Source organism: Trichosurus vulpecula, chromosome 2 (genome assembly GCF_011100635.1).
Source record: "Trichosurus vulpecula isolate mTriVul1 chromosome 2, mTriVul1.pri, whole genome shotgun sequence".
Classification (NCBI taxonomy): domain Eukaryota; kingdom Metazoa; phylum Chordata; class Mammalia; order Diprotodontia; family Phalangeridae; genus Trichosurus; species Trichosurus vulpecula.
In genome coordinates, this window is record NC_050574.1 from 271,944,456 (window position 1) to 272,088,138 (window position 143,683).

Consider the following 143,683-nt stretch of genomic DNA (forward strand, 5'->3'; position numbering starts at 1 on the left):
GTGGAGAATTTATTAGCCGGCGGCCATCGGGGTACGGCACCACAAATCAATGGCAAATGTGTTGGGGTGATGGCTTGGCTTATATAGGATATGGGGGTACAGAGTAGGGGGAAGAGGAACAAAGGTCCTGGCTGATCAAAAGATTCAGTCAGGTTATCGTACTAGTGGGATAATCTCATTTACATTCCTTGGTGGAGTCACTGGAGTCCCAGGGATATCTGCTAGACAGGATCTGCCAGGTTATCTCTCAGTGGGATGGTCCTATCTATTGACATTTCAGGAAGGAGCCATGGAGTCTCAGGGGGTTTGCTAAATACCAAAGATATCTGAATCCATTCTTTCTGGGGGGGCTTGTCAGTAGCTAGGGGTTACTCAGGGGTTCCTAATTTTCCTTGTATTACACATGGTAAAGGAGTCCCTAAAAGAAATGTATGATTCAGAATGAAGATATGCTGGTCACATGATGAGAGGGAAGGAATACTGACAGCCCGTGTGCTCTGCTGGACTCCTTGCAATGTCAAGAGAATATGAAATTTCCCGGTATGTGTGGACTTCCTGTGATAAATTAGGGGAGTATATAAACAAGAATTACACATGCAGAAAAAGAAAATGGCTTGCTACCTGCATTGTTCAAAGGAATCTCCACATTGATGCAATCATAACCATTTGTATATTTGAGTATTATATCACTTTTAAATTTTTGACTAGGAACTTGACAAACGTCAACAAACACAAACATTTCCATATATGAAGAATGGAAAAAGAATATTGTATATGAAACTATTAGCATAGCTTATTTTTCTAAAGTATATATTAAATTTAACACCGTAGTTTCATCAGTGCCCCGCTTGTCTGTGTCCCCTTCTGAATGTCCTTATGCTTCTGTCTTTTTTAAAAAAAAGTTTCATAGATGCTCTTTGTCTTTTTTTTTTTGCTGTTACTATCAGTCCCCCCTCATGCCTCCCATAATCCTCCCTAACCCCCCAAAATAAAAACTCTCCCTAAAAAAGGGGGGATGATAGAAGGGAGGGTGGATGGGGGAGGAGGTAATCAAAAACAAACACTTTTGAAAAGTGTAATACAAGGAAAATTAGGAACCCCTGAGTAACCCCTAGCTACTGACAAGCCCCCCCAGAAAGAATGGATTCAGATATCTTTAGTATTTAGCAAACCCCCTGGGACTCCATGGCTCCTTCCTGAAATGTCAATAGATAGGACCATCCCACTGAGAGATAACCTGGCAGATCCTGTCTAGCAGATATCCCTGAGACTCCTTGGTTCCTTCCTGGAATGTCAATAGATAGGACCATCCCACTGAGAGATAACTTGATAGACCCTTCCTGGGAGATATCCCTGGGACTCTGTGACTCCACCAAGGAATGTAAATGAGATTATCCCACTAGTACGATAACCTGACTGAATCTTTTGATCAGCCAGGACCTTTGTTCCTCTTCCCCCCTACTCTGTACCCCCATATCCTATATAAGCCAAGCCATCACCCCAACACATTTGCCATTGATTTGTGGTGCCATACCCCGATGGCCGCCGGCTAATAAATTCTCCACTTAAAACTTATACTCTGTGGTGTGTCTCGCTCGCTTCTGGTACAACATTTTGGAGGCCCCAGCGAGATGAGGCGGTATTTCGTGTTACCGCCCTGGAGACACACACAGAATTCCGGACCTCAACAGGGAGTCTCTGCCCCCGATCCACCTTCTCTCACTTCAGAGGGCCGGCTCCTGGGGATTTCTTTTCCTAGGACTCTGATGTGGAGTGATGGTCTTGGAGAATGGGCTCTTTGCTGACCTGTCCCTTTTCGGCCTACGGAGAATTCTGGTTTTGTAGACCTCTAGAGGTAAGGTTTTTCTGGTTTGGGGCTAGCCATTTGGATCTCTGATACCATGCTAAACCCTGACGAGGCTGTGGTACAGAGCTAGGAAGCTGGGACGCCACCCTTCCTACTGGGGTGTGGGAAGATTGGGGGTCGTATCCTTGAGGAGGAAATCTTTCCCCTGAGAGGACTTGTTTAGCCTTCAATCAGCTCATGCCATTTGGTTTTCTGTTTTGTGTTTTGGGTGTGGGGAGATTGGGGGTCGTATCCTTGAGGAGGAAATCTTTCCTCTGAGAGGACTTGTTTAGCCTTCGATTTCACCCACACTGTGTGGTTCTCTGTTTTGTGTTGGAGTGTGAGAGAGATTGGGGGTCGTATCCTTGAGGAGGAAATCTTTCCTCTGAGAGGACTTGTTTAGCCTTCGATTTCACCCACACTGTGTGGTTCTCTGTTTTGTGTTGGAGTGTGAGAGAGATTGGGGGTCGTATCCTTGAGGAGGAAATCTTTCCTCTGAGAGGACTTGTTTAGCCTTCGATTTCACCCACACTGTGTGGTTCTCTGTTTTGTGTTGAGGTGTGAGAAAGATTGGGGGTCGTATCTTTGAGGAGGAAATCTTTCCTCTGAGGGGACCTGCTTAGCCTTCAATTCGATCCACACCGTGAACTTTGTTGTGTTTTGAGTTCGTCTCTGTTCGCGTGTCTGTGTTAATTGTGAAATGTCTATGTTTTGTTGAAAAAAAAAAGAAAAAAAATCTGAAACATAGGCAGCCAGAGATATCAGGCTGTCAATAGGGAAACAGACTCCCTTCCTTGTGGCTCCCGTTTGGCCAGCGTGGAACTACGGGGAATAGGTTAAAATCTGGCAAATTCTGGTTTTTAAATTGTTAAAAAGTTTGGAAATTGGTTAGTTGAATTTGGGAAGAAAGAACTCCTGAAATTGTAAATCCATTCCAGGAGCTCACTCTTGCTGAAAACATCTCCTCCCAATGAATGCCTTGTGGCTAAAACCTCAGTTAAAGTCTTCAGTGGGACTCTCGCATTTGTCCCAGTCCCTGATTCCCTTAGATTCAAGTACAAAAGAGGTTTTTGGGAGTGAGCAAGGGGTGAAGTTTTACTTGAATTACAATCATTGAGATCTTTTCACTAGGGCTACAGTAAAAGTTAGAGCAGTTAAATCAAACTCTTCTCCTCCCGGATCAGATTAGTAGAGAATGCAGGAGAACTGTAGGGAAAAACTTAAATCGCCCTGCCCACCGGGCAATGAGGAGAGGGATAGAAATTCACAGACTGACAGTCAGTCCTGTGCCCCTGAGTACCTTTGTAGCCCGTCCTTGTGGTAAAGTTTAAAAGGTGAATTTGTGAAAGAGAGAGATAGAAAACCTGTATAAGGAACTTAGGGGGTGGTAGAGCAGCAGCTTGAGATTACCTGTCTAGTCAGGAGTCCATGTGCTCCTCTTGGCTGCCATATGCTGCTCCTGGTCTCACCCTTCCCCCACCCTCCACAGTGAAAGGTTATCAGAGCTGAAGCTAAAAGGAAACTTGTAAAGAAATAGGGTTGGTCAGTTAGTGCTTGGAAAGGTAGGCTCCTTGCCCTCAAGGGGCTGCCAGGCCCCACCTAGGGAGGAGCCCTTTAGAAAACTAAAAGGGATTTTTTCCTGCTCTTATCTTCCTTGGGAGTCCGGAAAAAAAAAATCCTTTTAGGCATTTTTGTATAAGATGAAGCTTGGAAAAGTGGGTGCAAAATTAAGTTTCTCTTTCTTTCATAAGTTCATTCATGGCCAGGCAAAAGTTCCTATACCTGGGCCAGAGGTAGTGGTGCTGAAGAATATACAGCTAAATAAAGTGTATTTGGGATGTTAATGTATTAATATATGTGATACATGTATTTATATATTAATACATTAACATATAATACCAAAAGTAATAAGCTGAATAATTTCTACATGTGTATCTGGAAATGCAATAGATGTCATCTGAAAATTATTGTTTCTGTATTTCTAAACTTGCATTGTGTCCCCAAAATTCTCTTAGATTGTGAAATTTGAGAAGACCATTGTGTGGTAAGAAATGATATTATAGCAATTTTAATCTGATTTTGATATATGTGAATTGGGTTTTTAAAGGGATGTGATAAAATTTGGAACTGTTATATGTGGTTATAACAAGTAAATAATTAATAATACTGATATTTAACCATGAGAACAGACTTTCTGTGTGAAAAAGTTTCTATTATGAGAATATATCTGGTGATTTAAAGTTATAGTTTCAAATAATGATATGAAAGATTCTCTGAGCAAGGAGATTTAGAAATGTGTTCACCTAAATTGATAAAAGGGTTGTTTCAAGTTTTTTTTTTTTTAAATGCAATTTATTTATTTAACATATTTGGTTTTCAGCATTGATTTTCACAACAGTTTGAATTACAAATTTTCTCCCCATTTCTGCCCTCCCCCACCACTCCAAGATGGCTTATATTCTGGTTGCCCTGTTCCCCAGTGAGCGCTCCCCTCTATCATCCCCCTCCCCTCTCATCCCCTTTTCCCTTCCTTTCTTGTAGGGCAAGATAAATTTCTACGCCCCATTGCCTGTGTATCTTATTTTTTAGTTTCATACAAAACTTTTTTTTGTTTTTGAACATCTGATTTTAAAACTTTGAGTTCCAAATTCCCTTCCCTCTTCCCGTCCCACCCACCCTCCCTAGGAAGTTGAGCAATTCAACCTAGGCCACACATGTATTATTATGTATAACCCTTCCACAATACTCATGTTGTGAAAGGCTAACTACATTTTGCTCCTTCCCAACCCATCCCGCTTTATTGAATTTTCTCCCTTGACCCTGTCCCCTTTCCAAAGTGTTTGTTTTGATTACCTCCACCCCCATCTGCCCTCCACTCCATCATCCCCCCCCCCCCCTTTTATTTTTTTTTTATCTTCCTCCCTCTTCTTTCCTGTGGGGTAAGATACCCAACTGAGTATGTATGGTATTCCCCCTCAGGCCAAATCTGATGACAGCAAGGTTCACTCATTCCCCCCTCACCTGCCCTCTCCCCTCCTCCCATAGAACTGCTTCCTCTTGCCATCTTTATGCGAGATAATCCACCCCATTCTATCTCTCCCTATCTCCCTCTCTCAGTATGTTACTTTCTCATCCCTTAATTTCATTTTATTTCTTTTAGCTATCTTCCCTTCAACCTCAACTCACCCTGTGTCTGCTCTCTCTCTTTTACATATATATATATATGCACATACATACACATACATACATATACACATAGATACATACATACATACACATTCACTTATATATATATACATAAACATATATATATATATATATGCATATTCCCTTCAACTACCCTAATACTGAGGTCTCATGAATCATACTCATCATCTTTCCATGTAGGAATGTAAACAAAACAGTTCAACTTTAGTAAGTCCCTTGCAATTTCCGTTTCTTGATTACCTTTTCATGCTTCTCTTGATTCTTGTGTTTGAAAGTCAAATTTTCTATTCAGTTCTGGTCTTTTCACTGAGAAAGCTTGAAAGTCCTCTATTTTATTGAAAGTCCATATTTTGCCTTGGAACATGATACTCAGTTTTGCTGGGTAGGTGATTCTAGGTTTTAATCCTAGCTCCATTGACCTCCGGAATATCGCATTCCAAGCCCTTCGATCTCTTAATGTAGAAGATGCCAGATCATGGGTTATTCTGATTGGGTTTCCACAATACTCAAATTGCTTCTTTCTGGCTGCTTGCAGTGTTTTCTCCTTGATCCGGGAGTTCTGGAATTTGACAACAATATTCCTAGGAGATTTCTTTTTGGGATCTATTTGAGGAGGCGATCGATAGATTCTTTCAATTTCTATTTTGCCCCGTGGCTCTAGAATATCAGGGCAGTTCTCCTTGATAATTTCCTGAAAGATGGTATCTAGGCTCTTTTTTTGATCATGGTTTTCAGGTAGTCCAATTATTTTTAAATTATCTCTCCTGGATCTATTTTCCAGATCAGTGGTTTTTCCAAGGAGATATTTCACATTGTCTTGCATTTTTTCATTCCTCTGGTTCTGTTTTATAATATCCTGATTTCTCATAAATTCACTAGCTTCCACTTGCTCCAATCTAATTTTTAAAGTAGTATTTTCTTCAGTGGTCTTTTGGACCTCCTTTTCCATTTGGCTAATTCTGCCTTTCAAGGCATTCTTCTCCTCATTGGCTTTTTGGAGCTCTTTTGCCATTTGAGTTAGTCTATTTTTTAAGGTGTTGTTTTCTTCAGTGTATTTTTCAGTATTTTTTTGGGTCTCCTTTAGTAAGTCATTGACTTGTTTTTCATGGTTTTCTCGCATCCTTCTTATTTCTCTTCCCAATTTTTCCTCTACTTCTCTAACTTGCTTTTCCAAATCCTTTTTGAGTTCTTCTATGGCCTGGGGCCAGTTCATGTTTTTCTTGGAGGCTTTGGTTGTAGGCTCTATGACTTTGTTGTCTTCTTTAGGCTGTATGTTTTGGTCTTCTTTGTCACCAAAGAAAGAATCCAAAGTCTGAGACTGAATCTGGGCGCGTTTTCGCTGCCTGGCCATATTCCCAACCAACTAACTTGACTCTTGAGTTTTTCAGTGGGGTATGACTGCTTGTAGATTACAGAGTTCTATGTTCTACGTTTGGGGGGGAGGTGCCAGCTCTGTCAGAGCCGCACTCCTCCTTCCCCAAGGACCCCCAGTCCAGACTGGGCTCAGATCTTCGGCAGGCTGTGCACCCCTGCTGTGATCTGCCACTTAATTCCTCCCACCAGGTGGGCCTGGAGCCGGAAGTAACAACAGCTGTAGCTGCCCCACCTCCGCTGCCCCCGGGGCTGGAAGCCGAACCGCGAACTCCTTCCACTCCCGCAGCTTTTCCCACTAACCTTCTCCGCAGTCTTTGGTGTTTGTGGGTCGAGGAGTCTGGTAACTGCCACAGCTCACATATTCAGGGCGCTAGGGCCCCCTCCGCCCGGCTTCTGGTCTGGATCGTCCACGCCGCTCAGGCTGGGCTCTGCTCCACTCCGTTCCCAGCTCCCAGCTCCCAGCTCCGTGTGGAATAGAGCTCACCCAGAGACCATCTGGGCTGTCCTGGGCTGGAGCCCTGCTTCCCTCTGCTGTTCTGTGGGTTCTGCCGTTCTAGAATTGGTTCAGAGCCATTTTTATAGGTTTTTGGAGGGACTCGGGTATGGAGCTCACTCCAGTCCGTGCTTACCAGCCGCCATCTTGGCTCCGCCCCCCGTTGTTTCAAGTTTTAAAATGCATAATTATGTTTAGGGCACTGGTACATTTCTAAATTGTGTAATTTGACAAACAGATGTATCAGCAATATTGAAAAATGTGGTAATCTTTTACAATGCAGAGAATATTGGGCCTTAGAAATTAAAATGTTACCACTAGTGGTTATGAATCAGATTTGATTTGCTTATCCAACTCAGTTATGATCACTAGATTGGTAATTAATTGGAATCTGTTTCAAGTTTTAGATACATGATAATTGCTTGTGGTGTACTTATTTCTAAGTTAGTTATTATATACAAATTGGTTAACATCGCATTACCTGTGCTGTTAGAGAATAATTTCTCTTATAATCTGGATGTTGTTAGATTAAGAATCGTAGTTAATTAAGAAATTGAGGTTATTAACTGAAACAAGAATTTTTGAAACCATCTAGTCATGAATTCTTATCAATCTTGTGTGAGTTTTCTGTGTAGAGGAATTCTTAGGGAAAAAGCTTTTTTAAGTCCTGGTAAACCTTATTGTAATAAGGCTAATTAATTGAGTATGTAATTTATAGAAATTAAGTGTCCTCCCATTATAACACTTTTTGATTAAGGAACTTTGTAATGTCTAAGAATTCTGTGCAATATTGAGAATGAGGACATTTGGCACCAACTTAGTTAATGAATTCCAGCATTTAAAGGTTATTTTGCTTTAAGAAGGGAAAATACTTTTGAAAAAAATGTTCTGTAAAATCTTTTTGTATAATTTTAGAAGGCCTGCTGAATTTCCACCTGTAAGCCAATTGGTTGCAGTTCAAACCTATTGTGAGTTCTCAGAGTTTCTGGGTGAGAACCTTATTAGAATTATTAGAATTAATGCTTATCTATAGAAGCCTTGAGAGGGAGGTTGAAGGCCCATTTGATGTCTTATTCAAGTTTTTTTTTTGAGTAAGGAGGTTCCAAACGACAGTCTGAATTCCTTACTCCTCCCTGCCCTTAGTTTAGATAAGGAGAAAAGAATTTCACCTTAGCCCACCTGTCAGAAGGGAAGGAAAGGGGAGGGGCAGCAATAAGAGGACGGTAGGGGCCTAGAAGCCTCCAACTTGGCTTCTTTTTAAAAAAACTGGTAAGATTAGACTAAGACTTGAGATGGGTTTGGCCTAGTAGGTTAATTAGTGAAGTCTGCCAACTGATGGAGAAGAACCCATCTTCAGGGGGAGATGAGATGGCAGATCTTTTTAATAAGTGTTCCCTTTCTTTAGAATGAGTTATCACGAAAAACAAATCCCCTTTTTTTGTGTCTTTGTGGTTTAAGAAGCTGGAATGGGATTCCAGTATACACAGTTATGACAATGAAAGTACTAACTTATGAGTTGTTTTGTCTTATGGTTGAAATGTAAAGAAGACTTAGTACTAGGTTTGAAAGATTTGGAAAGGTGAATTAAGGTTGAGGGAAAATAGGAAAGGCAGATAAGAAAGTTTGGGGACAAATGGGAGTTAGCTAAGCCTCTCCTGTCCCGAGAATGATAGTTTCAGATGGTCAAAGTAAGTTGGAGATGAGTGTGAGGAAGTATTTAGAAGATGGAAAAGTTATGTAGCTTGATTTGATAATTATTAGCTCAATAAAATTTGGGTAGTCTTATCTGAAGGATATTTATTTGCTATTTAAGATTTTATGGGACTACAATTTAATATTGTCTTAAGCTCTGATTACAGGACTAGGTCACATGAAGCTGGTAATGGCACACCAGGCGTTACAAGCTGAGAATTTTTTAGGTGGGTCTGCCTGGGAGCAGTCGTGAAGACGACCTTGGACACAGCCTAGGTAGGATCTTCCTGACTTTATTTCCCAACTCTGCTATTTCCTTTCTGAAAAGGAAAGTCCCCACCTGGTTACACCTAAGCCTTGCTTTCAGCACCTGGTGACTATAAGATTGGCTATCAGATATGACTCGTGCCTGGAATCAAACAGAGCTAAGGAAGTAAGTTCTTTCCTTCTGTTAAGATATATGACATAGTCCCTCGTTTCTTTCATAGCAAATTTAAATTATCAAGAAGTTTTGTAAGCACTATGCTAAATCTGTTAGGTAATAGATAGATGAATACTGAAAAATCTCTGAGTTATTATAATAGGATACAGGTATGAATAGCTTACAATTTTAACTTAGGTTCATGACCAATAAGACATTGAAATAATATAGGGATAACATCCTCCAAAAGGGGAAAATGATTAGGCAAAGCAAATAAGGCAAAGATGTAATGTGATAAATGTCTAATAAAAGGAAGGGATAGCGAATTTTGAAAAAAGGCAATTGATTGATTCCCCTAAGAATTATGTACAGATGTGTATGATTGGCTCTAAAAATTTATCAATTCTGGAAATTCGAGCTGTTAAGTGTGTTTTGGTAATAAGATCTTAAATTTGGATGCTAATACAAGAAAATTGTATAAGATAGTGGTACAAGTGAAAATATATTCCCTTTGTAAAGTATCTGTAAGTTATAGTAAGTTAAAATTGTCTGAGAATTTCTAGATCTGAACCAGAGAAGCAGAACTCTCTTTTACTATCAAGGGACCAGATAACTACAATCAGGCATCTGGGATTTTAAAATACTGCTTTAAATGAACATTGTGAGGAGTGGACATCTGGGCCTATAGAAGACCTCGCCCTGCGGTTCCAAGAGCCTGAGAGGGACAGCACTGGACGCGGATGGCTTTCTCACGGGATCCGGAACCAGAACCTGAGCAAAGACCTGCTTTTTTTCCCTTCTGCGTCCTTGTGTTCCCAAGACTGTTTTTCCTGAACTTTTATTATGTTCCCTCTGCTTACTTACAATTAGTTTACAATTCCTGCCCGTCCCTGGGGATGTCCAAATACAGAAAAGGGAAAACCTGACTCCACCTAGATAGGGATTTTAAAACTTCATTCACCCTGTGGAAAAGAGTTTTTTTTTTTTTCCATACCTCTAATTGGTCTTTAGGCGAAACTTTCAGTTTGCCTTTGACCAAAAAAAAAAAGGGGGAAATGTGGGATGTTTTGGGAAATGTGGGATGTTTTATACCATTTTTTTAAATTTCTGGAGTGCAGTACCTGGGGAGGCTCCTTGGACTCTCCTTGAGTCTTCCAACTAGGTCTGGCCTTCCCCTGGGGCCAACGACCTAGCGTTCCTTTTATTGTCACCCCTGCTTAGCGTTTTTGGTTGGCCTCCTAATTTTATTGCTATGCCCCATCAGGTCGTTCCTTTTTTCAAGGATTTGAAATTCCCATGAAGAAAAAAAGTGGGGAATGTAATACAAGGAAAATTAGGAACCCCTGAGTAACCCCTAGCTACTGACAAGCCCCCCCAGAAAGAATGGATTCAGATATCTTTAGTATTTAGCAAACCCCCTGGGACTCCATGGCTCCTTCCTGAAATGTCAATAGATAGGACCATCCCACTGAGAGATAACCTGGCAGATCCTGTCTAGCAGATATCCCTGAGACTCCTTGGTTCCTTCCTGGAATGTCAATAGATAGGACCATCCCACTGAGAGATAACTTGATAGACCCTTCCTGGGAGATATCCCTGGGACTCTGTGACTCCACCAAGGAATGTAAATGAGATTATCCCACTAGTACGATAACCTGACTGAATCTTTTGATCAGCCAGGACCTTTGTTCCTCTTCCCCCCTACTCTGTACCCCCATATCCTATATAAGCCAAGCCATCACCCCAACACATTTGCCATTGATTTGTGGTGCCATACCCCGATGGCCGCCGGCTAATAAATTCTCCACTTAAAACTTATACTCTGTGGTGTGTCTCGCTCGCTTCTGGTACAACAAAAGGGACAGGGTCAAGGGAGAAAATTGGATAAAGGGGGATAGGTTAGGAAGGAGCAAAATATAGTTAGTCTTTCACAACATGAGTATTGTGGAAGGGTTATACATAATGATACGCATGTGGCCTATGTTGAATTTCTTGACTTCTTAGGGAGGGTGGGTGGGAAGGGAAGAGGGGAGAGAATTTGGAACTCAAAGTTTTAAAAACAGATATTCAAAAACAACAAAGAAAAAATTTTTGCATGCAACTAGAAAATAAGATACACAGGCAGTGGGGCGTAGAAATTTATCTTGCCCTACAAGAAAGGAAGGGAAAAGGGGATGGGAAGGCTGACTGGGGAAAAGGGCAACCAGAATATGTGCCATCTTGGAGTTGGGGGGAGGGTAAAAATGGGGAGAAAATTTTGTAATTCAAACTCTTGTGAAAATCAATGCTGAAAACTAAATATATTAAATAAATTAGAAAAGAAAAAAAACTCTCCCTTATAATAATATAATCAGTATAATCAACAAAACAAATACACACATTGGCCATGGCTGAAAATGTGCCTCATCTCTATACCTCTAGTCTGTCACCTCTGTCAAGAGGAGGGATCTGTGATTCGTCATCAGTGTTCTGGAGTAATGATTGATCGTTGCATTGTGAATAGTTTTTAAGTCTTTCATCTATAGTTCTTAAGTCTTTACAGTATTAGTAATACATTAGTAGTTCTTAAGTCTTTACAGTATGGTCAGTATGTAAACTATTTTGGTTTTGGTCACTCTGTTTTACATTAGTTCATACAGGTCTTCCCAGGCTTGTCTGAATTGGTCTCTTTCATAATTTCTTAAAGCGTGTATCATCATGCTTTTCCATTTTATTTTTCCATTTTATATTTACGTACCATAATTTGCTCAACCATTCCGTAATTGAATATGCTGTGTTGTTTCTAGTTTTTTGCTGCAACAAAAAGCACTCACTGATGAGTGTCTTTATATATAAGTTCTTTCCAGGGGTGTGCTCTTGAGAACCTATTGTTCAATTTTAGGTGTGATCATTTACATCTCAGAAATTAGCAACACTATAAATCAGGGCTTGATCTATTGTTTTTGTTGATTGTCTACACCTAAGGTGTTGGAGAAAATAATAAGAATGCAGATTAAACTTAAAAGTATGTCGTAAGTAGTTTTTTTGTGCCCCCGCCCCCCAATCTGGTTGATTTACCAGCCTATCAGTAGGTCCCTGTTTCGCTGTTCTTTGTTCCTTACTTCTGGGGCATATACCTAAATAGTGGTATCTCTGGTTGAAAGGTATGCACAGTTTAATGATTTGGGGGGGTATAATTCTAAATCGCAGAATATCTGGACCGCAGCTCCATAAACAGTACATTAATAGGCCTGTCTCTCCACAGCCCCCCAACACTTGCCATTTTCCATTGTTGTAATTTTTGTCAATCTGATGTTGTGGAATCTCAAAGTTGCCTTAATTTGCATTTTTCTTATTAGTAATTTGGTGTATTTTTTCATATGGTAGTTGATTGTTTGCTTCCCTTTTTTTGAGAGCTGCCTACTTATATCCTTTGTTCTATTGGGGAATGGCTCTTATTGTATATTAGTATCAAGTTTTTATGTATTGATATGCAAATATTCATGGATTTGTTGATAGGTACCGCTGCCAATCAAAACTATCAGTACACAGAAATCTAGGAGGTTAAGACCTAGGTTTATTAAATATATGATTCAGCATAGACCCAGAGTTCTTAATCAACTCTGAGCCTTGAACAAAGATTTCCTAAAACTTATATAGTTTCTAATTACATCAGAGAGGAAAAAGGAAAAGATACCATTTTGGATTTATAGATGCCAGGAGAAAGGAATTTATAGTTGCCAAAAGGAGAAAGTAAAGATTTACTTGAACACATACAATTGTAAGATTTACATTTCAAAGATATGCTTGTTAAGTATTCAGTAGACTAATTGAGAAGGAGGTTTACATGTCAAAAGATAACTGAAGAAAAAAAATCACATCAGATCTGGCAGTAGAATCTATCAATAAACACTAAGAAGGGGGAGTCTGGGATTTACAGTCACCAGGTGGGCATCATAAAATTCCTTTATCCCTTTCCCATTTCAAAATAACTGGGAGCCTTAGCTGATTTAGCTTGCCATGAGGAAAGCTGCAGTAGGCTGATTTTCCTTAAAAATAAAAGTGGCCATGCTAGATTCAAATAATGAAAGAAAAAAGAATTTAAAACTCTGTGAGAGAAATTTATTAGGAATGTTTTCCCCAGTTAACTGTTTTCCTTCTAATTGTGTCTTCATTGATGTTTCTATAAAAACTGTAATTTTTATGCCTTCAAAATTGTCCCTTTTATCCCCTGTGAATCTCTTTATCCATCGTATGGCCAAAAAACTCCCCCACTCTCCATAGCTGTAAAAAGTATCTTCTTTCCTTTTCCTCCAACTTCTTTATTATTCTGAATATGACAAACACAAGAAACAAGACCATTTTCCATATACAAAGAATAGAAAAAGAAGATTGGCTATGAAACCACAAATCTCTATTACATATAGCCTGTGTTTTTAAAGAAGTATGCAGTAGAGTCACTATATGAGTTTTAAAGATTTCCTGTCTCTCCCTCTGAACTTCATTCTGCTCTGTGCATTTTTCAGTATTCTTTGGTGAAACTCATATTGTTTCTTTTTTCTTTTTGGCATCTCTGTCCCTATCACTGTTTACCCCTGGTGGTACTGGAAAGACCCCTAGAATTTATCTTTTACACATAATGACAGCTCTCAGTTTTAGATAAAAATTATCATCTTAAGAGAAGGTTTGTTCCTATACTTAAAAGAATTTTTAAAAATCATGAGTGGATGTTTTATTTTGTCAAAAGTTTTTCTATATTGATATGGTGACTTTATCATTATTCCTATTTTCTATTATGTTTATAGTTTTCCTAATATTGAACCAACCTTGTATTCCTAGTATAAATCTAGCCTTGGCATAATGTATGATCTTTCTGTTAGGTGTCAAGGCATCCTGATCCTTATATGACAGTGATGAGAATGCTGCTTCCCCCAGCACCTAGTTTTGGTTTGCCTCAGCAGAGTGCCCTGGACAGAGCTCATTTGTCCATTCCACAATCGCATGTTCATTGTCAGACATTAGGGAAACCTCCTGGTGCCTGGTGGTGTTTTGGTGTTCCAACCATATGTGGCTACTTGCTCATTATCTAAATAACCAGTCACCTTCCTAACCAAGATAAGGAGGAATCAATCCAAAGCATTTATTAAATATTTATCCTGTGCTGGGAATCCAAAGAAAAAATTAAAAAAGATACTTCCTAAAATATTTTTTCCTACTACCCAGGAAAAAAAAAGAATTCAATTTAACATATAGTTTACCTCCAAATTTCATCAAAAAAAAATTCTCCTTTCATCTGGAAATAGATTTCAAGACAGTGTGGTAGAGTAGGCAGTGTTTGATTTTGAGTCCCAAGACCTAGGTTAAATCCTCCCTCCTCCATTTATAACTTGTGTGATATTGGGCACTTAACCTGGATGAGTCTCAGTTGTAAACTAAGGGAGTTAACGAGATGACCTCTTAAGATCCCTGCCACGTTGAAATCTTATGGCTTTGAATGTATTACTGAGAAACAAAAAGGTCTCCCCCCACCACCACCATTCCCCTAGAGAAAAAGATCCCTGTTAAACCAAGCCAACCAAGCCAGTTGTTCCAAGGTTAGTCTCAGAAATGTTTACTCTGTAAACTCTGGTTTTTCTGCTTCCTTATTCTCTTATTAGTAAAATTTAACTTCTAAGAATTCCAACCTTATCTCAGGTAAACTACAGGGAAAAGGGCTTTTCCCCACCCTTCGCCACATAGGGGATCAATTAGGGCTTCTCAAATTTGGTTCTGGCATCCATTTCATTGTTGTTTGTCCTTTGTTCTCAAAGAGGACCATGGCATCAGGAAAGTGATGTCAGGACATGCAAGTGAATTGGAGTTAAGTGAGGGAGAGCTGTGCAAAGTCACCAGCCTCACTTTCTCCTGTGGAGCCATCTGGGTCCAGTGGCCAGATAGAGGTCAGGAGTGGGGATGTCCCCAAACGGTTCTGGCATCCATTTCAGAGAATAGGGAAAGCTGTAGGAGCTGGGAGAGAGGATAAGACCAATGGGGCACAGGGGCCTGGTTGTCCCAATTTTGCCACGAAACAAGCCACTAAATTTTGTTGGCTCTCATGAGAGGCAGCATGGCCTGGTGAATAGAGAATTTGTCTCAAAGCTGGATTCAATTCCCATTTCCAACACATTCTGGCTGGATGACCCTGGGCAATTCATAACCTTGGCCCCCACCCCCCACCCCCTGCTCTGAGTAGCACAGAAGTTGACATCTTGCATAGATGGAGTCTCCTCATAAAGCGGGTCTTTATTCCAGAGAAATCATAGGTCCAGTCTCTTTCCCCCTAAAATGAAAAGCTTCAGGACCACCTGGGCCACTCCACAGATGCTCCCAAAACAGAAGACATAGTCCTTGCCCTTAATAAACTTACAGCATGTTTGGGGAGAAAATATAAATATACATGAAGTCAGTCATTTTATTGAAAGCTTGCTATGTATTCAACATGCTGCTGAGCAATAATATGATAGATTTTTATAAAATGTTAAAAATATACTCTGTGCTATCTTAATTTCCCATCGTTTGTAGATTGTTTTCTCAATATTCTTAAATCATCTTGATGTTGTGTGAATATTCTGTCTAGGACCTTGAGGAATCTGGGGGCATTGCCCTAGGAGTAGACATCCAGGCATCCCTTAATGCCCAACAAGACGCTAAGCAGCAGTACGAAAATCAGCGGTGGTCTCTCTTTTATGCTTAGATTGCTGTTCTGGATCCCCTTCTTATGGGGAATCAGCAGGTGGAAGGGGAAGAAGGAGGGCAGGTTTTGTCTTTGGCAAATTCCTATGTCTTCCATTTATTCCTAGCTGGGCTAAACGTCATCGAGCCAGCCAGGGACAGCATAACGCCCACTGACTCACAGCCACCATTTTTTAAATTACAAAATTTACAGAAAAGTGGGCGACCATTTGTTGGGTATGTAATAATGGTTGGACTGGATAACTATCTCAACCACTGCTGAGGTCTCTTACAATTCTCAAATTCTGGTCCTATGAAAACATTTCAGGTCAATGCCACTTTATGTCAGCTCTATAATTATTTTTGTAGATCCATTAGAATATGATTCCTGCATACAACTCTGAGTCAGACTCCTCAACTAAAGGATTATATACTTTCTTGGGCAAGAACTCTATTGTACTCTATGTCCATGGTGTCTCTTTTCCCCCTCCCCAGACTGCCAATGCACCCCAAAGAACCCTGGGCATACCATTAATGCTACTGACTGACAGAATGATGTCTTTCAGCCATGACCATTCCTCTCTGGAAAGAATTTCCTCTAGAGAAAAATGGCAGCTCCATGGGACAAGATGAACTTGGTTTATTGCTGCCAAAGGATGGATACCAGACAAATCAGTGCCAGAGGGTTGGAGGAGGTGGGAATGGGGTTAAGTAAAACATATGAATGAGAGGAGGCAGACCACAGTTTTGACAGGGGAAACCCTAGGCGTATTGGGCCTAGGGCACTCACAGTGAATTTCTAGGAAGCCCCAAATGTAGAAGAAACATCAGAGACAAAGCAGAAGCTCTGGGGGCTCTTAGTCATGCCCCCTCCCCTATGGGACATTCTTAAAGTGCTGATATTGCAAGAACAGGTGCATAGTTTCATGCCCTTGGGAGGGCATTACTAGGTCTCCCTTCCTCCTTTTCTCCCTAATCTTTGCTGATGCCCAGAGCTAACATTGCTCACAGGAAAGATGCTTTGGGTACATCAAGGAGGTGAGGAAAGCCCATATCCCATACCCATCCCATCACTATATGTAGTACTCATGAGGAAGTAGAGGCAGGCAGGGAGGCTTTCAGCCAAAAGGAAAAGGTTGTGCTTAGCTTAGCCCACGCCAATGTGCCAGGGTTGGCACACAAGGAAGGGACGGTTTGATTTCTGCCTAAAAGGGGTGAGGCATAGAGAGTTAAAAGAGGAACTAAGGGCAGTGCCCAGGGCATGCAGCATTCTCCCTATCCACCCAGCCTGGCATGCTCCCCATTGTATAAAGTGCTAAAGAAGATCAAGGGTATGGTTTTGAGATGTCAGGAAATGTCATGTCCTCTCCTAGAAGTTACATGCTATTTGAACACAGCTACATTCAGCTTGGGTATTCGTTACATCATTACCCAAGTCTCAAGACTAACCTGAGTTAAAATGAAGTGACTGGTTCTCATGGGCAGCCTCAACCCCATGCCTAAGAGAGTCTGATCCGAGTTTGAGGTCCCAATGATAACAATCAAACTCATTATATGGATAACAAAAATTACCTCCCCAGCCAGGAGGGTAAGGGCAGACTCAGGAGAGAAGCAAAAGGCAACCAGAGGAACAAAAGGACTTCCCTCTACCCTGCCCTCTTGCTCACAGCCAAATTTCATCACTGCTCATACTGGATGCCCGATAGATGTAGCCCAGCATCGGAAGGTGTACAAAACCTGTGGGGTGAAAGGGATTCAGAGCTTGAGCTCCTGGCCCCATTGAGGAAGAGATGCTTAGTTTATGCCAACCCTCCTTCCGCAGGGAACCTCACTCCTGGAGAACTGGTAGCATAGATACCTAGGTTTTTTCCAGGTCATCTAGGAGCTATAGAATCTATATAGATGGGCATATTAGGCAGGGGAGATGAGGAGGTGGGGAGGCATGTGCCCTATTGGTACCCATTTTCCTCGCCCTAGATACCTTGGCTGGTGAAAAGGACACCATTCTCAGGGTCCAGGATGTCAGGCCTCCTGGTGTTCTGTGGTATCTGTCCATCAGCTGGTTTGGCTGTTGGATGACAAAGATGGTGGTGCCTGGTGCCCTCCAGTGCCAGAGGAGTTCCTTCTGGTGCCCATGCTCCCCTTTCCCCTGTAGGTCTTAGGGGATTGCAAATTCAGGAGCCAACCCAGTGGACAAGGGGATGGGGGAGGGTGGCTGTAGAGCCTTAGGTGGCAGGGGAGGGCACTGGGGAGAGACCATCTGGCATGGTCTCTAGTCATCTCACAATGTTGTGCATCCTCTTCTGAACCCACTCTAGTTTGTCAATGTTCTTCCTAAAATGTGGCACCCAGAACTCAACAATACACTTTGGACATGGCCTGACCACAGCAAAATATACACCACCTCTGGAGTTTGGAGTGAGATCATTGAGTTGCAGGTTGGAAGGAAGGGACATGTTTTCCCGAGGCAGTCGCACATTGTTGAGTTTCAGATTGTTGGAGTCACTGCAAGGTAGGTAAATGCTGATATCACCCTTGACACCAGCTGGGATGTATTCTCAATTTATGGCATGGCCCAGACCTACCAACCTCCAAGGAATCTCCCCAACACCACTCTGTGTATCAGTCCTGCCCATTGTCTGGCAACCCACCATATTACCCAGACTGAGGGCCTGTTACCTGGAGAGGAGAGATGGTCGCCGAGAGGTGCCTGGGGAAAAAGAGGGTGGGCCCACTGACTACATCCCATCAGAGTGCACTGAGTGCCAATCCAGATGGGGAGGTGCTCTCATATGCCCGTCTCTGATAACAGAATTCATGACTTTTCACTTATCCCACTGTGTGACCCAGATCCTCATAGCTCTGGTGTCTCCTCCACCCCACCCACACCCCAGGCAAGCCCTCTTTGGCTGTCCTGTACCACTTGTTCTGTCTAGCTCCCTCAGTTCCAGATTTGTTCGGTTCTGCCCCATGCTCACCATGTTTGATCTCTGTCCCCACCTGGTAACCTTATTGCAGCTTCTATCCTTATACTTCCTCTTCGCTGTTTTTACTCACAGCCTCCCTCCCAATCCCTCTTCTCTGCACACACACCTCCCTCGGGAAGAAACCCAAATGTTCAGGAAGTCACATAAATGGGGACCTAGGAAGAGAGAGGCAGGGCAGCCTCTGAGCCATCCCTACCTGTGGTCTTTTTGTCCTTCCTGCAGACCAGGCAGGCCACCAGAGTGCTGAAGCCCACCAGAGTGCCCAGAGCAAGGGTCCCAGCCACAACAATGCCTAGCATCGGCACTTCCACCTGGGTGGCCAGGAGCCCTGTGGGGCATCCCTTGGTCAAGCCCAGGTAGAGAGTGTCCCTGCCCATCCCCACATGCAAAGGGAGAGAAGCCCATCTTTGTTGCTATGGGCAAGATGCCCTGGCAGGATTTCCCTCTAGCAAGTTTCCTGGTGCAAATTCCTGGTCTTCCAGTAAAAGATCCTCTTGCCTTCCCCATATGCTATCCTGTGCCCACCCCAAACTTTGGCAATGTCTATGCTAGTTTCTGTCGATGCTTACCCTTTGGATAGGAGGGGCATGCATCTCTGTTCCACACCACCCATGCCCCTCTGAGCTTTACCTGACTCACCTGGTGCTGGGAGAGAAGAACTTGTGACACCCACGCCATTGGTGGCCACCACAGAGAGGTTTTGGGCTAAGCTGTGGAGCTGCAGTTGTACAGTGTGGTTGGTGAGCCAGGGGTAGCTCTGGGCATCCAGTACCAGAAAATTAGAAGTGTTGACTGTCACAGGTCCATCCTGGTCAATCCATGTGACATTGGCAGGTGGGTTGGCTCGCACCAGGGCAAACAGGACAACCAAGAGCCCTGGGCCCTGGGCTTCTTGGTACTTGGCCCCAACCTGGGCAATCTCTGGTTTGACTGGGGCAAAGCAGAAGCCACCCTACTCCTATCACTGATCTTACATCACTCTCCCCACCCAAACCCTCCCAAATATAATTTTTGGGAAGGAAGGAGACTAGGACCTCAGGCACCTGGGGCCTCTCCCCGGACATGGCTGGGGATCTGGATATCCAGGGTCTCTTCTCAGATAGAGAATGAAATATGGCAAGATCTGGGTCTGGGCATAAGATCAGGGGAGAGGAAACAGGGCCCATGAGTTCTTTCGGAGGATGCTAGTGACAGTAACAGACAAGAAGGTAGTCTGCTTTGGTCTGCCCTCCCAGGTCTTGTGTTACTAGGTGCTGGGGGTGGCACCTGGACAGGCCTGATGGCTAGAGTGGAGGGGATTGGCACTCGAGCACAATGCAGAGAGCCCTCTCCCTGCCTCACCTGTCCCCACCCCAGCGGACACTCACATTGCACATTGAGGATGACAGAGGCATTGGCCACCCTCCTGGTGTCTGGATCCTGCAAAGAGCAGTTCAGCTCATGCTGAGCCCTCTGGGCAATGATTGTAAACGTGCTAGTGCCGCCAGCGAAGGCCTCCCCACCCACGCTCAGCAGCCTCGAGGTGTTGGCCTCCTGCAGTTGTCCATCCAGGTACCAGGCTAGCCTCGGAGGGTCATGCCCACCTTCCACCTGGCAGGTGAAGGCATGGCGTTCATTCTCCCTCAATGCCCGCTCTGCCCATGTCTGCCCATCGATCTGAGGCGCCAGCTCCCCCTGGCCTGGAACAGAGTAGGGGCCCCATGATCAAAGGGCCTTGGGAACACTTAGGAGCCAGTAATGGAGACATCAGAGAGAGCATGGAGAGAGAGTGAGGTGGAGATAGAAATCATATAGGGGTGTAGGGGACTGTACTTCCCACACCGTGGGAAGTAACCCAAAGGCTCAAGAAGTCACATGAAAGGGACCTAGGAGGAGAGAGGCAGGGAAGCCTCTGAGATTCCCCTCGCAGGCAATAATAAATAATGGAATATAGGAATAAAGGAAATGATGATCCAGTATGGCCAGGTACTTGGGGTAGCGCCTGGACAGACCTGGGAGCATGCTGTCTAGGGGAGAGGGGATCAGCACTCCAGGAGCGCTGAAGGTGAGCGGACACCAGGAGGGTCAGGGGTAGGTACAGTGGGGTACCTGGGCTCAGCAGGGCCTGTACTAGCAGCAACGTGGGAGGGAGTGCAGTGAGGGTCCAGGAAAGCATCATGGTCAGCCTCAGTTTGAACCCCCTTTGGCTCCTGGGGGGCAGAGGGAGAGTCCTGGGGGTGGGAGGAAGGAAGAGAGGGAGGGCAGGCACAAGGGCCTCCTCCCACACACATATCCATGTAGAAAACACATGCATATGCATGGATAGCCAGAAACAGACACATACATTGATAAACACACTTTTACAGACATATGCACAGACACATAGTAGCTTCTGTATGTACACATATTCACAGATATACATAGACACATGCACATACACACACTGAGATGTGCACGCATGGAGACACACATTTAAATGCATAGGCAAATATAGCATGTCCCTCCGCCTGAAGGTCAGAACCTCTCTCCTCCCAGGCATCTCCTCCCAGCCTTGTCTCTCTCAGGCCATACCCCTTCCTCTGCCCTCTTCCCCTACCCTTGACTTCTTTCCTCCTCTCTGCATGTTGGGGGTGGGGGGAAGGGACAGGTGGGGCGTGGGGAAGGTTTCAGCTTTGGGACCAGTTTCGAGTAGCAGGCAGGACATCTGGGCAGTGGGATGGGGGTATTGTCGTGGACAGCCCCTCCCTGGGGCCCGGGTCTCTGACTCCATCCCCCGGGCATCACTCACCGGGGATCCCTCCCCTGTCAAACCCTGGTCCAGGCGCCTCTCCGGGACTGGGGACAGCAACTGCTCAGGTCTGATGAACACTGCAGTATGATGCAGGGGCTCGGAGCATGGGCAGACGGTGCCAATCAATGCCCGATCTGCCACCCTCTTCCCGGGTGAAGGCTAGACCACCCAACCCCTTCCTTCTGGAGTGGGAAGCGAGGGGGCATTAGCTCTCGCCCACCTCGCGTCGTCCCCAAAGCCCCTTAGGCGTGCACACACACCGCCGGCGGCTGCCTCTGCAGCACGCGGCCCTCATCAGCGGGAGCTGGGCCAGGAGCGTGATGTGTGCTCAGGGAATGGCCAGTCTCGGCGACCTTGGCCCGGGAAGAAGCTGCGTGGGTGGGTGCGCGGGGCAGCGCCCAGGCCTGGCTGGTCCAGGGGACCTCTCCGGGCCCCTCCCGTTGTCTCGTCTGTGTGCCGCAGTGGAGAGTGCCAAGCTGGAGCGGGAGCACCCAGGTGCCAACCCCGCCTCTGCCAGTGCGTGGGCTCGTGCGTCCATCACACTCCGGGTCTGTGCCCCTCACTGCTAACTGACTCAGACCTTGGGAATCGCCTACTTAATAAAGTGAGACACAGACAATGTCACGGAGGCAGTAAAGGACAGACGCGGAATTCTAACCCAGGACCTCTGACACCTTCTGACGCGCTGCGATGCCGGTCCTTGATACCCCCAGAAGCCGAGGCGATCTCGGCAGAACTGGAATTCGAACCTGGATCTCCTGACCCCAGACTCTGCGCTCCTTCCATTGCACCACACTGCCTTCACCGCCACTGAGCTGAACAGAGATGCTCGTGGCGCGGTGGAAGGAGCTTGGGAGTTGTGGAGCCGGAGGACGTGGGCGTCGATTCGGACCCTGCCCCCATCTCCCTCGCCCGACCTCCGGGCTTCGGCGGGACTAAACGACCCCGAGGCTGCTCGCGGCTCTAAAAGGCAGACCCTACGAAGTGCCTGCATTGGCCGAGCTAACGGGGCCGCTCTTAACACAGCGAGGACGCGCTCGAGGACGGGGGCAGAGGCGCTTTATTACTCGCTGCCGCCTCTGGGCCGGTGGTGTTCTCAGGGCTCCCCGGCGCCCTGCAGCCCTCTCATCATGTCCGCCAGCATCCGGTTGCACAGGGCCGCGTAAGGGTTGAGCAGGACCAGCTGGCGGCGGGCGAAGGCGCTGCCCAGCCGGGCCGCTCGCTCGAAATCGCTTCTGGCGTCGTGGTCTCTTCCCTGCAGACGGGCCACGAGCCCCCGCTGCACGTAGCTCTGGCACGCCGCCCGCCCTCTGCCCTGGCTCAGCAGGATGGCACGGTCCAGGTCCTCCAGCGCACCTGGAGCGGGGAGGAGGGAAGCAAAATTCATGGGGGCTGGAGCTGATTGGAAGGAGACGTGGGCGGCAAAAAGACTCTTCCCGCGGCCGTCTCTTCCTCACAGGTAAAGAAGGGAACGTCCACCTTTCCTAGTGAAGTCACTGCGCCCCCCGATGGTCATATTCAGAACTGCGGCTTCCTTCCCACCGCTCCGCCCACTCCCCAGACTAGCGGATGCTCCCGAGTCCGGGGAGATTTCTCGGTCAAATGCAGCCTGGATTAAGCAGAGGGGTGCAGTGGAGAGAGCGCTAGACTTAACATAGAGAACAGTCCGGTTCAAACTCCACCTCCGCCACTTGGTTATTAGCTGCGCGACTCTGCACAGGGCGGCTAGGGTGGCACAGTGGGATAGAGTACCTACCCTGGAGTCAGGAAGACCCGAGCTCAGCTCCAGCCCCAGACACTGGCTAGCTGGGTGACCCTGGGCAAGTCACTGAACCCTGTTTGCCTCGGTTTCCTCACCTGAAAAATGAGCTGGAGAAGGAAATGGCCAACCGCTCCAGTGTCTTTGCCAAGAAAACCCCAAATGGGGTTACCCAGGGTCAGGTGCAACTGAACAATAACCACAAATAAAGATGATTCCCACGTTTATGAGGGACAAAGTGGGAGTTGAAATCAATTTATTCATCCCAATCCAAATATCATACAGGCCTAAGGAATTTTCTTCTGAGAGGAGGAGGAGGAGGAGGAGGAGGAGGAGGAGGAGGGGAAGGAGGCTTGATTTAATAGGTTATTTGCTGTGTTGGCTGAGTGTGACTTTGGGTCTGACTAACAAAAGAGTTAAAGTAACTTGAAGCTTGGATTGTCCCACAGAAGAGCAATCCTTGCTCCCTAAGAGGAAGAAGCTAGTAAACAGAGAAGGGGCAGATGAAGGCTTTGGTTCAGTGGAGAAAGCAGCCCAGTTTCGTGGCATCAGTATTGCTGAGAAAGGCAAGGGCCACAAACGGTGGTTTCAGAGGCTGAGGGCTGTTCCAGGGCGCATGCAATCCCAGGAGGATTACTTGTTGGGTGGGAGGAAGTATCTCCTCTTTGACTTGTGTTGTGGGAATCAGTGGGAAGTGGTGCATTTGGGGGAAATTTATCTTTTTACTTATTTTGCTGTTCTTTTTGACTAAATGACTTTTACTTTGAATTAATGATAGTTTGGTCTAGGAAAAGTGAAACATTAGGTGGAGGCTCATGAAATGCACCTGGTTGTAGCTGAGAGGCACCTAATCCATGTTCACATTATTCTTTCGATCCTGCTCTGTTAACTCTGAATCACTTCATAGCATATATTCTGAAGCATGGCTGTAAGTTAGGGAGTAGTTTTCTAAGCCCACATAGTTCAGAAACTGCTCCCCCCACGCCTACCTGCCCTGGTTCCAGTGTGCTTTCCCTCAGGATTATCAGCTATTATTAATATTATTTATTAATATTAATTAAATATTAGTCAACCAGACAATTAGTTTTTTAAAGGGGTACGATACACATGGGTCTTAATTCCAGTTCCTTCCCTTTGTAAATTATTTTCTATTTATCCTATATATAGTTTGCTTGGGTGTTGTTTCCTCCGTTAGACTGTGAACCTCTTGAGGGCAGGGACTGTCTTTTGCCTCTCTTTATATCTCTGTCATTTAGCACAGTGGCTTAACTTAATGTTAATCGATTGGTGGCCAGGGAGGGGCATTTAAGTCCCCAAGGTCACAGGTATGGCCAATGAAGCTACAAGAGAGTAGAATGACATACGCCTTCCAGGAGTAAAGGCAGAGTTCATTTCAGATGGAGAAGGGCTAGTTAGAGTAAGCACTTTGATAAGAGATAACCAGGAGTGGCTGGAGCTTCCCTGAAATAATGGGCCTTTAAATAAAGCAAGGTCCCAGGGCAGGGGTTCCAGATAATGAGAAGATGACAAAGGAGTAGAGAATGTTTGTATAATGATAGCTAACATTTACATGGTACCTACTATGTGCTAGGCACTGTGCTCAGTGCTTTTATAAATATTATCTCATTTTATTTTTTAATATTTTATTATTATTTATAATATTATCATATCTCAATATAATCTTATGGTAAACCTGATGGTAAACCAGATGGTAGATCCTATTATTTTCTCCATTTTACAGATAAGGAAACTGAGACAAACAGAAGTTAAGTGACTTGCCCAAGGTCACACCACTAGAAAATGTCTAAGGCTGGATTTGAGCTCAGGTCTTCCTGATGCCACCCGTTACATGGAGGAACCTGTCTAATCAATAGTCAGTAGTAGGGTGATGGGAAAGTGAAAAAATGAGTAGTTGAACAGCCCTGCTCACTATCCCACCCTATCAACTGCTACAATGAATAGGAATTATTCGTTTTCATCATTGCTTTTAGTACATTTACGCCAGATATTTATATAATTCAATTTGTTCAGCTATTCCCCAATCATTTGACTCACGCTTTGTTTCTAACTTTTAGCTATTATAAATAGCATTAATATGAATGTTTATACACATAGGTTTTTTTTCTTATTGTCAGTAACCTCCTTGGTAGATAAATTATATTGGTGGGACAATGGGTATGAAAAGTTTTTATAATTTCATTTGCATAAGTCCAAATTATTTTCAAAGGAGTTGGATCATTTCATACCTTTAATAGTAGTAAATTAACATTCCTGTATTCCTGTATCCCCACCAACATCCTTTACCATCTTTGATATTCTGATGAATGTGACATTATATTTCATAGTTGTTTTAACTTTTATTCATCCATTTATTAGTTACCAATAATAGCTAATTATTAATAATCAAAAGCTAATAAATACTTTAAAATATTTCAAAAGGCTATTAGTAGTTTATATTTCTTGCTTTGAGACTGTTTATATCCTTTGACCATTTATCTCTGAGGAATGGCAGATTTTAGATGTCAGACTTATTTTTTTAAAATAAGAAACAATGCAAAGATTCTTTTCCCCATTCTAATCACTGCATCTTATTCTAGCTGTATTTATTTTATTTGTAGACTTGGTCAAAAGGACTATGTCTATCTTAGCAGATCTAAAATGTCCAAAGTAGGTCATGGGTATTAAAGAAAGGGTGAATATAGCTCCCTTAGGAGTGTCCACACCCAAGAGGCATTCTTGCAGTTTCTGTCCCAGTTGGGACAAACTCGAGCCACTTTACTGCTCACTGAATACAGACACAGCAAGCAAGAACAGACTACCACGACACCCTAACCATGCATGCCCACTGTGAAGAAGCTTAAACAGGAGAAGAGAAGGCAACACTGGCAGCCCTTGAAAGCTGTTCTCCAGTAACATGGGTGCAATCTGAGAGGCATGAGTTTAAAGACTCCTTGATACCTAAGGAATGAAAAGATATACGAGTAGGACATAGGGTGTGCCCAGACATATACACATTATACATATATATATATATATATATATATATATATATATATATATATACACACACACACACACACATTATTCACCTCTATGACTCCAGTACATTACAAAAATGACCTATGGAAAGAGACATGTATCAAAACTAAATGCAGGTAAAAGGTTCTAACTTAAAAGAAGTGGGAGATAAAAAAGTACAAAAGAAATCAGTGAAGGAAAACACAAACCTAACAATCATAACCTTAAATGTGAATGGATTAAATAATTCAATGAGATTCCTCCTCATTGAAAGCCATAACTATTTAAAATTACCTTAACCATTTGTACTTGAAAAATAAAATTTGAAGTTAAAATGTATATTGCCTATATCATAAAATGCAGCTGTAAGGAAAATCCACTGAGTTAGTCCAATAGATTGATATTGGTATGGATACATAAATGGAAATGATATAAAAATAGATCTGGTTCTAGATATATCTTGCACATGTGCTCCAGATAGACAATGAGCTAGGTCCATCCAGAATTGAATAGGAGGAAGAAATTGGGTCCAATTTCATTTGAGAAATCATGGGGAGCCCCCAGAATATATGGGGCCCTTATCCATATAATTTGATTAAAAATCCTATTGGCAGAGCCAAGATGGTAACAATACAAAACAGGAAACAATATAAAAATTCCAAATGGATCTAGAAAATACACCAGACCAAATCCTGATAAGAAAATCTATAAAAAGTCACCCTCAGTCATTTGTCTAGTGTAAGTCGGAATAGAAAAACAAATAGCTCTGAGAAAAATGGGCACATGGTCAGGCCAGAAGCACACTGCACTAGGAACATTCCAGTACCCAGGAAGAGATTATGAACAAGAGCAAAAGGAGGTCCCAGACCCATATTGGGGCATCACAATGGAAACAGGTGCCAACTGGCAGCTTTGTCACCCACTACCCAGTTCTAGGTCATAGGTCCAGGATGGACCAAGAAGGGTACCTGAGCTTGGAGTGGAATTCTCAGGTAAGGAGGCCATGGGAAGCCAGTAGCAGCAGCGTGGCTCGGACTCCAGGAGCAGAGCAGGGTCTCAGCTCCAGCATTTAGCCCATTCTACAAAGGAATAACCAGTGCAGAAATCCCAGACCAAAGAAGAGACTACGGTTCTCTCATTCTGAATCAATTGAGCTTCCTATCTGGCCCACAGCGGCAGAGTCCAGTAGTAGTTTGCTGTCATTTAGACCCAAGTCCAGGTCAGGAACTTACAGAAGTCAGAGTCAGGGATCAGAAAACAGACTTTGCCCTGGATCAGACCACTCGGGAGCACTGAAAGCTTAAAGATTCCCAGCTGGGCCTTGAGATCCTAAAATAACACAACACTGCATACCCCGAGAGAGAAGCAACATGACTAGCAGAGACCTTTCCTCTAGAAGTGTGACAGTGCTGCACCAGTGATAACATCAAGTCTGAAGTCAGAAAGTGGACTGGAAGAATGGGCAAACTGAAAAAGAACTCCACTATAACAAGCTGTTATGGTGGCAAGGATGCTTAAGACATAGATGCAGAAGAAAAGTATGACTTCAAAACATCTACAAACAAAGCCTTAATGAAAAACACAGCTTGGGCACAAATCCAACTAGAATTCCCAGAAAAGATAAAGCAAGAGTTTTTTTTAAAGAGTCTAAAATGTTCTACAAATGCAATGAGAATGCTTGAGGAGGAAACTGGAAAATAAATGAGAACTATTCAAGAAAAAATAAACAAGGGAATTCACACAAGAGACACAAAACTTGCCTGGGGAAAAGCTCCCTGAGAATTAGAATAGATCAAGTAGAAGGCAATGATTTCATGAGACAACAAGAAAATGTAAGGTATCTCATATCAAAAACAACTGGCATGGAAAACAGATCAAGGAGAAAAAAATTTAAGAATCACTGTACTAGCAGAATACCATGACGAAAAAAGAGCTGAAACATCACATTTCAAGAAATCTTAAAAGAAAAGCATCCAAATCCCTTAGAATCAGAGGGTAAAGTGGAATCAGAATGAATCCACCAGTCATCTGAAATAAATCCCCAAATTAGAATCACCAGGAAATTCTAGCCCAAATCTAGAGCTTCTGGATCAAAGAAAAAATACTTTGCAAGCCACCAGAAAGAAAGAATTCAAGTATAATGGAGCCATTATGAGGAGCACACATGATTTAGCAGCCACCATTATGAAGGAGCAGAAAGCTTGGAATATGATATTCTAGGAGGTAAAGTTTATGGGCTTATAGAGAATACCTTACCCAGCAAAACTGAGTATGATAGTCTGAATCTTGCCTCAGATTCTTACTGGCTATGCAACTTGGGCAAGTCACTTAACCTTTCTCATCCCTAACCTTTCCAAATCTGTAAAAAGGGGATAAAAAGTGCCAAAAGGGCAGCTTAAGGATTTCTCCTCACATCCTTACCTCTTAATTTTTTGTGCTTATAAGAGCATGAGCAGGGTCCTCCAAAGCATGCCTTCCCAAGTACAAGGCTCCCATTTTTTCAGTTCTGTGGTACTATGAAATCACAAAGTACATTTAACGATACCAAATTGTGTACTGCCACAAAAGCCCATCTTTTAAACAACACCACACTGAATCATCACGACCATCGTGATATTTTACTAGAATTACAATTTTAAAAAAGCAATGGAGAGATGTATATGCATGGCAGGTCATGTGTAGGCTACAGAATGCTACCAGAAAGTACACTGAAGATATTATTCAAGAATTAAGAATGTCTCAAGAGACTTGGAGGCAGCATATGCATACTCACATAGTGTACTTGGGGATAGCAAATGAACCAAAGGAAGACCCTTACCACATTAATGTCAGTATTCACAGAGTTTATGGGAAAACACTAGATAAGAAAGTGTGAAGGGTTTGGAATATGCACCAGTGGAAAGAATACCCAAATCAATGAAACCATAACTTGACCAAAGTACCGAAATTGTAGGTGACCAAAGAGTCTACAGCTTTAAAGATAAAATATTGTTGGACTACTCTTTTTTAAAAAATGAAAGAGAATGGCATGATCAATAAGGAAGCAAAACTCAACAATATGCTGCATATAACAAACATAAAAATTTAAGACACATAGAGAATGAAAGCAAGAGCCTGAAACAAAATTTATTAAGCATCAGGTGATTCCAAAAAAAAAAACCCAACCTCAGAACAAAAAAATCTTAAGTTTCAATCATGCTATCAGCCAAAATAAGTGAATAGAACACAGCTCCAGATATGAACAAGTAACAACTTATTGCTCTTTCTCATAATGAGTGCCTAATTAGATGCTACCCTTCAGAGATGGATAGCTTCTCAGGCCGACTACAACTGACATAAGTCAGGAAGAAATAATGTGGAAGCAAATGTCGTGTTCTGCAGTCTTCCAGGCGTAGTGATTCTTGCTCATGGGTGAAATGGTAGGGACTCAAATGTAAGAGGGTTTGTGACACAGGAAAACATGCCATAGGAACTCTCTCTAGAAAGTATACCTTCAATGGATGGAAAATACCTGGCCTTAAGCCAATCTTTCATATCCAAGATGAAGAGGCAGGACTGGAAGTGGACTCTGTTGCAAGATGCCATCCTGAGTAGCCCTTTGGACGACTGACCCAAAGAAAGGGGTGTGATTACCAGAGAATTTGACTAAACAGCTGAAAGCCAACTATTGTCATGAGAATGTCAGAAGCTGAAATTCGTTCATGGATCATTTTATTGGACTGCGAAAGATCTCATGTAAGGTATAAGAAAGTAACTTCTACTAACCAATGCTTACCAATACCTAGCTTGGAAAGCCTTTCATGATGATTTTGGAAACCTATGCTAAGAGAAAATTCTGTATCTGGTATGGCTCAGGCAAGTGTGAAGTTGGAGACTTTCAAGTGAGGAGTTCGACAAATAGTGCATTGTAATAATAGAAATTGCTGAAGGGGTTCTTAATGCCTATCCTTATTAAATATCCTTTTCCTGCTATGGCTAAATAAATCTCCTTTTGTTAACTATCGAATGACTTATGAGCGCTTCGTGTTGTTCCAATATTAAACCTTGAATTAAAGGGGATTGGTCTGAGTCAGGTTCAGCCCAGAATGCCCTGCAGGGATCATGTTTTTGCCTTTCTTTGTATCCCCAGAGCTTAGCACAGTGTCTGACACAGCACGCACTTGATAAAAGTTTGTTGACTGACTGACATTCAGGAGATAGTGACCAGCATGGTGAGAGGACTAGAGAATTACCAGAATTGAAAGAAGGAACTGGGGAGTTAGCTTGGAGAAGAGAAGATTTTGGTGCTAGGGATAAAATATAATAATAATAATCTTCAAATATATGAAGGTCTGTCACATGAAAGAAAGGTTAGACTTAATCTGCTTGGCCCTAGAAGACAGACCTTGGAGTCATGGGTAGAAGCTGCAGAAAGTCAGATTTGGGCTCAATATATGAAAAAAAATCTCCTAACTGGAGCTGTCCAAAAATGGAATGGGATGCTTTGGGAGGTAGTGAGCTCTCCCATGCTTCAGGCCGAGGCTTGATGACCAAGTGTTGGGCTCTGTTGAAGTGGAGATTTTCGTTTAGGTATGCGCTGCACCAGATGGCCTCTGAGGTCCCTTACAACTCCACCAATCAATCGAGTATTTTTTTGAGTATCTAGTATGTGTCAGGCACTGTGCCAGTGCTAAGGATTCAGATACAATATAAGAAATGATCCAGGCTCATAAAGAGCGTAAATTCTAACAGGGGAGACAAGGACATATGTATGTAAATACAAAATAAATGTAGAGAGAACAAATAAAAAGTATCAGTTGAGGGATCAGAAGAAGCTTCATGTAGAAAGTGGTGCTTGACAACATGACTATTATGGAAGTGTTTTGCAATAGTACACATGTCTAACCTACATTGAATTGCTTGCCATCTCAATGAGGATGGGTGGGGAGGGAAGAAGAGAGAGAATTTGGAACTCGAAGTTTTAAAAACCAATATTAAAAATTGTTTTTATGTGTAACTGGGAAATAAGATATGGGGCAATGAGGTATAGAAATCTATCTTACCCTATAAGAAAGTAGGGGGAAGGGGATTAGAGGTGATGATAGAAGGGAGGGCAGATTAGGGGAAGGGGTAATCAGAATGCATGCCATCTTGGGGTGGGGGGAGGGGAGAGATGGGGTGAAAATTTGGAACTCAAAATCTTGTGGAAATGAATGTTTAAAACTAAAAATAAATTAATTAAAATTAAAAAATAAAATATACTGAAAGGGAAGAAAAAAAGAAAGAAAGTGGTTCTTGAGTTATACTTTGAAGGAAGACAGGGTATCTATGAAGAGGAGGTGGAGGTGAGGAGGCAGCATACCAGTTGAGTGCCTATAGGCAAGGGGGTCAGCCTTTGCAAAGGAGCAGAGATGGGAGAGGGAGTACTGAGTGTGAGGAATAGAGAAAGCCAGTTTGGTTGGGTCTAAATAATCATTGCTAAGAGTGATGTCAAATGAAACTGGAAGGGTAGATTGGAGCAAAGTTGTGGAGGGCTTTAAAAGCTAAACATGAATTTATATTTGATTCAAAGGCAATAGGAAGCCACTGGAGTTGACGTAGTCAGATTTGGGCTTAAAGAAAATTACTTTGCAGTGTAGAGAATAAATTAAAGTGGGAGGAAATTTCAGGCAAGGACACCAGTTAGGAAGTCATTGCAATGATCTAGACAAGGAGCGATAAAAGCCCTGAACCAAGGAGGTAACTGAGTGGAAAGGGCTGAATCTTTGAGGATCCAGAGGGTTGGGGAGGGATTTTTTTTTTTTTTACAAATCACTTTAAGCTTGAGCCCACTGTCCCCGAGGAAAAGTGTGTCCCTGATTCATGGGGATATTGCACAATTTTTGTTCTTCCTATACCTTCTCAGTCATGCCCTTTTGTAAAAGCCAACTGATGCCTACTGTTTGACATTAGAAGCAGCATACCAGATGGGAGCTCATCGCAATAGTCTCAGTAACCCTATCTCCTCAGGGTTATCTGATGATAGAACACCGAGGAGATGTGTCATCAAGCACAGTACACTAGTTTAAGTTGAGGTTGGGAAACTGAGTTCAGAAGAGATGCTATGTAGGTATAATACTCCCCTTCATGCCCTCCGGGGCCCAGACAAACTAGCCTACTTGCACCCTGAACTCATTCCTTCTCCCTCCTTTTGCATTGGCCATCCCCTCATGCCTGGGCTGCCCTCCTTCCTCACTTGTTGCCTCTTGGAAGCCTTCCTTCAAGAAAGGAATTAGCTTCCTTCAAGGATCAGCTTAGCTGCCTGAGTGCCAAAGAAAGCATTTTATAATCCCACTAGTTGTTAATATTTTCTCCTATCTCTAATTATGATATTTACTTATCTCCGTACACACCGTATCCTCCAGTAGACTATAAATTCCTAGAGAGCAAGGACATATTGTCCCCTCGTGTTCCTATTGCCTAGTATATGGGAAGTCTTGGGAAGACAGATACCCTCTTTTGGCAGCAAAGTACCCTCGTGGGGTACTTTGGACTTAGAACTTAGGCCATTGGTGAGTATGCCTGATGGCTCCTTCTCTCCCACAGATATTGAAGGAATACAGAATTCAAAAGTGGCAACAAGTTACAGCCAAATGTTCAAACCAGCTAGGGCACTGAGCAAAGTCCAGCAGTGCCTACTGCCAAAACCCAGTTAAGGTTATCCTTACCCAACCCAGACAGAGGTGAAACTTGTTTCTTTATCCCATTTGCTTCTCTGTTTCACCCCAATAGTTTCCAGAAGTTCTTTACCCTGATGTAATTTACATAATTACATACTTTACATGAATTTTTGCCAGGTTTACGTACAAAGGAAGCAGCTGGTCCACATACCACCAGGCTTTTCTTTTCCAGGCTTAATAACCCCGTCTCTTTTCCTCTGTGGCGTTTTTTGCTTTCTGTCCCCTGAGACCCATGAGATCTTACCTCATACATAATTGCTTGGGCAGCACCAATCCCTAGACAAATCCTCAGAGAGGGTTCTCTGGAGGTTAGCATCCTTGCCTGACCTCACTCTCTCAAGATCTACTCACCTGCCACATCTCCCTGGAGTCTTCGGGCCTGGGCTCGGTTGTTATAGGCTGAGGCCCTGCCGGGCAGCAGGTTGATGGCCTGACTGAACCTCTCAAGAGCCGTGTTCAGGTTCCCAGCCTCCGCTGCTGTCACCCCCTGTAACTCTAGGTTCTTGGTCTGTTCCAGCAGGTCCCCAGGGAACATGTCATCTATAGCCAGTATATGTGACCCAGGAAGAAGGGAAGAATGGGGAAGAGATGAAGTCTTAGTCTTTGGGAGATTGTGACTCTGTGGGCACCTGAGCTATGTCACTGGAGGATGAGGACTGATCTGCTTGAGTGATTGCTCTGATTGAAGTAGTAGAAGCATCAATTTACTGGGGCTTATTAAAAGGATCTTAGTATTTAGAGCAAGAAGTAACCTCATTTTACAGATAAGGAATTTGAGACAGGAGTAAAGTCATTGACCCAACTTCACCGAGGTAGCAAGTAGCATTAACTGGGATTTTAATCCAGTTAACTCCTCCAAATTTGGTGTTCATTTCACACCCATCAGCCTCTTCTGGATGGTTTTAGATCAGGCCTGAGAGCCATTTTTCAGGGTACATGTGAAAGTCTTCCTGGAGACAGGAGTATATATGTGCATCTATAGATGGCAAAGGACAAAGGGATCTTAGACAGTAAAGTCCATGCTCTGATTTGGCATTCAAGGTTTTCTGTGCTCTAACTGGTTAATTTCCCAACCTCATTTCTCATTCCTCTCCCACATGAAACCACCTCTCCAGCTGGACTTACTCATTAACCCAAGAACATACTACTTCCATTTCTGCCTCCATGTTTTTGCCCAAATAACTCCCTTGCTTGAAATGCTATCACCTATTGTACATCCTCATTATTAATATCCCGACTAACCTTCAAAACCTAGCTCAAATTCCACCTCCATGAAGCCTTCACAGACCACCCAACCTAAAATCCTACAGTACTCATTGTCCGCACTGCCTCATATCATTGCTAATCTTTTCAAAAAGAGGTGAAAGTCTCAGGGCAGTGGCCATGTTTCTGTATTCACTGTACCCAGCACAGTTCCTTGCATGTAGATGTTGGTTATTATTAACAAAAGGAGTACAGTAGACTCACTGAAGTCTTTGGAGATGAAGCGGAGGATCTTAGAGGTTCAGCTGCCATCACTTAACTTCATACTGTTTCTATCAGTTCTGCAGGGTTCTCCTCTTTAACTCTCATCAGTGAGGGGAGGGTGAACTTTGGTGGCACCAGATTCACCCCATTCTCCATCTCCCTCTCAAACACGGCATCCATTGCAAATAGCCCTTGGTGCTCCATAGAACTTAATTAGCCCAGTCTTCCTCTGAACCATTAGACAGAACCCTATCACTGATGACTGGGCAAGTATAGTCTAATAGGGAAGAATTGGCTTGGTAGTTCTAGATACACGTCAGATTGGGACTACATCAAAAAGTTGCTACTTGCAGCTCCTTTGCTCCCTAAGTCTGCTTCTTTCATCCCATTTCCACCTCATACAGGTCTCCACTTCTACCAGGTAACATCCTCTTCCGTTCTTTATTCCAAAGTAACTTTTCCACTAATGACAAATACTGGCAAGTATGTGGAACACGGGTGCCCATTTATGCATTAAAATTTGACCAGGTGGTTTGGGATGGTAAGAAAAGTGGTCCCCAAGAGAGATTTTAATGCTAGCTAGCAGGGACACCATGCCAAATCACACTGGCAGCAGGCCATGAGCAATTTGACACAATTAGCCTCTAACTGGTTTCCTGGGGATTTTACACCAAGCCCTTAGATTAACAATCCCCCTTCTCGAGAAAAGGATGGAGGACATAGGTAGTTAAGGGTGTCAAACCCTCTCCAGATGGGGGAGGCTTCTGGTCTAACTCCCAAAATTCTAGGCCAAATTTGTTGTAGGGATCACAGGACTCTAAGTAGGAACTAGGACCACAGCAATTTAGTCCAATTTTAGAACTGAGGAAACTGAGGCTCAGAGACAAAGTGACAAGCCCAAGGTCACACATGAAATAACTCTCACCTTCATCTTCCACCTGATTTTTTTCTATTTGATCTTCTCCAAGTTCCCACCCAGGTACATCTCCAAATGGCGTGTCTGGGCTGAAGATGGCTCTCAATACTGCTTGATCATTTGGAGTCCCCATGGTACCAGACCTCAGCCGGATGAAGTGACCCAAATATAAGAGTAGTGAGGGGAGGAAGCTGGGAGGGGCTACACTGCCAATCACTGGGTAAACAGGACACTATCTGAAGACAATCATTCCCTCCTCCCCCTCTACCAGAGCCTTCGTTGCAATGTGATCCAACCTGGAGTTAATGAATGACTGGCAGAATGTTTTCAAATATTTATTCACCTATGCCCTGCAGGAGGGTGACAGAGCTTAAAGACATCAAATTTGAGGCTTTAGGCGAGTTGGAGGTAGGCAGAAGTGATTTCCAGCTTTTATTTGGAGAGTTTAATTTCGTTGACCTATGATTCTGTGGCATTAAATAGGATCACAGATACATAGGGCCAGAAGAAATCTGAGAGGTAAATAATCCAATTATTTTACATATGAGGAAACCAAGGCACAAAATGACTGACTTGTTCAGATTAATACAGCCAGTAAATAACCGAAGCAGGATTTGAACTTGGGTTTTCCTGACTCCAAATCCAGTGTCACATCCACTGGGCCACGTTGCCTTTCGTTCTGTTACTTCTGGATAAGTTTTCACCATTTGTGAGAAACACCTGTATAGTTTCTTCATGGCTATCCATCCAGTGTATTTGGAGGTAAGCCAGTAACAATCCTAAACAACATTTCGTTTAGCAATCCTAATGCCATTATAATAGTTATGAACTGTAGTTGTGCTTCAGAGTATGAATTCACCTAACAGATCATAAGCTCCTTCTAGAAAATCTATCTTACCCACTGTTCTCAAAGCAGCAGGAGCTTAGTAAATCTTTGCTGCATTAAACAGTTGGACAAAGGAGGGAAGATGAGCAGAACCAAAAGGAAGTATCTCATCTCTTCTCCAATTCAATCACTACCCCTGCAAAAAGGGAGTAGAGCTGAATGGGAATGAGTATGAGGCATGGTAAACCAAGAAGAGGAACCCCAGAATGGCAGATCTAGAAATGGAAGGGTCTTCAGAGGCCTTGTTTTTAAGATGAGGAAAGTGAGGCCCAGAGGTTGCCCAAGGTCATGTACGAACTAAGCAGCAGAGCATTATAGCCATTTGACTCAAAACACAGCACTCTTTCCCCTGCATCACACTTGGATAGAAACGGGGAATGTTTTTAGTGATTTCCATTTCAGAAAAAAGGGAAAATGACAAGCACTTTGGCCTGAAGTCCCATACCAAACCTCCCAAACTATCCCTCTGCCGAAAGGAAATAAAGTTCCACTGTCTGCAGCAATAAACTTGACATGTTTATTAATTAAACTATCACTTAAATAAAAAAAAGTGCATAGAAAATAAACATGTTTAAAAACTCCTTTTTTTTTACAACTATGTACACTTTTTACTTTTACATTCAGTCTTTCGTAGAGAGCTTTCAGCATTATTATTTTTTTTTTAACTATTAAAGTATTTTCCTTCATCCCTGTCACAGGGAGTTAACACTGATGGACTTTAGACACATTCCTTTTTTTTTCTCCCCCCCCCCTTAACCAGAAGCTTGGAAGAACACAAGGAAAAAAATAAAAACAAAAAGATCTGTTATACATGATAAAGTTAAGAAATGTCTTATTTCTGGAACAGAGTTTTGTCATCTGTTCAGTTTTTGAAACAATTATTCAACTACCTGTATTTACTAAAGAGACTGTTGAAAGTTCAATAAAAGAAACACCACAAGTATATTTTCTTGGTTGATAGACAAAACTAGAGTACCTCAGAACAAGATACCAGGAAAGCACAGAACACAATTTTTCCCCCCTAAATGCAGGTGGTAATCCCAACATTCATAACCAAAAATAGAGAAACAAGAAGTACAGGTACTGACTGGTAACATTCATGGGCAGAAAAATCCTCAGCAGAGAAGCTCCAGGTGACGTGGTTGTGCAATTCTTTCCAAGCCCTGGTGTGGGCTGGCTGATGCATCCCTATTAGATGATACTTTTGCAGTTTGTTTTTTTTTTTTTTTTTTTTTTTTTTTTTGCCTTTGGGGACCCAGAGAAACACCAGACTGACATTTTCCTGCCTCTGCTAGCAACTGTAACACAATCCTTATCTATAGTGTTAAGAGAATTAAAAGCCATGGACTGATACTGAACTAGGCTTTGTTACATGGTGCATTACTATATTAGTTCCTATATATATCATATTTATATTAATTTGAAAATTCAAAAAAACTTGCAAGTTTTCAGAGTGTGTGAAACCAGTTAAGTAGTCTGGACTTGACCGGCATTCGTGATTCGGCACAAAACCATCTGCTCATAACCTTGTATTGCTTTGAAATGAAGGAAATGAAACAAAGTTTACACCCAGCCCTTTACAATGACCCGCTTTTTCCTTTGAGAAAAAAAATTGTTTGTTACAAATATCCCCTTTCCCTCCCCCCTCCCCCAAATAAATTCAACAAACACCCAACAAGGTTTTGACCTTTAGTATTTTCAGATATTTGTGATTGAACAGAAGTCCTTTAAAAAGATACATTCATTTTTAAAATCTTTTTTTTTTTCAATCAAGGGAGCTGCATGGTGTTTACTGAATTGGCCAGGGTAGGACAGAGGTAAAGCAGGGTGTGAACTGGATCCTGCAAATGTCAATGAGTCTGGTTGAAAAATTAATAGTAGCTGCCAAGGCTTCTCTCCTCCAACCTCGTTAATGGTCTGAAAGCAGGAGGGGCTGTGCTGGAGATCGTGGTGGTGGACGGTTATGGAGGAGAGGCAAAGGGACCAAGAAGACCTGGCCAAAGTGTCAGTGCCATGCAGCCGCTCTGATACTGGAATAGTTTTCACTGGCTGCAATGACCACCAGTTAATGCAGCCACAACAGGTTCTAGCAGCAAAGCTATTTAAGTGAACTGGCTCTCTCACGGAGAACTAACCAGAGACACAATTATTACTCCTCAGGGGCTTGGGAATATCTGAAGGAAGCTTCTTGAAAGATTCTTAGGAATGACCCAATGCTGTTTGCTCAGTCTGAATTTCTGTGCTAAAATCCTCTGGATACTTTTCAAGATGAACTCAGAGGCATTTTGTGTTTATTAATTAACCCCCTTCTTTTTCTACTTCCACTGGTGACCCTCTTCTCATTCCCATGCTGCTGAATTTTGGCAATGGGCTCAAGTATGAGCTGTAGTCACTCACAGAGGTGCTTTCTTAGCTTTTGGGCTAGCAGGCTGGTATTAGGATTTAACTTTCTTCCTAATACCCAGGGTATGGTGGGAAAGGAATGAGAAGGGGGTCTCTCACAGTATAACACTGCCTAACAGGACAGCAACTAGGTCTATTCAGCTGAGTTCTCCCCATCCCTGACTGGCCTTTGGGTCTTTTTAGAGTGAATTCCTGACCCATCAGTGCATCAATCATTTCAGTAACAAATGCAGCCTAAGGTTTCTTTGTTTTGTTTTGAAATAAGAAAAAAAAAGTAAGATTTACAAAAAAACCTCACACAGTGCAATAAGAAAGAAAATTAGATACTAGTGGAACACCTTGAGTCACTGTATCTTGTCATGGACTGAAGAAAGAGGGAAGGTGAGATCTGCGTGGACTGTTCTTCTCAGCCCACTGCTAGCCCCTCTCCATGCTGACAAGGTAGCCTTTGCCATCCTGTCCACAGTGCTGGCGAGAGTGATGGTGTTTCAGCAGAGCCACCAGACAAAGTTGTTAAGGTCACAGGAGATAAGGGAGCCCAGGTTGGAGGGTGCAGGCTGAACCATGGGTCCTGGGGCAGAGTACGCTGGGCTGAGTGATATTGCTTTGTTAAGTTTCCACAGGGTGGGCTTCTTGTGACCAGGAAGGATGTCCCACTGACAGCCGTTATTGATCTCCTGCTGGCCTGAACTGCTTTGAAGCCCAGTAACCAAGACAGAGAGAAAACCTGTTTCTCTGTGAATGATCTAACTGTGCTTTAGTTCCATGGGGCCACCCTGGAAGTGTCTAGGGGATCAGTAAGATTTTTTTGCAGATATGAGGATTTGGTGGGGAGACTGGAAGCAGAGATAAATGGAGGCTACAAATGAGGCAGATGGAGATGGAAAAACGTCAAGTTGCCTGCCACCTAAGCTCTTGTTTTCTAACTCAGAAGTAAAAGAGTCTGGGGAAGTACAAAAGTCTGCCTCTTGCCCTGCGGCTGAAACCAGAGAAAAAGAGATGCATTTTGGGAAGGGGGTGAAAGAAGAATTGTACCAACATAGTAATGTAGCCTGCTGGGAGCTTTGTAGAGGAAGGAGAGAAGGGAGAAGCCCAATGTATTTAGGTGACCACCTTCCTTCTCAATAATCTAGGAGCAACCCAGGAAACAGTTACCTAAGTCAACAAGGCATGAACAAGCTTACACGATAAACAACAAAAAAGGTATACCTTCTGAGGGTAGGGGTTGGGGATGGGGGAAACTGGACAGGAAAAAAAAATCAGACTTTGCGTGTACAGCTGAATATTTTCTCTAACTTCATCCTATGAAAATAAAAAAATTATTAAAAACAGATCTTTTAAATTAGGATTAATACCACGGTTTAAAAAATAGCCTCGTCATAAGTGCTTCTCCCTATGAAGTGCTTCTCATAGAAAAATATACAAAAAATATTTACATTTATAAAACCTTAAATATTAAACTGTAAACAGAACAGAGTAAAATCCAATGACTTAATTTAACAGATTCAGGACACTATCTTGGGGAAGGGGAAAAAGAGGGAGGAAAGAAGGAGAGAGAAGTTAGTTTGATGCTGCTTTGACCATGTCCTAGAGGAGGAACCTCGGCAGTAGTGTCCTTTTTATCTGCTCTGACAAGAGATTTTGCACAGATGGTAGAGCTCCCTCAAAACTTGGTAACCTACTCCCTCAGGGTCTGCAACCTTAGTGTTCTGCCTTTAGCTTTTAATGGAGATTGACCATTTAGGAATCTGGCCTTCCTATGTCTTCGCAAAGAATAAATCAAAGTAACTGTATCCTAGCAATGGGGACTTGGGAGGGGGGGAAGATGTCATCAACTTGGATATGAAATTCTTAGTAAGCTACATGATTCAATTCCTTTTTAAATATTTTTCCCTCTTAAAACAACCCATGCTACATTTTTCTTTTTCTTTTTTTTTTAAATTTCCACTGGAGCTTGGGCTGGTAGATTCCTCCCAAACTTATCTATTTTTGGTGGCTTGTGTCCATATCCCCTCTGGAGTGCTTACTGGCTCAAAGGAATTTTTGTAGACACATACTGCCCAGTGGGGTGTGTGTCCTTGAATAGGGAGCCAACTTCACCCACCACCCAGAAAGAAGAATGGAGAAGTGGTGGGATGGAAGTCAAGAGAAAAGTGGAATGGAAAGAAGGGAGAGAGAAGGAAGCTGCTCCTACTGTCAAGAAAAGTAACTGTTTGAGATAAGGCTTATGGGGGTAATACTCCCACTACAAAGCCAATAGGCAGGCTCAAGTGTTTGGTAATTCATTGGCACAACCCCAAAACAGCCCTTTTGGTCAACAAAGGCGTTAGGCATCCTGCCTCCTGACCAGAAATGAATTCTTAGGTGGAAAGGCGCAAAGTTAAAACCATTACACATTTCTTTCAATCAAGAGATGGATGTAGGCTGGGCCTGGCCAGCCAACTCTGAGGTGTCTGACCTATACTGTTCTCTTGACCCTGCTTGGCCACTCTGGCCATCTCACCAACAGTGCTTAGGAAATGGGCCAAGCAGAGGCTGGCAGCAAGATACCAACTTCCCCCAGGGAGATGCTCAGGAAAATCTTGTTTTCTCCTGATAAAACCCTTTATAGGCTCTCTCCAGGCAAATCTGTTAGGGGCCCCTTTCCCCTCCTCATATTGGTGTGCGAATTCCAGAGGTGCCAGAAAAAAAGTCCATCACCAATCTTCTCTTCGTGACCTCACCTCTCACCAGGATTATGATCACATTGCATGATGTGAAGATGGGACACAAGGGAAGGGAGCTCAACCATAATGGAGATCCCTCAACTGAGCCCACCTAATCCTGAAAACCTTGGCTGCTGTAAAAAGCCTTCGGCATTGCTTTGGGTGGCCCTGGGTCTTGCAACTCCCACAACGAGGAATGGGAAAAAGAGCAACTTTAGTTTAAGAATTTTCGGCATTTCTTAGCGCCACAATTGCAGGGCAGCTTATTGCTGGCATCCTCAATGGGGAACTTATAGTCATAAGTGAGTTCCTCTCCACGGTAGATCTTACGCATTGCAAAGATGACAATGTGCTTCTGCCCATCAATGTTGATGACCCGAGAGTAGCAGTTGGGCTCGCATGAATGGTTGATAAATCGTGCAGCATTCCCATGCATGGTGGCATCCACTACCTCTGAGTCATCAATGCGAAACATGTAGCAGCCAATGCCCTATATGCCCAGCAGAGGGAGACAGAGAATGAAGTGTTGGTTGCAACTCAAGTCTGGGACTTTTACTCTTCCCTCTTTTTATACTACATACGGCCCCAGCTAAGCAAAGCTGATTAAATCTGAGTGCTGGTCAAAACCCCAGTTATGCTGATATGACTCTCCTGGTGGGCACGCTTCAAGATTGTTTCCTGTAAGTTTCACTGGATTGCAAGTATCAGAACCAGTGGCTTCTCCATTCAACTAGGAAGGTAGGAGAAGCCCTGAAAAATGTAGTTGTGTACCCCTGATAAACATCTCTAGGTTTTCAAAGCTATCAGGGGCCCCCTCAACTTCAACTTTAGGGAGACTGTGTTTTTACCAGATCCCCTTAATCTCAACTTCTATTTCCTAGGACTTCCAATCTGTGCTTATGCTAGCTGCTAGTGCTGAAATGTAGTTAATCGTAGCCTTTTGAAAGAACATCCAGACCTCTTTTTTCTTTATGCTATTCTACACTCATCTTTTCTCTTGACTACAACAGGTGAAATGAGCAGTGACAGAGTCTATCTCACCTTGCTCTCATAATACTTCTCTCTCTTGTCAGTCTGTATGGAACGGATGACGTTGCCTGCATACTCAATCACCATCTCACCTGCATCAATGTTTCTCTTACAGAACAGGCCCCGGCCATGGATGGGAGACCTAGGACACGAACAGAAACAAAGAGAGTCCCTTTAGCTGACATCCGATTAGTTGAAATTTGCCAATAAGTCCACAAAAATCTGCCGACCTTTCTCCCCTGGAGAAGCAGAATCCAGACCTATATGCCTCACAGAAGTTGTTCTTTGTTCTTGATGAATGGATATGATGAAGTGGGAGTCTGAACAGTTAAGTCAGTAAATTCATCATGCGAAGATACAAAAATTAGCTGTAATTTGTAACCAATGCCATCTGTAAAAGGAGTCTACTCTGCCTCTTTGTTCCACTCCGATTTTAGAAAAGGTTTCAGGGTTTAGCCATACCTGTAGACCCCAACTGCTTCCTTGGAAGTCTTCTTTAAGTGCCGGAAGCGCATGGGCATGGGCAGATCCATGCTAGTCGCCCTTCTGAAAGACAGCAGGATATACTTTTAACCACACCTCTTCGTGGAAGAGACTACTCTGGCAAAGTCTTGGACTAAAGCTCCTAGAAGACAGAGATACTGACTATGTGGTTCCTTCTGCACAGTGTCTCACATAGGAGCATGTACAATTAAACACATAAATGCTTTCTGGTGATGACAATGAAGGTAGCGATAGTGACACTGTAGGGAGTTTGGAGGAATCAAACAGAATTGGTATCTTCACAGTATAGTATATACAAGAGGATAGACAACCAATAATCAAACAAAAACACCAATTTAAAGTGATGTGAATTTCAGATCAGGTTTACAGAATTGAGTTTTCTGCTAATTAGCCACTGTTACCATGTCACTCATGTCTCTCTCACTCTTCTTTTTTTTACAACCTGGAACTCTAACTAAAGCAGGTTATGGATTTTCTTCTATTGCTGTAGCAACAAGAGACAAATTTAGCATCTTTCTCTCATCCTACCTTCTCCTTTTGACTTAACTTCTTTAATTAGTTGTCTACTTAATTGCTTACCTAGCTGACTTCAGCTGTACTTCCTCTTCTTCCTCATCATTGGGGTTATATTCAGGAGGTTGTCGATGTTTAGAAGCCAAGAAGTTAAACATGTCGAATGCTGACTTCCTGGAATCAAAGATCAAAAAACATTTAGACAAAATGCCTAAGGCAGGAAAGCTGGAAATGAGAGACAGTGATAGTCCAGAAAATCCCAAGAAAAGGATGACAGCACTGGCATTTATCTACAAACTAAGACCTGAAACTACTTTCCAAGCCATGGGTGAATAGCACTTGCCTCAGGTGGACTTCAGCTCTGGCTGAACCATGAGGATTCAGGGGGGGTTCATTGGCCTCCTCTGGTTTGTGGAATCGAAATTTATAATTCCGACAATGCTTGGCCCCAGAAAGCTGCTCAATTAGGAACACAACTGCATCATGAAGAATCCCCAGCATCTTCAAGCCATTCACACCTGCAAAGATCATAAGTATTAGGGCTGGTAAAAGGAGACCGTCATACTCAGAAGATAGCCAAACTACAGAAAAACCTTTCGAAGTCACCATAGAACCTGGACTATAAACAACAGCCAGAAGCTGGCAGTAAATCTTTAATTAATAATGCTCCGTCACAAATTCAGAAGAATTGATCTGATTTCAGTACCACAGAGAAGACTGGCCAGGTCTTTAGTTCACTAACATCTCCATGAACAAAACCTGGGAAGTCCAAAATGTAACACAAAGGCTAAGTTTATAGAAAAGCAAACTACTTAAGATATCAAAGCATACTTTAGCACAAAAAGGACATTGCTTTTTTCACAAAGGCTTACCCTTCCCTTTCACTCCGAAGGATTTTCCCTCATATATCCTGAGCTGCTAGAATGAACTAGACCTTCAATAATAACAGGAATTGAAAAGTACACTCACACTTTCACATATAATCAATTATATGTTGGTTCAATATATATATGTATACTGGTTCAAATCAACAGTTCCCTCAAGCTACTGGAATACGGAGAGAGGAACAAGCCAATAGCTTTACCTGCAAATGAAAGCTGTTTCAGACGAGCATTGGATCGCGCTTCCTGAACTTTATCTGTCAATGATTTCCATGCATCTGTAATAATATTAATGAACAGGCAACAAAAATTTTAAGTGCATTTATTGTCACGTTAGTAGGCTGTACTAGTTTTATATGCTTAGGAGCTAAGACAACTTAGGGTTGCTTTCCTTTCAGCTTTAAGCCAGTTTGGTATATAACCAGAAAGTACAATGCCTACCAGAGCTTCTATAAGGGAGGACAGGGCAGTAACAGCAGAATGGATGAAATGCCAATTTTACATATTTCCCAAAGAATCTGTGTATCTAAGTTGCGTGATTTGGGTCTTTAACTTCAGTGCCTGATGATACTAGATTTTTATTCCTGTCTGTGGCCAAAGCATTCCTCAGCAACTTGTCCAAGTATGTAACTTCTTCTCATCCTATACACTGTAAGTGCATTTTCCAAAGATTCATTCCCTGATCCTTTCTTCCCCACACAGACATTCCAGCCTTAGAAAGTTCATCTAATGTTAAAATTTTCACCTCTATAGAGATAACTCCCAAATCTGTACCTGATCTCTCCCTCAAATTTTAGTACTATTTTGTTAAGTAATGTTACTTTGAATGGATCATTTAAACTCTTACTTTGATCCTTAGCTTCTCGATCCTTCAGCTTCCCTTTAATGTCTTCTCCCCTCAAGTTCAACATTTGTAAAATGGGGGGAGAGGGGAAGGCTGCACCAGATGGCCTCTGCAGTCCCTATAAATTCCTAATCTATGCTATGTCCTATATTTAAAACTGAACACATAATTTCCTTACCAATAAAACTAGTTACTTCTTTCATTTTTTCTATTTGTACTAACAGTTCCCTCAGTACTATCCATCTTGCATGCTTCTACTAAATTTTAGTAAAATATTATTCTCTTTCTGGCATTTCCCCTATTCAAAAAGCTTTGATGGCTTCCACAGCATATAAAATAAACCATAAACTTTTTAAACTGGCATTCAAGACTTGCTCTTTTCAACCTTCTCTCTGAGTACTTTTGACATGAGCCTTCTACTCTAGCCAGAGTTATGATTTAGTCCTTGTCTCCTGTATTTACCTTGTATAGTCTTGCCTGGGGGCCTTGGCTCACAAAGTTCCTTCTGATAAGGAAGCTCTTCCCAAACCTTCTCGAAGCTACCAAAATCCAATTTGAATACCTTCCCTGATCACTCAAAACCATGATTTCTTCCTTCTCTGAACTTCTTTAGTACTTACTGTTTAAATCACTTACTTGAAATAAAGTCTTATATGGTTATTGTTTCCCTAACTAGACTGTGAACTCAACAGAGACTGTAGTACGGACTGTGTCTTACGTTGCACTAAAAAAAATGTGAACTTAGTAACCACTCTTATACTGTTTTGAATCATCACAGTGCCCAATACATAGCTGGTACTCTATAAATATTAGCTGATACACTGATCTCCAAAATCCCTATCAAGCTGAAACAGATTATGATGGTAGAATTTTCTGAACCTTATAGAGTAGCCAGATACTTCAGACTACACACCTTCAATGCTTTCTGCACAAATCTGAAAGCCATCATCACTTGATATTTCAAAAACAAGCCCTTTCTTTGGCTTTTTCTCTCCAATGCTTTCCTTCCGCTTCTGTTCTTGCTGTAACCAAAACATCAATGGAGAACTGAAGTTGCTTTCCTCTTCTTCAGTCACTTTGGGTTCTGAGAGAGAGAAAATAAAATCGGAGACAGACTTCTGTAATTGTTTCTGCAGACAGTTTTCCTTTTCTTAAACAGATTCCATAGGGGTAATTGTATCAAATCAGTTTCAAAGAACAAGTGAGTAGTCACGTTATTCCCTATGAGGAATCAGAAAAATCTCACAATTTCCCAAGTCGCAATGTCTGGGGATCTTCTCTAATTGGTTACCTTATAACAAAAAGCCATTCTTTTGTTAACACATTGTCTATAGCAATGGATAAAGTACTTAAGATCCAGCACTTTCCAACCTTTAACTAAGGAGTCATAGAATTTCAGGAAATGTCCTCAGAGGCCTTTTAGTTCAACTCACACTTGGAAAAAACAAACCAAAAAAACAATCTTCTGAAAAAGAATCCCCATTACAATATACCAGACAAATGATCATCCAACTCCTCCTTGAAGATCTCTAGGATGAAATCCATAACTTTCTAGAGAGGCCATTTTAATATGGAATACCTCTAATTGTTAACAAGTTTTTCCTGATATGAAGCCTCAACTTGTCTCCTTTCAACTCTCACCCACTGCATCTAGTTCTACATTCTGGGATCAAACAGAAGTAGTCTATCCCTTCTTCTACATGATACTTTTCAAATACTCAAGGTACCTATCACATCCTTTCTTGAGTCCTCTCTTCTACAGGCTAATCATTCCTACTTTTCTTCAACTCATCTTAATATGACATGGACATGAAGTTCTCTTCACCGTTCTGTTTGCCCTCCTTTGGACAACACCTAGCTCATTCATGCCCTTCCTAAACAACACTCTAGATGTGGTCTGACCTGGGCAGAACACAATAGGACTATTACATCTTTATTCTGGAAAAGTAGCCTCTTCTTGTAGACCAAGATCACCTCGGTTTCCTAGGCTTCATATCATTCTATCTAAAATTGAGCTTGTACTTCATTAAAGCTTCCAGTTCTTTTTTCAGATACCTGTCCAGACATTTTGGATCCCAATTCTGTCCTTCAGTGTAGTAACTAGTCTAATGTATCTTTAAGTTAGCTGTAAATCTGATGAACATTTTATCTAGGTCTGTACTGAAGTTAGGGATAAAAATGTTAAACAGTATAGGGCCAAGCAGTGAATCCTGGGACACTCTGTTGGAGACTTCCTTCCAAGTCAATGATGAATCACCAATGACTACTCTTCTGAGTGGAGCCTTTCAACTTATTAGTTGTATGACCATGGATCATGTCACTTAATTCCTAAGCCTGTTTCCTCATTTGTAAAATGAGAATAACATTACACCTTAGAGTGTTGTGATAATCAAATATGTGTAAAGCACTTGGCAGACTTTAAAGTGCTATATGAATGTCAGTTATTTTAAAATACTAATTTATTGTTTTTTAAAGTCTTTATTAATTAGCTTCCACTACCAATTAACCACTCTTAATAAATTTACCTGTCTCCCCTTCTACCCATATATATTTCATCATTTTACATGATTCCACAAAGTAACCCAAATGGGATTTTAATGGGTATTAAATTAAGTCAATAAATTACGCTAACTTGGAAAGTGTGTTTTTTATGTTGAACTATCCTATAGATGGACATGGAACGTGACTTCCTGATTTACTTCACCAGTACATAGTGAGAATGAGTAAGAAAATGGTAGGTGTACATATCAGGTTTTATAACTAAAAGTAGGTTCTCTTATATTGCCTGCATGATAATAATGAAGGTTAGCTTCCTTTAGTCAAGCCACTTCACTAATTATGCAAATCCTACACTGCTATTAAGGCAACAGAAAAATATGTCCCAAATATTTATTCCTGGACTCCTTTAAATAATAGATAAGTCACCAAAAATATCCTATTTAGCTGACAACCACATACTTACCTGCACTTTCTTGCTCTTTTGTTGAATTCTGTGTCGGCAATTCTTCCTGAATTGCAGTCATTTGCCTAGACAAAGAAAACCAAGTGTTAAGAAAATACCATATTTATTGCAACTCAAAAATAGCAGTATATGATATAGCTATGCCGGTTACACAAATCAATGCCCATGGTGGGGGAGGAGAGGAGAACAGGACTTGATGTAACTTTAAACAGAATGTACTGAATGAGAATACTACATATTTTACGTACTTTACACTTTTCCAAATCATTTCATATGCACATTACCTTGTCTGGTACAAAATATACAACTGTCTTTCTGTGTTTCAGAAACTTGCTCTAACATACTGTCCTTTTAGAAAATCGTATTCCCCAACTTCTTTTATCTAACTATTTTGGGACAACTAGAAATTCCACAAATCCTCATTTTAAAAATTGTAAATTGGATCCTTAAAATTATTTTTTGTGGTTGCAGTATTTGGAGGGAAAAATTGAAGGGAGGTTTATTAACACTTTAACTTAAACTGCAAGGTCTTGTTTGAATCTTGCCCACTTTGACTTTTAAAATTAACAACAACATAATAGGGGCAGAGTGGAGCCAAGATGGTGTAGTGAAGACAGTGACTCGCCTGAACTCTCTCAAATTCCCCTCCAAGGATTAAAATAACACCTCAAAATAAATTCTAAAGTGGCAGAACCAACAAAAGGATGGGGTAAAACAATTTTCCAATCCACGACAATTCAGAAAGTCAGCAGGAAAGGTTGGTCTCAGTCCAGTGCAGGCCATGCAGTGGGACTTAGGGGAGAGGGCTTCTGGAGCTCTCAGTCCACAGACAGTAAGGGGGGGTTGGATAACTCGTCTGAAGTAGATTACTGAAGGGGACTCTGCTAACACTGGAGGCAGGACTCTGTTGCATGGCCCAGGGATGATTCTCAGTCACAGTTCCAAGGAAGAAAAGAGTGCTTGTGGTCTCTCACAAACCAGAGCACAGGCTGGGAGAGTAATGACCATACCTCTCCTTAGAGCATAGCACTTTGGAAGAATTGAAAGGCTTACAGACCCCCAGAACTAGCTCTGAAAAAGCAGCACAAAAAACCTGAAGCTTGGGGCAGTGCCTCAGGAGCAGAGAGCCCAACTTTAAAATAAAGTTAGAAGTCAAGAAACAGGCTGGAAAAATGAGCAAACCACCAAAAAAAAAAAAAAAGGGGAGGGAGAGAGAGAGAGAGAGAGAGAGAGAGAGAGAGAGAACGAACTTGAGTATAGAAAGTTACCATGGTGACAGGGAAGATCAAAACACAAATTCCTAAGAAAACAATGTCCCAAAAAAAAAAAAGCCACATGCGAAGCATCAAAGAAAAATGTGAATTGATCTCAGCCCTCTTTCCCCAATTCCTGGAAGAGCTCAAAAAGGATTTGAAAAATTAAATAAGAGACAGAAGAAAAACTGGGAAAAGAAATGACAGTGATGCAAGAAAATCATGAAAAAAGAAATCAATAGCTTGGTAAAGGAGGTACAAAAAAATAACACCTTAAAAAAACAAAAATGGGCCAAAAATCCACTGATGAGAACTCTTTAGAAAGCAGAACTGGCCACATACAAGAAGAAGTACAAAAATTCACTGAAGAAAAGAATTCCTTAAACAGTAAACTGGCCAAATGGAAAAAGGAGGTATAAAAGCTTGCTGAAGAAAACTGTTCCTTAAAAATCAGAACTGGGCAAATGGAAGCTAATAACTCCACAAGACATTAAAAAATAGTAATACAAAATTAAAAAGAGAAAAAAAGAAAAAGAAAATGTAAAATATCTCATTGGAAAAACAATCAACCTAGAAAATAGATCTAGGAGAGATAATTTAAGAATTACTGGACTACCTGAAAGCCATGATAAAAAAAGAAGAGCCTAGATATTGTGTTTCAAGAAATTATCAAGGAAAACTGCCTTAATATCCTAGAACCAGAGGGTAAAATAGAAATTGAACGAATCCACCCTCCTGAAAGAGATTCCCAGTTGAAAATTCTTAGGAATATGACAGCCAAATTCCAGAGCTCCCAGGTCAAGGAGTTCTAAGCAGCTAGAAAGAAATAATTTAAATATTGTGGAGCCACATACAGGATAAAACAAAATTCAGCATCTTCTACATTACAGAATCAGAGGACTTGGAATGTGATATTCTAGAGGGCAAAGGAGCTAGAATTACAACTAAGAATAACCTACCCAGCAAAAGAGTATAATCTTTCAGAGGCAAAAATGGACATTTTAAAAAATAGAGGACTTTCAAGCATTCCTGACGAAAAGACCAAAACTGAATAGAAAATCTGACATTCAAACAGAAGACTCAGAAGAAGCATAAAAAGGTAAACACGAAAAAGTAATCATAAGGGTCTCAATAAAGTTAAATTGTTTGCATTCCTATATGGGAAGATAATACATGTAATTACTAAGAACATTTTCACTACTGGGGCAGTTTAAAGGAGTTTATGTAGATGAAGTACATGGGTGTGAGGTGATTATATTGGAATGAACTTCAAAAAAAATAAAGAGGGGAGAAAGAAGGATTTACTGGGACAAGGGGGAAGGGAGAGGAAGAAGGGGGAAATTTTTCTTATGTAGAAGAAGTATGCAAGAAGGAGCTTTTACAATGGAGGGGAAAATGGTGGGGGAGGGGAGTGACAAGCAAAGCTTGAACCTCACTAGTATTGGAACTGGTTCAAAGAAGGAACACACACACACACACACACACACACACACACACACAGAGTTGTGTATAGAAATATAACTTACCCAATAAAGAAACAGAAGGGTAAGGGGATGTGAAAAGGGAGGGGGGAGAAGAAAAAGAGGGTGGCTTAAGGGAAGCAATGGTTAGAAGCAGAATAGACTTTTGAGGAGAGACAGAATAAAAATAGAGAAAGTAGGAAACAGATGATGATGGGATGAAGTGGAACTGTTGTTCAGTTGTTTCAGTCATGTCTGACTCTTCATGACTCCATTAGGGGTTTTCTTGGCAAAGCTACTACAGAGGTTTGCTATTTCCTTCTCCAACTCATTTTACTGATGAGGAAACTGAGACAAACAGGGTTAACTGACTTGCCAGGGTCACACAGCTAGTGTCTGAGGTCAGATTTGAACTCAAGAAGATGAGTCTTCCTGAAACCAGGCCTAGTACTCTGTCCACTGAGCCACCTAGTTGTTCCTGTAGGGAAATACATAGTTAGTAATTGTAACTGTGAATGTGAATGGGATGTCCTCATCCATAAAACAGAAGCAGAGAGCAGAATGGATGAGAAACCAAAATCTAGCAGTATGTTGGTTTATAAGAGACACACTTGAAACAGAAAAACACAGAGTTGAAATAAAGGGCCAGAGCAGAATCTGATATGCTTTAGCTGAAATAAAAAGATCAGGGGTAGCAATCATTTCAGACAAAGCAAAAGCAAAAATAGACTCAGTTGAAGGAGATAATAAAGGAAACTGCATTTTGCTGAAAGGTACCATGGACAATGAAGTAATATCAAAAATTTTCACAGTAAGTTTCTCTGATAAAGATCTCATTTCTCAGATATACACTGAGTGCAGAACTGAGTCAAATTTATAAAAATAAGAGTTGTTCCCCAATCCATAAGTGGTCAGAGGATATGAACATGCAGTTTTCAGAAGAAATAAAAGCTATTCATTGTTATATGAAAAAAAAAAGATCGAAATCACTACTGATTAGAGAAATGCAAATTAAAACAATTCTGAGGTACCTATCACCTTTCTATCTATCAGAAATGATAAATGTTGGATTGGATGAGGGAAAAACAGGTGCATTAATGAACTGTTGGTGGAATTGTGAATTGGTCCAACCGTTCTGGAAAATGATTTGGAAGTATGCCCAAAGGGCTATAAAACTGTGCATACACCCTTGGATCTCCCAATACCATTACCAGGTCTGTATCTGAAATAGATCAAAGAAAAAAGAAAAGGATCTATATATACAAAAACATTAATAGCAGCTTTTCTTGTGGTGGTAAAGAACTGGAAATTGAAGAGATGCTCATCAACTGAAGAATGGCTGACCAGGACTGTGATAAAAAGAAATGACAAGGGGGTGGTTTCAGAAAAATATGGCAAGACCTATATGAACTGATGCAAAGTGAAGTGAGAAGAACCTGGAGTTGATTGTGTACAGTAATAGCAATGTTGTAATGACGATCAACTGTTAAAGACTTGGCTACTCTGATCAATACAAGGATCGAAGAACTCATGAAGGAAAAATGCTATTCACCTTCGAAAACAGAACTGTTGAACTCTGAGTGCTAACTGAAGTATAACTTTCTCACTTTATTTTTCTTGCTTTTTTTTTTGAAATATGGCTAATATGGAAATACGTTTTGCATGATTTCACATGTGTAACTGATATTATACGGCTTGCCTTCTCAGTGGGTGGGGGAGGCAGTGGAAAGGAGGGAAATAATCTAGAACTCAAAATTTAAAAAGAAAAGAATGTTAAAAATAAATTTAAAAAAAAAAAAAAACAAAGCAAGATGGTAAATTTTTAAAATGCTACGAGCAGAAGATTATCTACTCCTAAAGTCTTTTTTTCATCTTACCTTGTAGACTGTCCACAATCCTTTTGTGATGATTGATCCATGTTAGCTGTATCCTGAACATCTGACTTTGATCCTGGAGTCCTGGAAAAGAAGTGTTTAGGACTGTTCAAAGAACCTACTGAGAAATAATTAGGTAAACTAAAAGGCCTAGTCATATGGAATAAACCCATCAGGATTAGCCAGTTGGTGACTCTGTCCTCAAGATGACTCCCCAAAACAGAAATAACTGTTCCCTGGTAGCCTCAGACAAAGAAGAAATAAAAGCTATCATGAAGTGCTTCAAGCCCCAACAAATGATTGCTAAACAGAGATAATGCTTCTTCTCAAGAGCCTTAACACCCACTGATGGGACTGAATTTGTTCTTGTAACTGTCTCTATGATACATTCAAACAATGTCAAAAACAAAACAAAACAAAAAAAACAAACCCAGTAACTTATGAGTGGAAAAAACAACAGGAAAAGAGGCAACAGTGGCAAAAGTTTTAAATCCACTCCTGTTCAGAACCTAGCTTCTGATGAAACAACGTAACCAACAAACGGCTTTTCTTACCCTGTCACTGATGTCAGGGATGTAGGGTTGGTTTCCAGATCTGGAACGTGTGCTTCAGAGGAACTGGTCCGCATGTGGGAAACCTTGTGCTTCTTACCATTCCCCTTGTCCAAAGGCAGCTGAATCCGTTTGACTTTTGGCCTGGACTTGGTGGGGCCTAGCACTGAGCTGCTTGCTGACTGTTGGCCAGAAGATGGGGAACCGCCAGGAGAGGCTGAGCTAGCATGCATAACTGAGGATGAAGCCTTGCTCTGCTCTATTCCTGTGTTGCTGGGAACATCAACCAGCTGGGGAAAGTTTGACAATTGGCTCCCTGAAGTTGAAGCAACATCCAACTGGGAGGGGAGAATCCCAGTTTTGCTGGCAAGGAGTTGGGTCATGTGCTGAAGCTGATAGGATCCTTCTGGTTCATTAGATGAAGGGGCAGCTGTCATGCCCACAGTCTGGGTTGAGGGAAGCACACAAATACTGGATGCAGCTGTCATTGCAGCAGCGGAAGGGGTCTGTGATGTTCCCAGTTGTGAAAACATTCCTGATCCTGGTGGCAAAGTCATGGGCTGTTCCTGAAGCCCCAGGCTCTGTTGGCTGGCTTTGATTAAGAGGTTGCTTATCGAGCCGATGTCTGGGGCACCGAGCAGCCTTGGGCTGGTTAATGTGACTGAGCCCTGCCCTAAAACATGTCCTGGAACTGATCCACCAGTGGTAGGGGCTGTTGTAGCCTGCATGGAAACAACATTAAGAACAGACGAACCTGATGCCAAACCCGAAACAGGTCCTGCTGTGAGGTGGCTGGTGTCTGGGCCTATTGTTGATGTCCCAACTGCTGAAGCAGCAGCTCCTCCCACATTCTGTGGTAACAAGGGTGCCTGTTCAAAGTACATAATACCAGACTTAGACCTTTTGATGATGTTGGGGACCGTTCGGTGGGAGGTGGTATTTCCAAGTGATCCCAAATCTAACAGGCTTGGATGGTTTGAAAGTTGGGAGGGTGTAAAATTAATCAGAGTCATGTTAGAAACCATATCAGAAGGAGCAATAGATGATGAAGTGCTTGAAGGAGCAAGTTTTTTATTTTTTCGCGAGTGCAGGCGAGATATGGGCCTTTTCTTTAACCCAGGAGGCGGAGTGGTTGCAGGGGTATTGAGGTCTGTCCTCTGATTAGTTTCTGAAACCAAAAGCTGGGGATCTGGAGGAGGCTGGACACCGATTAACAAGCTTGAAGTAGGATTATTCATGTTGGGTGGGAAACTACTTTGAGTAGCTGCAGGAAAGGAATGTAAGTGCTGGTGATGAGTCATGGGGAGCAATCCTTTGCTAGAAGGAGGGAACAAAGACTGAGATGATGGCAAACTTGGATTCAGTCCTGTGGCTAAAGTGAGACCGCTGCCCATGGGCCCAAGCACTGATGTGTTGGTTTCCATCACACTGGGGGCAGAACTAACTGAAGGGGTCAGCTGTATTTTTTGAGTCACTCCATTCGGAAGGGTTTGGAGAACATACAGTGGTTGCATATTCTGGTTGACAACAAGGAGTTTTTCAGTGGCTGGTTTCATGTGAGGTGGAGTGGTCTGGACAGCTGCATTTGAAATCTGAGATGGACCAGGACTGTCAGTAGAACTGGGAACATATTTCTGATTCTGAAGGGGAACGGTAGGAGAAACAGGAACCTGAAGGCTAGGAGTGCTGCTGTTTCTAGTTAAGTCCTGGCTGTTGCCATGTCCTTGTTCTACTGAACCACAGGGAGGGCTAGCAATATGGTCTGCGTCCATGTGCCCTTGGATGAAATGATCCGGGGTCATGTGGCCTTCTGGGGTTGGATCTACTCCTGGACTCAACAGTGCTGAGTCACTTTCAGTTGAGGCCACAGATTTTTCCGTGATTGTCACTCTCTTCTCCCCGGTGTCTGAGATTACCGCCAGTCTGTTTGGGTTCTGGCTGGGGACGGTGGGGCTTCGGGTAGTTAGGACAGAGAGATCTGATGGGAGCTCTAAGGGCAACTCAAACTGTTCCTCTGCTGACATAGAGGAAGACACACTACTGTCCACAGGCTCTGCTGTTGGTAACTGCTGAGAAAACACTTCAAAGAGGCCCATATCTTTTCCACGGTTGCTGTCAAGACCCAACCCTTCCCCAAGAGTCAGAAGTTCAGATGAAGACGACTCTGGACTCTCTCCTAAAGCCTGCATGGATGGAGTATTCTTTAACACAAAGTCCATGATATCTGAGGGTAGGATGTTCCCACAGTCATCACTATTGTTATTGTCAGAATCAGATTTCAGAAGCTCTGTGTTGTAAGTATCTAGCAGGTTTTTATCTGAAGGGGTACTTGTGTGGACCCTTCGGCCAGACTCCAGTGAGCTGAGCTGTGCCTCCAAGGAATCTTGTCCTTGTGTTTTCACCCTGCTTACAGGATGGCAGTTGTCTATCTTTGGTTCATTAGTTTTATGACCAGTTGAACTCTTGATGACATGTTCCTTTTCCCCAGAATCTTCAGCCCGATCAAGCTTTAAGTTCTCTGTTCCATTTTCTTTTCCATTTCTTTTGGGAAGTTGATTGACTTTCCTTGCTGTGGTTGTGACACTAGTATCACTCTCTGTCCCATCATCTACACCATCTAGCTGTGAAATCTTGGGGAGGTCACATTGCTCTTCCTCCCGAAATAAATTATGGGATCCTAATCGCTCTTCCCCACTTGAAGAAATCACTGTCCTGGTGAAGTTGTAGTAGTATAAATCATCTTCATCTGAGGTGCTTAAGTCATCAGCCCCATCCACCTGCCCTTCAGCTGACCTCTTTCCTCGTTTCTTGCCTGAAGAACTGCTAAAGAATGGAATATCTTCCTCCCCATAGGATCTCACTCCATAGAGAGGGGTGAGCCCAAAAAACATATTAGAGCGGGCTCGGGCACTACGGCGAGGATATCTCCTCTTGTAGGAACTATCTTCTTGTGGTTTGGTGCCATCTTGGAGCATCAAGTTTCTATCCTGGACAGGAAGATTTGGATAGGTGTTACTCTGAGATTCTTGGGATGAAGTATCATTGGGGCTGGCTTGTGCCACAGAGCCATCTCCTGGGCTTTCTGAAGTTGAAGATGATTCTGCCAAAGTTGCTGATTCCATTCCTTGGGATGGAGAAACAGGAACAATTTCTTTCAGTGTATTTTTGGATGGACTCTCACTTTCCATTTTCAATGGTGTCAAGGTTACTTTGACTGTGCGTTTCCGAGGTGTCTGTGATTCCTTGGCTGGTCCTTCCAATTGCACAGATGAAACTTTGGTGCCCCCAGAAATAGGAAGGACCTTATCCCCACTCTTTTCAGAAGAGATATTATTACAAGATCGCTGGCTTATATGCTCAGATGTCAAAACTTGATTGACAAACTCTGGCTTTAGGTTTCCTTCCTCACCAGCCATTACCTGACCAGGATCCAGAAAAGACTTAATGGAATGTTTCTCTTTGAAAGTTTCTTTACCAGATTTTTTCCCTTTCTGTCTTCTATCTCTAGAACTAGATGTCACTTGTTCATTTCCAACAGATGATCTGCTGTTCATCCCAGGTGGCTTCAATGCTTTAGTTTCTATGTCTTCACCTGGAGAAAAGTTTTCTGGCTGGGTAGAGTTTGTATGTTGGTCTCTCTCCTTCTTTTGTCCCCTCAAATGGAGTGGTGGAAAGGAAAGGGCCTCTTTGGAAGAAAATGACACTGAAGAATGTTCAACAAAAGTGCCCAATTTACTGACATTTACCTCTCCAGGTGTTGTATTATGAGCCTGGGGGGCTGGTTTAGGATTTCCAGAATAAGTCAGGGTGTGTGTTGATCCCTCTGAGCCCTTGGAATTCAACATTTTGCTCTTCTCTCCTTTCAAGGAGGAGCTTTTGGTTGACAAGTCTGCAGCACAAATATGTTTCATTTCTGAAGGTGGAGGTCCATCCATATGACTTGCTTTAGTCCCAACTGTAACCAATGTCCTTTGAGAATTTGAAGAAGTTGGAGTGTTTTGACCCAAAGTATTTGGAGTGCTTGAATTTAATGACCCTAGGAAATGGTCAATTGTTTTTACACTTGAATCACGATCAGTGGAGGCACTAATGCCAGAGATAGAGGAAACACTGTGACGGGAGTAAGTATTCCCAGCTCTCATTGGGGACATTATCCGGAATTTGGACCGCTGAGGTGACAGAGAAGAAGTGCTGTGACGTCTGGATCCAATGCTTCGAAGCCCAGAGGAGAGTAAAGGGTCTCCCACTGTGACTATCTCATGGGTAGTTGGGGTAGGACTCCCTAAATGAGAGAGAAAATAAAGGCTATGAGATGAAATGAGTGAAAAAAAAATACGCAATATCTACTAGTCTCAAACACCTACACATAGTTTAGTAAAACTTATAAAACTAGAAAAATTAATCACAATAGCAGTGACTGAAAAAAAAATAGGGATTAGGGATTCTTATTCATGAGTTAAGGACATCATTTAACTAATAAAACCCTTTACCGGCAGAAGGCAATGGACGACAACCAGGGGATCTCTGTGTTGGAGAATAGCTGGGCATTCGGATTCTGGGAACTTTTGAGATGACATGATAGAAACAGGAGCTAGAGGTATGTGAATGAGGAGGTCGGTCTGGGGATGGAGGATTTATAATTTCAGCTGTGTTGCGAATCTCTCTTGGTGGAATTTCTGTTGAAGAAAAAAAAATTTCACTAAAAAGGTACATTGTAGTTAAGATATCAAGCTGTTGACTAACTAAAAGCAAGCAGTGAAAATACTGGATTAGAGACAAACAGTATCACAGATATTCAATCTCTTCTCATTCTCTTCCCAAAATACTTCTTCCAAGTATTCAACTTAAATTCCAGCTTGATAAGAGACTCACCTGTAAGAGAGGTAGGACTATGAGCAATGGTCCTATTCTCATCATGTTCAACAGTACTGTTGATATCTGGCTCTACAATTGGAGGACGGCATTCCACTATTTTGCATGTATAAACACAACGTTTTCGAGCATCTGTGGTGCTCCAGTATACCCTGGAACATCTGTAAAAGAGGTTTTTTAAAAGTACCTTAAGCATGGGAAAGGCACCAGGAAACCGTAAGGTTTGTTGAAACCCCTTATATAAGGAGGCCCTGACTTTTCAATTGGCAAAGTTTAGTTACTATGTAATAGATTTTACTTACTGATATCCAATAGGAAAAAGCTTATCTTCACAGTCAGAGAGATCGTTTAGAATTCCTAAACAGTCAATCGTCATTGAGCCTGATCAAACAAAGGAGAAATGATGAGGAGAGAATGTGAAGAAGGTTCTTTATATCAACTCCAAAGAGAGGAAAAGGTTCCCATAAATGCAGCATCTCTCTATTACCTATATCCAGGTCTTACCAATCATCATGTGGATATTTTCTGGTTCTAGGCCACTGAGAAACTTCCTTCTCAAGCTGATGCCTTCAAAGTCTACAAATACTCTTCTAAGAACTTCAAATCCATTCTCAGGAACCACCTTAAACAAGAAGGCAGGGAAACTGTTAAAGTACTACAGTTTTATCTCATAAGATACATTCATTATTTAGCTTATTCCAGACTCAAAGAGTTGAGGTAATTCAATACCAGTACTCTTTCTCAGTAACTTTAATACTTCTAGTGAGAAGAGAAGTTAGGGTAAGAAAAATGCTCATAGGAACTGACTCTTCAAAAATGAAGTTTCCAATCCTGCTAATTCTTAGCCAGCATTCCCTGCCCCGAGTCCCTAAATTAAAAAAGCAATCCAACATCCTTACCTCTCCTTTGATCAAGTCCCGATGTCGTTGGCAATAAACTTTTTTATCATCCAGAAAGACACAATTCTTGGCTCGGGAACACATGAAGTGATAGTTGCTAGTGCAGGATGTGAGGCAGCAACCTACAGTGGCCCCTGGCTTTTGGCAGTACTCACATCTCTAAAAATTCAAGAGGAACAAAAGCTCTATTTAGATACTTAGATCTTTTGTGCCTTTCTCTTAGCAAAGTTACCCCATCCTGAACCCCCCCACAACTCAGGAAATTTACTGCTTGTCTGTGGTTACACATAGATATCAAATGTATCATAAGCATACTATATCTTTTCCCAATTTTTGCACAAGGCCCCACAACCTATTAGGTTTAAATATCACCATTCAACTTAGAACCTGGGCTTCCTTCTAGAGCAGTGAGTTAAAAAGGGAGACCTCCTAGATCAATGCTTAGGACATCCTCCAGTGGATAGAAGGCCATTAAATCCAAAAAGGGTCTATGAGTCCAGATCTCCTGCAAAGATCATACTGTTTGAATTACTCAGCAATCCTTTGACAAGAAACATATAATGGCTAATTATCTAATTTGCAAAAATTAGATTTTCATTATGATTCTCAAAGCCATACATTAACTGACCCTCCACAGATTATTATCCAAGCAAATTATACTTTGCATTGCTTAATATCACCTTACTACCCCACTTAAATGCACTTGCTCTTTCTATACATGCAATTTCTCTATGATGATCAGTTCCTCCCCTCCTTTCTTCCAAAATATAGCTAAGAATTCAGTTCTTCTATGAAAATCTATCTTTTACACTCAGTTGGTGTTGGTTTCTGCATTACTTTACATTCTCATTGCACTTATTATTAAGTCTGCACTAAGTTAATTTACATTTGTGTTAATGTGCTACTTAGTGCCTGGCACACAAAAGGTGCTTAGTAAATGTTAACTGGTTAGTTTAGTTAATTGATCATTTTGATAGGTTTGTACTTTTATAGTTGTATTTTGTATAGTTGTATTTTAAGTGTCTCAAGGATAGAGACCTTTTCATTTCTTTTGTATCTCTCTGCCCCAGAGACCAATACAGGGCTCCAAAGGGACTCAACATGTTACCAACTGAACATATAACGCTACTGGTGAAGCAGCAGTTTACTAGTGAAAACAGACATTAAAAAGTATGAAGGAATCTCCTTCCACAAAACTTCACTCCCAAAGACTCACCAATTGCTTGCCCCTGATCACAGCCATGTGCACATTCTTTAGGGACCCATCATCATCTTCAAACACCTCTGCTGACCACAAAGCACAGTTCACATGGGTCCATTCATTTTGACCAATGTAGAGCAAGCGGCCAGCATCCTATGGGATGTGTGAAATTATTTTTCCACAACAAAGAACCCAATGCCAGGAAAGCTTTCTTTGGCACTGACTTTTAACTTTGTCAAAACAACTTCAGGAAATCAATAGCTTTTCAGCTTAGAAACTCAAAATCATAATGTAATATTAAGGAGCACTGCTTTCAAATATTTTTACATCAAGGCCAAAATCTAGAACTCAAATAAAATGGCCATACCTATCATATGAGGAAATGATCATACTCAAATGATGATAGTTTCATTTTCAATAATAGGTTTACAGAATCAAAACCAGGCTAATACACCAATACAGACCATATTACATTGGCCAGTCACAGAAACCTGTGTTAGTCCCAAGTATTTTATCATACACAACTTTCACAAAATCTTATGAGTGTGCCTTCCAACAGCAGTTACAGTTCAAGAGGATGAAACTAAGACCAGTCACTTTAGCAATTAATTTGAACAAGCTGCCAGAAAAGTTCCAAGGGAAAACTGCTTTACTCTTAAGTGCCAAATACACATAAAATATAACGAAATCCCCATGATCAAAATTAGTTACAAAGGGCAAACACATTCTGTCTTGGTGCCTACTAAATAGAATATTAGGATGCAAAGTACTTACATTAGCGTTATCATCACCATATGTCAAGCATAATGCACATTGTCGATTATCTTCCACACCTGGGGGTGGGTTCAGCTCAGGACTGTCCTCCCGGCTCCTGTCTGTATCTTGGGCCCCCCAAAAAAGATATGCAAGTTATGTTTGGCAAGGTAGATAGTATGAATTTCAAGAAAGAAGGATTTTGTTTCATTTTAATTTCAGCTTAAGTAATGTCCTGTAGCCCTTAGAAGCAATGGGCAGAAATGAAAACAGTCTGCTAGTTTGGCCATTGCCATGTGTCAAAGAGTACTAAAAGATTTGTGACAACTCCTTGGATAATCTCTAAATGAGAAAATAATGAAGCTGCTATTCTTAATGATGGCTTAAGAATTCCCCTCAGATTTTTAAATATGTTAAATTTAGTCTCATAAGGCTAGCACCTTTTATACACAGGCCTGCATCTCATACAAGTACCTGGTGAAAAAATAAGATAATTTCTGGTTTCTTACTTAAGATTGGTGGTGTAGGAGGATGCAGAGGAATTGGTGAGTCTGGTTCTCCAGGGCCTTTGGGTTTAGGAGCTGGAATGATTTTCTTCATCAAAGGAGGCTGCTCTGTGTGGCTGTTCTCTTCTCTCTCTTGCCACTGAGCGTAGTTATGGTCAAGTGAAGGTGGTAGCACTGCATTTGGTAACATTCCACTGCTGAAAAAACAAATTAAATTACATTTAACAAGGATTTATTAATACTTTCTATGATCTAATATAAAGCTACACAATTAAGACTCAAATATAACTTATCACACACCCTTGCAAAATGCCATAATTTGTCCCCCCAAAAAGGTCTGTAATGGAAAAAGTGCTCAAAAGACAAAAATCAAAGGTATCTGGAATCTCATTATTGAATATCTATTTTTCTTTAAACAATTTTCTTGTCTCATTAATACCAAATGGCAGTCCCATCTGGGATATACACTTTTCCAAGAAAAAGTTTAGATAGTTGGATAGGGGCAATGAAAGAGGACACTGAAGAAAATGCTAGAAATAAGTTCAGTAGAATTCCATTACATTATCCAAGGGATTAAATTATACCAGAAGTCAAATTTTAATTCCCTAAATTACAGGCCTGTTTTATGGGGGCTAGGGTTAGACCTATTACTTCACTGACTTAGGAAATTCTCAATGATGAACTTCCCCTACCAATATAGATCTGCACCTCCTCTGTAACACAAGAATATTAGAAGCAGCAAGTGATGCAGCAGACAGAGCACTGGGAGTGCAGTCAGGAAGACCTGAGTTCAAATCCAGCTTCACATTCTTACTATCTATGTGACCTTGGGCAAGTCTGCCTCACTTTCAAATGTAAAATGGGGTAACAGCACATATTTCACAGGTTTGTTGTGAGGACCAGATCAAATGAGATAACATTTATGAAAAATGTTTAGAGCACAGTGTTTAGCATATAGTAGGTGCTATATAAATATGCTTATTCCCTTCCCATTCCTTTAGAATTGCCTGGGTCACTGAGAGGTTAAATGATTTGCTCAGCGCCCCCAAAAGGCACTTATGTTTCAGAGGTAGGTCTTAAATACAAGAATTCCAACTCCAAGTCCAGCTCTTTATCCATGATGCCACACTGCCTCTCATAATTTCTACATACAGTAACCAAAGACTGACAACCTATAGGCTATATCACATAACTTATTATCCTGATTATTCTGCAACACTAGACCTCTAAAGATGTTCTAATGTATTTATGTGTTTAACAAAACGTAGACTAAAAGAGTTTAATCCAAAAGTCTGAAGAGTCATTTTTTGAGAGGAATAGGACTTCGTGATCACTTCTAGTTCAAGAAACTGACAAATTTAAGAAAGTTATTGCTGATGGATGCTAAAGTTACTTACTTGCTTGTAACTTTATTTGGTTCCCAAAACCTGGACTTTTTGACGCTGAACCAAGGAAAAACACGTTCCATTTGCTGAATAAAAGACAAGAACTTCAACAATTAGACAACTTTACCCTAAATTATTTTACCATGAAGAGATTCCAGGTCCTAAAGAAATATCCATCAATTCTGACAATTTTATCAGCAGTTCAAAACTCACCCCCTCACTTTCACCTCAAAGTAAAACCAAAGGTTGCTTAAATATATGTGGACTGCTGTAAAAATGAATTCTTGCAATAATGGAATAAAAAGTGAAAAAAGAACAAGTTCATTCTTTTTATGGAGGATAATTACACAGAAACAAATTTTTTTAAAAATAAAAAACTAATGTCACTTACCCGAATGAAGAAGGACTTGACCATACTATTAGCTTTTTTAACTTCTGGCTGCCCTCCATCTGAATTGATGGCTGCTTGAATAATCTTCACGATATCATCACTGAATTCCAACTGCATTGGAAATACATAGTATACATACATACACACATAAAAATGTACATGCCAAAAATATTTTCCTTATCTAAACATCCAGCACATGTGCAATTATAAAAAAAATCCCGAAACGCAAAAAACAAAATTAATCCGTATCTCATTTAAACACTGTGTAACAACATCACTCTGGCTGGGAACCAGCTAATAATCAACCTATGTCTGTCCAGAGGTGTTAAATACAGCCAAATCTTGGTATTAAGGTTAGCTAGCTAATAAAGGAGGTGTTTCACAAAGTACTACCCAAACAGTTCATAAACCATAAAAAGTTTTTCCTTTAAATTATGATATATAAATAGATATAAATATGAGCCATTAAATGTTAAGTAACTCAGAGCAAGGCTTTTTAAATTTCCTGCCCTAAAATTAAAAAGCATCTATAAAAGTGGATCTTAAAAGATAGGCACATTATTCAGATCTGGTCCTAAACTAATTAAGTTCACACTAGTGTTTTTTCTCCCCATAAATACTTTCTAGGAGACTTGAGTGTTCTTTTGAATATGAATTTCCAGAAAAGTCGGGTGACAAACAAACCTACCTTATTCTAGCCCCTTTTCTGAAACACAAAACTGAATTCCCCCCCAAAGCTTTAAGCATCTATTCCAAGACAAAATGATAACATTTCAAGATAAAATGAAAATTATCATTCGAATTTTTTGTTACTGTGCTCTAGAGACATACCACAGAGGTGTAACCTCCTTGGTCCATTTTCTTCTTTACTCCTTCCAGGTCCAAAGGCTGCTGTTCTTCCTGCTTGCTAACCTCAGTCAGAACTGGTGGATCAGGTCCTTCTGGGGAGCTTCGGGAAGGTATACTCTCCTCTGTCTCTGGATTTAAGTCAGGGGGCTTGGCAGCCTATATCCAGGAGTGATGTACAGATAATAGTTACTTTCAATCAGTCACTGAGTATGTGGTCTCCAAAGTAAACCCTCCAGTCAGAACTGGAAATAAAGATCCATGGTCTAAAATATAAACAACTGTGTTCATCATTTAAAGCCCTTCATAACCTGGTTCTACCCTTCCAGGCTTACTGAACTTAGTTCTCCATCATGCATTCTATATTAGGTCAAACTGGCCTGCTTATTGTTACTCATACATAATAAAGTATGCACTTCATGTACTCCAATAGATATTTCAACTCTCCAATGCCTAGGAGGTACCACCTTCTCACCTTTGCCTCACAGACTCCCTAGGTTCCTTCAAAGCTCGTCTCAAATGTCACTTCTTACACAAGGCCTAGCCCAATTTCCCCATTTGCTGGTGCTGTCCCTTCCAGTAATTACTATGTATGCCTTTTCTATGCATGTGCTGCTTCCCCAAACAGAATGAAGCTCCTTGAGGAAAGCAGTGCCTTTACTTTTGTCTATTTCTAGTGGTGCCTGTACATACTGATGCTTAATGAACACTTGCTAAAGAATGTATTCAGATCGTGGTGCACAAAAGTAAGGAGAAGTGAGCAATCCAGCAGCCACACAACTGCTAAAGTGGCTTTCCCACAACAGAGGTTTGACTGTGTCAACCCTCTACTTAAAAAACTTTATGGTTACCTGTTATCTGTAGGATCAAACAGAAACTCTATTTGGCATTTAAGGTCTTTAAAACCTGGCCCCTCCCTATCTGTGCAGTATTACACATTTATTTTCCTGCAGGACATCTACATTATGGCTAAGCTGTATTGTTTGCGGCTTCTTATACACAATAGTTCCATGCCTTTATACTGGTTGTCTCCCATGCTAAACTCTCTCTCTCTCTTCATTCCTGGCTTCCCTCTCCCCCGCCCCCCCAAGTCTCAGCTTAAGTACCACCTAATACAAGAATCCTTTCTTAGGCCCCACCAGCGGCTACTGCATTCCCCTGAATAGTTACCATTTTTTAAACTCTATCTTGTATAGCAGTTTATGTCCTCTCTCCCATTAGAATGTAAGCTTCTTGACAGCAAGGACTGTTTTAGCACGTAGTAAGCACTTAATAAATACTTACAGATTGACTGAGGGGCTATGTTTTATTTAATTTTTTTATCTTCTCCAATTCCTACCCCAGTGTTCCGCACACACTGGATGCTCAATTAGTATTTTTTGAACTGCAGAACTCCCTGCCACTTCCCCTACCCTCCAAGTTAGCTTTTGAGCTTTCCTGAAGAGTAATATTCCATGTTTAGAACTGCTTAGCAAAATTTCAGAGGACGGCAAGCTGCAGCTTTCTCCTAAAAGAATGAAGTACCACTAAAAGATCATAGGGCAATCTAGCAATATAGTAAGAGCTATATGAATACCGAGTAATTTCTTCACTAATACAGATTATGCTTCCACATAACTGCCTCTAAAATATACCTGTCACTTAAAAAATTACAAGGATTTAGGAGTCTCTAAATACAACTAAATACAACTTGACTAGTGTATAAATTAATTCAATGCGAAGTTATACTTGGTAGTTATATGAGATTCCATGCCGTCTTGGGGAGGGAGGGGAGAAAATCTGGAACTCAAAATCATGTAGAACCATGTGTTGTAAACTAAAAATAAAAATAAAAACAACAACAACAACAAAAAGGAGTCTCTAAATATATTAATGTTTTACTTCAAAGTCTCCCTGTAAATTCATTACACTTTCTTTCTTGTGCAGAAGTAGCAATATTTCCCCAAACCTCTTACCTAAATACCCTAATGTATTTTTTAATTAAATTATCTCTGAAAAATAAGAGACTTTGTCTCATAATTCTTTCTGTCCTCAAAACAAAATCTAATACTGATAACTGACAAATAACTATGCACAGCTGAATCAGGTAGGAGGAATTTTAGACCCACCTGTCTGTAACGAAGTAAGTGGCTGGTGGTTCGAGAATTCAACAGTGCTGTCAAAACCTGCTTCAGAGAAATCTGGAGCTCTTTTTCTAAAGCCAACCTCCACTCGGCAGGATGTCGCACTGTACAGTTCACACAGGTATAGGCCACACTCTCAGGCAGGTTGGAGAGGATCTCGTACATTTCATCTAAGGAAAAAAGAATCTAATGAAGGCTGCTCATAAAGAAAGAGGAGACTAATCCAGTATCTCTCACATGGCTTGATACCCCATTTCCCTCACTCTATCTTTCCAGTAAAGCAGGTGATGATGACAATACTCTTGGTACTTCTGGGGATCCAAAGGAGCTGCCTTCCCATGTGACTTACAAAATGGCTGTTACTAATGGACACCAACATAAGATCTGGTAGTTTGGAAGATTCACTACACAGTCTATAAAAAGCAGTAACTTGAACTTTAAAAAATTACATGATAACATGAAGTAGGCCTGGCAATGCTGGGAAGATGGAAGTTTAGGTAAACTATTCATAGGTATCTCAGAAGGTCCAATCTCTGTACCTGAAAGGTTTTCACACTTGGAGTGAACCCATCGATCACATTTGCCACACTGCATCATCTTGCTCTCATAGTCATCATCATCGTAACACTTGTCACAAAGTGGGCAGAAGTTTCCTAAAAGCAAAGCAATACTTTACAATAAAGTTCTCAAGGTTTATTTGGGAAGACAAAAATAAAACCTGATTCAAGTCACTATATTCTTCTAGAATTACTCAAATATCAATAATCTTTTATGTCAAGCATTTCTGGAATGCTCCAATAAATAAATGTGTACTTCCGGAGTTGCAATATTCATACCACTAATTATTGCTCTCCATAAAACTATTTACAAATGTACAGAATAGCTTAATTAGGTGGCTTAAAGAAAAGGAAGAGAAAAGCAAATAAAATTAAAATTAGGAAAAAAGAAGGAGGTACATAGCTCAACAATTCTAGATAAGACGTACTGTTTGCAAAAAAAAAAAAAAGGAAGTAAGGAAGGAAGGAGGTTACACTTAGTATGAGAAAGAGATTCTGCCTCTAATTACTTTTACTTTTCACCTGTTTGAACTCTGATTAGCATTTTTGCAAAAATGTATCTCTTCTTCAACACTTTAAGTAAAACAAAATACTTTCTATAACAATATTACCATACTCAAATGCAAGGAAAAGACCAAAGATTTGGGAAATGCTTCAAAGTGATATATATCCTTGACAACATCTACTACCTCCAAGATACTTTTTAAATTCTGTTAAAATGATGCTTATATTATCACTTGTATGCCTTGTTAACAATACTTAAATACAGTTAATAAAATACAAACAGATTGTAGATTCTTCTTGTACCTTTAGCAAAGAGTTTGGCACAATCATGGCACAGTGAGAAATCATGAGACCACTGTGCATCCCACCCTTTGCCTGGAGTTGTAGAACCACAGCTCTTGCATCGAACACACTTGGTACAGATCTGGAAAAGAAGAAATAAACTTCCTTTTTTTTAAATAAATTTTTTTCAATATCTTTTGTTTTAAATCACTTACATTTCCCACCATGTCTCTCTTGTCAGTCCTTTCTTCCCAAATATCTCTAAGAAGTGGTCATTCAGACTTCACCTGAATTAGTAGTAATAGAAGCTCAAAGGACTCAAGAGTTATAGTTCTCTTTGGAATAGTGCAATAAACTCACCCAAACTTTCTTTTTCTTGGTGGGTTTGGTTGGGTAGTTTGGTCCCAGGCACTCAGGGTGATAGCTGTTTCGGCACTTATTACACTCCAGCAGTTGCTGCAGAATTGGAAAATGCAAGAGTCATGAGATAGGTTTTACCCACCCATGAATACACAGCACTACTCCTTTTTTTAGTGTTTCTCTTTAAGATAAAGGTGGTAGGATACTGTAGATAAAATTTCCCCTTATATTATTTACCCTCAGTTACAGCAAAGATTTGCCTCTAGTTATAGCCAATCAGAATGTAAAGATATTTCTTGACTATTTCACTTGTACCATTAATTTTCTCCTACAAGGCTAACTTTTAGCAAAAAGGACCTAAAAGTCCTTTAGAGACAGGCAGTGGCATAGTGGATATAGCACTAGGCCTGGAATCAGGAAAACCTGAGTTCAAATCCAGCCTCAGACACTTGCTGGTTGTGTGATCCTGGACAAATCTCTTAACCTGTCTGCCTCAGTTTCCTCAACTGTAAAATGGGGGTATTAATAGAACCTACCTCACAAGGTTGTAAGGATCAAATGAAATATCTGTGAAAAGTGCTTAACCCAGTGCTTGGCACACAGATACTACATGTCATTCCCTTCCCCCTCTCCCCTTTAAGTGCCTAGGAAGGTAAAGGACTTAAATATCTAAATGTCCAGAATATTACTGAAGTATCATACTTAACATAAATATGTTCCCTTGAAATAGTTTCCCTTCTTCCTCTCTGCTATTAGGGTTGTTTCCGAAGAAAAGATTTCCAGAACAAAATATGTGCTCAAGTATTGGAGAACAAATTAAGGAATCTCAATGTAATGGAAATATTACTGTCATAAAGAATGACAAATAAGAATTCAGAGAAACATGGAAAGACTCAAAAGAAGACAGACTGAAGATAGCATAGCCAAAAGAACAATAAACAATATGAAAGTCAACACTGAGAGACAATTTAACTGTGGTAAAATACGACGATCAATATTAGTACTGCATTATATAATTTAAAGCAGGGCTGTCCAAAATGCTGCCCACCCGCAAGCATAGAAATTTACATAAATACCTTTGTAAACGAAGCCGAGGTACTGCAAAGCTCTCACTAAAATGGCAAATCAAAACATATTGCCTATTGTTTCAATAAAAACCTAAGGCTGGACAGCCCTGATTTAAAGGATATGCCCCTCCATTTATCTCTTAAAAATAAGATTTACTGATGATTTTTGTTTTTACATAATTCACTTCTGGATGTTCTCCTCTTTCTTCTACAATCCTAGAATCAAACCCTCCCTTGTAACAAAGGGAAGCATTTAAGAAAAAAAACAATTTCGGAGACCAGGTCTGACAATGCATGCAACATTCTGCCCTTGGTAGGGTGGGGATATGTTTCAATACTTTTCTCTTGGACTACAATTAGATGAAACATTTTTTTTGTTATCAAAATTCTTCCTCCTCACAAAAAGCAACCCCATAGATCATATATTTTTAAAGGAGAAAAAAAAAATCACCAAACTAATCAATACCTCAAAAAAGTCTGAAAATACTGTAATTAGACTTTCAGCTACCAACAGTTAGTGTGCCTTCTTTAATGAACTTTTCATTCGTATTGTTCTAGTCACTATGTACAATATTGTCCTTTTGGCTTTGCTTATTTCTCTCGACATCAATTCAAACAAACTTCATAGGTTTCTTACAAGCCCTCACTTTCTTCATTACTTATTGTACAAAAGGACTAATAAAAGTGTTTTCATTCATTCATGACTTTAACCACTTATCTATTTTAAAAAACTCTTCTTCCCACTTATTTGTTAGTACCCATTATATCTGATATCACTTTTATCAGTAATATTTGATATACATATTTCCCCCTAAACAGTTTCTCTTCTTGTTCTGTCTGCATTGATTTTGTTCTTTCATTAAGCTTTTAAATTTTATGTAAATAAGTCTGCCTATTTTGTTTTTATGAACACTTTTCTCTCTTGAAGAGTTAAGAAGTCTTTCCCTAGTCAGAACTGTGAAAAGCACCTCCTTTGATTATCGTTTTTTATGATATGACTTCTTATAATCTGGTTGCATATCCAGTTGTAAATATTGTTATATTTAGATATTAGCCTAAATTCTGCAAAACAATTTTTCATTTTTCCCAGTTTTTCTTGTCAAATAAGGGTTCTGACCCCCCAATAACTTAAATTCTTGAGTTTTAAGAATTTGCTGAAGGAACTTGGAATACATAATAATATGCTATTAATACTACTTAAGAAAAAACTATCAATCAGAAAGGGATTATACTTGTTCTTAGACATTAACAGAAGCAAAAGGTAGATGTTGAAAAAAAGGGAAAATTTAGGCTTCGTGTCAGGAACAGTTTTCTAACAGTTAATTATCCAAAAAATAAATGGGTTGCCTCAGAAGTTAGAGGGGTTCCCTGATGAAGCTCGTTTCATCTACAAAATTCCGTTATCAAACACTGTGTCTTGTTTCTGAATTTTGCTTTATCTAATCTGTTCCACTGATCTGCTTTTTCATTTTTTTAACCACTACCAAATAGTTTATTGATGCTTTCTAGTATAATTTGGGATCTGGTCATACCCTTAATTACTACCTTCTCTCATTTCTATTCTTCAGGTTATAGACCTTTTGATCTTCTCAATGAATTTTGTTATTTTGTTTTCATTTTATAAAGTAACTCCTCAATAATGAGAGGCATAGCATTAAAACTGTAAATTAATTTAGGGAACAGTATAATTTTTGTTATGTCAGCCCAGGTCAACCAAGAATACCGACTATATCTTCATTTTTTATGTCTCTCTAGGTTTCTGTGACACTGCTCTTTCTTGGTTATCCTCCTGTGTGTGTGATCCTTCTCTGTCTCCTTTGCATTAGATCTTTAGCCACATCATGCCTGCTAACTATGGGGAGATCCCCCAGGCTCTGTCTTAGGTCCTCTTCTCTTCCTCCTCTCTACTATTTCACTTGGTGATCTCAGTAGTCCCAGTTTTAAATATCATCTCTATTCAGAAGACTCTCAGATCTACCAGTCCAGCACTACCTTTCCAACTCTCTATGAGGGTACAAGGCATGAGAAGATCATTAAGGAAGTTATGAGGGATTTTGAAAGTAAATTAGAGGATCTCATATTTGATTCTGGAGCTGATAGGGAGCATATGGAATTGACTGTGTATGTGCAACACGGTTAAATCTGAGCTTTTGGAACATCACTTTGACAGCTGATTGAAGGATAGATTAAAGTGGAGGCAGGCATACCAACTTTTATACAGACTGCTATAATACTTCAAATGATGCAAGCCTGCACTAAGGTGGTGCCAGAGTCAGAGGAGAGAAGGAGGAATATGCAAGAGATATCATGAAGGTAAAATCAACAGGCCCTCGCAATGAATTGGATATGAAGGAGAGGGTTTTAAAGATAGTAAGGAGTCAAGGATAACCTTTAGATTTTGATTGAGAAGGTAACAGAACCCACCAACAGGAAAAGGGGGAAGTTATTAAGTTTCTTCTGAACTTTTCTATTTCTGTCAAAAACATCATCCATTTTAGAGTCTGCAAAATTTACAACTTCGGTATAAACCCTTAAAAACTTAATCTCCTTCACCCCACATAATAAATCTGTTGCTAGATCTTGCCATTTTGATTTCTAAAATCATACCTCATTTCCTTTAAAACTCACCTCAAGCACTACCTTCTACATGAAGTCACTCTAAAATACCTTATATTTATTTTGCATTTAATTCAATTATATTTCTACATATATAAACTATCTCCTTCAACAGAGTAGAACTGTTTAATGTTTAACTTTGTATTCCCAGGGCCTAGCACATTGCTTGACATATACCAGGCACTTAATAAATACTTGACTAATTACTAGAGTACCTTCTCTACTTTTGAGGATAACTGAGATACAGACCTAGTAATGAATGCTATTGCTTGATCAAAGGGCATACACACTTCTATAGCCCTTTGGGCATAGTTCCAAATTGTTCTCCAGACTGGTTGTATTAGTTCACAACTCCACCAACAGTGCATTAGTGTCCTAATTTTCCCACATCCCCTCCAACATTTATCATTTTCCTTTTCTGTCATATTAAAGAGATTAAAAAAATAAAAGGAAAAGGACCTTATGTACAAAAATATTTATAGCAGCTCTTTTTGTGGTGGCAAAGAATTAGAAATTGATGACCATCAACTGAGGAAAGGCTGAACAAATTATGGTATATGATTGTGATGGAATATTGTGCTGTTAAAAAATGACAAGAAGGATGCTTACAGAAAAACCTGAGAAGACTTATATGAATTCATGCAAAGTGAAAAAGTGAAGTGAGCAAAACCAGAGCAATGTACACAACAGCAGCAATATTGTACAATAAGCAAGTGTGAATGATGTAGCTATTCTCAGCAATACAATAATATAAGACAATTCCAAAGGACTCGGGATGAAAAATGCTATCCACCTCAAGAGAAAGAACTGGTAAGAGTCTAGATGTAGATCAAAGCAAACTTATAAAATTGTTCTTGGGGTTTTTTTTTTTTGGAGGAGGTCCCTGTGGTTTTTTTTTCACATAATTAATATGGAAATACGTTTTGCGTATCTTCACATGTATAAACTGTGTCAAATTTCTTACCTTCTCAAGGAGGGGAAAGGGAAGGGAAGGAGAAAATTTGTAACTCAAAAAAATTTTTTAAAAATTATTTATATGTAATTGGAAAAAAATATTAATCTTTACTTTTTTCAATATCAAATTCAAACTTTTCCTTAGGCTTGCTGCAAATGAAACCATGTTGTTCACTGATTTTCCTTGAAATATGAAAGATATTTTCCCCCAGGCTACCTTCAATATCTGTTGTTTGATGCTGTAATTCTGAAGTTTAACAATTAAGTTTCTTGGTGAGTTAAGCTTGGAATTTCTTTCTGTTGCCATCCTAAGGAATCTCCCAATCTCTATCTTTTCATCTACTTTCAATTATTCTGGGCAATTTTCTTGTGTGGTCTTCTGAAAAATGGCTTGCAGGGCTCTTTTTTTAATCAGCTTTTCCAGAGGACTTATATTCCTTAGACTATATTATCCCATCCTATTTTGTTCAATATTCTAGTTTTGTAGAGTTGTCACATGTTATTCCAATCTCATCTTTTGATTTTAATTTTCCTTCTTATCCTATCATTTTATAGTCTAATTCTAGTCTCTTGTCAAAGAATCAATTAATTTGGAGAGACCTGTTGCTTCATATGACTTATTTTTCTTATCAGACTTACTGATTTCTTTTTTAAGAACTCTAGTTTGAAAAAAAAAAGAACTCTAGTTTGGCCTGTATATTTTGATTTATTGAATTCTTTTATTGCTCTTTCAAACATTGTGAAAGTTCTTAGAGATGTTCCATTATCCATTTTCTTGGGGCCTCTTATAACTTGCTGTGATAATCTATCTTTTTTGGGTGTTTTTTAAATCCAATCTCTTTTGCTGGAAAGTACTTATTCACTGTGTTTATTTGTGATGACTTTTCTTTGTTTCTTCATTTTCCTTCCTCTGATTGCTTTTATATGTCTTTATTGGTCACTCTACTGATTTTTCTACCCTGTGTTTCCTGAATCATGGACTTCACTTATCACCATTCTCTTTCTTTCTGTATTAAATAGATCTAAATGAGGCCCACGGCTCCTTCCCAGACTCCTGCTGCTTTGTCCTCCATTCTCTCCAGGCCACCAGGGACACTGATGAAGGGATATGCTGAAAGATCATGACAGCTTGGCCTACTATTTTTGACTAGCTCCACTGTCCTGGGTTTGTCTTTCCTGTCAGTAACCAACTTTCCTCTGTCCCTACTCTGTGCAGGGTTGAGTGGGTTCATGGGGCCCCAATTCACTGAGGGGCGAAGAAAAGGAACAGGTGGGGCACTGGTCCAGGGAAGTGATACAACTTGACCTCTTCCCCTCTGGGGAATCCAAGTTTTTTTTGTTTTTTTTTTTTTTTTTTATACAGTTGCCAAGTTATTTCTCTCTTGCCCAGAAATTGGTCAAAACCTACACAGGGGATGTTATGTATCTGGGATACCATGGGACTGGGATATGTCATTCCAAAAAGTGATGTCTAATAGCTCCTCTCAGCAATGCAAGGATCTAAGACGACACCAAAAGACTCATGATGGAAAATACTATCCACGTGCATAAAAATAATTATGGAGTCTGGATGCAGATTGAAGCATACAGTTTGCTCTCCTTTTTTTTTGGTTTTTCTTTCTCATGATTCCTCCCATTGGTTCTAATTCTTCTCTACAACATGACTAATATGAAAATGTTTAATATAAATGTGTATGTAGAGTCCATATCAGATTGCACACTGTCTTGGCAAGGGGAGGGAGAAAATTTAGAACTCAAAATCTTATGGAAGTGAATGCTGAAAACTAAAAAATAATTTTTTAAGAAAGGTGATGTCTAAAATTGTAGATACCATAAAAGGCCAAGGTTGGAGTGAGGGATCAACCTGTGCCAGTGTTACAGTGGGCTACATAAGGAAAACATTCAGGAATAGGACTACCAGTTATCAGTTATTTTTTCACAAAGAATTACCCTATAGAAACTTTTTTCATTTTTCTTCATCCTGGCATTGTTGTTTTTATTATATTTTCGACTCCTTTTTATTGATCTGAGGTGGTAGGGGAGAGCTGAATCCTAGGGTTACCTCTTATTCATCATCTTCCCAGAATTCTGCTTATCTTTTCTTTCTGTTTTTTGGCGAGAATGCACTTTGTAGGATGGGGAGGTGGGGCAGTGTGTGGTTAAGTTGTTTGTTGGTAAATAACTGTTGTGTCAAAAGAAACTGTATCAATACTTTTTAGAGAAATATTTTCATCCTAGCATATGGTGCCGTTAAAACTTCTGTTCAAACTGGTTTATCCTAGGGCAGAAAATTCATTGCATACAACATAAACTAGGCCCTAACTATCACTTGATAATCAATCTTTCTACTGTACCATTATTGTCCACTGCAACTGTTCAAAACTTTTTAAAATTCTCTTTTCCTGTCCGCAGCTCTCCCTCCTGAACAGGCACATACTGGCCTCCTTTTTCATGGAGACAATGAAGACCATACAATATTTTGAATTCTCTCATTCTCCCCACCCCACCCTACCCCATTTTTCGTAACTTCTCAAAAGGCTGATAGTTGAAAGAACAACTTGGATTTGGAGTTGGAATACCTGAGTTTAAATACTACTTCTGCCTCTGCCCATGTGACCCTATGGAAGTCACTTAATCTCCTTGGGTCTGTTTCCTCATCTAGAAAATGAAAGATTAGACTAGATGGCCTCTAGGGTTCCCTATGATCTATTATCTATTCAGCATCACCATGAACTCTGGCTTCTTTCCTTCTGGAGGGAGAGATGTATCTTTCCTTTTTCCTAAAAGCTAATACTTCTACCTGTATCCTTGAACATACTCTATATTCTCTCTTGACTGATTTAGAACCTTGCTCCAGCATTCATCCTCACTCCCTCAAACATTTTTAATCTCACCCTGCCCATCTGCCTTTAAATGTGCTCAGTTCTTCCCAATAAAAAAAAGTTTTCCCTTGCCCCTTCTAGCCTACCCAGCTCTCTCCTCATCTGTATCTGCCCCTTTATGGCTAAACTTCTTGAAAAAGTTGTCTATAACCAGTATCTCCATTTTACTATACAACACCATGCAGTTGGGCTTCTGACTTCATCCTCTAATGAAATTGCTCTACCAGCGGGCATCTATCAATGACTCCCTGATTGCCAAATCTAATGGCCTTTTAAAAAAAAGTCCTCATACTTCTTGATCTCTCTGAAGTTTGGACTCTGTTGTTCACCTTCCTACTAAATGGATAGTCTATTTCCTTTTCCCTAAAAGCTAATACTTCTACCTGTATCCTTGGTCACATTCTCTCTTGACTGATTTAGAACCTTGCTCCAGCAGTCATCCTCACTCCCTCAAACATCTTTAACCTCAGCCTGCCCACCTGCCATTAAATATGCTCAGTTCTTCCCAATCAAATTCAACATTAACATTATGCTCTTTGGCTTCTCTTCCTACCTCGGTAACTGCTATTCTATCTTCTTTCCTGGCTCTTCATCCTATTCTTCAGCCTTAATACTTGAGGCATTCTCTAAAATCTGTCTCCAGTTCTCTTTCTTTTCTCTCCCTGGACATTCTTCTTAGGTAATCTCATGCACCCTCAGGGTTTCAACTCTCAGCTCTAGATGGAAGATTTTCAACTCTATGTCTCTAGTTCTAGTCTCTCTTTTGAGTTCCAAACATCTTTAAGAGACTTCAGTTTGGATATGGGTATCCTACTACCAACTTATATTCAACCTGTTCGAAACCAAGCTCATTATCTTTGCCACTGTAACTACTCTTCCCTTCTGACTTCAGTTTCTGTCTGTGACACCATCATTTACCAAGTCTTTCGTGTATGTAACCTTAGGATTAATCTATTCTGTCTCACCTTTCATATCTAACCAGTTATACCAACTAATCAATTGATCTGTCAATCAACAAACATTTATTAAGCACCAACCATGTGCCAGGCACAGCAGACACAAAGGAATTTTTAAGAAAGAATCCCTGCTTTCAAGCAAATGCTATCAAGTTCACCTCTGCAACATCTCTTACATCTTTCCTGTCTTCTCAATTTTCACTCTAATATAGGACACCATTATCATATGCCTCAATCATAGCAATAATCTTCTAATAAGTTTTCTCCACCTTCTCCCCTCCAATTCATCCTTCGCAGTAGGGGTAGAATTGTCTTTCTCATCCAAAGATATGGTTATGTCACTCTTTTGTTTAAAACATCTTAATGGCTCTCTAATTCCCTACTGAAGGAGGGCTTCAAATATAGACTGGGTGACTACCTAGGGATACTGAAGTCTCTTCCAGATATGAGATTTTCACTGTGAAGTTCAGACTTTTTTATCCTGGTTTTCAAGGCCTTCTATGATCTAGTACCATTCTATTTCTCCAACCTTATCTGATACTGTTCCTCTTCATATATGCTACATTCCAGGGAAAATGAACTAAACAAGTTTAGGAACTTGTAATGTCATTTACTTCTTTATAGACTCAAAGAATGCCAAACAGTAGTACCTTGAATACAGTAACCCATATTAAATAGTTAATAATTTGGTTATTACTGGCCAAGTCATAAATATCTGGAAAGGAAAAGCTCTTTAAAATGATATTCATTAGAAATCAATCAATGAGTATTTAAATGCCTACTATGTGTCAAGCACCAAGCAAAGGAAATAAAATGGGATCCTTTGATAAATACCTCCCTTCTTTAAAAAGTTTGACCTTCTAAATGGACACAATTAGATCTGGCTACCAGAACTTCTGGAATAAAATCAGACATTTTATATCAAGAGGATGGCCTGTACCAAGGCTTCTTAAACCTTTTCCACTCTCTCCCCCTTCAGAACTCCTTAAACTTAAAAACTCATGTGAGGTTGTGACCCGCAGTTTAAGAAATGCTTGCCTGTACAACCAAAGCTGGGGACCATCGTACACCTAGTCGCAGATACTTAAATTGTCCCCAAAATTAAAATGTAAAAGGAGAACGCTACTCAATCCACCTGAACATCAAAAAGAGATTAAACTAACAAAGAAATACTCAGGGTGGAGCAAAAAATACTGGGCTAAAAGTCAGGAAGACGTGGATGTCAGTCCTGACTACTAAGTATATGTATGGCCTTAGCTAAATAAAATAAAAGGGTTAAAAAAGATAATCTCTCTGTTAGAGTTCTCTGATAGAGTTAACATTGTAGGAAAGAGAAGGTCACTAGAAAACTCCAAATCCTCCTAATACTGAATATTGAGGAAATTTTATGAACATCTCCAGGAAGAAAATATAGACAGAGGGATGTGTCCCAAGTAGTTATGTTATTTATTCTTAGTACCTTTGTAGCCTGGTGTTGTCTTCCACACACATGGCAGAACTTGCAGCGACGACAACACCAATTTTCCAACTGGTCCTCTAGAGGGCGCTCATTCTCCTCCAAACAGAATTTGTGGAAGGGCTCACAACAGACTTGGCAATACACAAACTAGAAGAGAGATAATAAGTACGCATTAGCCACTACCTAGAAATATCAACCAAACCTCCTTTTTTCTTTCTGTTTTTACAACAAGTAGAATTTAACTCGCGAGGTTAATATATGAATGAAGCCCTAGGGACACTGATACCCTTTTTGCACCTTCCGATGTCAGCGATAAGTTGTTTCATATAAGATAGAGGGTTTTAAAAAGCATGAATTTGAAGACAGTAAGGAAGCCCTAGTTAGACTTTGAAGGGGAGGCAACTAGAAATTTCTTCTGATCAAGAATCCTGTGGGTTAACGTTTAGTTTTAGGGGAGCATGACTTAAGATTATATAAGCATCAAGCTCCAAGAAAAATTCTGTGCTGGACTAAGATCTGAAGACAGGATGATCATTGTTATAAAATTAATTTATTCTTTTGGGTCATGTGCTCACATCAGAAAGTCATTTGAACTTTTAACTAGTAATGGATATACTTATAACTATCAACAGCAAATCCTTCACCCAACAGATGGCCTTATTATCCTATACATTTTACTTGGACACCTAAAATAAAAGTCAGAAAGGTTATTCCTCCAGTTTAACTCTAGTAAAGCTCAAGTTCTGGTTTTTTTTTTTTAAGAAATAAGGTCTGTTCATAAACTTTTTAGCCTTAGTATGGCCTGATTTCTAAGAGTCTATTTCCTCTACCTCCTGGAAAGTCCCCGAAGCCCTCCTCCATGCTGTTTAAAATTGGACGTAGAACCTATTATCTTCTAGCAAAGTAGTAAATAATTTCTATTGAAACAGAACATTTATACTGCTATACTTCTTCAACCTCTTAGAATCCTGTTTCCTTCAAAACTGAGCTCACATACCACCTTCTACACAAAGTCTATGCCAATCCCCACAACTGCTAACTGGTAGTACCACCTCCCTTCCAGAATCACTTTATATATATATACATATATATCCAAATATAGATATGTTGTATTTCCCAACAGAATTTAAATTCCTTGCACTGACGGCAAGGATTATTCCACTTTTCTCTTTGTATCCCTAGCACAATGCCTGCCACACAGTAAGTGCTTAATAAATACTTGTTGACTGATTGAGGATATGTTACCTCCACATGTCCACTGCTGGCACAGAGAAAGCAAACCACTCTGGGAGTTATAGGAACTGAGGTCAGGATGCCTAGACCACCCATCTCCCACACATTTTCTACTTCACAGTCTTCCTGCAAAGCAAAAAAGTTGAACTTATGAATCTTCTAAGAATATGGCTTTGAGATGAAAGCAAATATTATAGCATAAAACCACCAAAAAAACCCATTAGTTAAAAGCTCTACATTTTAGTGAATTAAAAAATATGTTGTGGGGCAGCTAGATGGCACAGTGAGTAGAGCACCAGCCCTGGAGTCAGGAGGACCTGAGTTCAAATCCGGCTTCGGACACTTGACACATTTACTAGTTGTGTGACCTTGGGTAAGTCACTTAACCCCAATTGCCCTGCCAATTGGGCACAAACCATTTAAAACCTCACCTTTTAATTCATCCTAAATACGTTGTATCAATATAGCTGGAATTAAATTTCTCTTACAGCTCTAGTGATTCATGCATTCTTTCGTGGTTTGATAATTGCTCTCCAATAGAATTTTTTCCCCTGGATTTGTCTTTATCTAGTCATTTGTAATTGCTCAAGATGGGTCAAGCAGAGTTCTCCTAAGAGTCTAGCAGCACGACGTTATTATTACAAGAAGAGACAAAAGCTAGAAGGAGTTCCCATTTATCTTAAACACTCTACATTCTAGGCCCTTCAATTAGAGCAGTTTCTTTTTTAAAAAATTAATTTTCAGTTTTCAACATTTATTTCCACAAGATTTTGAGTTCCCACTTTTCTCCCCATCTCTCCCCTCCCCCACACCCCAAGATGGCACGAATTCTGATTACTCCTTCCTCCAGGTTTGCCCTCCCTTCTATCACTCCCCACCCCCATCCCCTTCCCCCTTACTTTCTTGTAGGGCAAGATAAGATTTCTATACCCCACTGCCTGGATATCTTATTTCCCAGTTGCACGTAAAAACAATTTTTAAATTTGTTTTTAAAACTTCTGAGTTTCAGATTCTCTCCCTTCTTCCCTCCCCAGCTACCTTCATTGAGATGACAAGCAATTCAATATAGGTTATACATGTGTAGTTATGCAAAACATTTCCGTAATAGTCATATTGTGAAAGACTAACTATATTTCCCTCCATCCTATCCCACCCCTCATTTATTCTATTTTCTCCTTTGACCCTGTCCCTTTCCAAAAGTATCTGCAGAACAGTTTCTTAACCTCTTTTTGTGTTGCAGATACCCCTGGCGCTCTGGGGAAAGCCTACGGACCCCTTCACAGAATATTTTTTTTAATGCATAAAATAGAATACAAAGGGTTACAAATGAAATAAATTGTTTTGAATGTTAATGAATTTTTAAAAAAAAATTCCTGGATTCCAGGATAAGAACCCTGGAGTTACTTGAAGAAATATAGTTCTAATGTTTATTTACAACCCATTAGGTCCAAACTAAGTCATTTGGCCCCTTTACCTTAAAGTCTACCCTGATCCTGTGGACTCCATCTGCTGGCAACTTTTGCTTGGAACTATTTCCATTGGAGAGGGTGTTGAGTATATTCAGAGTGCCATTCTCTTGCTTACTGACTGGAGGTGGTTTTTCCTAGAGAGTCAAGAGGTGGAAACAAAGCAAACCACAACTTCCTTGCCTACATATTCAGCACTACAGAGCATAAAAATTTTAAAACAAAGGTTATCTGGAACCAACTGAAAAAATTTCAAATGAGAATTTTTGAATGAAAAGGCAAAGGACTTTCATAGATCCCCTTTAAAGATATTCTTTTTCGGAATCAATAAATTATCCAAAGAAAAGGAAAATGAAGGTAAGACAAGGAAGAGTGAGTATTATAGACAGAAACTATAAAAGGGCTAATTGTACAGGTGAGAAAGCACAATTAAGCTAAGCAGGCTACAACATAGATTCTTTGGGTAGTACCAGCAAGGAAAACTCCAAGAGGGGCAACCAAAGGAAGAGTGAAAAATGGAGAAATGCTAAATCCTTGACCCGGAACTTTCCCTGATCTTTTAAGATCCTGAGACCCAAAGAAGCAAAAATGTAGAATCATTTCTGAACCACAGAGCGAGCCATAAAATAGGGTGACTTTTCTAAAAAGTAGTCTGAATTACTGGAATGTAGAGAAACAAATAACACCTCACCTTTTCTTTTGGTTTCTGTTTCACAGGAATACTTGGGCGAGGAGCTACTTTTTTCGGCTTGCTTTGCTCTGGTACTAAGAAATTAAAAATTAAAGAAGTCAGGTGCTGCCAATCTTATAAGCACTTCTAGATAATGATAACTACCCCTAAATATGACTGATTCACTTAAGTAATTTTTTAAATCTAAAAATGTTTTAACTGTGGAATAATTTGAGTAGGAAATTCAAGACATTTCCCCAAATTTGCTTCCTTTCCATTCATACTGTAACCATCTCAGTCCAGGCCATCATCTTTTCCTATCTAGACTATTAATCAGAATAGCCAGGTCCTAACTGGTCTTCCTGCTTCTAGTCTAACCACTTTTCCTCCTGAGTAATCTTCCTAATTCACTGCTCTGTCTAGACTCTTGTCATTCAAAAATCTTCAGTGGTTCCCCACTGACTAAATTTCTAATGCCCATAGTCAAGCACTCCACAGTCTATGCTCAACCTAATTTTCCAGCCTTATGTGATACTACACCCCTTCAGGTAGTCTGCATTAAAACCAAATCTAACTGTTCTTTCTCTTCCGCTCTCTATTTTGCCCTTTTCCTGTTTCTGTGGTTTTTCTCATGCATTCTTTTGTGCCTGGAATGGAATCCCTCTGGAGTCCCTTCCTTCCTTCAAGGCCCACTTCAAATACCACTTTATCCCTGCCCCTACCCCTATCCCAAGCTGAAAGTGATTTCTTCCCTCCTCAAATTTCTCACAGCACTTTGTCTGGATCTTTCCTTTGCACTTACCACATTTTCTCCTGCACCACAGTTATCTGTGTATCTGTGGTACATGTCTTATCCCCATTAGACTGTAAGCTCCTTGAGACCATGGTCTGTGTCGTATATATCTTTGAATCCCCAGCATCTAGCAAAATGCCTTATGAGTAGCAAGCACTTAATTATATTTATTAAGTGTTGGTTGGACAGAGAACACAAGGTAGCTGATTTTTCTGAACCCAGGACTTAAAATTACATAGCAATTTACACAGGGAACACATTTTAGGCTTTTAGTTGGCCTAACAACACCTTAGAAGAATACCGATGTCTTTAAATAAGCAGAGTTTTAGTTGGTATTTTTGGCTTGGGGTAAGCAATTCCTTCTATCTTCATTTATTCACCTGATTCTGGAGGTGGTGGAGGTGGTGGAGGAGGTGGTGGAGGTGGTGGGGGTGGGGGTGGTGGCTGCTGCTTTTTCTTGGGCTCACTAGGAGTGGTCTTGGGAGCTTCCTTTTTTAGTGGTGCTGTGCTAGGTGGCTGTGGAGGAATGACCTGTACTGGCTGTGAGACCTGCTTGCCAGTCTTCCTAGCTGTAGAAGTGCTGGATTGTTTAGAATCAGCCCCTGGAGCAGACACATTTGCATCCTCACTCTTTTCTTCCACAGGCTTTCGGGGAGGAGGTTCACTGCTCTTCTTTGGGACATGATCTTCTCTTGCTGGTGGAGTTGTTTTCTGGCTAGAGTCCACAAGATTTTTTACAACATTGCTTTCTTTCTTTTCACTGGTCTTGGACTTCTTTTCTTTCTTTTTCACAGCTGGTATAAAGAACAAGATCACATACAAATAATACAGAGAATCTTAGAAATGTCATGCAGGCTTACACACTGCTTCTCTCAGCTAAAGCTGGCCCTAGTGGCACAAGGGGAACTGGGCATGATTTATCTTTACAGGGGAAAGGAACAAGCTAATCATGAGATGTGCACACAAATACATAGCATTCTATTAGCAGGAGATGCTTTAAGAGGCTCTTGTTAACAGCTCTACCTTTAGCTTGCTTCTGCAGGTAAGCTTTGGAAGGCATCCATTGCAGGTTCTGGCATTTCCTCATCCTAGAGTAACAAGAAATGGACCAGAAAGCAAGTTACTTTGAGAAGATAAACATAGTTGGAAGGCTAATCAAAACAGATCTATTAATTTGCCCTCAAGAACATCTGAACCAGAAAACCTCCAAGTCTGCTTCAGGTTCACAAAGAGCAAAGCTTATTGTTAAGAGTGAAGAAAGGAGCTACTTGAATTCAAAAGGACAAGGTCATAGCTCAATTTAAATCTCATCCCTCAAGGATACCTGTATCAGCTCTATTAACTTTCCTTGGAATTTAAAAGGTAAGCAAACCCTATGACATTTCTCCAACTCACAACAGGTATTCACTGGGGTAAATGTCTAGTTGTTGTACATGTTGTAGAAAGAATTGATATTTAAGTATAAGGTTTTAACCCTACATCATACAACTTGTATCATACAACTGAATTAGTAAACAATGCTGGCAATAAAATTTATCACTACTCCCTTGTGGAAGAATTAAGTTTTAGCCATATTCTGAACACCAAATAAGCTGAGAATATATAAATAACAAATAAAACAGATTCTTTATTTGCCATTCTAATTCTACAAGTATAACTTCCTGACTTTTTACAACATGGTTTCTTCCTACCTTTCCAGTCTTCTACTTTACTCCCCTCTACAATTTAGCCATATGGACCTACACTGGCATTTCTCTAACATAACCCTATATCTCCCCCATCTCTATGCCTTTATTCTGCTCTTTGCCTTTCTCTGCCTCATCTCCACATCTTAGAATCCCAAGCTTCCTTTAAGGCTCAGCTCAAATATCCCTTTCTTCAGGCCTCTCCCAAGCCCCACCAATGCTAAAGGCTTCCTCTCTAAAGTTACCTTCTAATTACTGTGCATGTACCAAATGGTTTATATGTTGTTTCCCCCAATAGAAAACAAGTTTCTTGAAGGCAGGAACTGTTTTTGCCTTTCTTTATATCCCTAGTGCTTAAAGTGCCTGGCACAGACATTTAATGCTCGTTGATTGATTTACTTTGCATTCCTAATACTGCACTGATTTCATTTCATCTCCTTTTGTGTAATTTTGTCATTTAATCATTTGCTGAGCTGTGGTTTGCTTGCCACTTCTTTCTGTTTTGACTAAAGGGGATATGGATGTAATCCTTGCATAAAAACCAGGTAAAGCTGGGGCTATTTGCAAATTTTCCTCCTGGACACTGGTTTTCTGAAAATGTGGATAACATAGCAGATCTCATAATATAAATAGCTTTTGTATTACCAGAATCTTTATGCCATTTTCCTTGCTTTCAGACATTATTCAGGATACCAGTACCAGTCCCAGAAAATGATTAAAGAAGGTCCAAGTTATAAGAATGGAAATTTCTAATTTTAACTTTTAACATATTAAAAAAAATTCTCCACTGAAATCCTATTCCAATGTATCATTATAGCGTAGAGGTGACACTGGGTTCATACATATGGATGGCAATCTCACAAAAGGGGAAAGGTTTTGATTATAGTCACAGCAAGAGATTGTTATGTCTGTTGTTAAAAAAACAACCTAAGTTCTGTGAAGCTCATTACAAGGTTGACCACAGGATGATATATTTTTCAGCCACATACCACCTACCAAGATGTAGAGAAACTGCAATCTGATTTGTGGAGGGAGTACTCACACTATAAAGATCACTGTTATGTACTGAAACATACATGAAAATAACCCACATAAAGGGAGGATAGATGAGGGTGGGGAGAGGAGAAAGCAATTTTTATAGAATATACCCCAAATTTCCAGGATATAGCCTATATACACAACTAATTTACCATAAGAAAAATTAAAACAGTTTCAACTGACTTAATAAATGACCACTGTGACCTACATGCTGGATCTATTTTTGTGAAACCATTCTCCTGTCCACTTCAAATCCAGGACTCTTCTCTACTCCAAGAATACTGCCAATCAACACCCCTAATTCTGCTTCATAAGATCCAAATCTCCAACCAATCTCCAACCCAAGTCTCAACACAAGCTTCAGGACCTTTTGGCTCTGCCTGATGAAGATAAGACATACTCTTCTCCATTCAAAACTAGAGCCAAAGATGAAAAAATGTCTTTCACAGTACAAAGATTCAATCTTTGAAATAAAATACCCACTCACTTGCAGCATTGTTTCTTTATGTTGCGGCCACCAAATTTGGGCTTATCTAGGCAATTAGTACAGACACCACAGTCCTCAGGCACCTGACAGCCTGGGCACTGCCCACATCTCCTTGATCGCCGTCCCTTCTTCACTGGAGGTTCTTGAGGTGCCTTGTTCCTGGTGACAGGCTTAATTGGCTTGATGGGTGGAGCAAGAGGTTCAGCATCTTCTGAGCCGGCGATTGATGACTTGTCTGCCAAAGAAAAGTGTATTAGATCTTACAGACTTTATATTCTGTCCCTAGGGATTGGGGAGTAACCTTTTAAACCCCTTAAAAGTGCATATCACTAGGAAACAGCCATTTTTTTTACCATGATTCAGAAAAATAACTATTTTATAATGAAAAACATTTAAATGGACAAGTCAGAGCTTGCATGAAAAAACATCATTTCAACTTTAAAAAAATTTAATCAAGTCACTATTTTTTTTTTGAAAGAACGAACCTCAAACATGTGTGAATAAACTTCAGTTCTAGCAAAAGCAGGAAGAGAACCACTAAAAGAAAGGCTATTTTAATCCAGGAGTTGTTAACCTTTTTGTGTCATGGACCTCTTTGGCAGTCTGGTGAAGGCTATGGAGCCCTCTCAAAACGATGTTTTAAATGCATAAAATAAAATATATAAGACTACAAAGAAACCAATTATATTAAAATAGTTATGCCTTAAAAAACCCCTACAAGTTCATGAACTCAAGGTGAAGAATCCCTGCTTTAAGCTATAAAAATAAGATTAGCTTTCTAGAAATTTAATGTAATGACACAAAGGACATATTGTTATTCATTTCCAAGAGTATTAACAATCAAATTTAAGTATCTGTTCACAGGTCCCATGATCAACATTCCTATACTTACCATCATTTCCCATGGAAGACAAAATCTTTTCTCGTTCTTCCCATGGTAAGGCACTCAGGGTGGGCATGTCATCAGGAAATACTGCTCGCTTTCGGCCAAGGGCAACAGCAGCTCTTCTACATACATGTTTTATCCGGGGTCCTCGAACAGATGTCTCTGATGAATCACTTTCTTGACCCTTGATTTGAGAGTAACAAGCAAAGGTAAGTACCTTTAAGTTCCATATTGATAGCATATATTCTGAAAATAAATAAATAAAAGGTAAAATCAAAGCATAGTAGACAAACTTCTTATAACCTAGATTTAAAACAGACTTCCAAAGCTGATGACATGGCTCTTAATGGATTGGCTGTTTTAAAAAGCCAGCAGGCCAGGATGAAACACAGAACCTAAGTAGCCTCTAATCCCACAACAGAAATCCATTAAGTTAACTGAAATCCAAGGTATCATGACTATATCACCTAATATGCAGGTAACTAACATGACTAAAGTTTCTTACATTTCTAGGATCAATATTGAGGAATAAATGGAAAAACAAAAATAAACAAATGGACGTATGAACCAAGACTAAAATTGGAATTTTTATGGGCTTAAGGAGGAGGCAAAATTACTAATTAATGTATTCTATTACTCAGAGGCAAACTATTAAAGAGTAACTAGCATGGTGTCAGAGGTAAGCCTCAATTTCATTACAGGAATACCCAACTGGAAGAAGCCCTAAATGCAAAATGTGGTCTCAAAGTGAAGAACGTTAAATCTAAAGGAGATCAGGAAGGTTTGTTCTTAGATATTCAAAACCAGGCACAACTCATCATTCTTAGCCAGAGACACTAGCAGTCACTCTGCTGAATTAAAAAAAAAAGTCTACTCTATCTTGAACTAACTTCCATAGTTTTTCTCCCCCTCAACTTCTGTTCAAGTGCTTCTTATTTAAAATTTTCAACCATCTGTTATCTGTTGCTATAATCATTACTCAGTGTAAGCAGAGCCTCTACTCTTTTCGGGTGTTGCAATTATACTATTTTTACTGCAAGTTACAACTTCAAAATTAAGTGTGTTGAGAAGTTGTCTCATAGGTAAGATAAAAAGAATACCTGTGCTTTGGGCTGGTCAGCTTGCTTGAGAGTCTTGCTTTTCTCAATCTTATAAAGCTGGGCTTTGGCCTTTCTCAGAAGGCTGGCTACTCTCTTGTCAGCCACTGGAAGTTTGTCTGCCTGAGCCAACATGGAGCCAATGGAGGAGGTGGAATGTTTAACAGTGCTTGATGAAGAAGCAGAAAGGCAGAGTGCTTTCTCCTCCAGGGATGGGGCAGCAGGGGCAAGGTCCAAGTTGGTTTTATCGAGGCTTCCTTTCCCTTTCTTAACAAGTATTTTGGTTTTGACAGCTGTTGTGTCCCCAAGAGCTACAGTGGTAATGTCTGTCCCAGGATCAAGTGATGAGGATTTCTTCCGCCCTGCAGCTTTTTTGGCGGAAGATGAAGTGGCAACATCTTCAACAACCTTCTCTTTGGAAACTCTACCTATGGGAAACAAAGCAGAGCTACTCTGAATTTCTGACCCCTTTTTCCTTTTTTCTTTCCTTGATTCCCGCTTGTTCTCTTTTTCCCTTTCCCGGTCTCTCTCTCTGTTTTTGTCCTTCTCCATACTCTTGTCAACATCTCGCTCTTTAGACAGTTCCTCAGTGGCCCTGTCTTTGTTTCTCCCTCTTTCTGTCTGAGAGCTTTGCGTGAACCAGGGGAAGAGAGGAGTAGGACTACTGGATGAGAATGGCTCTGCTGGAGTGCTAGTCTGCTTTCTTGGTCTCTGATTTTTCTCCGAAGATTCCCCAGACTGTGTCAGGGAATGGGAAGGAAAAGCAAAAGTTGGGTTTAAGGCACTAGTGGCAAGAGGACTAACAGAAATGCTTAATGAGGAAGAGACAGAAGATGGTGGGGTGAGAGGTGATAGCTCAGAAGTACTAAGCCTTCCACTTCTTGTCCTCATGGAATGAGAAGGAGATCTTGGTTCAGATCTGATAGGGCTGAACACCCTTCTTTTCCTTTTTCTATTAGATACCCCTGTAGATGAAGTTCCAGCAGATACTCGATTACTGGGCAAAGTTACTGACTCAAAGATTCTGGAGTGGGCCTCACTTGGAGTAAATCTGGGAGCTCTTAGAAGAGGACTTCTTTTGTGCATATCAAACCTAGTTCCAGAATGGAGTGCTGAAAATAGCTGGGCTGGAGCAGTGGAACCAGATGTCGAAAAACCAGAAGCAAAGCCAACATCCTCAGGAGTCAGTGGAGGGGGTCGAAAGTTATCAAATATTGGTTTGCGGATAAGACCTTCTTTGGCATACTTCGCTGAGGAAAAGTACTGTGGCTCTGACCGAGAATGCTTTAGAGAGGTCCACCTGAATGTTGGTTCCCGTAAAATAGACTTTCGTTTCTCTTGTATGGGGGCAGCAGAGGCAGGCAAAAAAGGTGACGCTAAGGGGATTGTTGGAGGCATAAGCCAAGGTGTGTGATCGGAAATACTGGAAGCTGGTTGTAGTGGTGGTGGTGGAGTGAGTAATGGTGGAGGTGGAGAGGAAGAAGTTTGTTGCTGGGGGGCACTTTGCAAGGCTGATAATTTCTTAGAAGCTCTAGACCCAAAGCTTCTCTCTGAGATTGAAAACCTTCTACTCCTCCTATCACTATTATCATTTTCTGGGGATTGAGAAATAGGTAATGGAGCATGTACATCGGGAGTATTACTCCTCTCTTCAGAAAGTGCCTGCATCTCCTCAGAGGCCTGAGAATCGGTGGATGTATCAACACTGGGACTGCTAGATCGAGAAGAGTCTGAAGACATCTGAGAAGAGTGCTGTGAAGCTGCACTTGATTTTTCAGAGGATCCACAGGATGTAGCACTGAATCTACTGTTCGGTGTAGACTCTAGTCGAGCAATTTTAATCGGAGGGTCATAATCTTCATCTTCAATAAACCGCCGAGGGGTTTTAATGATCCGTGAGGAGATAGCACTGACAACAGGCATGATGAACTGTCGGATGTTTTTGACCTGTGTTTTCACCTTTCTTCCTTGCAGCTGAGCTGCTTCTTTCTCAATCTTCTTTTGAGCTCCCTTTTTTGCCCTCTGCAAAAGTTGCTTAGCAATTGTTGCATCTGTCCTTTTGGTGGAAGGAATAATCCTAACAGGCTTAATCCTTCGAGGGCTTTGTCTGACAGCCGTCTTTTCTTCTTTAGTGAGCGGTGGTGTACCATCCTTTTCTTTCCGGACCCTTTGGGGCTTTTCCAGTTGAGAGCTAATGAGGGGTGCTGAATCTGTCTTTATCCGTTCTGATGATGGAGGCCTTCCTCTCCGTCGGACAATCTGTACCCCTTTCCTCCCAATCTGAAGCTTTCCTGTTTTAAACTTAGACTTGAGAGGTGAGAGTTTACCAGCTCTCAACTTTTTAATTTTTGCTGCTTGCTGAAATGTAGCAGAAGGTGTCCGTTTAATTTTTTTTAAGGTATCTTCTTTGCTCCCCTTTGATAAGTCTGATATGTCCTTTCCTTGTGATAATTTGAATTTGACACTGCTAAGGGTTGGAGGTCTTCCTCTTCGCTTTTCTCCACTTTTAGAATCTTTCTTCTTTATTTTCTCTCCAGATTTAGTCTCTGATTTGCTTAGAGGAGGAAACACAGGTGAAGAATCTGACAGGACAGCTGAGTTTCGTTCAGAGATGCTTCTGGGTCTCCCACGAGGTTTTCGAGGACTAGATTTAACTGTGTATAGAATCAAACAATGAAGAGCACACATTTAGCTTTGTAGTTCCAAGTGACTGGCCTTAACTAAGTGTATGTGAATTTAGCATAAGCCATGGACATGCAAAAGGAAAAGGACTCCACTTTATATTGTGCCCCATTTGGTTTTAATATCCAATAAAACACTTTATTCTGGGTGAGATTTTCCTTCTCAAAATTAACTTTAAAGGGATGAAGTAAAACAGCATTTTACTTTTTCAAGTAAAAAGAAAATCAAAACAGCAATACCTGTTTTCAATGTAGCTCTACAAAGCTAGTTTTTCTGAAACTTCAGATGAGCAAGAGAAACATTTATTCTAAGAGAAGGATTTAAAAATCTATACTAACTCTCCACATTCCAATGTAGTAAGACCAAGATTTAAGGACGTTTTTACACTGGCTCATGACAATTCCTTATTCGAACATTTTAGTTTTTGAGTGAATTTGTTACTTAGGTGACAATACTTAGATCAAGGGCCTGCAGATAAGCTTTTATCAATCAATTCTACAATTCCTCCAATCCTGTCATGAACACATAAAAGTCAAGACTTCTAGGAAGCTCTAGCAATATCTCGTAGCCTATAGTCTCTATTGCAATACTAGACAGAAATACGTTCAGAAGACCAAAAACAAGACCACTGAACTCAACGGCATGTAATCTAGTAAGGAAGTTAAGTGGAATGGCGAGTCCACCAATCTGTTCTACTGTGCTAAGGCTCTTGACCTGGTTTGGTTGAGCACCCAAGTAATAAAAAAAATTGCTAACTACCAGTTGGATGCTATTACTGACACTGATATCATTATTTGATATCACTAGCCATTAACTAACTCAGATTTCTCTGAATCCAATGAAAAGACTTTGTCAATTTGGATTAGCCAAATCTGCCTGTTTATCAGAAGGAAGATTAGTTGCCCCTTTTCTAAAGCACTTCTTTTACAAACCAATATTTAAAAATTAATCAAATGCTGCTATATTCTATCCTTTTCTTAGCGCAGCATATATTAACATATTTCTGGATCCAAAACCTTTACTGATGGGATCCAAAAGAGATTTAGCCTCTTAAAAGGAACACCCATTGGGCTACGGAACTAACCTGTTGAAACACAAGTCCATACTGGTCTAGTTATTAAGCCTTCTAAATATAAATGCCTTTCTTACCCACTAACTCGTGAGATTTTTTCCTACCCACAATAGATTAAAGGACTCACAATCAAATCTAAACAGCTGCTAATCACAACTAAAGTAATAAAAGTAGAAGATTGCAGGGAGCTAGGTTGCACTTCTTAAATAAGAATTTATTTTTACAGTGTTCCATTTTGGAGAACACAAGACCTGAGTCTTTCAGGGAATAGGATAACAAAAGAATTTAGAGGAAATGGACAGTTACAAAACATTAAAAGAAAACTCCTAGTCAGAAAAATACATACATGCTAAATTATGATCATGATAGATTTGAACCTGACTATTCAGATAGTTTTGCTAGCTTTTAGTATTTATTCTATTTAACTTTTAAAAAGGAACTCTTGAAAAAGGAACTCCATTAAAAAATGTAGACTCATTAAAATTCTTAGATCTCAATCATGAAATGTTCAATCTATGCTAGGCAAATAAGTAAAGAAAATGGGAGAAAAGGAACCTGGGTACCAGTCTCAATTCTACTAACTAGGTGTGGGGAACTTTGGGTAGGTCACATAATTTCTCTGAGCTTCAATTTCCTCATCTTACGATAAAATGTTTGGAATGAAAAATCAGTATTGGTCCCTTTTTCAGTTCTAAAATTCTATGATTTTGTCATATCTTGACTACTTCCTCTGAAAAGTACCAATTACTAGGATAGCACTTAGATATGACTGTCATCTGCCTCACTCAGCCACAAAATAGTTGAAGCATGACCATTCCAGATCTGTTACCTTGTAAATGTGCCTTCTAGAGAGCTTGTTGTTAGTTTACTATATACTGATCATGACATTTCTGGATGAAATTCAAACGTTTAGTGAAGGGCAAAAAATGATTCAGTGCCAGTAACTAACAACTTCATATTTAATGAGGTTTTTCTACCTATACAGAGCAAGGGAAAAGCAAAGTACAGGGGGAATTACTAAAGGAGCATGGGTTGGGGAATAATTTGCAATGGACTCTAATTCTTTCATTCACCTAACAGTAGTGCATGAACCATTCAATGTTCCTTCAACTTTTGCTCCCAAAAAATAAGTCTGAGTCTTCCAGCTGAAACCTAACTGCTCAGATCTGATTCTAGTTATTTCTGCTTGAGATTGTGAAAAGTGTTTCTAATACATAGAACCTCATTTCATTTCAGCTATTCATTCCAATTTGCTTTTGCTGTTTGCCATATGTCCTGGACCAAGAGTAAAGAATACTGACTTTACACATTTTAAGACTCAGAAATTACACTTGAGGTAAAAGTCAGGATGGTGAAAGAACATCAGGGGCTGCTAAGTTTTTGTTTCTATCTACTAGGCTAGTATTTCAATAGTAAACAGAAATTTGCCTACAAAAAAATCACCCCTGAATTATTATCACAGAAAAGCATTTCTTATATAAATCTAAAGATATTCTTGACAATATTCTTTCTTCAACAGACTCCCATACCAATCAAGGTGTACTTTCCAGTCTGGTTTCATAGAGCAAAGAATCCAATGAATGAATAAAATGGGGCCTCGTAGAACTGTAGAAGCACTTGAGTAATAGCTCTTATATTGTTCCCTAGTCAGTGTGAAGGATAGATACATATAAAAAACTTAAAGGAGCATCTCTTAAAAGGCTTAGATAAGGTGAAACCACAAAAACCTGACAGTCTAAAATTCAAACACATCATTTGCTTAGCTAGCCATACCTGAAGGAGACCTTGTGGGGCTTCGCACTTTGACTTCTTCATCTGAGCCAAAACCTAAGAACTGCTCATCCTACAACAAAGGAAAATTATTTTAAAATCAGAAGTAACGGCATGAAATTTGAACACATCCCATAGAAGAGTCCAAATGAGACAAAAGTCCACTTGGAAATAGAGCCACTGTACAATTATTATCATTATTTTAGGATGACACTTGAAAAATAACTAATAAAATGTAAGTTGCTTGAGGGCAGGGGGCGATTTAATTTTTGTCTTTGTACTTCTAGTGCCTTGCACTAGCTTTTTCAAAAATGTTTTCTGAAATGAATAACTGTTATTGAAATAGAAGGACCCAGCAAAAGCCTTTGTTCCAGACAGATGGAAGCTATGTAACAACCAAACAATACATTGAAACATCATCCTTAGTACATGATACACAGGGTGAAGTCCTGTACTTTAACCTGCGCATACAATCCAATAAAATAAACTACTTTAAACCAGGTAAGTGAATCATTAAAATAGCATAAAGATCCAAGCCCATTAAATTTACACAAATAAGTTTCAGAAGGACTAAGTCATACAGACATATATAAGGAATAAAATAAACATCGGTATCTCTCCTACCAAACACTGATAGACTAAAATTGCTGTAATTGCCAATTCTATAACACAGGACTTGACAGCATTGGAGATGATTTCCATTTATTTGAGATTTATAGATTCTCAACATTCTACAGTTTTAAAATGCTTTGTGAGAAGAAATTTAATGGCAGGCAGCAGCATTTCTTGAAGGAATAATAAACTGAATGTATAGAGAATGAAATCATACCACTAAAACAATAGCTTGAGGCCAACTTCTCATTTACACTCTTCCTACAGAAGCCAAACTATATCAACTCCCACTTTTGGATATCAAGGAATATACTCTTTGGTTTATCTAACACTGGCCGAAGTTCAAGAAATGCAAAATATACTCTATTTAGGCAAAATGATTAGAAATTCACCACTGACACTAGTGGTTAACAGATTTTTACAGACATAAAAGTGAACTTCTTGAGTCCAAAAGTAAAAATATAATATAAAAAAAAAAACAGGGAATAGAGCTATGAGGTGTTTACTCAGTTAATTTAAAGCCAAGAATTAGGGGCTAATTGGCTTAATAACTTCTCAAGTAGAAATATTTTATAAGATAAATTTAACCTTATAATTAGGAGGCTCATCTATCATTAATATATAAATAAATGCTTTCTAAGGAGCAAAGTGATTTTGGACAAAGTCTCTGCACAGCCAAAATATGAGTACTGCAACAGGGTTCTATATAAAGTTATTTTGCTCTAGGATTAGAAGAGTCCTTGGGGGGCAGCTAGGTGGCACAGTGAGTAGAGTGCTGGCCCTGGAGTCAGGAGGACCTAAGTTCAAATACGGCCTCAGACACTTAACACATGTACTAGCTGTGTGACCTTGGGCAAGTCACTTAACCCCAACTGCCCTGCCCCCCCCCCAAAAAAAAGTCCTTGGGAATAATATCACTTAACAAATTTTCTGTTCTCTTACCACCACTTCCCTGAATTCCATACTCCTCACCATGGAGTAAGAGACTGTGGGACTTCATAACAATGCTGGAATTGGGTAAGGTTATCTAGCCTTAAGCAGATGGCAACCTGAAGGTCTCTGGTGGTCATGGGACAAAAGAAAAAATTGGTACTGGCTCATAGGAGATTTGATTGGCTCCATATTTTGCTTTGTAAGGTGTGAGGTAGTAAAAACAACAATTACTTAAATTAAGACAATATGTTACATCTCCAAAAGGTTAAAATTCTTTTCAAAAAGTAGTCCTTTAACAAAATTCAAATTTTTTACTTTTAAGAATATTAAACTATGCATTAGTTGAAAACCAGAATTTATATAATGTATGCTAGGGTAATTTTTTTTGTTAGTTCCAATACTCATCACTAATTTTCCAACTGTTCAAATTTCTCATTGTGAACATTATTTTGATGAGAAAAAAATCTACACTGTGGTCTTCAAACCAGTCCATATATGTTGGGGTCAACAAATAATTTGTGGACTGGTTTTCAATGTGTTTAGTCTCAGTTTAATTGAAATATTCTTAAGAGGAAAACAGGAAAGTACTACCACAGTGAAAATTTTTAATGATAATGATCTCATAAGAGGCAGCTTGGTGGCATGTCTAGAAAGCTGGCCTCAAAGTTAGGAAGACCTGGACTCAAGTCCCATCTCTGACAAGCAGGAGGAATGACCTGGTGCAAATTATTTAAACTTTCAGAGCCCCAGGTAATTCTACGGCTCTAAGTTGCTGAAGAGTTTCTAATGTTCACTTGCAGGAGTTGCTCATCAGGCTAAATCACAGAAACAATTTTTAAAAGCCAATCCAAAGTATACTTCTTGAAACAAAATAGTAATATCAATATCTCATGATAAATTACTTCAAAAGGCTGAGAAAATTAATTTTTACTCATATTGTTTATGAGTGTTTCATGTAATTGCCAGAAACTTTGTCCTATTAAGAATTTCATGGATAAATAAAATTTTAATGGCCATTTATGAGGACAGGAACCACAGTCTGATACAAACATTGCTTTTTATCCTGTATTTTCAGCTATCAGCAATATCATGTTTGTGCTCCAGATTAAGTTTCTGATTTATATATTTTTCTTTTTTTGCATTGAACTCATGGAACAATCTGCTTATCAATTAATTCCAGAGACATAGAAATTTTCCAAAGATCACTGGAGAACACTGCCAATTACATGAAATTTAATATTATCAAGTGCTGCAATGGTAGGTGAACAATCAAAAAATACTAAAAGCTATCTCTAACACTAGTAAGGTAAGTGAAGTGTAACTTTCCAAAAAAAAAAAAAAAAACACACACCACAAATTTCAATACCAGAGACTTATGTTTGTCCCAATACTAAATTTAAATTCTAAACATTAAAAAGATGCTGTCAGCTCAATTAGCTTTACTCTATTAAACTATAAATTAGCTAATTCCGCTTTTAAAAAAATGTTGCTAGTTATTACAAGTTCAAAGAAAGCAAAGCATTAGCTCTTTTTTCCTTCTAATGAAGTGGCTGGGGTAGGGAGAAAAAAAAATTCATGAAAGAGTACTGTTTCTACCAGGAGCTTTTCTTTCACCTGAAGTATTAGCTGGCTTCTTGAAAGGGGTTAAAAAAATCTTGGTTTGAAGAATCCACATTACTTAACTAAAAACAAAAGTTATTGTTATGATAAAGAGCTCAAACCTTCTAAACAAAGAACTTTCAATTTTATTCCAGGCCTTTAAAATCAAGGAAAGCTATGAGTTTAATACAAAAAAGAACACATAAAATGTACCGAGGCAGGAATGCAGCCTACAAAGAGCAAAAGGCTTCTCATCTCTCTCCTGCCACACTCCAGAACCCTTTGAGGGTAGAGGTTACCAGAAAGATGTAAACAATGTACTAGTCCTGGCTTTCTAAGACTTTATATTTGCCCAGAAATCAAAGAAATGTACCAAAATTGACAATAAGAGGATGTATAATGAAATCATCAATGTTTGGCACAATGAAACATACTACTTACTGTGCTTCAATAACTCTGAAATTGGAGCAAAGGAGGTATCACAGCTACACAAAATCAGGGTACAACTGGGAACTGGGCTCAAAGAATCATTTCTTACACATAGTTTTGCCCTCAATAAGGCATCCTCTGACAGAATTCCAGAATAAAGTAAAGGCAAGAACCACTAGAGCTCATTCCTTCATAGACCAAGACTAGACCACTAAGTTCTTAGACATCTTGCTACCAAAGATAAAATAATACTCTCTGAGATAAAATATATAATATTTATTTTTAAAAATTAATCATTATAAGTAACTGGTAAATGATTTCATTTACTTTCTAAATAAAATTTATCTTCAAAGCCTTTTATTTGGGGGTAAATGTTGAAACTACTGAATTACTTTAATGTGCTTTCAAATTCTTTCCTTTTAATTACCTCTAACTCTTTGGGAAGTAATGTACATTATAGAACAATTCCCAGGATACCTTTTTCCATATCCATTTTTCTTTGGAACTATCTTACGATTAAAAAAATTTTAGTTTTTGTATCAGAATTTTAGTGTTGATTCAAAGTTATAGGCCTTTAAGTAATGAAGTAATGCTTTTTTTTCACTGAAAAGAATCTGAATTAATCAAATTAACTTATGACATACAAATACATTCACTGATAAATTGTTCTGATAAAACATCAAAGATCTTGTTAGCAAAAAAAAATTATACAATCTCAAAAATCAGCTTTACAAGATTCTTAAAACTTTTATCCTTTTTATGCAGAGCTATTATTTTAAAATACCAATTAAGGATAAGAATATATGGTTTTTATTTATGGATAAACAATGTGCCTACAGAGGTGACTCTAAGACTATAAGCTGAAGAGAGGATATTGATCTTTCATAGAGGAAGGTCCATCAGAAGGAGCTCCTTCCACCAATGAAATTAAAGGTCAGGTTAAAAAAAAAGTTTGCATATAATTCACATTTTCTGCCCCCAAAACTGAGAGAATAATTCCAGTTTTAATATTACATAGATTAATTTTATGAAGAATGAACCAGAATTAGAACAATCAAATCTAAGCACTGAGAATACAAAGTAAAGTGCTCCACCCTCAAAGATCTCACACTCTAATGAAGGAGACAACATGCAAAAATAACTGTGTACATACAAGATATATAGTGTAAATAAGAAATCTCAGAGGGCTGGCATCAGCATTGAGACAGCCTCTGGTACAAAGTGGGATCTGAACTGTATAAGAAAATGGCCATGAAGCTAGGAGGCAGAAGAGAACAGTACAAGCTCCCAGGAACAGTACAAAAACAAAAATTAGACAGTCTCTGCTTTCTTTAAGAATGTTGCTGGCTCAGGATCATTATAAAGGCTGTGAGCTGATCAAAGTGCTGCCCAGCTATATTTTTGGTATTAACACTTACATGCCCCATTAGAGTATAAGCTACTTGAGGGCAAGGACCATATTCTAACCTTTCTCTGAATCTCTCACTGAGCCTGACACATAAGTGTAGGCTTATAATCAATGATTTTTGACTGGCTTACATATCACTTAAACATCTTGGGCAAGCCAGGGCCTCTAGAAAGAGGGACTGAATCCATTAATATTCTCAATAAATCAACCAGGACAAACTAATGATAAAAGTTCACTACAAAGGGACAATGTTCAATTCAGAGGCATCTATCAGATTCTAATTTTCTTTGAACTGTTACATAAAATACTATTCATGAAAAACTATCCTCCTGCCCTTCGGTACTATAATTATGCATTAATTTAGTATTAGAAATAAAATAGAGTTCAGGTAATCTAAATCTGAATCATTTTTGTAGTGACTAGGAGTGCTACCTGAAAATATAGATTGTAATTATCAGGAAGCTGGTAAATTTTTCATTAAAATATTTCCATTCTCTCTACCCACTGTCCCCCAGAGATGTAAATGAATGCACTAAAAATTAACTCCAACATTTTCAAATGGAAGAAGTATTATTAAATAAAAATACCACAGAAAAGTCCCCAAATGACTCAAAGACTGATAATCTTCAGTGGTGAGGGAACTATTATATATACACACAAAAACCTTTTTTCCTATTTTCACTTTAGAACATGCCTAGGTGCGAAGAAGATAAAACTCTCCTTTTAGCTCTTCTTCCAGATTTTCTCTTTAAGTTGAGATTCATTTACCTCAAACTCTTGACCACCAAGCTGGATATTAAATAGTTCGTTAAGTAGCTTCCATAGCTACCCAGCATACCCTGTCCCAATCCTGGTACTAAATGGGGATGGGGGAAAAAGCAAAATACAAACCAAAAACACACAACACCTCTCTCCCCACCTTCCTCTTCCTAAAAACCCTTACTTCCCTCCAAAGAATGGAATTCTACAGAACTTTGGGGCTCAGAACTTGGTGAGCCAAATGAGAAAAATTCTCAAAGTCTCTCTTTTTTAAAGTTAGCTTATTAGTTATCTCTGAACTAAATGGAGAGAAATTTCAGCATTATCTTTCAAAAGATCCAAATCTTGAAAAACTAACAGTTTACAACTGTAAAAATAATATCCCTCTACTCAAGTCATGTGGGAATGGTATTAAATATAAGACAAGACTAAAACTATACCTAATGCTTTTTCCTGTCACCCTTTAAAAATTCACTCTTTGGGGTGCTAAATGATATCTAAAAAACACTGACAGGCCATACAGTTTAAACCAAGTAATTACTCAAAACAGATATTTTTACTGACACTCATAGGTATATTGTGCATCTCAATAGCTATAGTTAAAAAACACCACCACTTTCCTTTTGGGAACTTATTCCACAGTAAGAAATCAATACTTCTGGCACATTTCCTTTTATAGTTGTATTTATGAAAAGCCTTTTACTAGACCCAAAACTTTGCAATAGTTAATGATGTTCAAACAATTAAGATTATTTAAGAAGCAAAAGGACTGGGAAGATTACAGAAGAAATCAAAATACTACAATTATTTCAGATCAACATTTATCAAATACCTATATTATACAGTACTAGACACTGAGGCAGGGAGGATTCCAAAGAATGAGAAAGCACGGTTCTAATTCTTAAACTCCAATTGCTGGGGAAGACATAATTAATGAAATGGAGCTGTGAATAACAATACAAAATTTCATCAAATGCAATTTAATATACTATATACACACATCAACATATACTAATATACTTCAATTTAAATACATATGGGCTGAAGAGATGCATAGGAAAGAAATAATTACAGCAGAATGGAGTTAACCTGGGAAGACTTTCTGAAGACAATGAATTTTAAGCCAAGGCTTGAAAGAAAAGTTAATAACAATAACTGACATTTATATAGCACTTTAAAGTTTACAAAGTTCTTTATGTGATTAACATGACATGGTCATAAAGAAGAGCAATGTGTTCAAGGTAGAAAAAAAGGAAGGTGCTAAAGAAGGGAAGCAGGAATTAGCAAGCCCCAACTAGCCACACTGAAGTGGACAGGTAATAAGGGAAGGAAGAACAGTGGCTTATACAAAGGAGGCACTTAGTCTGTTGAATTAACCTGGAAAAGGACAAGGAGTTTATAAAGTGCTTTCAATTCTAGAAGGTAAGAATGACATTCTCCTTCTTAGAAAGAGGGAACTAGTATAAGAGTTAAGGAGAAAGGAATAAGCATTTACATAGCACCTATGTACCAACCACTGTGTTAAAAACTTTTTATATAAATATCTCATTTAATTCTTACATCCCTGTGGAGTAGGTGCTATTATTATCATCCCCATTTGATAGATGAGGAACTATGGCAGAGATAAATTTAAGTGACTTGCCCAGGGTCCCACAGTTAGGAAGTGTTTGAGGCTGTATCTTAATTCAAGTCTTGTTGACCCCAGGCCCAGCTCTCTACAGACTGCACCATCTAGCTTCCTGTCTCACTAATGCTTTAAAAAAAAATAGCACCATTTAGATTTCGCTCTTCTCAGCAATATGTGGTGCAAAGACAGCTCCAAAGGACTCATGATGGAGAGTGCTATCTACATCCAGAGAAAGAACTACGGAGTCTGAATGCAGATTGAGGCACACTTTATGCTCACCTTCCCCCCTCCTTTGTTTTTTCTTTTGTTTTTGTCTTTGTTTTTTTTTTTGGTTTTGTTTCTTCTTTCTCATGATTCATTCCATTGGTAATAATCTTCTTTACAACTTGACTATTGTGTAAATAAGTTCAATGTGAAGTTATATGTAGAAGATATATCAGATTCCATGCTGTCTTGACAGCGGGGGGTGGGGGGAGGTGGGAAAGAAAATCTGGAACTCAAAGTTATGTGGAACTGAGTGTTGTAAACTAAAAATAAAAAATCTTAATAAAAAAAATAGCACCATTACTTCCCAATAACTCTGTCCCATTCCACATAGATGTTACCTTGTAACAAAATACAATTAAGCAAAGAAAATCAACATATTATATCTCTTTTTAGTACCCACAGTCTACTACCTCTCCTATCACAGGTTCCCAACCATAGAAAAAACATAATAATGTTCAATGAATATTACTATAAAAATAGTACATATGAATAACTGGAGGGAGAGATCATAAGAGGTCACTGTAATAATCTAAGTATCAACAGTCTCCTCCCCCACCTTTTTGGAAAGGTTTAAGAGCTACAAAGGACAAATATTGAGACATCTCATTTTATTATATAATAATAGGTTCTCAAGAAGAGTTAATTCAGCAAGAATTTATCACACACATGACACTGCACTAGGTTCTAGGAGATTCAAAAATGAAATACATGGTTCCTGACCTTTAACATTTTACAATATAATAGAGGAGGAAAGAGTTCCACAAACAATAACACAAATTAGAGTACTGTAGGTCAATAGAATTTGTTGTTTAAAGTACAAGAGCCAAGGAGAGGGAGATAACTTCTAGATGGGAGAAGTCAGAAAATCCTTTATAGAGGAAATGGCACCTAAGTGGGATTTTGCAGGATAGGAAGGATTTTCAAAAGGCAGAGACTAGAGGAATGCTTTCCAAACACAGGGGACAGTGAAAAACTGTGGGAAGAGATAAGAAAATAGTCTAATCCAGTATGAATTTACAGACAACTTTGAAGAATCTCCAAACCACATAGCACCTACTTTTTAATTTTTTTAAGCAGAACTTACACATTATAGCTCTGTTAATTCTGAATTATAACTTCAATATGTAAATATTTGCAGTAACTTTTTTTTAGCATTTTACAATTTTAAAAATGCTTTCATATATGCACATTATCTCATGCGACCCTCACTATAGTACAATGGAATCAGGCAGGGCAGATATTATCCTGATTTTAAAGATACAGAAACTGAGATTCAGAGGGTAAATTATTTGCTAGGTATGTCCTAAGAGCAGGACTTGAACCCAGATCTACTCATTTACAATATAATATTCCTTCCGCTATATTATGTCACAGATTTCCAGAAGTATCTTGCAAACACAATTTATTATAATAGAAATTTCAAATCTCTAAAGGATGCCCCAATCACTCTACTCCAACATCTTAGAGCCAAGTTATTCCTAATTTTTTTGTCTCCTCATTTCTCATTTCATATAGTATAGTATTTGTAACTGTTCTACAGGGGAAAGTTCAGTAATGATGATAATAATAACTAGTATTTACATAGTGCTTTAAGGTTTGCAAAGCACCTTACAAATATTCTTAGTTTATCCTCAACATAGCTTTCTGAGGTAGGTGCTATTATCCCCATTACATAGATGAGGTAAGCAGAGGTTAAGTGATTTGTCCACGGTTACACTGGCAGGCAGTGTCTGAGGCTAGATTTGATGCTGTTAACCTACAAAAAGGTGATTTATTCAAGTATAATTTAATAGCGGCAACTATACAAAGATGGCCACTAAAATCTTTGCACATGACCATTGATTAGCAAAGCAGTTAAGAAAGTTTGTGCAAAAACGGGAAAAGGATCCACATGTATAAAAATATTTATAGCAGCTCTTTTTGTGGTGGTAAAGAATTGGAAATTGAAGGGATGACCATCAATTGTGGAATGACTGAACAAGCTGTGGTATATGAATGTAATGGAATATATTCTGCTATAAGAAATGATAAGCAGGCAGATTTCAGAAAAACCTGGAAAGACTTAAATGCACTGATGCTGAGCGAAGTGAGCAGAACCAGGATAACACTCTATACAGTAACAATTGTGCAATGACTAAGACTTAGCTCTTCTCAGCAATGTAAGGATCTAAGACAATTCCAAAAGACTCATGATGAAAAATGCTATCCACATCCAGAGAAAGAACTATGGAGTCTGAATGCAGATTGAAGCATACAGTTTGCTTTTTTTTTCTTTTTTGGTTTCTTCTTTCTCATGGTTCCTCCCATGGGTTCTAATTCTTCTTTACAAAATGACTAATGTGAAAATATGTTTAATATGAATGTGTATGTAGAGCCTATATCAGATTGCATGCTGTCTTCTGGAGAGAGGAGAGGAGCGGAGAAAATTTAAAACTCAAAAGCTTATAGAAGTGAATGCTGAAAACTAAAAATAAATTAATTTTTTAAAAAGTTTGTGCAAGTACTAAATTGACATTGGCAATCCATTCGCAGAATGCCAAAGCGGAAATAGAGGCAGATTTTCTGTGGGTACATTATAAAAGTCACTTTGAAGACATTAGTAGTTTGTAATGCATGACATGGGAAATTTTTCAAAAATGATTTTAAATAGGTTCTCCCTTACCTAACATGAGGTACTGTAGCACAAAAATGTTACTTGGGATTAAAAACATTTTCTTTCAAATTTTCATTATTCAAGCAAAAACTACAATCCCAGATAGAGATGATAATTGTTGCCTGAAGGTCAAAGATGCTTGCCCTATTTTGCTATTTAAAAGAAAATGTGGATCTGGCATCTTCCCTCACTCACTTTCCTATACAGAGAGTTTGCACTATTAAAACAAGAAGACGCTCAAAACAGGGATAGGTTAATCCACCACCCTTCTGCAGAAAAAGAAGCAACATTTCCCATCTGTATTTGCAGAGGTGGAGAACTAAGGATGTGGAACACTGCATATGATGCCATATTTGGTTGATGTACTGGTTAATTTTACTGAACTGTTCTTTTATCCCCTTCTTGTATTCTCTATTATAAGGGATAGCTCTCTTGCTAGAGGAGAAATGGGGCTATATTTGGAAATGCAGGTTATATAAAAAAAGATATTAAAGAAATTTCTTCTAAAATATAAGGAGTAACAGTCACAAAACAAGTAGCTAATTTGTTACAAGTCTAGGAGTAATGAATACACAACTTTACAGACAGTATGGATAACAAGGATTCCCTCACTACTCACAGAATCTTTAAAATGAATAAAAACAGAAAATTAAAGATGTTACTTCCAGGCTTCTCTGATTCCAAGTCTGAATGGTTTTTATCTGCCTGCTGGAGTGGAAGAAATAAACCCAGTTAATAGATATATCAAATTAATTATCACAATCATAGGATTTACTCTTCTTTGAGGAAAACACCACAAAATGACTGGATTTATTTGAGTAGGCTGGAAAAATAAAGTATCCAGTATTGTACTGCCAACTTTTTCATTACATTATGTTATTCCATTATACTTTGTTCCTTCAGGACTTTGATTTAATTTCAAGTCACATTATTAAAAATCTTTGTTTCTTCATATTTGCTTTCTCTTTATGCTAGAAGACAATTATATTGGAGTTTATCACTTCCTGGAAAGGTAGGCCAAAAGTTCCCATCAGAAGGTAAATCTAGTAGTTAATGGAATAACATTTAGGAAATTCAAAAGTTAATACTTCTCCCACAGATAAGTTACTCAATTGTAAACAATACTCTGAAGGAGTGATGTTATTATGTCAGATGTCTAAAGTAAAGTATCTCAAATTGGCAAAGCAACAAAGTTACTATCCAATCCTATCAAAACTCCTAAGTAATTCCTTTAATTATGTTCAAACCTAAAGTTATCCTTAGGTTGGTATTTTCTTATTCTAAATCAAAAGCTTATCAGACCATTGAATCATATCGGACAGCCTAAACTAAAATTCTGAGAAGGACCAGATCTAGTAGTATTTAATGGAGAGATGCCTGTTATTTGTCACATCAGAAACTTTGAAGTAGAATTAAGAAATATTAACAGGAAACAAAAAACAAACAAAATATTAACAAAAATGTTTTTATATCATCTGCTTTCTGAATTTACACCTGTATCACTAGCAATTAAGAGTTAAAGGAAGAATGACAGAAATACAATTAGATTTCCAATTCCTAAAATTTCTCAAATGACACCTAATTTTAGAATTAAGAGAATCAAAAAGACCTTTACTTTGCTATAGCTTGTATATTTCCTTCAAGAGCACTGTATGTGAAATTCAATCTTATATATGTCAGATTAACTAGTTAATAATGAATGGTACTCAATTACATTTATTCCATATTCATTCAACAAAAATGTAATAAGTATTAATACTTAATTACTAACACATTAATGTTATTAGGTACTAATATACCACATATATTAAGTACCTACTGTACTCAATGTATTTTGTGGGCAAAAGCTCTATGTTGGGGATATGGGAAGGGAGACAGTTTACATCAAGGCTTGATCTCTTCTTTCATGATGTTTATAGAAGTCTAAAAGAGGCATCAGATACAGATATAAAACATAAATGCATAAGAGAGGCACAAAAAAAAGTGCTATGAAAGATTTTCCATTACCAACTGAGAGGATCAGGGAAGACTTCATAGAGAAGGTGTTGTGAAAGATAAGTTTTAAAGAATTAATTGGTATGAGAGAATGAGCAAAAATATAAAGCTGGGAAACTGCAAGGTGTTTTTTTTTGTTTTGTTTTTGCCAAGAGACAGCAGTCCACTTTGGTTGGAACATAAAAATTCAAAGAAGAAACAATATGAGATAAGGCTGAAAAGCAAGTTTAGAGGTAGATTGTAGATAGCCTTTCAAAGCCATGCAAAAGACTTTGTGGAATAGTAGCAAGATTTACAATCAGAAGGACTAGGTTTAAATATTGGCTCTGCCACATAGGACCTGTGTGACCTTGGGCAAATCGCTTTCATCTCTCCAGGTCTTCAATTTTTTCATCTGTTAAAACAAAGGAGTTGGAACAGATAGCCTCTGAGTTCCCTTCCAAAGCTAAATCTATGATTTTATGATTTCTCAGATCCTTATTAGCTCTAAATCTTGACCTTTACTTATGAGCCAAAAGGATTCCTCTATGTAGATTTTTAAGAAGAGTGATTATTGGGGGGACGGAGCCAAGATGGCAGCTGGAAAGCAGGGACTTGTGTGAGCTCCCTGCCAGGTCCCTCCAAAAACCTATAAAAATGGCTCTGAACAAATTCTAAAACTGCAGAACCCACAAAATAGCAGAGGGAAGCAGGGATCCAGCCCAGGACAGCCTGGATGGTCGCTGGATGAGGTCTATAGCGCACGGAGTGGGGGGGAGTGGAGCTCAACGTAGGCGGCAGCAGGACCAACCAGACCAGGAGCCAGGCAGAACAGGCCCTAGCGCCCTGAATCAGTGAGCTGCGGCAGCTACCAGACTTCTCAACCTACAAACATCAAAGACAACAGAGAAGGTTAGTGGGAAAAGCTGCAGGGGACAGAGTTCGAGGTTGGGCCACTGCCCCAGGGGCAGCAGGGGTGGAGCACCTATAGAACTACAGTTGCAGTTATTTCTGGCCCCAGGCCCACCTGGTGGGAGGAATTAAGTGGAGGATCAGAGCAGGAGTGCAGAGCCTGCTTAAGATTTGTGTCAGGTCCTGGCTGGCAGTTCTTGGGGAAAGAGGAGTGCTGGTGTGGCAGAGCTGGCTGTATAAAAATAGCTCTGAAATCAACGGTGCATCCCCTCAAGCTTGGAACAAAGTACTCTTTACTCTACAAGCAGTCATACCCTGCTGAAAAACTCAAGGGTCAAGTAAGTTGGCTGGGAACATGGCCAGGCAACGAAAACAGACTCAGATTCAGTCTCAGACTTTGGAATCTTTCTTTGGTGACAAAGACGACCAAAACATACAGCCAGAAGAAGTCAACAAAGTCAAAGAGCCTACATCAAAAGCCTCCAAGAAAAACATGAACTGGTCTCAGGCCATGGAAGAGCTCAGAAAGGAGTTGGAAAAGCAAGTTAGAGAAGTAGAGGAAAAATTGGGACGAGAAATGAGAATGATGCAAGAAAACCAGGAAAAACAAGTCAATGACTTGCTAAAGGAGACCCAGAAAAATACTGAAAAAAATATTGAAGAGTGATTATTGATTAGAAAAATGCAAATCAAAACAACTCTGAGGCACCACATCCCACCTATCAGATTGGCTGACATATCAAAACAGGAAAATGATAAATATTGGAGAGGATGTGGGAAAACTGCCACATTAATGCATTGTTGGTGGAGTTGTGAACTGATCCAACCATTCTGGAGAGCAGTTTGGAACTATGCCCAAAAGGCTACAAAAATGTGCATATTCTTTGACCCAGCAATACCACTTCTAGGGCTATATCCCAAAGAGATCATAAAAATGGGAAAAGGACCCACATGCACAAAAATATTTATAGCAGCTTTTTTTGTGGTGGCCAAGAACTGGAAATTGAGGGGGTGCCCATCAACTGGGGAAAGGCTGAACAAGTTGTGGTATATGAATGTAATGGAATACTATTGTTCCATAAGAGATGATAAGCAGGCAGATTTCAAAAAAACCTGGAAAGACTTAGATGAACTGATGTTGAGTGAAGTGAGTAGAACCAGGAGGACATCATACACAGTAACAACAACACTGTGCGATGACCAACTTTGATAGACTTGGCTCTTCTTAGCAATGCAATGATCTAAGACAATTCCAAAAGACTCGTGATGGAAAATGCTATCCGCATCTAGAGAAAGAACTATGGAGTCTGAATGCAGATCAAAGCAGACTATTTTCTCTTTTTTTGCTGTTGTTTCTTCTTTCTCGTGGTTTTTCTCTTTGGTTCTATTTCTTCACAACCTGATTAATACGGAGATATATTTAGTATGATCACACATGTATAATCTATATCAGACTGGGGAAGGGGGAGGAGAAAATTTAGAACTCAAAATCTTATAGAAGTGAATGTTGAAAACTAAAACTAGGGGCAGCTAGGTGGCGCAGTGAGTAGAGCACTGGCCCTGGAGTCAGGAGGACCTGAGTTCAAATCCAACCTCAGGCACTTGACACATGTACTAGCTGTGTGATCTTGGGCAAGTCACTTAAGCACAATTGCCCTGCCAAAAACAAAACAAAAAAAACCCCCCAAAACATAAAACTAAATCAATTAATTAGTTTAAAAAAAGAAGAGTGATGTGACTAGATCACCTATGTGTAAGAAACATTATCATGGCAGCAGTTCAATTTAACAAGCACTTATTACTTGTCTACTATGATGATATGAACACAAAAACAAAACTCTCAAAGAGCTTAAGTTCTATTGGAGTGGGGTGGAAGAAACATACACGTATAAATATACATATACATATACATATGTTTGTATGTATAGGAACATCCAAGGGAAAAGTACTAGGTGGGCAGGGATGGGGGTGGGGTTTATTCAAGACACAATTCCTATAGGTGAAAATGCTTTACCTGAACTTTGAAAGAAATGAGGGATTCTAAGAGGCAGAGTTGGGGAGGGAGTTAATTCCAGACCTCCTGTGCAAAGACAGGAAGATGGAATGTCATGTGCAGGGAATAGCAACTAGTTCAGCTACAATTCAGCAATGTGTGAAGGAGAGTGTGAAGAGCCTAGAAGGACAGAGCCTGGAGTCAGATTGTGAAGGGCTCCAAAAGCCAAACAAAAGAATTTGCATTCAGAGACAAGACAGAGCAGAGCCAATGGAGTTTCCTGAGTAAGGGGTAACACAGTCAGATATGTTCTTTAGATGTCTCACTTTGCTACGTGGAAGATGGCTCAGAGAGGGCAAAGACTTGGCAAGGAGACCAATTAGGAAGCTACTATAAATAGTCCAGGCCTGAACTAGGGTAGTAGATGTGTTAGTGGAGACAAGATTTGATACATGTTATGGAGGTTCAATCAGTAAAACTTTGCACTGATTAAAAATGAGAAGTGAGGAAGAGGGAAGAATTGAAGATGAGCCTGAGGTTAGTGAACTGGATAACTGGAAGGACAGTTGTGAAATACAAAAGTAGAGAAGTTAAGAAATAGCAAAGTTAGGAAGAAGGGAAGATTTGGGGGGAAAAAGTAGAGTTCTATTTTGGACCTAAGTTCTAGATGCATATAGGATGTCCAGATGGATATGTCCAATAGGTAGTTGTTGATGCAGGATTAGTACAGTGAGAGAGACTGGAACTGTATATGTATGGAAGTTATCCACATATAGTATCCTGATAACTGAATCCATGGGAGGAGAGGATGGGGGCGGGGGGGGGGGCAGGTTTGAATCAGTTTGGGAGTGGCTAAGTAAACTGTGGTATATGAATGTAATGAAATAGTGCTGAGGTGTAAAAAATGACAACTATGATGAATTCAGAGAAACCCGGGAAGATTTGTGTGAATGGATGTGGAGTAAATGAGTAGAACTGGGGAATAATTTACACAATGACTACAGTAATATAAAGGAAAACAATACTGGGAGACTAGAGAACTCTGTTCAGTGAAGTGACCAATCATGACTTCTGAAGACTAAAGATGAAGCATGCCATCTACCTCTTGGTAAAAAAGACGATGGTCTAAAACTGAAGAATGAGTCATACCTTTTCCCAATGTGCCATTATGAAATATTTTGTTCAACTGCTTATGTTATGGGAGATAGCTTTTATTAGAGGTAGAGGTAGGGACAAATTAGGGAAGCCAGGTGGCACAGTGGATTGAGTGCAGGCTTGGAGTTAGGAAGACTGCCCTTTGTGAGTTCAAATCTGGCCCCAGACGCTTACTAGTTGTGTCACCCTGGGCAAGTCACTCCTCTTTGCCTCAGTTTCTCATCTGTAAAATGAGCTGAAGAAAATGGCAAGCCACTCCAGTATCTTTGCCAAGAAAACCCCAAATGAGGTCACAAAGAGTTGGACAACATGGAAACAAATGGGTAACAAGGGACAAATTAGTAGGTAATGAGAAATTGGGGGTATGACAGGGAGAAAAAGCAGCAACACAATATTTTAAAAATTACACAGAATAAATTCAAAAGAGGGCACAGAGAAATTTTGTTACTACTAGGATGGATGACTCTCTCATGACAAACTTTTGGGAGAACATAGATAAGAGTCACACAGGTTTGGGCAGGCAAAGATGGGTTGCCATCTGGACTTCTAGAACACTGAAATCAATGAGGTCAAAGATACATGAGTATACATTTAGTATACACATTACAAAGTAAAACAAACTACATAAGAGTTCACAGTTTCATATACAATCCTCCTTTTGTTTTTCCTAGCATAGTGACACAGTCATGTTTGTTGACAATTAAGTTCACAACAAAAAAGAAAATTTAAAAAGAAGAGTGTCCAGCAAAAAGCCCTATTGGATGGGACAAGGATAACGATCCTGCAAAGAGAATGGTGCAGTGGTGAGAGGGGTAGGAGGACGACTGACCCCAATAGCTTCAAGAAAAGTCAAGTAAGGAGGAGGGGATGAGTCAACAGTGTGAAATTCTGCAGAGAGATAAAGAAGTATAAGGATCAAAAAAAGGCCATCAGAGTTGGCATTTAAGAAAGACATGATTGATATCCTTGGGGAGCAGTGATGAGGCTGGAAGCAAGATTGCAAGGCTTAAAAGTATGAAAGGTGAAGAAAAAAAATGAGTGCAGACAGTTTCATCTTCCAAAAGTGTCAGGAGATGGTGAATTTTTTTTTTAAGATGAAAGAGATGTAAGCACGTGGGTAGTGAACAGTAAGGAAGAAGCCAATGAATAAGGAGACTGAAAGTTAGGGAAAGAGAGATGATCAAAAGAGCAAACTTTGAGAATAAAGCAGAATGATGTTAATGCTCAGAGTTGGGGAAAAGACATAGATTGCCTCAAGATTTACTGCTAAGAGAGAAAGAAATGATGATATAGGTCAGTACAGTAAAACTCAAACAGAAATGGGGGCCACTGAGGATCCCTGTGAGCCACATGTTGACTTAGTTTTAAAATGAAATGTTATCTATATTTTATTGTATTTTTATCTTGTTAAATATTTCCCAATTACATTTTAGTACAGTTTGGGCCACACTTTAGAGTCCTGCAGGTCACATGCAGGTAACATGTTTGATACCTCTGATGTAGGTGGTCTGGTGAGAAAATAGGTTGGGAACACAGGCTGAGAGGAACAGAACAAAGATGATAGAGAAGAAAAAAAGAATACTTGCTAGCAGGATCTTGTACTTGTCCAGACTGGTGGTAATGAAGACCTCTACTAAGGTGGTGGCACTGGGAATACAGAGGAAGGGATAGTTGTAAAGGAAGAAGAAGAATCAAAGGTCATTGTTATCTCATTGGATGTGACAAGTGATGGAGAGAAAAGAATCAAAGATAACACCAAGACTAAGAAAATAGGAGACAGGATGAATGGTGATGCCTGAGAAAGAAATATATGGTAGGTAGAAAGACAGGTAATAAGCTTGTTTTTCAGTATCATATGAAATACAAGAAACCTTCAATGTAGTTACACTATTGAACTTACCTAAAGGAACAGAATCAAATTATTTAAAAATTCTATTCCTAATTGAAAATGCTCTACATTTATTTCCTCAAGATTTTAGAAGTAAGAATTGGTAGGAAAATATCCTGGCATCATATCAACCCTGCCTAGGCTTTTAGTTATCTATATGAATAATCCTAATTCACAATTTTCACTCTGACTATACAGGAAATGCTTTTTGCAACCCAACACATCTTAAAAAAGTTTCATTCTGACTGCAACAATGCTTCTCCTGGCCTCAAAAACCAAGGGACAGAGGCTTTCATAACCTTCATTCATATGAAGCAAACATGTTGGATTGGGAAGGACTTATACCACCTTCCAATAGCAATCTCATAAGCAAATAACTCAAAAAGGGGGGTTTCTGAATTATGCCAATTGTAAGTTATAGAATAGAATAGGTACAAGAGTTGTAACCACTTACAGTCAGTTTTCTATTGTAAGATTACACCCATACCTTCCTAATGCTTCCCTAGATAATTTAAGATTCATCTCTGGGTTCCACGTAACCATGTTTACATATTTCCGTATAGTTAGCACAAAATCTCTGCTGACACAATGAAATTATCACAAACTTTTATGGAACCTTAAGATACCTCAAATAGGATTATTGCCCTAAACTGGACAATTAAGTCCACAAATATTTACTGAGTAACTACTTTCTGTATCAGTTCCCCTGTAGTATACAAAAAAGCATAAAATTCAAGATAACCAGATATACATTTATCTTCCCACAGAACTATAACGTACCTTGAGATTTCATCTAGTAGAAGCAGTTCTATACCTAAACTAATAAACTCTTACTTATTAAACTTACAAAGGTAATACAATGATACAGAATTTCCTTCAGTAACCTTCTCTACTAAGAACCTTCAGTCAGTAAATCCTTTGTGTCTCTAAAGTTCCTACTCCTACAGTTTAAACTCATTTGCTCTTACTCTAGACCAGGGCTTATTCAACTTTGTTCAATCCTTTGCACATTTCAGCAGTGTTTGTTGGCGTTTCGTGGCACAACGGCATGAGCAGTGAAAAGTGCACATGCTTTGTGTTCAGAACCAAGGCTTCAGTGAAGTTGCAGAATGCAACCAGACAACAGAAATACCTTAGATTCATTACCCATTTGATTTTGAATTTCAATTGATTGTTTGTCATTGCGCTTTTTCTGTGGCCAAAATTTTCATAACTCCATATGGAGTCACAACCTGCAGTTTAAGAAGCACTGCTCTACACTCAGTGGAAAGAAACAACTAGTGACCATTATCCATTAAAATATCCCTTTTACTTTAAGACAGTTATTAAGCTGCCTCTCAATTTCTTATTTAAATGATCACAGTTCCTTTAACTTTTCTTTATATTCCAATCTCTTAATAACCTTTGTATTATCTCTGACTTTCTTCAAGATCTATACATCCTTCAATTTAAGGAATTCAGAAACAGGTACAATAATCAAGTAAGAGATCATAGTTCCATGGATTTTAGAGCTAGAAGACACCTCAGAGGCCATCTAGTACAACCTCTTCATTTTAATAAGAAAATGAAGCCCAAAAGGTTAACAGACTAATCCAGGGGTGGGGAACCTGCAACCTCGAAGCCACATGTAGCCCTCTAGGTCCTCAAGTGCAGCCCTTTGACTGAATCCAAACTTCACAGAACAAATCCTCTTAATAAAAGGATTTATTCTGTAAAACCTGGACTCAGTCAAAAAGGCTGCACTCAAAGACCTACAAGGCCACAGGTTCCCCATCCCTGGACTGGCCCAAGATCACAAAACAGTAAATTGTAAGCGTCAAGACTGAACATAGGTCGGTCCTCTGACTTTTAACTCCAGTGCTATTTTTTAAACTATTAAACACTAAACATATGAAGGATAACTTCATGGCTACTGTGTAGTAACTCCTTATCAGTGCCCTCCAGAATCACACTTTTATAAGTATAAAAAATAATTCTTAAAATACAAATTCATCTTGTAATCCCATAGAACACCTTAATTTGTTCAGTCATGAAAATTGTCTATGTTGCAATGATCTCCTAATTGATCTCCCTGCCTTAACTCTCCTTTCTCCAATTTATCTCCAAAAAGCTGCCAAATAATATTCCTATAGCACAATATTTCTCCTCTATCTCCTCTTGGTTCAAATATAAACTCCTCTGCTTGGTATTTAAAGTCTGCCACAACCTAAGTCAGTTCAAATTTATTACACAGCACTTACCTACACCTACTCTATGGTTCAGTCAATCTTCACACACAATTCATCATCCTTATCTTTGCATAAGCTGTTTCCCATGCCTGGAATACACTGCCTTCTCAATTCTGCTTCTTAACTCTTCTTGAAGTTCAGCTGAAGCACCACCTTCTACATGAGGTCTTTCCTGATCCACTTGGCAACTACCCCACTCCCACAACAATACATTTATTTTGTATATATTTATATATGTGCACATTGTCTCCCCCAAAAGAATGTAAACTCTTTGAGGCAGGAACTATTTCTTTTTTGTCTCTAGTGCCTGGCCCTTAATAGATGATGGATTGATTGCATCTATTTATAGGCTCACCTAGAATTACATAATAAATCTAAGAAATATATTCCAGTGACTATGTGTGCAACAAACTTTTGTAAATTGGATTATATTTCAAACACAACAGGATTGGCTATTAAAGGAAACCTATGGACAATTATTTCATAAAATGAACAATCATGAGGAAAGCACTTACTGGATCCATTATACAGCTTCAGACTGTAATGTAGTTTGCTTTTGTAAAGTGAGGCACATTTATAATTTGTCTTGCTAGGCAAATTAGCCACTTTGTCACAAATAAGACTCATTCTATTTGTTTCTGACCACTTCAACCTATTGAAGTTAGTTATTTTGAGTCTGAGCCTAACATTCAATGTAAGGCACACCTCCTAAGCTGATGTCATCTAATACCTTAATAATGATGTTTTATTATTGTAAAAATGTTAAACAATGCTGTATCTTGCATAAACTCCTTCACATTATTACTATTTTCCCCTGAGATTTATCATTGGTAACAGTTCTGAAAACACACTACGAACAGCTTATCATTCACCTAACAATTCTATAGACACCACCAGATAATCCATAGTTTTTGGGCTTCCAGGTGGCACTTTATGTAACTATTGATGATACTCAACTGCTTTCCAACACAGGTAGCTCTATCTTCTTTCCTTTTCTTTTTTCCACCTTTGCTTACCCAAACTTTCTTTTTCCTGTCTCTTTTCCCTCTGAGTATTTTAGAGGGAGAGTACAAATTATGTTCTGAGAGGGAAAGTCATCGGTCCAGTTTGGCTATAAGGCCAAGTACACAAAGTGGAGTAATATGTCATAAAGATGGCAAGGTAGGGTGATGCCAGATAGTTGAGAACCTTAAATGCCAGGCAAATAAGTTTTTAATGTACCAGGCACTGGATTTTAAATCAGGCAATGCTAAAAATTATACTGATTTCTATACTATATTATGCAGTTTGTCGAGAAGCCTATCACTTGAAACAGGCTCAAAAACATTACTAAAACAGCTCCAAAAGACTCATGATGGAAAAAGCTAAGCGCACCCAGAAAAAAGAATTATGGAGTCTGAAAGTAGATTGAAGCATACTTTTTGTGTCCCGCCTCCCCCTGCCTTTTTTTGTTTCGTTTCTCCTTTCTCATGACTCATTCCATTGGTTATAATTCTTCATTACAATAGGACTATTATGTAAATAAGTTCAATGTGAAGGTATATGTAGAACTTACATTGGATTACATGCTGTTTTGGGGGGTTGGGTGGAGGAGTGGGGAGGGAGAGAAAATTTGGAACCCAAAAACTTGTGGAACCGAGTGTTGTAACCACAAAATAAAAAATAGATTAAAAAATTACTTAAGTCAAGATTTATTAAAGCCATTGTTTCCTCTCAATCTACCATCAAATCATCACAGATTAATTTGACAGAATTTGCTCTTTATAGTGGTTTCTAATTAGCATGCTGTTTTTTTCTCAGATATTTAAAAACCCTAACCAAAGAGATTTCGTGAAGTCTGACTAGAGTTTGTTCTTTAACTGAACTCAGAAAGGCATATGTCAAATATCTGGCAAGAACTTACAGCAATACTGCAAATCTGTGTTTGTTTTTTAGCCTAGTTGGTTTTAAGATCAAATACTACTGAATAGACAGAACTTTGAATATACATGTAGCTATACAAATGCTTAATAAATGAATGCTAAATATATTTCGAATTATATAAATTAGCTATGATATCTATTTTAGTTTAAAAACAAAGTTTACACCACAATCACTTCCCAATAAACCCCTTTAGAGTACCTGCTCTTATCAACCTCTCCAAACCCAAACAGTTAAGCAATGCAATATAAAGATCACAATCGACAGACTATGTAACATTCCAAAGCCATAATTTGTCACCTCCCAATAGACAGTAAGTATTCTAATACCAGTCATCCTCCCAAGTTTTTAGAACTGATAAAAGAAAGGGGAAAGTGATTCCTGACAGTTGTTATTCTTCCAATTAAAGGAAGAAAATTAAAATTGCTTTGACTCTTTGTAAAATGAGAGCAAAACAAAAAATATTTTCAGTCTAGAATATTTTTTAAAAGAAGAGAGAGATAAGAATGGGAAGAGAGGTAAGGGAGAATAAGAATTGGCCCGGTGATTTCACTGGTATAGGGAACCAATGAAAAGATACTTCTTCCTGCATTCCTAGAGGGAGCTTCCTCATCTAATGAAATTGGGTGAGGAAGCTCTCTTAGCAGTGCAAGAGGATGCATCTGTTAAAATAAGCAAAATTTGGCAATAAGAGAAGTAAGAAGATATAATAAAACAGACATCAAACAAGATACCACCTGAAAATTCCTGCAAAATATTAATTCAATAAAAATTAGGAAAAATGGGTAATCTGATCAATGCTAAAGCACACCAGCACTAGTGAAGCAGATCTAGTTGAAGTTTTAAGATCAACTCTACCTTCAGTTACTTTACAAGGGGGAAGGGTAGCAACAATAACTAAAAGCAAGATATCTGGGGAAATCCCTTTAACCTGTCATATAGAAAAACAACCACTCATTTCTAGGGAAGGGGGATTTTCATGCACACCAACAGTACTAACTGCCTACTAACTCTTGCACTTCTGCCCTCATTGCCTTTTCCCCTAAAAGTAAAACTTGATGCACTAAAGAAGTAAAACCAAATCAAAATCCAAGAAACAACCTTTAAAAATCCCATTCTGTGCTACAAGAGTTTTGGACCATCCAAAGTAGCTAGCATTATTCTGCTCTCAAATATCTTCTTCTCAAAAACAAAACTTGACACAATGGTTTAATCTTCTGGCAACTTCATAGTTGGCTTCTCCTAGTTTGTAACCTGACAAGGTACCAAAGATGTTTAAAATATTTAATAGTAGTGGTATGGATTTCTTTGGATGGGTCAAGAAAAGCAGCGCATCCTCCTTAAAAACATAAAGTACTATTTTATAGGATGTTATTCATTTAGTCCCCAAGTGTCTGGATATTACCTCAGGGTCTCCTTGATTGAGGGTAAAAATGAGAAGAATGACAAAGGGACCCCTTTTCTCTCCCTATTCCCAATGTAATCTACCTCAGCAACAGGGCCAACAGCACTGACAGTGTCATAAATGCAGGCAATTAGAGAATTAGGCCATAAAACCACCCAGTCAGGTACAACAGCTCTGACCTCCAGCTTTAACACATGCAATAAAAGATCCTGTACTTCCTTCTTTTCAGGCCTCCTTCACAACCAATGAAATGACAACAAAAAAAGAAATCCATTGTCTGCCTGCCTTATATTGACCTGATCAATGAAGCCATATAGGTGCAGGTGAAGGATTTAAATTTTTTTTTCTCTAAATGAAAGACAATTTCCTCTCTAGTATGCCACAGGATAGCTTTTTTAAAGGGCATAACAGTCTAGATTTCTAGAACTAATGTGTTATAGAGGTTTAAATGAAACCCCCAGCCCAATCCTGTCCTAATTTAAGGCTTCCAGAGAAACCAATTCCAACATTCCTGATGCCATAGATTAATTTAAACTGCAAGTTTAATTTTTACACTAGCCATTTTTTCCCTCCTTCCCCAAACTACATATCCTTAACATTACAAAAACCACTATCAATTATTCCAGGTCAACACTTACTAGTCAAACCTCCTTAAAGCCAAACTGATAAAAACCCAACAAACATGTTGTGGACCACGACCTAAACAGATCCACTATACTAATGTGTAGGGCATAAAGGATTAAGTACCTGAATAAAATGCAAACACACCAGTGATTTAACTTTTCTTAATCTGTTAAAATGATAAAACACTGAAAAGTCTTATCGATCTTGACATAAATTCTCCAAATTTAATACACTGGCAAATATGATCTCCATCCCTGAAAAAAGAAAAAAAAAACCCAAGATATCTGGGGAAAGCCCTGACTGGGAATACTGAGTTAAATACTAGAAAGGTGACCTATGCCAACATCACTGGAATGTGGGCAGAGGCAAAGAGATCTTAATTAGGAGACCTACAATTAATATGCCAGTAAGTCTCCAAAATGGAGCAAAGTAGTTTGGTCTGTTATGCCTTCGAGCAAGTGACTAGCATTACTGCCATCCCCTCTAGCCACATGGTAAGGAATGCAGTTGGTGCATTCTGTACAGCTGCTCTGTAGGACAGCCTGAGGGATTGAAAAGATGCGGAGGAAGCAAAGATGCGATTATTTCTCTCTTCATCTTCAAATCATGTCACGCCACTAAAGATGATAGGTTCCTACAGGACCTTACAATGTAGGCTCCTTAAAAGCAGAGACTGGTTTTTTACTCCCTAGGGCCTACCAGATAGTAGATATGTAATGAATGCTTGTTGAACTGAATTGGCTGGGGTTAAGCTATTGTTAAAGTGGGAGAGAGTGGCACAGAAGTGTCATGATCTGGTTCACTTGTTCAGAAAGTTAGATGGGAAAAAACCCTAGGGATTTGTAGGAGGTCCAAGAAGCCAAATGTTTCTGATGAGTGTAATCTAGATGAAGAGCTTCCTTTCATAGCATATTAAAACCATTATTTCTTTGCAAAGTCAGTATTCTCGGTTTGGGTTTACAGATATATTAGTGTACCGAATTCTTTCTTTTAACTTTTTAGAAACCTATACTCCTAAAGGAACATTCCACTCAGAGCAAAGTAACTTCCTTGTTGGGCAGACAGGAATCCCCAGCATTAAAAACATGAAAACAAACCTTAGCCCTAACAAGAAGGCTTCAGAACACTGAGAGAATGCTTGGGTGCCTATTGGGTGACTGTGGTTTATAACCTGTTTTTAATTTTTCTTACAAATGAATTAAGTCAATTTTGCAGTGCATATGACAGAAAGGAAGCTTTTCTAAAAAAAAAATATCACTCATTATATTGTCCACACAATACAGTCTCACACTCAAGGCAGTGTGGTACAGTGAAAAGAACACTGGCTAGAAAGTTGAGACCTGAGTCTTGGTTCTGCCATTAAAGGTGATGGCTCATTTTGAGCAAGTCACTTAACCTTTATAGACCTCAGTTCCTTCTTCAGCAAAACCAGAGGGTTAGAATAAATTCCCCCACTGCCAAAATAATTAATAAAAATCCTACAACAGAAATTTTTTTTAATAACCGTAATGGACTAAACTCACAAATTGAACCACCAAGCAGCCACTCTTGACACTAACTTTCTAGATAATTTAAAAAAGGAAAACAGGATGTGACAAAAATTTAAGGGTAAAGAAGAAATCACAGAATTTCATGGAAAGGATTCAACAGATCATCTTAATCTAACCCCTGCACATTTTGCAGATAGAGGTACTAAGGCACTGAAAGATTAGGTGACTAATAGAGAGAGTCAGTGACAGAGTTCATATTGGAACTCAAGGTGTCTGATTTTCAGTCCAGTGTTCTTTCCTTTATTCCTATTATCTTTGTGTTCTCAGTTTCATCTCTACTTAGGTCTGGCTAGCAGTAAGAAAGCTACTCTCTCTCCTAATGTGTATACCTACTGAGGCTTCAAAACAAAGGTCATCCAACAGTTTTTATCCACCTTTATGCTAGTGGATCTTCTTTAACACTAACTCAAAATGCAAAAGCCTTCACCTGTTCTACACCAGCTAAATTGCCACTTACATTGAAAACACACACACACCACTTTAAAAGAGTTGCAATTCAGTTTTAATGTATATCCAGTTAAAAATTGCCATATGTTGTAATCAGCATAAAATTTGTACTTCTTTATCATTTTATTAGGCTAGGAAGGATAACAATTGATAGGCTTAGAAAACTTTAAAGCAATAGTAAGTAGTTGCTTACATGGAAAATATAATACATACATGCATCCCATATTCTAGATTGATTACAAATGAAAGCAGCCCCACTAAAATCCACCTATCACAAAAAGGTATAAGGTCATATGTTATAGTTATAATTTGCTGGAAAGGTTCTATGCACTGTAAATTTAGAATGGTATTCCAACAGTTTAAATCATATATTTAAAATTATAAGTTATAGTCATATATCATGCAGCCACAGATTAATAACATTGAATTTATCAGTCCACCAAAAGTTTTTCCACCCCACAGCATTATTAATAGAATTTATAATTTTAAAAGTGGAAATAACCAAAGACCTTACCTAATCCCATCTCTTCACTTTATAGATGAGGAAACTCGGGCTCCTAGAGGTTAAGTGACTTGTCCAAAGTCACAAAGCTACTTAGTGGTAAATTCAGGACTAGAACGCAGGTTTCCCGAGTTCTTGTCCAGTGCTCTTTCCACTATATCATAATGACTATAAATCAAGTTATTTTTTGTTATTGTTACTATCCAAGCCATCAATGGCTACCCTTATAGCTGAATCCTAGTTACTGTGTCCCTATACCAAAAACCTAAAATCAGAGAATATGGCAGTTCTATGGATCATAGTACCAAATCCCAAAGCAAAATATTAAAGTAGAAATATAAACCTTCAGTTTCAAAAAGACTACAGGTCCAATAAAAAAACAAAAACTAAATAATGGATGATGAATGAACAACAAAGGACAAAAAACAAAACCATTAACCCAACAGAAGATACTGTATTGTTCTTCATTTACTGGCATTTCAAAGGCCAGATATTGGAGCATTAAGTTCAAATGAGATAGACTTTAGAAAGGTAATATATCAGGATTGGTGATGGATTGGAGGGGAGTAGGCTGCAATATTTAAAAAAGACTTCCAAAATTTCTTAGTACTATTTAAATCATAACCTTAATTTCTGGTACTTGAGTGGAAATTGATACAATAAGAGCCCAGAGATACCTATTCTTAAAAAGCCAAAGAAATTAACACATTTATCAATAATTTTATCATCAAGAATTCTCACTTGTCAATATGAGATGTTACCCAGATATTTCCTAATCAAAACAGGAAAAAGCAAGAGAATTGTAATAGTGAAGGACAGGCCTCCTCTTGGTAAAGAGGAGTAAAAGCAGGTAAGTTTTCTGAAGCCTCCAACAGGCACACTAAAGCTGAGACTATTAATTTGATAATTTTAATTGTACAGGACATGATTTTACATCAGTCACTTAAAGCAAAAAGAACAGAGTTCAAATTCAGCTCTTTTTGAAAAGCTAAGCATTTCAGAATGGTCTTGCTTTAATATCACCCATTCCTAGTGAATCCAAGTGAGACTGTGACAGAACAACTCAATACTTATTTCCTTGAAATGTTGAAAAAATATGTAAGCTAAATTGAATACTGACTAGAAAGCCATACTTTACGATTGACTTGCAAGAATGTTCCAAAACTTTCTTTACAAAGAAATGAAGTTTAGAGGCCAAGAAGTGCCACGATTTCATACTTATCAAATCCTATAAACACAAAGTTAGTTTACTTCCATTTAAAAGATGATCAGAGGAAAAGGTCACTCAGTTCAGTGAAGACACTGAAAAGCAACGTTTTAAAGGAAAAGGTCACTTATCTTCACTTACAGTAGCTATTAATGTTAAGGAAGAAGCTTTGGGGGGGGGATCCTCCTGTTCAAAAAGCCCCATTTGAAATAGCTGCTGTTTCTTAATTAATTTTACCCTCGAAATTACTATTAAAATAAAACATTATTTACCATTAACTTATAATGTTAATGGGTAGGAAGCTGTTGGCATGTTTAAAATTTTCAAGTTTGTCACAGGAAAACAAATAAAGTATTGTGATGCCCAAACATAAGGTCTCTGAATACAGGTGAATCTCTTTCTAACCAGTTTTTGGAAAAACTGTGATTGACTGCTATAGTATCTAACAACAACCTTTGAAATATGAACATTTGGTGATGCAGTTAGCCCTTAAACACAAAATATAAGCATGCCAGACAAGAAGAAAATGTTTCTTATGACACCCTTTAAGTAGGCTAACTAGCTGCCTTTAAAAATTTCTCTATTATACTGCAAAATACATGGAGCTAAAATTGATATTATCAGGCAAATTTCAGTTCTGAAAATAAGCAGGTAAATTAAAAGTCTATTTTTTTGCTGGTGTATCTTTTTTAAAAAAGCAAAATCAACTCACATTTAAGCACCAACTCCATGCAAGTAACCTGAACGGTTCAGTCTTTTTGTCATGTATGAGGCCTTTGGTTCTCCAACTACATGGGATCTGTGTTGTTAGCTTAAAAAATACAGAATTGGCCTTTCAAAAAAAAATAATAATCTACAACAACCAACAAATAGTCTCAAACAACCCTGCTGACTGCAGTTGCCTTCTGAAGGCTGGTAAAAAGGAGGTGGAGATAGAGAAGAGAGTCAGGGAAGAGGGACGCTGCAGCTAGCTACATAGCAAGAAACACGCCCCCATCATGTCCTCCTTGCTCTGTCAAAAGGCGGGTTGTTGTCAGTCTCCTGACCAGGCTGCCTTAGAAACGCTCCAAAAAAAAAAAGAGAGAGAGAGAGACAGAGGGAGAAAGGGATGGAGAGGGAGGGAGAGAGAGAGAGGGAGAGAGAGGGGGAGGGAGAGAGAGAAAGGGGGAAAAAGGGAGGGAGAGACGGAGGGAGGGAGGGAGGGGGGGGGAGGAGAGAGAGAGAGAGAGAGAGAGAGAGAGAGAGAGAGAGAGAGAGAGGGAGAGAGAGAGAGAAAGAGAGAGAGAGTGGGGGGGGGGGGAGACTAACAACTGAAAAATGCCAGCTCCTTGCAAAGGAGGGGCCGGGTTCCCTCCTCTCCTCCCTCCCCTTCTTCCCAGGGACTCTGAGTACATCTAAAGGGGTACAGGGTACAATAGGTAACAAGTGGGACTTTGCCGAGGATATTCTGTGTGCACCAACGGCAGAGCACGCAGGAAACGGCTGGTTATCTTTCCCTTTCTGTTTCAATCAAGTGTACTACAGAACAGTACCCCCTTAACCCCCCTTCCCTTCAACTCCTAGCAGCTGCTCTTCCTCCTCCCTGCGTCCCCCCTACCCCAACCCCATCCCTGTGAATCAAAACTCTCCCTCTACATCCAATGGAAAACAAATGCAGCAATGCCACTGGCTGGACCTGAACTCAACTTCCCTTCCCCGGGCAACTTTCTTTATTCATTTAAAAGGGTGTTCAACGGCACTGCTAAGATTCTCACCCAAATACTAAAGGATTTATAAAAGGGAGAGAAGAGCATGCTGTTCACCTAGTATCAGTCCCACCAGAAGAAGAGCCTTATTCTTCCTGGCAGGGTCTGTCTCATCCTCTGCCTTCTCCCAACCACCAGCAACGACCAACCCATATAAAAGGAAAACTGTCCCTTTATCTCTGTGCTGCTCACCCCCAACCCTGCTTCTCCCACTCCTTCCAAACCTTAAGATTGGCCTGGAAAGAAATGGATCAATAATCAAATGACTGAAAAAAGAAGCAGAGGGCGGAAGGGAGCCAGGGTTGGAGACTGCGTGCTCCCAGGCGCAGTGGGTGGGGTAGGAGAGCAGCTGCTTCCCCTGGGAGGATGCTGCTGAGAGCCCCCCTCCCACCTCCCCTCTCAGGGCCCCCTTTCCCAGAGCTGGAGGGAAAACCTGCAGGGGCTGGGGGGCGGGGGGAACACGCCACTGCTCCCTTCTGAGCTAGGCGAGGGAACGGTAGCGGGCTCTTTTCCCTACATGTAGCTAATCCTTTCCTCTAGAACCAGGGAAGGAAGGGTGGAGTTGAAATAGGGTTCTCTCCCTCTCTCGATAGGTATCTGCACCCCTTAAATCTTGGTAATCTATACTGCCCTCCAAAAGAGGATCCGCGTTCTCTTCGGAGGTTGCGGGGGGAGGGGACAGGGAAGGGAAGGGAAAGGTATTTCTCGCGGAGTGGTTGGGAAGACCTAGCTACCTTGAGTGGGGGGAATGGACGAGAAGTGGTTGGGAGTACCGGGCTCTGGATGGGGAACGGGGTGAAAAGATCTCTCGGACGATGGAAAAGAAGGGAGGGGCAGGGATGGGAGCTGGGGCGCCGGGCTAGCATCTGCCCCCAAGGGTGAGGGACTGGCACGCAGCTCCCCCTAAGGCCTTCCTCGGGAGAGATGTCCTAAAGGGAAACTGCCCCAAGAGTAAAACATCTGCCCGGAGAGAGAGGCGGGGATGTGGCGGGATCAGGTCTCTAGGATGGGAGGAGGGAGGAATCTTACTAGGATGAGGTAATCTGGTCAAAGGGAGGAGGGGATCAGCCCCAGGATGGGAAACCCGAAGGGGGTAGGGGAGGTCTGTGCCCAGGGCTGGTTTCTTTCTTTTTGGGGGGGAAAGGGGAGGGTCGTCATGGATAATGTCTGCCCTTGGCCGGGCAGGAGCTAAGCCTGGGGTGAGGGGTCTGTCCTCTCACGGGAGGGGACGGGGTCCCGGGAAGGGCGCCGGCCCCGGCTCCCGGCTCAGGGTGGTCCCCGGATCGGGATGCTCGGTACTCGAGAAGGAGGGGTTGAGAGAGAGGGTGGGTCTGGGGGCTCCGCAGAGGGTCGGGACCCCGCGCCGGGGGCTCCCCCGCCCCCTTACCTCTCCGCTGCCGCCTCCACCGCCGCTCTCCCCGAACACGGCCCGGAACCGGCGCAGATTGGTGCCGATGGCGGCCGAGACCTGCAGCGCCGCGTCGAAGCCGGGGCCCACCCGGAGCAGGGCCGGCCCTGAGGAGGCTGAGGACAACGACGAAGACGCAGACGAAGCGGACGACGACGACGGGGCTGCAGAAGCGGCTGTGGAGGAGGAGGAGGAGGAGGAGGAGGCGGCGGCGGCGGCAGCGGCGGCGGCGGCAGCGGCGGAGGAGGAGGCGGAGGAGACGGAGGAGGAGGAGGCGGCGGAGGCCGCTCCCCCCGGAGCCCCGGCCCCGCTGCTTCCCGCCGCCGCCGCGGCCGCCGCCACGGCCGGGGGGGAGGGGGGCACCCCGGGGCCCCCGCCGCCGACCGGAGGCGCGGGGGGAAGCAGCAGGGCCGGGACGCGTTGCCGCGGGGCGCCCCCTAGGCCCCGGCGCCCCCCGCCGCCGCCTCCCCCGGTGGTCCCGGGCCGGGCGGGGAAGCGCCACCGACAGCTGTGCGCCATGTTCGCCCCGTGAAGTGAAGCAGCTAGAGGGAGAGGCGACAACACAGTGGGGCGGGGAGGCTGAGGGGGGGCGGGGAGCCCCGGAACCTGCATAACCCGCGCCTCACTGCTTGCCCGCCAGCACCCCGCCGGCCGCTATGCAGAGCACCGGGCCCCACCGGAGGGCCCCGCAACCTGCATAAAGGGCTCTGTCCGCCCAACCCTAAACCCAGACGCTTTTGCAGCATCCAGGGTCCTGGGCTTCCCCCGCCTGCCCGCTCGCTGGCCCCGCAACCTGAATAACGGAATGCCCCGCCCTCCGGGAGCGGCAAGGCTTGGGAGGAGGGGGAGGCAAAGGAAGAGGGAGGGGAAGAGCTTTAAGTGGAGCTGGAGTGGAGAAAGGAGGAGGGGGTGGAGGCGGAGGGGGAGGGATTAGGCGGAGGGAGTCGGGCCGCCTCCAGCCCCTGAAGCTGAGTAGGTTGATTATACAGATTCCGGGGATGAAAAGGGACTCGAACCGCCCGGGAGAGCAGCTTCCAGTATAACGCGGCTGCTGGGGCGGGGAAGAGAGAGAGCAACCTTCTTCATCATTTTTAGCGCCTATTAGGTTACCCTAATTTACACATCTGGTATCGGAGGCCCCCCCAATATTGCATGCAAAACTGTATTTGCGGTTTTAATATATGCAAAACAGGAAGGGCTCCCTAAAATAAAACGCATGAAGGAAAAGAGCCCCTCCCATTTCAGAGCTAGAGCTCTCACCTAAATGCATAGACAAAGTGGAACAATTCTCCCGCCCCCGCCCGCCAACTCCACCAACCACCCGAATCTGGGAAAAGGCCCTTCGCTTTCCTAGTTCCCCTCATTGGGATTAGCATTAGGTTGCATTTCCAAACCGGGTGCAAGAGACACGGCATGCGCTGCAAAAGACAGATTATAACGAAACGGGGTTTCTAACGGGGCAAAGAGGGGAAGAGGCGGGCAAAACTCCCCCGCCCCTTCTTCCTCCGTTCCTCGCCTGCTGGTGCATGCAAAGCAGACCCTAATGTATGCAAGGCAAGGGGAGGGTGGGGGGGGCGTTGCGTGCACGTTTCTTATTAAGAGAGGGGGAGGAGGAGATCGTTGGGCTTTAAGATCCACTGGGTGGAAATGGCCCGCCGGCGATGGCTCCTCTATCGAGAACGTTGGGCTGGATTGGGGGTGGGGGACTGGAAGGGTAGTAGGAGGGTTAATTCTGGGGTTGAACGTGCACTCAGTTATTTTATTGCAGGAGGAGGAGGGGATCTCGAGGAGCTGATGCTTTCAGCTAGGCATTAGAAGCCTGCAGGGCTTGGAAAGCTCTGGAGGAAGGGGGATGGATAATACTAAACAAGTAAGAGTATGTATACCAAGCCTGGGGGATCGATATAAGGCGCTGCAAACTGCAAGCAAACCCTTGGATGCACCCACCCCCTAGCAGAAGTGGAGTTCGCTAGAAGGTCACGCAGCTTTCCAAGTCTCCGGTGCATGGGTACAGCACCCAGCTTGTAATATTGCATCCTGGGGAGAAATGGAGATGAGGGAAGGGGACAACAAGGGGTTGCTGGGGTTTAGCTTGCAGAAGGTGGAGGATAATCAGGTATCCGCCCAGGTCCCTAGGAAAGTGTAAGGCTGCAGAAGGTACCACAAGCCTTCAGAGAAGATCCCTGGCCTTCTGATGATGAAAAACCTATGTCGTTTCTCATTCCTCTGTCTCGACGCTTGTGCAAAGCAAATGACTTGAAGGAGACATAGTCGAGCTGTGGCTTCCCCACCTCCCCCCAGATCGATAGTCTTTGCAGTGGGGCGGGATGGGGCCCAGATGGTTTTGCAAAGCAAGCAAGCAAGCGCGCACACACACGTACTTTTATTGCATCAAACGGTTGATAAAGATAGTGAGGATGGGAGTCATTGGAGGTGGGGGCACAGACCAGCAGTCCCAGGATTCTGGAAAGGATATGGATGCTCTATTGTGGATGGTTCATCTATTGCAATATATTTCAGGCTCTGGATGTTTTGCTTCAATGTAGCCGCCCTGATCAGTTACAGATTGGTGACCACGTGGATCCCCTCAAGCGTCCTGATTTGTTAATGTATCTTTTTTTTTTTTTGCGTTTGTATCGTCCCCCTTTTCATCTCGCTCTCTTTTTAATATGCATAACGGTTTGCAGAGGTAATGGGCAGGAGACTGAGTGGCTAGTTTTATATAACAGTCTCTTCAGGATTTCTTCAAACGCCAGCTGTCCCTTGGGGGGAAAAAGTATCATTTTCGGTGTAATCTTCTGATTCTCTAGAGCCCTGCTAGCCACATTCTCGTTTAATCAGGTGGGAAAACTGAAGTACAGCGGTAAGGGTGAAGAACATCACAAAAAAGGGCAGGGTATGCCAAAGTACAGCTTTGCAGATCATCTTTGCAAAGCCAGGGTTGAGTCCCTAGATTTATGCTTCTGACTGGAAGAGCTTTTGAGAAGTCACCAAGTTCATCCATTGGTCTCCAAAATGGGGTGCTCCTGAGTCTAGACACTCTTTTTGTCTTTAATCCTTAAGATTCCTAAGGAAAAGGAACCTGTGCCCTACTTACTCATAAAGGATCTTATAGTATGTATTTTCTTCCCGATACTACTCCCAAATGATAGGCTCATCCCCTTCAAGAACGGGACTGGAGTGAGAGAGAAAAAAATGAACATTTTTTTAATTTAAAAAATGAGCCCCGCATTTCATCCAGGACCCCTTTATTGCCTTTGGAGACACCTTAGGACTATGCATGAGGTGCTGTGGCCAAGAAAATTCCCCACTGGATAGCCAGTATCCTGGGTGATGAATGCCATCAAATTATTGACATTATACTTTGTCATTAGTCTCTAGTCTTTCCTGCCTGGTACAACCAGCAAGGTCTACTTTCCTCCCCCTTCCCTCCTCTTCTCCAATACTTTGTATTTACTTTGCATGTATTTACTTAGCAGTGTAGCTGTTGTTTTCTTCCAATAGAAGGTAAGCTCCTTGAGAGCAGGGAATGTTTTGTTTTTCCTTGTATTCATAGTGCCTAGAATACGGTAGATGATTAAATAAATACTTGTCGAATGAGTGGAGGCAAAGGAGTAGGACTTTACCAATATAGAAGTTCAACCATAAACAAATCTTTTCTGGCTGGAGAAAATTCCACCCACCCTCTGAAAATAGTTTATCCCCCCAATAGTTTATCCCCCTCCTTCCTTCAGAGGCTGCATTTCTCGAGATTTCATTTACACCATACTTTAATCTTTGTTGAAGAAGTAACCATCTTTCCTTCACTTCCAAATTTCATGTGCAAGCATTTGGTATGGACCACGGAAAATAAGATTGGCTAGGTCATTGGGGTTTACCTAAGGGAGAACTTGACCAGCAGTGAGCAGAGAGCTACTTGGAATTACTGGACACTAGGATCCCCAAGGAGTGAGGCTAAGGATCCCAAAATTGACTACTTATCACAGAGACAACATACAGGAGATCCTAGTTGTGCTTTCCATCTACTCTGGGCCCACAGATTGCTATTTCCAAACTAGGAAGGAGCTGCAGGTTCAACTAAGAAGTTTTGCAAAGCTGTCAACAAAGCACACCGTTTATTGGGATGGGTTAGGTGCATTTATTCAAGGAGCATTTGTTAATGGCCTGCCATATGCCAGGCCCTCAGGATACAAAGACAAGAAGTTAAATGATCAATAACGAACCAATAAACAAAGGTTGGGGAGGGCCCAGTAGAAAAATTTAATCCAAGCTATTTAAAGACAGGTGGTATGTAAGTAAGTAAGCACGGTAGCTTAGTGGATAGTAAGCTGGCCTCAAAGCCAGAAAGACCAGGGTTCGAGTCCTGTTTCTAACATGTATTGGCTGTGTAGCCTTGCTCCAGGCAGCATTATGAGACAATAAATTGCAGAGAAGGGGATGATCTGTATTGGTAGAAGGTGTTGCCTATACCACTGAAATCATAAGTCTAGTCCCTATCCTCTTTAAACGAGATTGCCTCTTGAAGGCAGGTACTTACTTTTCACAATGATATTCTTCCAGTGACATTAGAGGACTACAAGGCATGAAATATTATAGTCTCTGAAGAATTAAAGTTGAAGGTCACCCAAAGGGCAACAGAGCTCATGGTAGATGTGAGTAGGCCAGAAACACGTTATAAGTGAACAGTTGTGCAAGAGAAATGGCATAAAGGTTGTCATTTGAGAAATGTACGACTGGAAAGAAGTTGGGCCAGTCATGTGAGGAAAGCCAGGGAGAACTGATAGACAGCCCCACTGGTATCAATGAAATGTCAAAAGATGAAGAGGCCCCCAGCATGTTCAATGGACTACTCTACCCAGTAGAAGATTTCCTGGAGACATTGACAAGGGTCCCGCAGGATAGGCTAAAGCACCATCAGTTGGAGAGTATCAAAGATTCCTAGAAGTGTAAAAGAACTGAATTCGGTGTTCTAAATTAGATTTTATCTGTTTGACTCAAATATTAGTCCCCATACTCAAGGGACAGGTTGATTTGTCTGAAGAGTTAGTGGGTTTCATGTGCTGTGTGGCCATATTTTCATTAAAACTTTTAAAATTACTTTTATCCTTTTTAAATGATGTTGATGGTCAAAAGCTACCTTTCTAAAAGGTAGGATTATTAATAGTTTAATTTTACAGAGTTTTTTTTAAAGGAAAATTTAGTCCAAAATATATAAAGAAAACAAGAGTTCACTTTTCTTCTCCTTGTAGCTGCATTTCGATAGATTAAAGGAACATGGCATAAAGGAAAGAGTTAAGAGGTTTGAACTCATAGGATGATAGATAGAAAAAGGACCCTAGAGGTCACTTAGTCCAGTCCCCTCAATGTACTGATGAGTAAACTGAGGCACAGAGCAGCTAAAGGATGTACTAAATGTAATAGATAATAGAGCTGGAATTTGAACTCAGACTCTGATCCCAAATTCAGTGAGTTACGTGCTATGTTATATTGACTCAGAGGAAGAAAGTTAGAATACTGGCTCTGATATTTACTACCCCAATGACCTTGGGTAGATCACTGGACCTGAGTTTATTCATTTATTGAATTAGGGGATTGGATTAGATTACTTCTCAGTTCCCTGATTTTAAATACTATGAACCTACTATTACATCATGAATGCTAGGGTATTCTGGGCACAGGAATACAGTGTCAAACAGAGGTCAAATTTTGTAGTTTTGAGCAAGAAATGTTCATTTGTAACAAACAGTTCTAGCGAAAAGAACCTAGGGTAATGAACAAGTCTTTATTTTTCTTAATTATAATCCATTTTTTACTGAGCATTCACTGTGCCTTAAGTGATACCCAGCTATAAGCTCCTTGAAGGCAGAGACTGTCTTTTGCCTCCTTTTGTATTCCCAGCATTTAGCACAGTGCCTGGAACATAAATAATAAGTGTTTTTTGAATTGAATTGATTTATCTCAGTCTAGGCAGCTCACCACTTAATGTGTCCCTCAAGTAAGAGACCCATTAAAATAGTAAATTGTGATGAAAACTTGAATCCTTCCTAGTCCATGGGCTTTCTTGACCAACCTTGGTCCCTTTTAGTTTCTGTTGCCCTTCAGAGATATACCTTTTAAATTAATAGCCAATTATCTTTTTCCTAGGAGGCAGGATGTTCTCTGGTAGATAGTGATGTCTGTTTAATTCCATTGGCAGTGGCATACCAGGGCTTCTGTGAAAACCTTAGGGTAATATTCGCATTTCTGATTTAATTGATGTACACACTCTTCTCCAACATACTTGACAACCCTTCTATGTTTCCTCATTTGGTACAATGCATGCACTTGTCTTCCATAAGCCCTCCAGAAAGAATCCAACCAATGAGCTGAGGCTTTCTGCTGGCTCTTTTAATATTTCATGGATCCCAGCACAGCACTTGGGCTATCTGTTATCCCTTATTCTTGTTATATGACCATCCTACCTAGTGGCTCTCTGAGCCTTAGATCCCCATATATAATTCTCTAATACTTCACAAATATACGATTTTGTCATTTTTATGTACTTCTTTCACCAATGTGGCTTCCAACTCACCAACAACTTAGTAGATGAACTTCAAGAGTTATTATAGTTAAAAATCCATCATTCTACTAACAGCTCAGTGATCAGCCTCTCTGAACTGGCTCTCAAATGTAAAAAAAAAAGAAAACAAAAACACAACCTATACACATGAAGTCTATTTGGCTTGGCAGGACTTCACTAAAGCTCCCTGCAAAAACCTAGGGCCATTTCAACAACACAATGAGGCAGAGGGATAGGACTCTAGTGAGAGATATTTCCATTTGTATAAGGTGAAAAATAATTAATGGACCCACCCATCCCAACCTTACCTTCTAAAAATGTTGTTAGAAAAAAAAAAGTTCTTGGTGGTGAGTGAACAGAACCAGGAGAACATTGTACACAGTAACAGCCACATTGTGTGATGACTGATTTTGATAGACTTAGTTCTTCTCAGCAATGCAAGGATCTAAGACAACTCCAAAAGACTCATGATGGAAAATGCTGTGCACATCCAGAGAAAGAACTTAGGAGTCTGAATGCAGATCAAAGCATACTATATGCTCTCTTTTCTGGTTATTGCTTTGTTTTGTTTCTTCTTTTTCGTGGTTCTCCCCATTGATTCTAATTCTTCTTCGTAACATGACTAATGTGAAAATATGTTTAATATGAATGTCTATGTAGAGCCTATGTCAGATTGCATGCTGTCTTGGGGAGGCGGGTAGAGAGAGAGGGGGAGAAAATTTAAAACTCAAAAACTTATGGAAGTGAATGTTGAAAACTGAAAATAAATAATTTTTTAAAAAAGTTCTTTATGAGAGAAAGGCTTTGAATTCTTTAGAAGAATGGCAGAATTTCTCCATCTACTTTTCAGAGGTAAGAGACTATGGGTATGGGAAATTTTATAATTGTCAGACATAGCCAACATGTTTAGTTTTACTGAACTGCCTTTTCTCTCTTTTAAAAATTATCTGTTATAGAGAATGGCTTAGTAGGTAGGGGAGAGGGGAAGGATATATTTGGAAATCAAAATTCTGTGAAAACAAAAGCTATCGATAAAAACATTTTAAAAAGAAAGATGGCAGCGGATTAGTGGATCATCTTTTATATCCTTTCTGCATAAAGAAATTGGCACCAGCTGATGCACAATACAATTCAACAAACATTAAATGCCTACAATGTACAACACACCATGCTAGACACCGACTATACAAAGACAAAAAAAAAGTAAGCCTCTGCCCTAAAAGCACTTACATTCTATGAAGGCAATGCAACATATACACAGACAAATATACAAGATCATTTGAGAAGGGAGAAAACACCAATGACCAGTTTTGTCACTGAGCTGAGCCATGAAGAAAGCTATAGAGATGAGGAAAGAATGCATGTCAGGCACACAGTTTGTGGTGTTTGGGGAACAACTAGTCAAACAGTTGGTTATAAAATAGATTATCTGAATGGGAGTAATATAAAATGTCTAGAAAAGTAGTTGGGAGTTTCCAAGAAGCATGGAGAGCCACTGAAAATTTTTGAGCAGGAGAATGATGGGATCTGATTTGGGTCTTCAGAATATTAATTTGACAGCTCTATAGAGGATGGTTTGGAAAGGGAAGAGATTGAAGACCATGAGGAAGATGGGAGGTAACAAAGTCTAAAGTGATGGCTTTGTGAGAGAAGAGAAAGGTATGGATTGAAGATACACTGTGGAGTTAAAATTGACAAGACTGCAATTGATTTTATAGGAAAAGGGAAGACTTAAGAATGACTCCAAGGCTGTGAACCACAGAATCACAAAATTTGAGAGCTGGAAGGGATCTTAGTAGCCATCTAGTCCAACATCCAGAAAGGAATTCTCATGATATCCAACACACCCGACAGGCATTCGCCTAGATCTGCTTTAAGACTTTCAAAAAGAAAGCATTTATCACCTTCTGAGGTATCTCTTCCCACTTTTGGCCAACTCTAATTGTTGGGAAATTTTTCCTCATGGCAAGCCTAAATTTGTCTCTTTCAATTTCCCCCAATTGGTTTTGCCCTCTCAGGTTCAAGCGAGCAAATCCAATCCCTCTTCCATGTGGTAGTCTTTCAAAACTTGCTTACAGTTATCACATCCCTCCCTGCAGACCATACATCTTCAGTTCCTTCAGACCCTTCTCATATGACATGGACTCAGGTATCTTCATCATCTTGGCTGCCTTCTTTTGGACGTTTGGATGTCCTACTGAAGTGTTGCATCCAGAACAGAACACACTATTCCAGATGTGGTTTGACCAGGGCAGAACAGACAGGGGCTCCCCTCTCCTTGTCCCTTGAAGCTATGCCTCCATTCAGCTAGCACAAAATCACATTAGCTTTTTTGGCTATGTAACATAACACTATGCTGACTCATACTGAGCTTGTAGTCCAGCTATTTTTCAGACCAATTGCTGTTGCTGTCCAACCATACCTCATTCTGTCTTGTACTTGTGAAGTTAATTTATTGAATCTCAGTGTAGGACTTTACATTTATCCATACTGAATTTTATTTTATTAGATTCAGCCCAGTGCTTTAGCCTGTCAAGGGGGGCGGGGCGGTGTTGGATTCCAATTCTGTCATCCAATGTGAAGGCTACCCTTCCCAGCTCTGTGTCATCTGCAAATTTGATGGGAATATCATTTCTGCCTTTTTTTTTCAAGTCATTGATAAAACAAAAACAACTACTGAGCAATACAAAGCCAAGAACAGATCTCTGGAACGCTCCTCTACAGACCTTTAGACAATCTGACATTGAACCTTTAATAACAAGAATAGTCTAGGCATTCAACCAGTACCAATTCCAATTAATTGTATTAGTGTCCAGTTCACTGTTGCCACAAGAATGAATGAATATGAATAACTTTATCAATTGATTTACTGATATCTAGAAAAACTGCATAGCATTCCACTGACCTACTAGTCTACTAAGTCTGTCAAAATAAAAAGAAAGAAAATAAGGAAAAAGATTAATCTGGTATAGCCTGTCCTGGCTCTTTGCTGTCACTTTGCTTCCTTTGCTAAATGTCCAAGCCAAATCAGCACACATTTATTAAAGGTCTACTATGTGCCAGGGACATTGCTAATCACAGGGGATACAAAAAAAGGCAAAACCAGTCCTTGTTCAAAAGGAACTCAACATCTAATGAGGCAAAATGATATGCAACAACTGCACACACATACACAAGGATAAATTGGAGATAATCCCCAAGGGAAGGCACTAACATTAGGGAAATAGGGAAAGGCTTCATGCAAAAGCTGTTCAACAATCATCTCTTTAGTAATATAATGTTTAGAATTTCTCCTAGGAATTAAAGCAATCTAGTCCCTATAATTTGCAGACTCTGTTCTCTTCCATTTCTTAAAAAAAAATTCTTAAGAAATTCTCTGTTCTCCAGGCCTGTGGCACTTCTCACTTTTTCTATGACCTTTCAAGCATCAGTGATGTCTTCTGGTCCTTTTTGTACCCAATGGTGTGGTCCATCTGAGCTGAGTGGCTTGAATTCATCAAAGGCAACGGGATATTTTTTATTTCCTGACTTATCTAAGGTTTCAGCTCTCTATTAGCCATGTTTATTCTGTCATTCCATGTCACAGCCTTTCTCAGCAATGGAAATAGGAGCACAGAGAGAACCGAATAGGTTCTCCTTCTCTTGATTATCAGTCATCATCCACCTGCACACGGGCCCTGTACTTCCTGCGATCTGTTTCTTTCCCCTCACACAGCTTTAAAAACAAACAAAAAAAAAAAAACAACGCAAACAAAGTCCTTCTGTTGACTTCAGCTTCCTTGACAGCCCTCTGATCACTCCCTGGCATGATTATGGGACTGTGCCATGCTCTTTATTCATACTATATTACCTACCCTTGATTCCACATTTTGTATGTATCTTTTAAAATCTAAATTCGTTTTTTGATCCAGAGAGTCCCCTGCTAGCTGTAACAACAACAACAACAACAGCTAACATTTACTATGTGCCGAGCACTGTGCTAAGCATTTCATAACTATTACCTCATTTGATCTTTATAACAACCCTGGGAGGTAGGTGTTACCATTAGCCCCATTATACAGATGAGGAAACTGAGGCCGATAGACGTTTAAGTGACTTGCCCAGGGTCACACAGCCAGTAAGTGTTTGAGGTTGGATTTTAACTCAGGTCTTCCAGAGTCCAGGTCTAGTACACCCTCCACTGTGCCACTGAACTGCCCCCAAAAAGGCAGATGACAAAAATAAAGGCCCATACGCACCAAAATATTTATAACTGGGTTTTTTTTGACAGTAGCAAAGAACTGAAGACAAGGTAGATGCCTATAAATAAGGGAATGGCTGAACAAGTTGTGGTATAGAATATAAGGAAATATTACTGTACTATAAGAAATGATAGAGAAATACTTGGGAAGGTGGGTTTGAATTATTGGAAAGTGAAATGAATAGAACCAGAAAAACAATATGACCAATAACTACAACTGTCTTAATAATAACAAAAACCACAAAACAATTGGACTGAATGCTGTGAAATTATAATGACCAAGTTCGGCCCCTTACCTCTGTAAGAGAAGGCACATTCTCCATTCTTTTCAGTGGCATGTAGAAGGGTGGAGGATGGGAGTGTGGGGTGTGGAATTCTGAATATAATGTCAAAATTTTTCAATTTACTGGTTAATTTTGCTGAACTGACTTCCCCCCCTCTTTTTTATCCTTTATTACAAGGGATGGATCTCTGAGAAGGTAAAAAGGGAGATTTATATAGGAAAATTTAAGTTAGAAAAAACCAAAATATACCAATAAAATTTATTTTAAAAACCTAAGTTTCTTGGGTAATTCCTTCTGTATTTGACTTTGGTTTCTTCAACCAACTGCCATTTTTTTCCTTTTAGAAATGTTTCATTTTGTGTCTGATAATTCCAGCTTGCAGAATGGGAGGACACTAGTGCTTTCATTAAAAATGGGGAATTTTGGAACATGACGGGGCTTAGAGGGAAAAGTAATGAGTGAGTTTCATTCGTTCATTTGAGTTTGAGACATCTATAGGACATCCAGGTGAGGATATTCAACGGGCAGTTTGTGAAGCATGACTGGACTGCAGGAGAGAGATTAGGATTGGACATAAACATTTGGGCATCATCTGTGTAGAGATGATAGCTGAACCCCTGGAAGCTAATGAAATTACCGAGAGAGAAAGTTTAGAGAGAGAAGAGGGCCTAGGATACAGCTTTGGGAGACAAAGAATAGAGAGAAAAGAGAGCTCAAGACAGAGCCTCAAGACAGGTGCACCTTGAAGGACACCAACCATCAGGGGTTGAAAGACAGATGAGGATTCAGCCAAAGATATTGAAAAGGAGCAGTCATATGGGTAGGAGAACTGAGATGGAGCATTGTTACAAAAACCAAGAGATATATAAGTTTAGCTGGTAGAAGGAGAAGGAGGTGGCCAACAATATCAAAAGCTATAGAGAGGCCAAGTAAAATGAAGACTGAAAAAAGGCCATTGGATTTGGCAGGCAAAAAGTCAATGGTGACTTTGGAAAAAACGGTTACAGTCAAGTGGTGGGGTCAGAAGCCAGGCTGAAAGGAGTTGATAATTCAACTCAACATGCGTTAACCACTGGACTGGTCAATTGGGACATAAAAGTGAAAACAAAACTATTCCTGGTCTCAAGGAGCTTATATTATTTTGGAAGGTGTTTGAAGGAAGGGCAGAAATGATGTATACATAGACAAGTAGATGCAAAATGTGTACAGATCAGGCACAGAGTAGTTTTGGTGAGAAGGGAAGAGTCCTCATAACTGGGGAGATCAGGAGAGGTTTGCAGGAGGTCACACCCAGACCCAGAAACCAAGGGAAACATTTAAATATGAAAACCAAACAGGTTTATAAAGGGAGTCACAGGGTCCAGGGAGAAAAAGGATTAGGTTTTTTTGTAGCCTGTGGAATAGGTTTTTGAGCCAAGAAGAGAGTTAAGGACTCCAGGAGGCAGAGGTGAGCAGGCAGAGGGGGATAGCTAGCCTATGAAAAGACATGGAGGGGAGATATGGAGTGGTGACTGGGGAGCAAGTAGACCAATTTGGTTGGAGCATGGGATGTAAAAAGGAATATAATCTGAAATCAATCTGGAAAGATGAGAGGAGCTAAAGAGTGAAGGGTTTTCAATAATGCCGATCTGAGGAGTTTGTATTTGATTCTAAAGGAGATGGAGAGGCTCTGAAAAAGGAAAGGGATATGGTCATACCTGTGCTTTAAAAATATTCATTTAGCCTCTGGGTGGAGCTGAGGTGTCTGGCTCATAGCCCCCAGGTGGCCCCCTATACTGCTGAGTGCCGGAAACAAACTAAAATGGAATTGGAAGATGTTTAAAAATAGATAAAATACAATAAAACACTGATAATGTTAATTTGTTGTTTTCTAAGTCAATATGCGGCCTGCAGGGATCCATTCTATTGGATTTCAACACCGCAGGAGTAGGTAGGAGAGGGGGAGAAAGATTGGAGGCAGGGAAACTAATCAGAAGTTTATTGCAAAAATCCATGCAAAAGGTGATGAGAGCTTGGCCAGAGGTTGTGACTGTACGAAGTGGAGAAAGGGGAGAATGTGAGAGAAATTGTGGAGGCTGATGTCACAAGATATCATTTGAATGGATAGGGGGAGGGTGGAATGAAGAATAGTGAAAGAGTTAAGGGTGACTCCAAGGAACAGCGAAAAGTCAAGATGGTGAACGTGGAAACCTGGAAGGATGAAGGTGTGCTAGACAAAAAGATCACTGGATTTGTGGTAGGGGGACATGGGTATCATCCCAGCTCTGCCACATGTTACCTGAGTAATCTGGGACAAGATGAAATAGACTCTCTGAGCTTCGGTTTCCTCATCTGCAAAATGGCGGGGAGGGGGGCGTGGGGCGGGGTTTGACAAGATGACCCTTACAAGTCTATGATTCTGTGAACATAATTGGGATGAAGGATGTGCTTATAGAAAGGCAATGGTTTCAGCTTTGGGACTGTTACTGGGGTTCTCAGTCACAAAAGGATCTCAGACAAATAAATTAAAGATTATAGGCAGGGACTGTTGAGTTTCATACAGGCAGGATAGGCAGCTGCCTCAGTGAAAGGATTTGAAGGAAACTTTTTCCCCCAGCCAGAACTCTCCAAGTCTGAGTTAAAATACAAATACCCCTGGGAGGGGAAAGGGGGATAGGCATTTCGCCTATCAGCAACTAACACCTTAGTGTGGATTACTTCATCAGCCACTTTCTCTTCTCATAGTGGAGATCAAGGCATTGTAGGGGAAAGGGTATTTGGGTAGGAAGGATGATTTTTAGCACCTGCTAGAGGAGGACGCTGCAAGCAACAGAAGCAAAGGAAAGCTGGAGAAGGAAGGAAAAGGAGGGCACTAGAGCCAAATTTCATTAACTTCACAATTTTGTATAAGACCAGTTCTGAATGTAGAAGTAAAGCTAGAAAAACAGGAGGCAATAAAGAAAATATTAATGATTTCAAAAGGTTCATTTTGGACTAAAGTTACAAAATGAAGTTAAGTATCTTTCTCCTACACTAGAGTTCCTATAGCAACATTCTTATCACTGGGGTTTCCATCCTTCCTCCCTCCAGATTAATGCACAGTGGGTGTGGGCAGGTTGCAAGACATAATAAGGAACAAAGAAGAACCAGGAATAAATGTTGTCATCGAAGACATGATTGAAAAAGATGGGCTGAACTTATAGTGAGAATTCGGGATAATCAGTCAGTGACTAGCCCCTGAGCCGCACTGGTGTCTTCACAAGGTCAGGGGGACTAAAGGAAAGCCCTGAGGATGTTGAGGGGACTCTTGGTGATGAAATTATGGGAAGATATCGACAAGGGTTCCACACTGGGGAGGCATAGATGAATTTTAATATGCATCACTGTAGGAAGATCCCACACCAGTGAGATCACAAATCCATTTGAGATCCTGGCATTAGAGTTGCTCTAATGACTGTATGGAGAGAAGTAATATCTACAAGATGAAATTCTGGCCTTTTCTGCCCTCTTAATATAAGGGTGACAAAAACCGTGAAAGGTTGAAAGAGGAAAAGTTTAAAAATTTCCTGCCTAATATGATTATAATCCTATTGTGCTTTAAAATTCAATCTTCTTAACTTTTGGCACATGTTCAAATACATCACTGTCAAAATATGCTATCACCCTTCTGCAGATCTTGGAGAATAGGAACACTATTACATAACTATCTTCATTCACCATTATTCTTTTTAAAACACTTACTTCTGGGACGAAGGAAACTAGGATCAAATTACTTCTGAGATAAAGAATGATAATGGCAGAACAAGCAGAGGTAGAAAACAAGAAGTCCATATTGAGACATATTTGGGAGATCAAGAGACAAAGGCAAAACCCTTTCCCAGTTGATCACCTTTTCCAATTCTTTCTGCATATAATATGTGAATGCTGTAAGCTCTTTGGAACAGAGAACATTTTGTCTGCCTATAATTTAGTAAAAAAGAGAGAAAAAGTGAGAGATAGATGGGGGGAGAAGGAAAGAGGGGAGGAAAGAGAGAGACAGAGAGAGAGAGAGACAGCTGAGACAGAGAGACAGAGAGAGATAGAGACAGCTGAGACAGAGACAGAGAGAGCTGAGACAGAGACAGAGAGAGCTGAGACAGAGACAGAGAGACAGAGACAACATTTCAAAGAATCAGTTTGAAACCACCTCCAGCCCTATGCTGGAATCCCTCTACAGCAACTTTAGTTATTTAAACCACTTCTAGTGATGGGTAACTCAATATCTGCCAAGGCAACCATTCAAATTTTTTTTTTTGGATAGCTCTAAACATTAGAAGCATTTTACTGCAGGGAGGAAAAGAATAAAAAAAAGATGAAGTCTTGTTTTTCTGATTGAAATGAAAGACGCTGCTATTCCACCTCTGGGGCCACATTCAATAATTCAGGATTTATTAAGTTCATACCATGGAAGAGGCACAGTGTTAGATTCATAATCTAACTAGTCTAAAATTGATTTGGCACTCTCCATGTCCAGCGACACCAACATTTCCACTTAAGCTAATCTGGTTCAAGTATGTTTGATCTGAAAAAGAAAAAAAATTCTTCCTTACAGGATAGAAAATCCAGGTGAGGATTAAGGTCATGGCCAGGGTAGGATGGTGAGAAGTCAGAATTAATTATAACCAAGGCTTTTAAGTCTTAATTCCAGGAGCTTGTTTCTGAATCAGAGGAGCAAGCTTTAGCTTGGGATATACCTTCTTAGGTGCTGTCAGTTCTAAGTACAAAAAGATCCCATACTATGAATTTATGGATAAGAGAATACCAGTGGTGGAAGAATATAGAGTTTCTTTGAGGTATATATACATGGTCACTTGAATTTTGGTGAACATTTAGTGATTCTTTATCTACATGTCAAATGTGAAGGACTCAGCAAGCTTTGGAATTAGTAATCTTTTGCATAGTCAATCAAATGAGGGTTCTGTACTGACACCACCCACGGAATGGTGATGGTATTGTGCTCTGACACAGGGTTTGACTATTTCTAGACATATGAATACACACTATCTTTGGATACATGCCCAAAGTAGAAAGAAAATGACCCAGGGCAAAATACTTGTACTCTGTCTCTTTCTGAGGTGAGAAGAGAAGCCTGGATAAGTAATTTGCTTCTTATTATACCCCACAGGTCAGGATTTCTGAGTTTCTGATATGGATGATATATCTAGAAAAGATTGAAGGTAGATCAATAAACCAAGTGGTCACTGGTGAACTTGGCTATTAATGGGATGTTTAAAGGTGTCCCAATGGCCCAAAGTGCCACTACCTTCCAACTCCTCAATGTTATTTCCACTCAGATGCATCTCCATTATTAATGGGCATTCCTTTATTTAAAACCAAAAGCAGACCACAATGTGATATGAATTATCATAAATATCAAAATATCATAAAATGAAATATCAGCTGCTTCTGATGACATTGAGCTAAAGTATCTTATATATGGGTTAGAGTCTAGATATATTTCTGAATAAAACTATAAAGGCCCTTCCTGCCCCCCCCCACAACAACTTATCAATGCAACAACCAAGTACAATTAGATTAACAAACCAGGGGTTCGGTTTCGTATTCCAGTATTTCTTCTAATTCTTCTGATTCAATCTATGAGATCTATGATATTAGGCTAATGGCTTCACTTCATTGCATTTTGTAGTGAGAACTGAAACTAACATTTGGTTTCAAGTCCACTTGGCTGAGCAGTTTTGAACAAAAAAAGGTAGAGTAAGGTGTGTATGGGGCGGCAGGGGAAGGGGGGAGTGGTTCAAATCAAGACTCCAAATTATTGCTATTCTGCTTGAGAAGAGGCAAGTTGGTGTAGTAGAAAGACTTCTGGCTTTGAAATCAGGTGAGATGAGGATTTAAAATCCTACTTCTCACATTTGATTTAGGTAGGTATGGTTCAGGTAGACCTTTGCTGGAACTTTAAGGGTCTTCACAGGAAAATTAGACATGTCAGTCAATGTTGAAAGCAATAAGACCTTTTATTCAGCATACTTGTGAGAAGGCTATGCATCTTAGCCACAGATACGAGGCTGAATACCTAGAAGAAGGCAGCTTGGGCAGCACAACACCCCTCCACTTTCCTCCGCACACACTGGAGCAGTAATTGTCATCTACAAAATAAGGACAGTATTCACTTGACAAACTGGGGCATCAGCAGACACCTCTAAAGCAGGACAAGAAGAGTTAGGAAAGGGATAAAACCAAAGATGTCACCAGAAAGTCTCAAGCATGACACTGCCGCAGGACTTGCAGTACCATTACACTAGGCATTCACCAGTTTCCTCAGTGGAACTCCTGGTTTTGTCATCACTCCATGCATTATGGTAGCTCAGGGATGCTGAAGAGAGCCAGGTATTTTATTGGAAGGACTGGGGCCTTGTTATAGGTGTTTCTGGCTGACTTTCCAACTGGGAATTCATGGTTGGGGAAGAAATAATCAATCAGAACAAAGGGACTCTTTTTGTGAATTACAACAATGACCATGGATAACTCACTGGATCTTCCAGGCCTCAGTTTCTTCATCAGTAAAACGGAGATCAGACCTGTGGTAATACTTTAAAGGGTGATTATCAGGGTCAAATGAGATATAAAGCACTTGGTAAACCTAAAAGCACTATATAAATGCCAGCTGTTATTAAAAAGGAAAATAGCCAAACACCAGGACTCAAAGGGTTTACAAAGCAAAATTCAGATGGGAGACAGGTGGGCATTGTGATCAAAGTGTCTGTCCTGTTGCTGGATATCTCTGAGAAATTTCCCTTTGCCCTTAAGGACAAAGCTCAGTTCTTTTTAGATTCAAAACTACTCATGTTCTTTAGAATGTTAGGGTGTGGTGTCCAGCACCTGGCACAAGTGAGCAAATAAATCAAGGCTACAAACTACCTCAAATCCCAGTCTTTGGTGGCAATAGAATTTGGACTCCAAGGCAAAAATGGGAATATTTACCATTATTGGTAACTTGAGCGTAGGTAATAAATCCATTTGGTTTCATTCCTGAAACATAACAGGAAAGGACATATCTTCGTTGGGGGATGAAAATGAGTTGTTTGGGAAATGTTGTTTGTGTCACTGACTAGCTAGTTATGCAATCCCCATCTTGACTCTTCTCAAGAACCCCAGGAAGGGCATGCCCCTCAGACCACCAGCCCTGCTTTTATTCCAGCCTTGGTGACTATCATAGAGGGGAGAACTCTTGTGGAGAAGGGACCCACCATCCCCACCACTGACAACCAACTGCCACCAATAGGGCAGGCTAGTCAACCTAGCTGAAGAAACAAGGTTCCCTTAGGGAGAGATAGAAGGCACATACCAGGTGGGCCAAACCACCTCAGTCACCCCCTCCCCTCAGACCTTGGTAGACACAACCCAGGACCATGAGCCCCCGGATGGCGGAAATAGGAGTGCGTCACACCCCACACCTACTCCTCTTCACATCATCAGCTTTGTTTCCAGCTCAGTCTTCGCTGCCATCAAGGGGAGCAACGGGTTCAACTATATCCCTGCCACCAGTCAATGTATCAGTCAATAAACATTATGCTCCTGCTATTTGCCAGGCACTGTGCTAAGCACCAGGGATGCAAAAAGAGGTAACAGATAGTACCTGCCCTCAAGAGACTCACAATCTAGCGGAAAACACAACAAACAAATATGTACAAGAAAAGTTATATACAGGAAAAAAAGGAAATCACTCAAAGAAGGAAGGCACTAGAGTTGAGGGGTTGAGAAAAGAAGACATGATTTGAGTTAGGGCTGGAAGTGAGCCAGGGAAGGCAGTAGGCATAGATGAAAAGGAACAACATTCCAGGAATGGGGAAACAGCCAGAGAAAATACACAGAGTGGAGAGATGTAGTTTGTTTGGGGGCCAGCAAGGAAACCAGTGTCACTAGATTGAAGAGTATGGGATGGGGAGTAAGATGTAAGAAGACTGGAAAGGTGGGGGGGTGGGGGACGGGTGGCCCTCGGCTGTGAAGGGCTTTGAATGCCAAATAGAGGATCTTTGATTTGGGAAGCAGTAGGGAGCTAAATCAACTGTAATTGTTGCTACCACAGAGCAGGTAAGCCTAAGAACCCTGGAAATAGCAGCGTCTCTCATACCACCAGCCCTGCTTTCAGTCTGACCCCGTGTAACGACAGTCCAAGGAAGTAAACCCTTATAAATATGGCACCCTGCGACCCCATCAGCCAGTTACTGATGACCTGGGAAAGAAAGTTCTCCTTACCAAAGACCTTGGCATTGTCACATGGCTCAACGTCAGACACTGATCGGGTTTTATTACTGGAAATGACCTCAAACGAGATGCGCTAGCATTGGCTTTGCTGTTATCCCCATCTGACTGACACCTTGAATTTGCTCTATCTGTTATCTATTTTATTAGAACACGAGCTCCTTGGAAGCAGGGCCTGTCTTGTTTTTCTATCTGTAATTCCACCACTCGGCCCAGTGCTACGCCCCATTCATGCTTTATGAACGGCTTCCCGTTTTCATCCATCCATTCTCCCTCACTCCTCATTTCAATCAGTTGCCCCCTTGTCACCTGCTTTGTCTATATGCATCTGAACACTCATGTAGCCACCACCCTAGTTCAGGTCCTCGTCAGAGCCTCAGCTATTGAAACAGCCTGCTAACCAGTCTCCTTGCCTCTAG

General features: G+C 40.2%; 3 protein-coding genes across 3 annotated transcripts; all 3 read right to left on the minus strand.

The window, feature by feature from the left end:
- Positions 1 to 15,264: 15,264 nt before the first annotated feature.
- On the minus strand, positions 15,265 to 21,099 carry TMEM25 (transmembrane protein 25). The gene is made up of 8 exons (XM_036744413.1): positions 20,799 to 21,099; positions 20,078 to 20,389; positions 19,350 to 19,640; positions 18,907 to 19,038; positions 18,403 to 18,433; positions 18,128 to 18,228; positions 17,705 to 17,791; positions 15,265 to 17,460 (listed from the first exon to the last, which is right to left on the minus strand). The coding sequence occupies exons 1-8, from the start codon at positions 21,007 to 21,009 to the stop codon at positions 17,387 to 17,389; spliced, it is 1,239 nt and encodes a 412-aa protein (XP_036600308.1). The 5' UTR covers positions 21,010 to 21,099; the 3' UTR covers positions 15,265 to 17,386.
- A 1,423-nt stretch (positions 21,100 to 22,522) lies between these two features.
- Positions 22,523 to 35,519, minus strand: TTC36 (tetratricopeptide repeat domain 36). The gene is made up of 3 exons (XM_036744414.1): positions 35,348 to 35,519; positions 33,307 to 33,495; positions 22,523 to 22,836 (listed from the first exon to the last, which is right to left on the minus strand). Exons 1-3 carry the CDS (start codon positions 35,469 to 35,471, stop codon positions 22,577 to 22,579), a joined length of 573 nt encoding a protein of 190 aa, XP_036600309.1. The 5' UTR covers positions 35,472 to 35,519; the 3' UTR covers positions 22,523 to 22,576.
- A 1,200-nt stretch (positions 35,520 to 36,719) lies between these two features.
- Positions 36,720 to 89,859, minus strand: KMT2A (lysine methyltransferase 2A). Its single transcript, XM_036745136.1, has 34 exons — positions 87,175 to 89,859; positions 86,081 to 86,258; positions 85,189 to 85,423; positions 83,002 to 83,066; positions 82,359 to 82,772; positions 81,207 to 81,280; positions 80,524 to 80,652; positions 79,062 to 79,175; positions 77,817 to 77,963; positions 67,883 to 67,978; positions 67,544 to 67,664; positions 66,719 to 66,832; positions 66,165 to 66,349; positions 64,042 to 64,215; positions 63,211 to 63,321; positions 62,832 to 62,905; positions 61,438 to 61,631; positions 60,950 to 61,056; positions 60,191 to 60,328; positions 58,975 to 59,133; positions 58,580 to 58,697; positions 58,378 to 58,456; positions 58,076 to 58,236; positions 57,694 to 57,879; positions 53,207 to 57,485; positions 52,656 to 52,736; positions 48,066 to 48,130; positions 46,017 to 46,187; positions 44,463 to 44,537; positions 43,722 to 43,896; positions 43,445 to 43,552; positions 42,824 to 42,907; positions 42,374 to 42,503; positions 36,720 to 41,822 (listed from the first exon to the last, which is right to left on the minus strand). The coding sequence occupies exons 1-34, from the start codon at positions 89,857 to 89,859 to the stop codon at positions 41,547 to 41,549; spliced, it is 11,502 nt and encodes a 3,833-aa protein (XP_036601031.1). The 3' UTR covers positions 36,720 to 41,546.
- Positions 89,860 to 143,683: the final 53,824 nt, after the last annotated feature.

Excerpts from the sequence above, each read along its gene's own strand:
- TMEM25 (XM_036744413.1), bottom strand. The coding sequence starts at position 21,009 with ATGCATATGCATGTGTTTTCTACATGGATATGTGTGTGGGAGGAGGCC. Across the intron at positions 18,434-18,906 it reads GAAGGACAAAAAGACCACAG|GCACCTCTCGGCGACCATCT; the intron begins GTAGGGATGGCT and ends CTTTTTCCCCAG. Across the intron at positions 17,792-18,127 it reads TCTCACTCCAAACTCCAGAG|CCAAACCAGCTGATGGACAG; the intron begins GTGGTGTATATT and ends GTCATCCAACAG.
- TTC36 (XM_036744414.1), bottom strand. The coding sequence starts at position 35,471 with ATGGGGACTCCAAATGATCAAGCAGTATTGAGAGCCATCTTCAGCCCA. Across the intron at positions 33,496-35,347 it reads AAATCAGGTGGAAGATGAAG|ATGACATGTTCCCTGGGGAC; the intron begins GTGAGAGTTATT and ends TACTGGCTATAG. Across the intron at positions 22,837-33,306 it reads ACTCCAGGGAGATGTGGCAG|GTGCGCTGGAGGACCTGGAC; the intron begins GTGAGTAGATCT and ends TCCCCGCTCCAG.
- KMT2A (XM_036745136.1), bottom strand. The coding sequence starts at position 89,859 with ATGTGTGCTCTTCATTGTTTGATTCTATACACAGTTAAATCTAGTCCT. Across the intron at positions 61,057-61,437 it reads TCCTACACCACCAATCTTAA|ATACAGACAGGAGCCGGGAG; the intron begins GTAAGAAACCAG and ends GGGGGGCCCAAG. Across the intron at positions 41,823-42,373 it reads AGAAGTATTATGAGAGCAAG|GGCATTGGCTGCTACATGTT; the intron begins GTGAGATAGACT and ends CTGGGCATATAG.